Raw genomic sequence first — 112,898 nt, 5'->3', positions numbered from 1 at the left:
CCCATTGCCGCCCTCCCCCAACAGTCTGGTTCACTGGGGTTCAGTCTTAGCAGGACCCAGGGCTTCCCCCTTCCACTGGTGCTCTTACTAGGATATTCATTGCTACCTATGAGGTCAGAGTCCAGGGTCAGTCCATGTATAGTCTTTAGGTAGTGGCTTAGTCCTGGAAGCTCTGGTTGCTTGGCATTGTTGTACATATGGGGTCTCGAGCCCCTTCAAGCTCTTCCAGTTCTTTCTCTGATTCCTTCAACGGGGTCCTATTCTCAGTTCAGTGGTTTGCTGCTGGCATTCGCCTCTGTATTTGCTGTATTCTGGCTGTGTCTCTCGGGGAGAGATCTACATCCGGCTCCTGTCAGCCTGCACTTCTTTGCTTCATCCATCTTGTCTAATTGGATGGCTGTATATGTATGGGCCACATGTGAGGCAGGCTCTGAATGGGTGTTCCTTCTGCCTCTGTTCTAAACTTTGCCTCCCTATCCCCTCCCTCCCAAGGGTATTCTTGTTCCCCTTTTAAAGAAGGAGTAAAGCATCCACATTTTGGTCATGCTTCTTGAGTTACATGTGTTCTGTGCATTTAGGGTAATTTGAGCATTTGGGCTAATATCCACTTATCAATGAATGCATACCATGTGTGTTTTTCTGTGATTGGGTTACCTCACTCAGGATGATATTTTCCAGTTCCATCCATTTGCCTATGAATTTCATAAAGTCATTGTTTTTGATAGCTGAGTAGTATTCCACTGTGTAGATGTACCATATTTTCTGTATTCATTCCTCTGTTGAAGGGCATCTGAGTTCTTTCCAGCTTCTGGCTATTATAAATAAGGCTGCTATGAACATAGTGGAGCATGTGTCTTTGTTATATGTTGGGGCATCTTTTGGGTATATGCCCAAGAGTGGTATAGCTGGGTCCTCGGGTAGTTCAATGTCCAATTTTCTGAGGAACCTCCAGACTGATTTCCAGAATGGTTGTACCAGTCTGCAATCCCACCAACAATAGAGGAGTGTTCCTCTTTCTCTACATCCTCGCCAGCATCTGCTGTCACCTGAGTTTTTGATCTTAGCCATTCTGACTGGTGTGAGGTGAAATCTCAGGGTTGTTTTGATTTGCATTTCCCTTTTGACTAAAGATGTTGAACATTTCTTTAGGTGCTTCTCAGCCATTCGGCATTCCTCAGGTGTGAATTCTTTGTTTAGCTCTGAACCCCGTTTTTTCAATAGGGTTATTTGTCTCCCTGCAGTCTAACTTCATGAGTTCTTTGTATATTTTGGATATAAGCCCTCTATCAGTTGTAGGATTGGTAAAGATCTTTTCCCAATCTGCTGGTTGCCATTCTGTCCTTTGCCTTACAGAAACTTTGTAGTTTTATGAGATCCCATTTGTCGATTCTTGATCTTAGAGCATAAACCATTGGTATTTTGTTCAGGAAGTTTTCTCCAATGCCCATGTGTTCGAGATTCTTCCCCACTATTTCTTCTATTAGTGTGAGTGTATCTGGTTTGATGTGGAGGTCCTTGATCCACTTGGACTTAAGCTTTGTACAGGGTGATAAGAATGGATTGATCTGCATTCAGTATGTTTAAAATTCTTCAGCCATTTGTTTGCTAATGCCTTTACTCCTCTGAAAACAGACTGCTTTCCAGCTGCCTTCTGACTCCCTTGCCCCTCATCTTAGCCATTCATTGCGATCGCTGTAAGGTAACGACTTTGTGATGGGTGGTGTTCAGGAAGGAAACATACAGAGACTCGGCTTATGCCAGATCTTTCCCACAGACATTACCTCATTTAGTTCCACAAAAACAATTTTGCAAAGTAGGTTTTATTATTCCAAACTCAGATGCAACAACGCAGGAAGGAAATTCAGCTGAGTCGATCAATGTAGCTGATTTTCCAGAAGCTAAATCCTAATTTGTAAACCAATTGGTGAAAAGAAGAGAATGATAAATCAGACTTTGCAACTAGAGGGTTCTGACAGTAAAGTGTTTATTGATCTGTGAGAGGTAAAGGGCCCATCTTAGAACAGTACCCAATACACGAATTACACTAGAGATCAGCTAGAACATGTCCCTGTTTTACAATAAAATTTTGGGGAAAAGAAGTATGAAGCATTTACACTGAACCTATATTGGCTATAGATAAGGAGGGCAGAACACACAAGGTCGCAAAGGCTACTGATTGGTTGGTTCATTAGTTCCAAGATCAGATGCAGAGGGTCACTGAGGGCCAATCTTCAGCATACAAAAAGGGAGTATGAAAATGTTTTTCTTGGCTGGTTAACCTTGAAATTTGAGTTTAAATGGCCTTCTCTTACCTCTTTACTCCTCTGTTCTCTGGCATGTATTTTCTTAATGTAGGACATCTCAGGATAGAGGGAAGGAAGAAAGGGAGGGAAGGAGAGAAGGAGGGGGAGGGAAGGAAGAAAGGGAGGGAAGGAGAGAAGGGAGGGGAAAGGAGGGATGGAGAGAGGAGGGACGGAGGAAAAGAGTAAAAGGGGGGGGGCAAGAAACCATCATAGTAACTGTAAACATTGCCTAGATTCTCCCTCATGTGCCCCTTGACTTTACCGTTACCTCTGTCAATAGCATCTTTAGCTGGGCACAGTGGCATACACCTGCCACTCCAGCACTTGAGAGGCTGAAGCAAGAAGATTTTGAGTTCAAGGCCAGCCTGAACAGCACAGTGAGACTCTAAAAAACAAGTCAAAAGATGGACCTTTTTTCTTCTCTGGGTCTTGGTAAACATGACACAGTGAAAACATAACACAGTGGCTTGAAACATTGCTCACAGATATGTGTGTATTTCCTACTGTCTCAGACTAATCTGTAGAGGTAGAACTAGCTTTCAGGGGTCAGGCAGCAGCTCCCCAGCCCAGCCACACGTGGGGATGAGGCAATCCAGGTACCAGATGGCTGCAGACATGTAAGTGATCCCTGGTGAGACCAAAAGAACCATGGGCTAAACCCAGCCCAGATCATTGGCTGAAAGACTTGGGAGGAAACAGAACAGCATACCTTACACTAACGAGTTTGGGGGTGGTTGGTTAACAGTAGAGATAGATAATTTAGCCGTACAGCTAAAACTCTTAGGTTCAGGTCTAAAGTGGATTCAGGCAGCCATCAGCGCTCAGGACTGTGGCATACTGTAGTTGCAGTGCAACTGCTTGCTTGTGTATGAGGTGTTCCACATGGAGGGCCAGCCCTGTGGGCCATGTTCATAGAAGTAAGGGTTGTAGGTACAAACACACGGGTCAATTTCTGGCAGGCAGCTTACAGGGAGTCACAGTATGGACATTTGACATTACACAGCCTACAAACTCTAGGTTTTATACACAAACTTAGAAGTGGATGGAGACCCTGTATCATTGAGGCTAGTCGTACAGTACGTAGACTTGAAACAGAGTAAATTCAAGGAAAGGAACCCGTGCATGTCTTGAGTTTATGAGAGCCGTGGAGCTTCATCACCTACAGCTAACTTGCTTTGCCAATTAAAATACAACACAGAGGAGCCAAGAAGAGACAAGGGAGCAGCTTCAGGGCTGTGCTTTTCTATGCAGCCATCTTGGAAGGCAGGTTTATGTGTTTCACAGCCAACTGTGGTGGTGCACACTTTTAATCCCAGCACTTGGGAGGCAGAGGCAGGTGGATCTCTGAGTCTGAGGCCAGCCTGGTCTACATAGTGAATTACACACACACACACACACACACACACACACACACACACACACACACACACACACACACACGTTTCCCTGCGTGAGAGATTGAAGGAATAATAAAAGCAATGACTGGCTGGATAAAATTTTCTTTAGGATACTGAAAATGTTTAAATCAAAATAACCTATTAATAAGATTTAGGAAGTCCTCCTATGGGGGCTAACTTCATTTCCTGCCTTTTCTATTTTTATAACAACGATTCAATAAATTAAGTATTTGCTTTGCAATTACTATGCCAGTTACTGTGAGGCAAACATCCAGGGAATGAGAATAAGAGAACTCACAGGTTTGGGTAGCCTTGATTCTCTGTGTAATAACTTGCCATTTTAATTAGCCGAAGCACATATATTCATTCATTCATTCTTCTCGAGGACCATTTCAACAGTGTATGCTAAGAGCTATGACAGTGACTACTGGTCCAGGGTATTACTGGTGACATTAGACAGTGCACCAAAACCAGTGGAGATGATGTTGGAACCACGTGACAGAATAAAGGTCCGAATGGGTTGAGCAGAGGGAGCAGTATCTACAGGCAGAGAAATGGCGGTGCAGTACCCTGTGTGTGGGGCTGTGCGGTTGAACTTAGGAATGGGTGGGGTGTCCTACTGAGAAGCCTTCCAGGAAGAGGAAGAAGTGTTTGGGCAGACTTTTGAAGCAGACTCGGAGGTTAGCTGGCTTTTAACACACCCAGCAGCAGGATGAGACTGTCAGGGTAAGCCGAAGGCATCCTGGACCAGAGCGGCAGTGGCAGTGTGACAACACCTAAGCCATAAAAAACGAAGAGGTTGGGAAAACCCAGAGAAAGAGGGGATTTGAGCCAAGAAGCAAGATCTGAAGCTTGCAGGTATCTTCTTGCTTTCCGATCTAGCAGTTGGGAACTTCACTTCGGAAGGAGAGGTCTAAAGGAAAGCATCAAAATCGTTCTAAACAATGATGAGGATGTGGTCCTAGGAGCAAGACAGAACCGGGTGGTTTGCCTTTTTAGGCTCCAGAAGCTGGCTTTGGGCAATACAGCGTGACCCCCCGACTCAGGCAAACCGAACCCCAAACTCTCAACCTTCTCCCCTGCCCCCAACTGCGCTTTCCAGGCCTTCGAGGCATGCACCCCCTCTTTAGATCCGAGATTATAAGGTTCTTCTCTGGGTTGGTGGCCAGAAATATGACATCATTGGATGACATTAAATATGAGGCATAAAATTTCTGGAAATATTTAATGTATTTTAGTTTTTGCTGGGGGTGGCAGTGGTTAGTGCAGCTATGGAGTCTAAGGACAACCTAAGGAGGTGGTTCTCAACCTGTGGTTGTGACCCTGACGGTGACCCACATGGGGTCTCATCAGATATCCTGCATATCAGATATTAACATTATGAGCCTAACAGTAGCAAGATTACAGTTATGAAGTAGCAATGAAACAATTATATGGTTGGGGGTTCACCAAAACGTGAGGTGTATTGAAGGGTCAAAGCATTAGGAAGGTGGAGAAACACTGGCCTAAGGGATTTGGTTCTCTCCTTCCACCAAATGGGTCCTGGGATCAAACTCCAATGCCAGGCTTGGCAGCAAGAGCCTTTACCTGGTAAGCCATCTTACCCGCCCTGAAAATATTTTCTTTTTCCTCCTTTGTTTATTTATGAATGAATAACCCTTACTTCTGAAACTGCAAGACTGTATCATTTAATCCAGTTGGGTTTTTTTTTTTTTTTGGTGTGGCTTTACACATTAAAAATTTTGTTCACATAGAAATAGATATTACTGCAATTTTTTTATTCACTTCTGAACTCAAAAATCACAGTCATTTACCATTAGGCATTACTTCTAATGATCTATAATTCAACACCTTAGGATTTTTTTGTGTGTGTTGAAAGGGAATAATTGGAGGCTTGATTAAAAAAGGCCTCATTTCCAGTTATTGGAACCTTGTTCTTTAACTGAATATTACACGCTGTCTGGTCTGTTTAACTTCTATACTTTGATAGACTAGACAAGAGCTTTGTCATGTAAGAATGTGACAAAGCCTTGGCTAGCTTTTCCTTTTTATTGACATTAATTGTACATAATAATGGGCTTCACTATGTCATCTTCATCCATGTATATAGTGTGTCCCAAACGTATTCATTCCTCGCCTTTACCTTCTTGCTCCCCTCCCACTTCTTGCTCCTAACAGACTCCTCCTTCCCCTTTTTTTTTTAATTTTTTCTTTCTTTTTTGTAAATTTTTTTATTAGATATATTTCTTTACTTACATTTCAAATGTTATTCCCTTTCCTGGTTTCCAGTCCATAAGTCCACACCCCCTTCCCCCCTCTACCTACCTTACCGACCCCCTGATATTACTCTGTACTGGGGTCCAACCTTGGCAGGACCAAGGGCTTCCCCTTCCACTGGTGCCCCAACAAGGCTATTCTCTGCTACATATGCAGTTGGAGCCCTGGGTCAGTCCATGTATAGTCTTTCGGTAGTGGTTTAGTCCCTGGAAGCTCTGGTTGGTTGGCATTGTTGTTCTTATGGGGTTGCAAGCCCCTTCAGCTCTTTCAATCCTTCCTGTAATTCCCCTAAATGGGGTCCTGTTCTCAGTTCAGTGGTTTGCTGCTAGCATTGACCTCTGTATTGGACATGCTCTGGATGTGTCTCTCAGGAGAGAGCTATATCCGGTCCCTTTCAGCATGCATTTTTTAGCGTCATCAATCTTATCTAGTTTTGGTGGCTGTATATATATGGGCCACTTGTGGGGCAGGATCCTTCAGTCACTGCTCTAAACTTTGCTTCCATATCCCCTCCTATGGATATTTTTTTCCCCTTTCAAGAAGGAGTGGGAGCATCCACATTTTGGTCATCCTTCTCCTTGAGCTTCCTGTGGTCTGTGGATTGCATCTTGGGTAATTAGAGTTTTTGGGCTAATACCCACTTTTCAATGAGTGCATACCAAGTATGTTTTTCTGTGATTGGGTTACATCATCAGGATGATATTTTCTAGTTCATTCCATTTGCCTATGAATTTCATAAAGTCATTGTTTTTGATAGTATTTTGAGTAGCATTCCATTGTGTAGATGTACCACATTTCTTGAATCCATTCCTCTGTTGATGGGCATCTAGGTTCTTTCCAGCTTCTGGCTATTATAAATAAGGCTGCTATGAACATAGTGGAGCATGTGTCTTTTTTATATGTTGGGGCATCTTTTGGGTATATGCCCAGGAGAGGTATAGCTGGGTCCTCAGGTAGTGGAATGTCCAATTTTCTGAGGAACCTCTAGACTGATTTCCAGAGTGGTTGTACCAGTTTGCAGTCCCACCAATAATGGAGGAGTATTCCTCTTTCTCCACATCCTCACCAGAATCTGTTGTCATTTGAGTTTTTTATCTTAGTCATTCTGAGGTGGAATCTCAGGGTTGTTTTGATTTGCATTTCCCTGATGACTAAGGATGTTGAACATTTCTTTAGGTGCTTTTTGGCCATTCGATATTCCTCAGCTGAGAATGCTTTGTTTAGCTGTACCCCATTTTTAATAGGGTGATTTAGCTCTCTGGAGTCTAGCTTCTTGAGTTCTTTGTATATTTTGGATATTAGCCCTCTATCAGATGTAGGATTGGTAAAGATCTTTTCCCAATCTGTTGGTTGCCGTTTTGTCCTAATGACAGTGTCTTTTGCCTTACAGAAGCTTTGCAGTTTTATGTGGTCCCATTTGTCGATTCTTGATCTTAAAGCATAAGCCATTGGTGTTTTGTTCAGGAAAATTTCCCCAGTGTTGATGTGATCAAGACTCTTCCCCACTCTTTCTTCTATTAGTTTGAGTGTATCTGGTTTGATGTGGCGGTCCTTGATCCACTTAGACTTAAGCTTTGTACATGTTGATAAGAATGGATCGATTTGCATTCTTCTACATGCTGACCTCCAGTTGAACCAGCACCACTTGTTGAAAATGCTATCTTTTTTTCCCCACTGGATAGTTTTAGCTCCTTTGTCGAATATCAAGTGACCATAGGTGTGTGGGTTCATTTCTGGGTCTTCAATTCTGTTCCACTGATCTATCTGCCTGTCTCTGTACCAATACCATACAGTTTTTATAACTATTGCTCTGTAATACTGCTTGAGGTCAGGAATGGTGATTCCCCCCAGAATTTCTTTTATTGTTGAGTATAGTTTTTGCTGTTCTGAGTTTTTGTTATCCCAAATGAATTTGCAAATTGCTCTTTCTAACTCTATGAAGAATTGAGTTGGAATTTTGATGGGGATTGAATTGAATCTGTAGATTGCTTATGTCAAAATGGCCATTTTTACTATATTAATCCTGCCAATCCATGAGCATGGGAGATCTTTCCATCTTCTGAGATCTTCCTCAATTTCTTTCTTCAGAGACTTGAAGTTATTGACATAAAGATCTTTCACTTGCTTAGTTAAAGTCACACCAAGATATTTTGTATTATTTGGGATTATTGTGAAGAGTGTTATTTCCCTAATTTCTTTCTCATTCTGTTTATCCTTTGAGTAGTGGAAGGCTACTGATTTGTTTGAGTTAATTTTATACCCCGACACTTTGCTGAAGTTGTTTATCAGGTTAAGTAGTTCTCTGGTGGACCTTTTGGGGTCACTTAAGTATGCTATCATATCATCTGCAAATAGTGATAATTTGTTCTCTTCCCTTCCAATTTGTATCCCTTTGACCTCCTTTTGTTGTCTGATTGCTCTGACTAGGACTTCGAGTACTATATTGAATAAGTAGGGAGAGAGTGGGCAGCCTTGTCTAGTCCTTGGGATTGCTTCAAGTTTCTCTCCATTTTGTTTGATGTCAGCTACTGGTTTGCTGTATATTGCTTTTACTATGTTTAGGTATGGGCCTTGAATTCCTGATCTTTCCAGGACTTTTATCATGAAGGGGTGTTGAATTTTGTCAAATGCTTTCTCAGCATCTAATGAAATGAGCATGTGGTTCTTATCTTTGTGTTTGTTTATATAGTGGATTATGTTGATGGATTTCCGTATATTAAACCATCCCTGCATCCCTGGGATGAAGCCTACTTGATCATGAGGGATGATCGTTATAGCTCGGGTCTTTTATGCTTCAATGACCATGGCAGAGTTACCTGAAGGAGCATGGGTGGAAGCCTGTTTATAGGTACAAGGGCATTTTATTATCGATGCTGTTACTGTTTAAGAGACCTGGGTCGGGTCTGTTTTCTCTGCCAAGTAAAGATTTCAAAGTCAGGAAATAAACTAGTTACAGCAAGCAAGCAAGGTTTATTAAAAGCAAAGAGCCCGAGTCCACCTGTCTAAAGAAGTTGAAATCTATTTTTTTTTTTTTCCGGTCCTGAAGGGCTGGAGGTTTTAAAGGTGGCCTAGGAGGAGTCTCCCAGCCCTCACTTTGGATTGGCCATTGCAGATGGGGAAGAATGGGCCACCTGGCACACAGCCTAGGTCTGGACCTGCCTGGGGCATAGGGAGTTTACACAGGTCAGTGGACAGGAGCTTCCCAAGGGGAGGTGGAACTTTGTCCTTTATATTTTTCTGCCTGTTTGTCAGAGTGCTGCCTCCTCTCTCTCTCCTATTGAACACTAACTGGGAAAATCCTTGGTGGGGGCATGGATTCTTCTCACATCAAGACAGGGCATTGATAGCTCCCATCCTATGCAGATCTTACATAGGTGATCACAGCATTTGAGTTCAAGAGTGTAACCCCCATGCCAAGCTGGAAGCCGGCATCCATCACCACCCCAATTCTATTCCGTTTTTTCTTCTTCTTCTTTCTATTCCTTCTACAAATGTTCTATGAGCCTCGGAGGGGATGATTAACAGACATTTCACTTATGATTGAACATCTAGTTGTCATTTATTCTCAGTACTTTGACCAGTTACTCGTCCCTGCACTAACTGCTGCTCATGATCGAAAGGTTCTCTGACAGAAAGCTAGCAGGAAGGCAACTGGATGGGAAAAGTATGGCTATTTAACAAAACGATGGCAATAACGTCCCCACTAGGGCCTATGGTCTGAGCGATGGGCTCTTGGGGCTTACAGTACCAGACAAGAATCCCCTCGGGTGCAGTGGGCATCCAATCAGACTGCTGTTGGTTTCCCAGTAACAGATGTGGTATTGTTGCATGGCTGAGCTCATCTTCTTTTATCTAGCCGGCAGGAAACAAGTGTCTAGCTCAGTTCTAGCTTGGTGTCTCATCATTGGGATCAACTCATGCGACAGCTTCAGAAATAGGTTCTGGTGACCCACCAATTGTAAGCAGCCACTGGTTGGCTGGTTTTCATTAAAGTTTTCTTGGCTTTGTTTCCAGGAATTACACACACACACACACACACACAGACACACAGACACAGACACACACACACACACACACACATTGTTTAAAGAAACTGTTGATAGTCATTTAACATTTTCAAACTTCATTATTGCATTGTTTTCAAGAATTCCAAATGTAGAAAAAATTTTTAAAGAAACTATTAACAGTTATTTAACATTTTCAGAACTTGACTTCGGTTGATTTTGCTTTTCATTAGTATCTATCAATTGTACAAAATAATGGGTTTTAATGGAAATTTTTACAGTATGTATTAGATGTTGTGGTGGTTTAAATAAGATAGGCTTATATATTTTAATGCTTAGTCACTAGGGAGTGGAACTCCTTGATAGGGTTAGAAGGGTTGACAGGTGTGGCCTTGTTGGAGGAAGTGTGTCACTGGGAGTGAGTGTGCTTTGAGGTTTCAAAAACCCAGGGTAGGCCCAGGTTCTCACCTGCCTGACGATCAGGACTGTAGCTCTCAGCTACACCTCCAGGTCTGTGTCTGCCTTGCCATCCACCATGCTCCCTACTGTGATGCAAATGAACCAGACCTCTGAGACTGTGTAAGAAAGTCCACAATAAAATAAGAGTTGCCTTAGTCCTGGTGTCTTTTCACAGCAACAGAACAATGACTAAGTCACCTAAGACAGGCATACCTAAAAAAAATGTGGACTGGTACAGGCAAAGTCCTTAAGTAAAGGAACTATTTAGAATTGTCTTTTTTTTTTTTTTTTGCACCTGGAAGACGGTGCACCTTGGGGAAATGTACAAGATGCTTTGTTTCCAGAAATTCCACATACATAAAAAAATAAGTTGTTTTAAAGAAACGCTCGATAGTCACTTAACAAGTGACTAGTGTGTAAGCTGTTCCTTTGCCGAAGAGGACAAAGGTGATGGTAAAAGCTAAGGTGGGAAGAAGCAGCAAAGGGCTGCACTCACAGACAGCTCATTCTGTTAAAGGTATATACACATGGCAGTTGATGATCTGGAAAATGGGTCCCTTACCATGATCTGTGCCTGCACACCTAGTGATGGGATGTGTGTGCTCTTCCATTTTAAGACCACTGATGCCCTCTCCTCACCCTCAAGAAAATGGAAGACTTCCAGGAAGTTGGGATAATGAGAAGGGCAGTGTGACAGACCCACAAAGCCACCACTCCAGGATAGCACAGGGGGCTCTAGGGCAGGTGATTCCAAACAAAAGATTGTTCTGAGCAAGTTGTTACATCTTGGTTAGAGGCTAGAGACTACACATTCTACCACTGTTTGGAAAAGCTAAGCGGTTGGTTAGCTGAGAAAACAAAACATTGTTAAGAGAAGTGGTGTGTGTTATGACAGCCAGCAGAGCACTGGCTAGAAACAGCTGTGCCTGGACTAGAAACAGATATCGCTAAGAAATTAGCATCGCCAGGAACGCTCGTCATATACCAAAGAGAAGTATCTCCTGGTTTACCAGGAGGTGGCATGGCTCTAAGAGGTAAACAAATGGTCTAGCTCACTAGGGTGTGAAGATGTATAACTTTGTTACAGTGGTACTCATACAGTACAGTTTATAATCCATGTATTCTGCACTCTTTGTCCATTTGTCTTTCTGAAATGCTAGGTCCTCTCCTCACTACCTGCATCAGGATCACATCCATCTGTTAAATATGTAACATCTGGGGCTGAAGAGATGCTTAGTCCTTTAGAACATCAGGCAGCTTACAACTGCTTGCAATTCTGCCCCAGTGTGTCCAATGTTCTCTTCTGGCCTCTGCAGGGGGTGAGCACAGGCGTGCATACACACACACACACACACACACACACACACACACACACACACACACACACAAATTAAAAATGTCAAAAAATATGGCTATCTTATTACATAAAGAATTAAGGGATGTAGATGAAAACATGAAACTCTGGCATCTGAATTCAGATCCAGTGTTGAAAGAGATTCTTTTACACTTTGAAGGCAACTGATGGGAGACCTGCAGTAAAGGTGTGGATTAACTGTCACTGATCTAGCTTTTTAATCCTATGGAACAGCCCAGGCAAACTCTGTGTCTACATACTGTGCAGAGGCAAGCATACACTGGAACAGTTAAGTTCAGGGTTGGACTTCCTGGAACCCCTCTTCTTCTTGTGAAGTGATTTAGCTGTCTTTCAACTATGAAGAGATACATTTTTAATTTCTTCTGCTTTTTTTCTCCCAGTGTCTTCTAAATTTTAAGGTATCAAATCAACGCAGAAGTCCCATTGAACCAATAAAACCACCGTCTATTAAATAGCTATACAAATTTCTACCTATGTTAGGTGCTGTAATACACGCCGTTGAAATGAAGGTAGTGGCAGAGATCAGGAATACTTTGTCCCAGTCCGATGGCCGAAAATATCAGTTCCAAGAAGTCTATTTTCAAAATGGAGAGAAAAATACTACTAGCCACAGAGACGATATGCCCCAGGGAAAGGAAGACATGTCCTTTTCTCATTCATGGGGGGGCACTGACAACAGGAAGGCTATCAAAAGCATACTGTTTGAGAAACAAGCAGGGGGTGTCTGGTGGTAAGGCACACAGATTCTGCTTGGCGTCTCCATCTTTAAGGATAAAGATCTTTCCTCCCGGGGGTGCAGAGGGGGCGTGGGGATTAGGTTTTTGTGATCGAGTTCAGTGAAAAGGCAGCTATAACCTGCTTTGGGGGAGAAGGCGTAAGAGGGGGAGTGGAGGTGCCCTCATGGTTTTTGCCCTTTTCTAAAATGCCAAGGTGCGGTAAGGTGGAGTAGTGCGTTTGCATCCCAGTGGCATGGAGGTGGAGAGACCATCTACATCCTCAGTTAGGTTCCAGGTGACAGTCCTGTCCATGCAAGGGACAGACAGATGTCTCCATGCTTTACACTTGGTTCCTTTACATTGAAGGAGACTATTGGTCAAGAACTCTGAATTATACAGTGAAAAAAAAAAAACAAAGCCAGAAAACAACAGCTAACAGCTACCACTAGCAACTTGTGTCACCAAGAAGGTAAGATAATTAAGATTCAATACATTAAACAACTATCCTGGCAGCTGTAATGATTTATTTTCTGTGTTGTACTAAATTATTTACATGTAGTACATATGATTAAGTCTTTAAAAGTCATGCTTCAAGAACATTCTTTTGAGGATGTCTACATATAACACTTATTTGGTAAACATCTTTATTTTGCTGCTACAGATATTTACAATGAATTGACTTCAGATGATTAGAGTAAAACTTATTTTTTTGGGTTGGGGATTTAGCTCAGTGGTAGAGTGCTTGCCTAGGAAGCACAAGGCCCTGGGTTCGGTCCCCAGCTCCGGAAAAACAAACAAACAAACAAACAAACAAACAAAACAAAACAAAAAAAAACTTATTTCTTTCTTAGAGACCTACTGCTCAATGTAAGTACATACATGAGTACACACACACACACACACACACACACACACACACGCACACACACACATTTAACTGACTGTAAAAGCATGAAATCCACTGTGAAGCCCTAGCTGTACAGAAGTTCACTGAGGTGATAGACTTAGGGTTAGATTAATTTGGCTGTGTGATGTTTATTTTGTGTGTCAGCTTTTTTTTTTTTTTTAAATAAAAATGTTTACAAAATTGAGGGGCTGGCGATTTAGCTCAGTGGTAGAGCGCTTACCTAGGAAGCGCAAGGCCCTGGGTTCGGTCCCCAGCTCCGAAAAAAAGAACCAAAAAAAAAAAAAAATGTTTACAAAATTGAACTACAGTTCAAGGAATCAAGCAGGTGGTTAAAAAAGAAATGGAATTGAAGAATATTATTAATTTATCAAATCTGACCTTGTAGCTATCACTGATAGGTTTTTATCCTCTCACACTTAAAATAGTTTTACTTATTTTTATTTTATATGTATGAGTTTTGCCTTTATTCATGAAAAATGCACTGTGTACATGCATGTGCTCACAAAGGCCACAAGGGGGTGCTGGGTTCCCTGGAAGTGGAGTTACTGATGGTTGTGAACTGCCAATGTGGGATGCTGGGAACCAAACCCAGGTTCTTTGCAAGACCATCAAGTGCTCTTAACTACTAACCTTTTGTTTCCCTCCCTCCCTTCCCCTCCCTTCCCCCCTCCCCCCTGCTCTCGTCTCTGTCTCTCTCTATTTTGAGATATGATTTCTCTGTATAGTCCTGATTGTCCTGGAACTCACTCTGTAGACCCGGCTGGCTTCAAACTCAAAAGATCTAAAGATCTGCCTGGCTCTGCCTCCTAAGCGCTGGGTTTAAACATGTATGCTACCACACTGGTCCTTTCATTTCTTTTCTTTTTTTTTTTTTTCCGGAGCTGGGGACCGAACCCAGGGCCTTGCGCTTGCTAGGCAAGCGCTCTACCACTGAGCCAAATCCCCAACCCCCTTTCATTTCTTAATAAGAAAGAAATGATAGAAATTGGGATGGACTTCTTAATTACGAAGAAAGGAGAGAAAAGGGAATGGGTTTTAATGTATTTTTTATTAAAAGTTTTGATGTTGGGAATCAACTCTTAACGCCCTGCACATGCAAGGTAAGCGCTTCCCGCTGGGCTGCAGTGCATGCCCTCAGCTTGATTGAAGAGAATTACGAGAGGTTAGACATTACAGCTAGGGTTCTGTGTAGCATCTGGGCTCCACCTTCCCAGCCAGGCCTCTGCCACAACACACTTGTGCTAAATTCCACAGGGCAATGATTTGCATAACGCCAATTACATCAGAGAACAAATAACTCAGCTAACACATAAAACAGGGCCTAGGGCTCACCGCTTGAGGAGGGAAAGATGGAGAGCAGCCCGGCTCCGGAGAGCTACTTTTCTTTCTTTTTTTTTTTTTTTAAATATTTTATTTATTTATTATATATGAGTACATTGTAGCTGTCCTCAGACACACCAGAAGAGGGCATCAGATCTCATTACAGGGCTGTCTGTGAGCCACCATGTGGTTGCTGGGATTTGAACTCAGGACCTCGGGAAGAACAGTCGGTGCTCTAACCACTGAGCCGTCTCTCCAGCCCCCGGAGAGCTACTTTTCAAATCCCCGAGACTGCCTTTCTGAGTCTCTCATATTCCCTCCCAGCACACCCTGCCTTCCAGAGTTCTTCTGAAGTTTACTTAAAATGGAACAGAAAAGTTGTTTTTACAGGATTAAAAAAAATGAAACTGTGTATTCATACTATTATTTTTTTAATCTGGTATAAAACCAGGGAGCAGAGAGCCACTGTAGAGACAGAGCATCTGGATAACAAGGTGTCGAACACAGCAGCCAGTTACAGCTGTTTTTGGCAATCAATTTTATAAACTAAGGAATTGGGCCGAAAGATTAACCCAGCAAAAAGGACAGACTAAGAAACAATGATGAACAATTATGCAGACACATACACACCACCAGCAAAAGCTGTGGTGTGACTGTGAACTCTCGAACCCGGCTCATAATGTATGTAAATGTGTCACTCTGGAACCTAATTGACTTTCTCATAAATACATTGTTACCATAAGGACAATATTCTTAGTTTACTGTTCATCAGACTAAGGGACATTTCAGGAACTGAATTTCTTTACAAATAAATAGGACAACAACCAACCAAACTGAGAAAAGGAAAAAAAAAAAAAAAAAGAAAAAAAAGAAAACCCCACCAAAGAGGCATAAATCTGTTTTACTGGCCTTGTGCGTGTCTCAGACTTCGCCCAATTTCCAAACAGAAAGCAGAAAGCGCCTTCCGACAGCCTATAGAGAGGGGGAGCTGTCGGCGTCTCACAGACCCTTCTTTCCTGGTCTGCTCTCCATGTATTATTAATTTGTATTTCTATTTAACTCCAGCTATTAGTTCATTGCTCTCTCCCAGACACTAAGCCTTTTCCCAGAGAGCGCCGAGGAGATGGGGTTGCTATTCTTAGGCGTCCCTGTGGGGAATGAGGACAGAGAAAATGAAATAACACCATTTGGCTTCTTTTAACATGACAGAGATGGTTGGGGTGGATAACTCAGGGCTGATTAACATGACCTTTCCCCTCAGGAAGGTAAAACAACACAGATATGTTTCTGAAGTACTTAATTAAGCCTTCAGCAGTAAGTATGGGGAAATCGTGGGCCTGTAAAACCCTCTGGTTCCAAGCAGGAGTCAGCCTTCTCTGCAGCCCTTGTCTCCAGTCCTTTACTGCATGGGTTTGACAAGACCTCATAGGCTTTTACATAAGCTATAAACAGAGACAGGGTGGTGAGGAATACAGAACGAGCAGAGCGAGGGCATTCCATGTCGCTGCTTCCTTCCAATCTTCCATGAGAGGGTGAGGTAGCATTTTGAGATGTTTTTACCGAAGCCTGAGAAGTTAATGACCCGACACAGCAAGAGGAAGCTGTGGACCCGGCTGCTGTTCCCTTCCTCTTCCAGGGCTGAGGGCAACTCAGTCACAGTGGAAGTTCTTCAGTGTCCCTCCTCCAAACCTCTTCCTATCAGAAAAGCCCGGAATCTGTCGGCAAGAAAGAATCTGGTTACATTGTAGCAGAAAGAGTCAAATGTTAAAACTAATCCTGCTTCATGTTTGGACACCAGCCTGATGCTCATTATAGAACCAGCTCTCTGAGGATCAGAAAAATCAGAGAATGATAAATAATAAAAAGAAACTCTACAAATTCGGAAAACAGCCAACAAAACGCTGGCAGTGTCATCTGGAAAGAATAGATCTCCTGGAATCACCAACTGGACTTTTATACGCAGTGTCTGTATTATGGAAGACTCTAGACAAAAGCATCTGACCCATTGAGGAAATGATCATCTTTACGTAAGTCAGAGCATCACCTCATCCCTGGATTCTTGTCTTACAGATCCTCATGTTGCCTCTGTTTGTTTTTTTTTCCTTTTGTATTCAAGAAGACAGGAGAAAGTAAGAAAAGAAAGAAAAGAAAGTCTATATCTACAGAGAGCTTTTCCTAATTAAAAAAAAAAAAACCTCCTCTGGAGGAAAGAGAGGACACCATGTTTTTCAAAATGTAAGAAGCCACTTTATCAAGAAAAAGATAGATACTCACCTGATTACCTTCTCTAAACAAATATCTCTTCTCTATGACCTGTGAAAAACAAATGCAGATTTTAGGACTTGGCATACTTACCTGGGAAAAGTAATTAATTATAATGTTCACTAATGCAACCATAGGAAATATTGCCAAATTAAAAACCTTTCTAACAGTTATAAACATTTAACATGGTGAGCTAAAAATCTGGTGCTGGGGCTAGAGGGATGGCTCAGCAGCTGAGCACTTGTGGCTTTTTGAGAGGACTGGAATTTGGTTCCCATCCATACACTGGGCAGCTCACAAGATCCTGCAAGCAGCCTCAGGGGATCCCACACCCTCTTGTGGCTTCTGCAGGTACTTGTGGCACATGTAGTTGTCATAGATGGCGTGCGCGTGCACACACACACACACACACACACAAAATCTTTTTTTAAAAAGATATTTATTTATTTTATGTATATAAGTAGTTGTCTTCAGACACACCAGAAGAGGGCATCAGACCTCAGTACAGATGGCTGTGAGCCACCATGTGGTTGCTGGGAATTGAACTCAGGACCTCTGGAAAAGCAGTCAGTGCTCTTAACCGCTGAGCCATCTCTCCAGCCCCCCCGCCCCCCACATAATCTTTAAAACCTGGTGCTCACAGGATTGAAACCATGAGATTATTTCCATTACTACGTACTCATTTCTCAAGTAAGGAAGGATGCACCAGTGAACAGGATGGTGATATACTCTATAATTATGAGACTTTGTAACCAACCCCAACACACAGGAAGCAGAGTTAGGAGAACTAGGAGTTCAAGGCAAGCCTGGGCCATTTAGTGAGTTTTAGATCATTCTGGTTTATATAGTAAGACTTTGATTCAAAAGTAAATAAAACTCACAAATAAATAAGACATACGAAGAGAATAAGGAAGAATAATGTCCCAACAGGTTCCTAGCATATGACAGCAATTAGGCCAAGCTTCCCACCAGACAGCTCCAAAAGGATCCCTACGACAAAGTAAATTATTGTCCCCTACGGCAGTGCTGCAGTCCTCAAGAGGGGTCTGCGTGAAGCAGCGAGGAATTCTGTGCATCCTGCACGTGGGCGAGGACACGGCGTCAAGCAGTCAGTGGGCTTCACGGGCATCCCTGTGCAGTAGTTTCAGAGCTCCCTGAATTTGTCACAGGGAAGACAGGGGCTGTATCTTCATAAAACATCACAGCTCATGTAAAGAAGCTCGCAAGACATACGTCCTAACACAATGGGTTTGAGGGCCATGCTTTCAGGTTATGAGGGAGATTACAGAAATATTGATTTCCAGTCCTGGAGACGCTGCAGACTGCAGAGGTTCTGCTGCAATGGAAGAACCAGGTACAGATGAGGTGCAGATGGACTAAGACAGTCACATCTGCGGGAGGAAGCTGGAAGCCTTCTGACGGAGAGCACAGCCTGTCCTCTCAGGCCTGCAAAGCTTGCTCGCAACTGCCTAAGAGACAGACTATTCTGGTTTTGTCTCCTGGAGACTGTCTTAGTCAGTATTTAAGCTATATGAGACCCAGGGCAGAGATGCGTCCATTGGTCTCTGAAGTAGAAAATGTGGTTTCTGGTTAGCAGACACCTTGAAACACTGAGTCCCTGAGCCCGCAAGGGCTGATGCCTTTCCTCATTCTCAGCAGGACAGGGACACCTTATCATCTGGGCACAGAATTACTAACAGCTAAGAGGTTCTGGAGGACTTAGACTCCCTCTAGTCGAAGTAGCCCTGGCATTCTGGAAGGTTCTGTCTACAGAAAATGGGGCAGACTCTTTAGCCAGGTGTCTTGCTTTCATATCCAGTACATGTTGTGCAAACCAGCCAATCGCCTCACTGTTGTATTCTTTAGTGAGATTTGGACAACAAAGTTATTTTCACTTTTGCTTAGAATTGTTTACCTCGAACCCATGAGGTCCATATATATATATCCAAATTATTATTTATTTATTTATAAATAAAGTTTCGCTGATAATTTAGGCTATGCTAGTCTAAAATCCATTATTTCTCTAGGATATGACTCAAGAGCTTTTATCTAAAGATACTTAAAGCATGTAAAAGTACATTACGAGATCTTCCCAGACCTAACACAGATCTACAGGATATTGTTCTTAGGGACAGGGTTTTGTATTAGATGGGGATGTGGATCTAAACCAAGCAGATGCTGCAACATTTTCGGTTTGAAAACAATATGGGGAGAAAATACAGTTCCTTGCACCACCCAAGAAATTGCTAATGTCTCTGCAGCCCAGCGAGGGGTGGACAGAGACTGTCAGGCTCCCAGGCCCTAGCTTGAGGGCCGGCCTCCTGAGAACTGTGGGAATCAGTGCCCGTGTACATCTGTCCCTTCTTGTCACACTCTAGTTAAAAAGTGAGATGAAATTTCCCTATTGGCCATGTAGTCCCCTATTGCACCTCATGGTAACATACTGAAAAGGGGCCCAAATATCAGAGGCTAAGATAGTTATGAAAATGATCTATAAGGAAGATCTGTAAGGAGGGAATACTTAAATTTTAAAATTTCTATTTTATTATTATTCATATGTATATGTGCTGTGTGTGTACCTGCTTGAGAAGAGAGTTACAGGTGGATATGAGCGACTCGCTGTGGGGTCTGGGACCTGAATCTGAGTCCTCTGAAGGAACAGCAGCTGCTCTGAACCACTGAGCAATTTCTCTTTCAGAGTTGAAAAGCTCAAATGTAGAAATTAATCTTTTTCAGCAACTGATGCAGAAACAGTCTTATATTACGTTGCTATGCAAATCAGCATAACGTGAGGCAGCTTGGGAACCTGGAGATGCAGATGAACAGTGCTCCAGCTTAAGTCCTTCTCATTGCTCAGTGACAGCAGGAATCAGCAGACTCCAGGACACAGCTTAACTTCACAAGGCAACAGCAACATTTCCATGGAGGATAACAATAACAATAATAATAATAATAATAATATTAATAGCTGAGTGAGTAAAGGGCTTGGACCTCTGTGCGGTGCCTTTGGGGAGATGATGCAGTGAATAATTACACAAAGCACTGAAACCAGGTAACTATAAATTGGGGAAGACTCAGCGATCATTTGAAGAACCCCCACTGAATCCAATAGCCTTTACTCTTTGCTCAGAGCACGCTAGTGATGGAACAAGTACGTCAGCAGGCCTTGAGCAATTATTCCAACAGATAAGAGAGATCAAAGCAGGTATTCAGGCTGTGAAGTTTTGGGCAAAGGAACAAAAGGACACAACATTCTACCCAGAGTTTAAGCTATCATATGTTAAGTTTAAAAATAACTTAATTGAAGCCATTACCTTATCAAAAAATCTACTGAGCTTGACAGCGTTGGAGGAGCCTGCAGCTGAGGACCGTGGGTTTGTGCAATCCTGGAAGACAAAGGCGCACACAGAGAAGGCGGAAGTGAGGCTCCAGTGCAAGTGTCCCTGCTGTGCAATTTGTACTAAGTCATTGGAACACTCATAAGACACAAAGCAATATTCACATTATGATACGTGAACAGGAAGACACCAAATATTTAGTTCTTGCCATCTGAGCAATATCGGGGACACTCAACACACCTACCACCAAATAACCCATCCTAAAGGAAGCAGAATTCCTGACAGTTTGTTAGCAAAACCGAGGGACTGATCAGGTGACCTGCATATGTTTACAAAGTCACACAAACAGGACACACGTATTGCAGACCAGGGACTAAGTGTTCAACTAGTTAAGAACTATGCAATCTGTATAATAGTTGGAAACATGAAAATAAGATTTAGTCAAAATAAGATTTAGCCAAAGAACAGCTGCCAAGAATTTCTCCATTTCTTCATATACCACAAAGACATATGGTTTGATAATAATAAAAAAGAGATATATTATTAAAAACACGGAGCTCAGAGGAGGCTGCACAATCTGGGACACAAAGCCACCACAACACCTTGTAAATGACAATGTTGCCATCTTTGCTTGTCACCAGTGCTGGCCCTCTCAAGAGGCTGAGTTGGCTTTGATGTTTACCTCAAATGCCACCAAGACTCCTTTGTGAAGATAAGCGTCTTGCATGCATCTGTGGGACCTCTGTGCCCTTTGAGGAATTTCTGAACTTATTCTTGCTGTATTTAATGATGCCATTTTGTAACAGCCAGGCCCACATATTTCCTTCTAATACATTTAGTAACAATTTCTTGTTTTGTTCAAACACGGCATTTCCAGGATCATACTTTAAACAATGGCCAGAAAGTATAATAGTTCTCTACCCACACACACACACACACACACACACACACACACACACACACACACACACACTCACACACACACACACACACACTCACACACACACACACACACACACACACACACCACATACACACACACACCACCACACACACACACACACACACACCCATGCACACACATTCACACACACACACACACACACACACACAGAAAGGGGGAGGAAGGGAAGGGGGCTACTAATTATAATTACAATAGTTTCCAAAGTAAAATACTAGGGAAATCGGGAATCTTGGAAGCCAGTAATCTCTGTCTTCAAATATCTGTGCCAACATTTCCAGACTGGGTACCCTGCTTCAGACATTATGGCTCTGAAGTTGGGCTTCCTCGTTTGTGAAACGGGGATGAGTCTATTCAGAGTTTTGTGGAATGCAGAGAGGTACTGCATGCCTATCACAGAGCAGGCACTGGAGTGTCAAGTCTCCTTCTCAGTGTAAGAAAATGCTATCAGCACAAAAACATTTAATATAATACAGTGATCCCACATGTGGATTAACTACCCAGGTATAGCACCTGTACACACACTGTTGAATTTGCAATCATCTTTGAACACATTCTTTACCAGTTGGAGCAGACAAGAAATCATCTTTAGACCGGCATTAGATGGTTTTGCAAAAAGGGTATTGATCACCATCAGAACATTAAATGACAACTCTAAGTAACAGTTAAAATTACTAAATAAATAAATAAATAAATAAATAAATAAATAAATAAATACCTAAATCAAATGGCAAATAAACAAGTTGCCATCTCCTTCATAAAATTAACCACTGGGCTCCACAATTCAAGTTGAGAAGGAAATCTGAAACTCCATGCTTTTTAGGATGAAAATTTTAGAGCTGAAAAAGCCATCTGCCATTGATCATGGTTGAGAGAAAGCCTGAAAAGTCAGTAGCTCTAAATAGCTTGTTGGAATGTGGAAAATGACCAGAAACTAAATAAACACATGAGAAAATGTACTATATACATAATAACCCTAGTGCCTAGTTTTAGTCAAATAATTTGCATTTACAAAGGCAGAGAGAAATTCTGACTTCGCTCTTGATATATGCATGTTGGATTCAGGTTTCTCTGTAGGTTTAAGTAATTTCATAAAAGAAACAGTGCGCTAGCAGTAATGGTAATGTTGGTCTCAGGGTGAGGTTCTACATTTACTTGTTGGCTCTATTTTCAATCCCCATTTCAGCTGCCCCCCTGCACTTTAATACCTTGTATCCTCATTAGCCACTTCTATCATTGTTTCTGTTGTGTTCTGGAAGGATACACTGACAAGCGAAAGGCATGTTATATGTAAACCCTTGGGAGAATGTAAGTGCTCAAATCTTACTGCTTATCTTTTGGTTTTGTTAACAGCTGAAGTTGGCCTAGCCTCTGTAAGATAAGGAAGAATAATGTGTCTAGCTGGTTATCACAGACACCAGTAGGCACTAGACAAAGATACATTCAGAAACATATTCAAGTTACTATTGGAACTAATTATGCATGATAAATGGCAAATTACCCTTTGAAAATAATGTGCAAATAAAGTAACAGCAGCACAAATTCTACAGAAATAACAATTATATAATCTATATAGTAGGGTCCTCTTGAATACCGTGGTCCAACATTGATGACTACCAGGGCATTTATATTGACCACTCCATGGTGGCAGATGCAAAAGGGGACACATTCCATTGCATGATAAAATAAAAAGAACAATGGAGACCGGGCAGAGGCTGAGTCAGACACAGGTAGAGGCAATGTTTACGGATGCTACTTCACTGAGCAAAGGTATCAGACTCATCTGAGTAATCTGTGGAATGAAAGTACTAGCAAAGGCTGCAGGACGGTGGTAAAGTACTTTTCCCATGTACAAGGCCCAGCACCACATTACCATGCTCCTGGCAGCACTGTGAGCACAGTTCTGACTTGAAGAAGAGTCTTTACAGACGTTCATAGGTGCAGTTGGTAATATAGATATGCGGTGAGCTTTGGGGAACTGTTGATAGAAATGGTTTCAAAGCACCGCCTTTTACATCTCGGTTGAAGGATAATCAAGTAGGAAAACAGCCTTAACTTGTGGAATCTGGGCTGTACAGTTGGAGTGCCTCATTTGGCTTCATCTTTAAAATGGAGAGAGAAGTGCTGATGTTAAAGGGTTGATGAGAAGATGGTGTGTGTGGTGTGATACCTTAAACCTTACCACGGCATTTGGTGAACAGCTGCCTTGCAAGTGCTGGCCATGGGTTCTGTCAGTCAGCACTGCACGCCTGGAACAGTGTGCTGGCCCACTGTGTGGTACTCCTGCTCATGAACAAGGCTCACACGTCTCCACCTCTGGAGCCGCGGGTGAGGCCTTGTTCCAGGTAATGGGAACTGGTTTGTGTGCGATGTTTCCTAGCTTCGTTAGCCCTCTGTTCTAAATACACTAGCTACCACAGAGAGTTTCTACATGTAAAACTTTATATAAATTAGTCCTTATGATACATTCCTAGCTTACAGTTTGCAATTTTCTCATACATCTGTTGTGTGCTCTTCAAGATCAACAGTTAAGAGGTTCTTTCTTTGGTTTTGGTTTTCTGAGACAGGGTTTCTCTGTCTCCTGGAACTCACTCTGTAGACCAGGCTGGTGTGGCCTCAAACTCCTGTCTCTGCTTCCTGAGTGCTAGGATTAAGCGTTTTTTGTTTTTTTTTTCTCCAAAAACAACAATAACCAACATGTAGCATCACCTTAATTGATACGATTGTTTTGAATTTGGTTTGCCTTTAAATTTTTTCGAGAGTCTATTGTACTATTTGCAGAATATAGTTTAAGGGTTCCAACAGCTCAGTGTGCAAGTTCAAAGTGAAAGAGACCTTCATGGGACGGCCTACACATTCCGATTCTGATCTGTTTTAGGCTGGTGAGCCTCTGATTTGAGTACAAAGCTTCTTTGCCTAGACTATAACCTAGCGCACATTGGTGAGAATACATACCAAATTAATCTCTTCAGCATTGAAGTCCTCAGCCAAGAAGGCGGTCCTGATTAAAACCTCATGGCGCTTGGTTTCATGAATCTGGTCCAGTTTAGTCCCTATCACCAACAGTGGGATTTGATTATCAGCAAACTGTTCTCGGTCATAATCCCTGTGGTAAATAACCATGAAGAGGAGAACAGAGTTTACCTTCCCAACGCAGATGTGTAGATGCTCACACAATTTTAGTGACGATTAACCGATCGCTGCTCACCACCAACTACGGATCTTTTTATTCTAACGTCTTCACTGTACGGACCCGTGACCAATCCGTCATCTATACTCAAAGTCTGTCCCTGTGTGTCTTTATAACAAATAACTCAACTCGGATGACTGAGGCCCTAACCAAATACACCATGGTCATGTGACTCAAGTGTCCGCGCAGCGCACTGTTCAGCAGGTAACAGTTTCAAACATTTTCAGTGTGAACGAAGGAAGTGGATTTAGAGCTCGGTGTGGGGGAAACCCAGGAGCCTAGCATGCAGTGCAGGCTCCTCATGCTCAAGTTCTCCAACTTGCGCACGTGTTCCTGGCTATGCGCAATTAAAGCAATCCTTTCAGAGTGGAAAGAGCTAAGGAAGTGGAGCCCGAGTGAGACCCGGCTTGGATGAAGTGAGGAAAACCGCTGAAATGTTAAACATGATAATAAAAGGCAAGACAATTAGTACCAAATAATTGTCCTTACATGACAGTCACAGGAGACAGAGGATGGGCCATCAGAATCTCTTAGCGTTAGAAGGGGGTCTATTCCAATTCATTTTCTTCCCATTTTTATCCAAAGGATTGAGTAGCAATACAAATGATAGTTCTCATTATTGAAAGGAACATAAAGTCCACAGTTGTTAATTAATTAAAATTCTATTTGCCTATTAGAAGCAAAGTAGATCTGGATTTCTGACATGTTATAAGCTCAATTTACAGCAGTCAGCGAAATCTGCTTTTGAGCAGTCGATATTGCATAATCCAATCAATAAAACCCGCTGGAGCGCAGCTCCTTTCCCATCTCAGCACGCGTCTGTCTTTTGGAGCACTCTAAACTGGGCTGGCGGGAGAGGGCTGCTTACACCTCTCTGCCTCTCACACGGGTCTTGCAGTGCCTCAGCTGTAGTCCTGTCTCAGAACAGAGCTGTTCTGAACTCACATATCTCATGTAAATATCATCATCTGGTTTATTTGTACGGAAGCCAATAATAGGTCAAGTTCAAGGCCTACGAGCTAGCACCTTCTTACCTACACACTCCTGACGTGGGAGACATGGTTTGCATTGAAATTTGAATTATAGAGAATGAGGTTTTCAGGGTATCTTCCTTCAGGATTATTTATTTTTCTTATATTCACAAATTCTTTCATGAAAAGTTTTGTGTTTTCTATCAAATACCATATTTGATACACATATTCTCTGCTATTTAAAATCTTATATAATCTCTTGTAGGTTACTATTTAAATATATATTTATATATATATATATCTTGCTCTCTCATTTTTCTCTTTAGCTTTTCATCTTTTCAAGAACTATATTCATTGAATCGCAAATGTATATAATGACTCACTTAAATATTAATTTTAAAAGAAAATTATACCACATTGGCTTTGATGTTCCTTATCTCCTCTTTCATTAAAATCATACATCCAATTGAAATTAGACTTTGATATCATTTAAAATCATTATGTGAAAAACTGATGGAGAATTTATTATGGACAGATATGGCCAGTGCTTCCCTAAAAAACAATTTTATATGTACAAGAACCCTTTGAGAAACAAAAACAGCAGTTATACATCGTTTTAATAATAAAAGAAGGAAGGTTTAGGATTCAAGCAATAAACTTAAAAGATACAAGAAGGTTTTCGGTTTGCTGTTCTACTCCTCTTTAAAGTGGTGCTGAGGACGAAGCTAGGTCCTCACGCATGCTAGGGAAATCCTCTCCTGAGCTGCAGCTGCGGCCTTTCACAGAAGCTGCATGCTAATGCAGCACAGGCCTTGGCCCTCTCCTTTGCACATCACACATTACAAGGGAAACGATAGTCGATAGTCTCTGCTCCTTGTTTTGCATCCTCTGTAGATGTCTGTTTTCCTACACAGAAACATTCCTGATGCTTTTTTAAATAGCTGAGTAGAGTATTCCAGAACGTAACTGGACCACTATTTATGTAACAGGTTTTCTTTGGGACCTCAGAGTTGCTGCCAAATCATTTGCTTTACAAATAATGCAGCAATGAGGGAGGCACCAGTGCACCACTGTTTAGTGCAGCAATGAGGGAGGCACCAGTGCACCACTGTTTAGTGCAGCAACGAGGGAGGCACCAATGCACCACTGTTTAGTGCAGCAATGAGGGAGGCACCAGTGCACCACTGTTTAGTGCAGCAATGAGGGAGGCACCAGTGCACCACTGTTTAGTGCAGCAACGAGGGAGGCACCAGTGCACCACTGTTTAGTGCAGCAATGAGGGAGGCACCAGTGCACCACTGTTTAGTGCAGCAATGAGGGAGGCACCAGTGCACCACTGTTTAGTGCAGCAATGAGGGAGGCACCAGTGCACCACTGTTTAATGCAGCAATGAGGGAGGCACCAGTGCACCACTGTTTAATGCAGCAATGAGGGAGGCACCAGTGCACCACTGTTTAGTGCAGCAACGAGGGAGGCACCAGTGCACCACTGTTTAGTGCAGCGATGAGGGAGGCACCAGTGCACCACTGTTTAGTGCAGCGATGAGGGAGGCACCAGTGCACCACTGTTTAGTGCAGCAATGAGGGAGGCACCAGTGCACCACTGTTTAGTGCAGCAACGAGGGAGGCACCAGTGCACCACTGTTTAGTGCAGCAATGAGGGAGGCACCAGTGCACCACTGTTTAGTGCAGCAATGAGGGAGGCACCAGTGCACCACTGTTTAGTGCAGCAACGAGGGAGGCACCAGTGCACCACTGTTTAGTGCAGCGATGAGGGAGGCACCAGTGCACCACTGTTTAGTGCAGTTTAGTGCAGCAATGAGGGAGGCACCAGTGCACCACTGTTTAATGCGTGTGCAGGTGCAGCTTGAAGAGCAGAACGAAGCTGCAGAGTCAAAGTGCAGCTTCTGTGTCTGTAACAGTTACGCCATCTTGAACTCCTTGATGCTAATGTGAATATTTTTTGGTATAAACAAACCATCTCTTGTAATGTAAAAGTAAGTTTCTTGAGTGGTAAAAATCAATGAAACTAAAATATCTTTGAAAAGATTGGAACACCAATAAGCTAGTAGCAGGTCTAAAAGGAAACAAAAGGACACACGAGTTAGCAAGACCAGGGAAGAACATGCGCATGTCATTACAGACCAGGACAAAATGAATAATATTACAAACAACCCTGTTCATAGACGCTCAGTAACTTAAAGGAAACGCATGGATCCTCTACAGCTCAAATTTGCCAAATTCACTTGAGACAAAACAAAATACATGTACCATCTGGTAACTATTAAAGAAAAAATTGAATCTGACATTGAAAACCTTTCAAAATGAAATATGCAAGCCCCAAAGTCTCACTGGTAAATTCAACCAGTCATCCAAAGAAGAAATAACACCAAATATATGCAATATCTTCCCCAAAACTGGACAGGGAGGGACACTGAGGCCAACATTATCCTCAAATCAAACAGGCCGAAGACATTATAGACTAGAAAGTGTAACACAATAACACTTGAACACAGAATAAAAAAACTGCAAGAAAACATTACATCAAACCAGCAACAACGAAAATGAAAAAATGAATTCACCGTGACCATGGAATGAAAGGGTGGTTCAATATCTGAAAATCAGTCAGGATCTACCACACTAGCAATGTGGAGAAGAAATCCAATGTTCATAACAACAACTACAACAACAACAACACCACACACACACACACACACACACACACACACACACACACACACACACACACACACACACACACACACCACACACACCTTCATTACTTTTGGGTAGCTGTGACCAAGTACCTGACAGAAAGTCTAAGGAGAAAATGTATATGTTGGCTCACGGTTTCAAAGGGAGTAGACGCATCCACAGAACAGAGTACAGAAGCTGACCTGTATAAATATGCTCACCTGACTTTGTCAAAAGAATGAAGCTGACCCAATGGAGATAGGATACTCTTTTTACCAAATGATGCTGGGACAGGTGAACGTTCAAATTTAAAATTAAGCCCAACTCACATATTTATATAAAATTAAAGTGGATCATAAATTTAATATAAACCTCATATTATAAAACGTGTAGAAGGTAATGCAGGAGAAAACCTGTTTGATCTGAGATTAAGCCAACAGTTCTTAGATCTGATACCAAGGGTAAAACGCAGAGTAGGGAAACTAAGTAATTAGATTTCATCAAAATAAACACCACTGCCAGGAAAGATGCCATTCAGATAATGGGAAAACCGAGTAGAGGCTAAAACAGAACTAATCACACGTCTTCGAGGGTTATTTTGTAAAGTGCATTCTCAGGATTGCAATCAACCAAAACCAATTGTCACATAATTAATTCTAGGCTTACCCATTTGTCACCAGGACTCCGGTTGGAACTGCATCCCTATTGAGAACTTCCAAGGACCAGCGGTATAAGTTTTGAGATGACTTCTTATTGGTTAAGTCATGTACTAAAATGATGCCTAAAAGAATCAGGGAACAGGATGTCAGTACCCATCAGCACCTCTACAGTCAACGAGGGCGAGCTTAGTACGTGCACATCTTAAGGGCTTGGTGATCTGTATTCAAGTATGACTAACACAATCAGACAAGTGTCTCAAGCTGTCCGTTATAAATGCTTACAAATAACTAACTAGAAAGCTTTGCCACTAATAGACTTTTAAAATGTTTTTTTTTTCCTTCCAAAGGCTATCAGAATGTCATAAAATATTCAGAATGTCTTTTCATTCTTCATCTAGCAGCCCGAGTGCCTACTCCGTGCTTGGAACTGCTTATAGAAGCACTTCGGCAATGGAAGAACATTATTTATCAACAGCTTATATTACTCAAACGTTATACAGTTTCTGCACTGTTAAAATGTATGTGCAGGCATCTGTGGCAGTAGAGAGGACACTGGATCTCCTGGGGCTGAGATTACAGACGGTCTGCGCTACCTTGTGGGTGCTGGGAATCAGGGCCGATAGTGCCCTTAACTCTGAGCAGCTCCTCGGCCTCTCGCTTGATCTTTAGTAGACAAAACGTTGTCCTATAGGTCTTTGAATATCATCAACTCAAGAGTTTAACTTTGTTGTTCATCGAATTCATCACTAGCTATGCAAGCTCGCTACTTTAAAAGATTTGGTTAGCTTAGTGCAGTGACACATGCTTTATAAGTCTCCATTAGGGAAGCTGGGGCAAGAGAACGTGAGTTCGGGGCCAGCCAAGGCAACACAGCAATACCCTGACTTAAACGGCAAATAAGGTGCAGGGGGTGGGGTGAGGGAGGGACAGAGGACAACGAGGGAGGAGAAATGAACTGATTTAGGTAAAAGAGTCATAGTGCTATGAAGATGCCCAATCCCATGCCAACTAGCAAAAAGAAAGATGTTGCTAGAAAAGAGTAGGAGGAGGGAGGCAAGTGAGATATGGGCTGGGGAGATGGTTCAGCAGTTAGGAGCACTGCCTGTTCTTCCAGAGGACCCAGGTTCAATTCCCAGCACCCACATGGCAGCTTACAACTGCCTGTAATTCCAGTTTCAGGTGACCAGATGCCCTCTTCTGGCTTCTGCCTACACCAAGCACACATGTGGTGTGTGGACTTACATACAGGCAAAAGACCAATAAACAAAATAATATAAAACCATATAAAAATTAAAAAAATAGAAATAAATGTTTAAAAAAGAAGTATGAATAGTGGGAAAGGTGGATTTTTTTGAGATTGAAGAATAAGAAAATATACCATGGCTCAGAAATACAAGTAAATAAATCAACTAACAGGTAGATAAGCAAAGTAGGTAATTACAATAAAATGGAGAGAGAATGACTTCAATGCCTGGTGGAACTTAGAACATCATCTTGAGATGCAAGGACCATAGATTTTCAAACTCTTTTTAAGTTTTTTAAGTTTTGTTTTTGATTTTTTGAGATAGGGTTTCTATGTGTAATAGAGCCCTGGCTGTCCAGGACTCACTTTGAAGACCAGGCTGGCCTCAAACTCACAGAGATCTGCCTGCCTCTGCCTCTTGAATGTGGGATTAAAGGCGCGCACACCATGCCCCAAGATTTCATAATGAGTACATGTACATATTTCCCACCCTTTCTGCTATCCCTTCCAACTTCTCCTGGGTCCCCCAATTCCCTCTCAACTTTGTAACCCTTCTTTAGTTATTGTTACATATATGCATTTATAAATTCAATCTGCAGAGCGTATTTAGTGCTGCCTGTGTTTCAGTGTTCAGGGCTATCACTTGAGGTTGAACAACCTCTCATCTCTAGAGGAGACTGGATCTCTTTCGTGGCCATCAGTCACTATGTAGCGCTCCACCTAGGGAGAGGGTCTTGTGAGACTCATCTCATCCACATCAGAATGTTAACTGATGTTGTTCTCCTCATGGGGAAGGGGTTTAAAGGGAGATGAGATAGAATGAACTGGTTTGAGGGTTAAAGGGAGTAAAGGAACAGGAAGGGTTAAATCTGGGTTGAGGTGGAAGGCAGGTTGAGGAAGGAGAACAGAACGGGAGCGATATCAGTAAAGACCTTTGAAAAATACATGGAAACCTACTGCTGTTGAGCTACTAAAATGGACATATATTACATACGTATAAATAACAAGTAAAAACGGAGTAACCTGTAACAAGGCAACAATGGCCCAGCTAGGCACCAGAGGATAACAAATTAGACTGTGGAATACAGATTTAAATCTAGAGTGGTATGTCCATCAGTGTTCCCACAGTAAGATGGGTCCAGCATGTCATGGCACTTCCTAGCTAGACCATTAGTACATGGGAGAAATAAAGAACGTTTACCATTTACAGAGTTGTAGAACACCGCTCTTGTGCTTTTCACACTGCTGGCACTGCCCACAGAGCCTCCAACATCCCATAGTTCTATATAGTAGGTCTTCTCTTCAGGGGTCCCTTCTTTGTAGTCATGAACCTAACAGATTAATTCAAATAGTTACTAAAGCCATCAGACAAACTGGTGAGTACCCACCTCCATTCAGTTAAGCAATAGCCTTTCCTGTCACATCCTGCTCTGACTCAGACGGCCACTTTCAATCTACCCTGCTTATGCTCTTTACTGTCCTGATGCTAATCCAGACTTTCAGCCTATGTCATGTGACCCAGACCTGATGTGAATATCTTAATCTCCTCCCACTTCTGAAGCTTTGGCCTCTTCCCTACAAAGTCCAAGTCCCATGACCCGTTCTCACCCTCTCACTCTCGATCTTTCTTAACAAGACATTCAGCTGACAAAACTCCAGTTTCAGCGAAGGCCTCTTCTTCCTCCATTCTGAACCTGAAATTCATCTTCCTGAATGTGGAGTTCAGAAAACTATGTCATAGGTCCCCTTACTCTGTCACCACAGTGTCCTGGTCTAGTTCACGTCTGTCAGTCCCTGCTCTCAGGCAATTCCATCTGCTCTTGTGATTTCAGTGTCATCTGTATGTTGATGAATCCAAAATGTACATGAATCCTGGGAATTTTGGACTACTATATTAACTGGGCCACCATTAGGAATGTCTGTCTAATGGTGCTTCAGAGTTAATCTATCAAAAGATATCCTTGTCTTCTTGCCAAACCAACTCTCCTCCCAGTTTTCTCAATCTTAATAAAAAGCAGTCCCTTGGTTGAGATGTCCTTGATATCTTTCTAGTAACTCAGGTCAAAACCTTAGGAGTGAAGTTTGACTTCTCCTCTACTACACATCTGATCTGTCCACAAACTCTGTGCCTTTGATCTTTAATAACGTACTCAAGGTTTCGTTTGTCACCTCCGCAGCTGTTTTCATTTAGGTAGATGTGTCTGGTTGCTCCTTTGCCTGAGTAAACTAACGTAAGGTCTCTTGGCCAGTCTCCCTACTAGAAACATCCACATTGCATTTGTTTTTCACACAGTAGTGAGAGAGGTCATTTTAAAATCCAAGTGAGGTCATCTCAAGCCTCGGCTCCAACCACCTAGTGGATTTCTCAGTCATAATCACGTCAGGGTCACTGTTTATCCCTCATGGTCTAGGCTTTTGTTGCCCATTTAGCTATTCAAATATTTAACTATTTAGAAACAGATTCGGATATACAATACCAGATGTATGATGATTCAAAGGTATACACCAGACTTCTCTAAGGGACTTAAAAATGAACATATTCCAGGTGGGTTGAGTACACCTGTGATCTTGGCACTAGAGCTACCGAGGCAGGAGGATCATGCATTTGAAGTTTGCCTTGTCTGTACAGAGGGACCATGACTCCCCCATCTCAGTATTCCTTCCCTCACAGAAAGAAAAACAGACATGTCAGGCTAGGAGAATCAGGTCCTTCGGGGTGAGCACTAGGCATATAATCTCCAATTGGTTCTGCTGTAACTCTGTACTAGAAAGGGATGATTTTATAGAATGGAACTACTCTGGTATTGGGCTTATATGTCCAGACTGCCATGAACCAGCCCTGTATCACTGAGCCTCTGATGAAAGAGATGCATTGTACATTTCTAAAGCATCTGGCTTTAAAATAGTGGTGATGACAAAGACAACTCAATTGTTAAAAAGATGTTGTGAAACCCACCGAACCTCACATATCACACTCAACAGAATGCTTTGTATTTCGTTGTATTCGCTTGTTTAGTTCTAAATCCTTTAGCCAGGAAAACCTTTAAGTACATACGGTACTCTATAGATAGTCACACTGACATTAAGAAGATAAGGAACGGACTAAACCAAAGACAACAAGATAGAAAGTAAGAACAGCAAGTCACGGGCGTTGAACACTCTTCACGAGAATGGAACTTAGCAGTGTACTGGAATCAAAAGCTCTGCTATTTTGCTCCAGGACATAAATAACTGATAACGTGTGGCTATGTCAGATCATCAGAATAAGAAAGCAGGAGTGTATGTGAATAACAGAGAACTGGACCACACATTCGTCCTGCTCCCCTCACATTTCTATTGAACAAATCACTATCACACACGGGTTCACTTACTTTAAGCACTTCAGTGTAACTTACAAAAGGAAATAAATTCAATAAAGACAATAATACACATGAAAAAAGAACGGATGCTAACAAGTTCAATTTAGTAACTGTGCCTAGAAAGTCATCCCTAGGAAGAAAGGGACAGGAGGAATTCTTAGGAGAGAGTTTGAAGAAAATGGGAGGCGGGAGAAATAGAGCAACTAAGAGATGCGACGGGTGCCCTGGACGTTTCAATTAATGAGGTTAATGAGGTAAAAGGTCACTGTCAATTGCTCCTCTCGTAACTTCTCAATTGCCTTCAGTCAGGCTCATTCCTCCGTAAAGTAGATCTTTCTTGTGTTCTGCACCATTCTCTCCTGTTCAATTCCAACCTCCAGCCTTCATAAAAGACTGGTTTATGATTTAAACCTGTGTCTTCAGGCTCATTAGTGCCTCCTCATTAAAACCCAATGGTCGTTTTTTCTTTCCACCTTATATCTCAGGTGTTTTATGGTGAAGTCCAGTGCTACCCCCGTTCAGGCACTTCCCATGTTTGCTCATGTAGTAGTTCATGCTTTGGGCTATGCCCTACTCTGATCAATCTTTCTCTGACCCTTCTTCTAGGAACTTAAACTCTTTAAAAACACGCCCCCCCCCAACGGTTTTCCTTTATTTCTCTTTTAACCTCATTGGCTGTCATCATTTAGGATGATCTCTATACACACGACTGCAATTCCAAATTATCTGGAACTTTGGCACCTCATTATCGAGTGCTTTCTGGTCAACTTCAGTTTAGACAGCTTGCAGATACATCCCCCTGCCACGTTTAGAACTGATTCCTTACAACCGTCTTCTCCTCTACCTACGACAGACGCCTCTGGGAGGGGGAGCAAGGCTGTCTCTCAGGTAGCTCCAGCATCTCATAGAATCGCCTCCTTTGCACACATAGCTCCTGCTCTTTAAACAGCTATCACCGTATGCACTGGTGCTGCCCCGCCGCGCTTTCTTCAGTGGCGGGCATGCCCAGGAGCAGCATGGAACTACTAAGGCACTGGGATATGGCTCATTCAGCTGCTGAATGAACTTTTTTATTTTAGTAAATTCAAGTCTGTCACCACATGAAGCTAGTTGTTACCATATTGGGTGCCACCAGAGTACTCATTTCTTTACATTCTGGGTCCCATTTATTCTGTGCAATAAATAAGAGGTGGTAACGCTGTGATTAAGAACCACAGACTTCCAGGTCAGGCAGTCTGGACTTGAATCCCAAGTCTATCCACTTCCTAGCAGCACAACCTTGACAAATCACAGAGTGCCTCTGTGCCTCACCTGCCTCTTGTGCTAAGCAGGGAGGAGCACCCCTCCCCCCACCACATCACAGAGCTGTTGTGTGAATTAATCGATGAAGTCCTGTGTTGGGTTCCTAGCCACAGCAAGCTGAAGAGATGGTAGCTATCACTGCCACTGTCACTTTAAAGAGCATGATATACAAACCTTATCCCTCCAAGTAAATCCACTTCAGAGCCCTAGTGAGGATAAAAGCTATACCTTTTTATTTTTCCCAAGTGCCTGCACATTGTTTTGTTACCCAAAGAGAAATTCAATAAGTATTGATTTATGCAATGTACAAGTTAGAGAGTTAAAATTCCATTAAAGTGAACTAGAAATGACAAATCAATTTCCTTATTTATAACCTGTGAAAAGATTAAGCTCTAAGCATCTTGTCCTCATTATCAGGAGTAGCCATGCGCTTATTGGCCCATTCGATCTGAGATAACGAAGTCGGAAACCAGGAGCGAGTGAAGAATGCCGCAAAATACAACTCCCTCTTCAGTTCAGTCACAGGCCCCGCACAGAATAAATGGACCCAGAGTGATAATTACTGAGAAGATTCATTAATTTCACACAGCACTTGAAACCGTGGCATTCTTACCGCATTCTTACCTTCATCATCTAATCTCTATTTTTAGTTGGCTCTTAAGATGTCTAAACTGAGCTAAACAGGGCAGCTGTGTCCAAGAGTTCTGAGGAGCAGGTATTTGGGAATCCACGTGAGTCCTGGAGATCTCCCTCTAGCAGCCTCAATAACACGGACTGCGGCTGTGCTGTAAACAGTGCTTCAGAAGGCACTGTTCTCCCAAGACACTCTCAGGCCTCTACACACTTCAGTCAGTTTTCCACAGGGAACAACTGCTCATTCTATTATAATAGTCGTGATTTATGTTTCTATGACAACTTTACATTATACTTTCGAAATGCCTTTGTAAACTTATGTTGTCACCCAGGACACAGGCTCCCGTTGGACAAGGAAGCCAGAGATCAACAATGTGCCGTAAGACAAGCTAGGCCTCTCTCGGCCCCACATGCCTGATTCTTGATTAACATAACTCAGGTCAGACTGGCTGCAATGGAATCATCTAGCACCATAAAGGTTCAGGTAGGGCCAGCCACACTATTACATGTGCTCTGTCTACTATAGCTTTTATTCTGGCCTCCCTTTGGGCAGTTTCATGTTATCCAGAAGTCTTAGAAGTCTTATAGGTTAAACAAAGCAAAGCCCCTACGTTCAGCATGACTTAATCGTTATATCTTCAGTAGGGCAGAGCTGTGAGAATTACCTAGTTTGGCTGATGTGCTCTAGCACTGACCCCCAAGCATTAACTGCAGAAAAAATCAGCACCCCTCCCCGTGGAGTGCCCTGCAGAGACCATGTCTGCTTTGGGACCTTTGCTGCAGTTACACTCGGACACTGTGCTCTTCCTTGAACTTTCTTGGGCTTCGCTGGAACTCTTCCACTCTTGTCCTCCTACCCTTCAACCTCATTCGTTCCTTCCTCCGAGAATTTCCACATTCTTTCTGGAGTCTGACCTTATAATTACAAAGTCCTGTTCCAGCTCAGCCTTGATTTTCTGTATCAACAATAACTATCTCTATCCTGAAGAAACGACTCCGTATGCCCTCTTGAATTCTGAAGAAACGACTCTGTCTGCCATCTTAAATTCTGAAGAAATGATCCTGTCTGCCCTTTTGGATTCTGAGGAAATGACTCTGTCTGCCTTTGTAGATCCTGAAGAAATGATTGTCTGCCTTCTTAGATTCTAAAGAAATGACTCTGTCTGCCCTCTTGGATTCTGAGGAAATGACTCTGTCTGCCTTCTTAGATGCTGAAGAAATGACTCTGTGTGCTCACTTAGATTCTGAAGAAACGACTCTGTATGCTCACTTAGATTCTGAAGAAACGACTCTGTATGCTCACTTAAATTCTGAAGAAATGACTGTCTGCCCTCTTAGATGCTGAAGAAACGACTCTGCCCTCTTTGACGCTGTTTACTCTTTGGCGCTCTTATTTCTGGAATAATGTTGGAAATATGAAATGCTTTGCTTATCCCCAAAGCTACTTTCAGTTAACAACTCTACTGCTACCTAAGAAACGTGTGTCCTTTGGCATCTGGACTGCTATGTACACTCCCTTCTCTCTGTTCTTACCGCCAGTTGCTAGCAATTTTCTGTGAGCGTCTAGGGTAGCCTCTGCACCTCTACAGTCATGTGGAAAACGGATTTAGCATCCAACTGACCTCTACTTAAACCACCTTAGAGCTTTCTTAAAATGCAGATTCCTGGGGGCCAGGTATATCTCTAAATTACAATATCCAGAACAAGATCTATAAACCAAATTAAAGACAAAATCTATCAGACTGACCATTAAAATAAAATTGGTCTATCTCCTACCTAACAGGAGACATATTAGAAAGACATGGCATTTAAACAGTTAAATAAAAGATGGAAATATGTACGATGCAATACAGAAACACTAAAAATAGTTTACACCACTTCAGGATTAGAGAACTTAAACTTCTAAGGAACAATAAATTGGCAGACATAAAACAGATGTACAGTGATAAACAATTAAAGCTAGGGGCAAGTCTGCTCAGGGGGTAAAAGGGACTGCTGCATAGGCCTGAAAACGAGTTCAAATCCCTGGAAATCCTTCAGGCAAAATAAACAATCTCAAACTAGTATATAATATCAAAATAGGGAGAATTAAACAACAACAACAAAAGACAAATTGATATAAATAGTGAAAGATTTTTAACACTTATCCCTTATAAATGATGAAATGTTAAAAAAAAAAAAAAAGCAATCCAGCAGAAATGATTAAACAAAACACTAAGCTGGATATAATGGGCAGAAGGCTGTACACAGTAATGACAGAGTACCCCTGTGTGCTTTCTTTCTGACTTAGAGATGAGCTACTTAACAAATAATTAACGGAACTGACCCTAAAACAAGACATAAGGAAGTCCCAGTCAACTTTAAGGCTGGAATGATATAGTAGATACTCTCTGAGCACAGTGAAAGTAAGCAGGAAACCGGCAATTACAAGATCATCAACACTGTCAAATGTTTGGAAATGAGGAGGCACATTTCAAACAACAAATGAGCCGAAGAAGTGATCACAATGGAAATCAGACAATATTTTGAACTGAATGATAACAAGGCAGCAACACTGTGTTCAGACAGACATTCCGGTGCCTCCAAGCTCTGTAAGGAGCTTGAAAGAAATCAATGCAGCAACCACTCATTTCAAGGAGGAGCTTGAAAAAGAGAGTAAATTAAATCTAAAGAGCTACGGGCACCACAGTGAAATTCAAAACAAGCAGGGATGGAGAGACTGCTCAGATGGGGAAGTCCTTCATGGGCAAGCATGAGGGACTGAGCTCTCTCCCCCAGCACCTGTGCTATCGAAGTTGGGTGTGGTAGCATGTGCTCATAATCCCGAAGCAGGGTTGGCAGAGACTGGTGGATGCCTGGGCTTGCTGGCCAGACAGCCCAGCCCACTTGGTGAGCTCCAGGCCAGTGAGAGACCCTATCTCAAAAGACAAGATGGAGGTTCCTGGGAATGACAGACACGCAAGGTTGTCACATATGAGTTCCTTCTGCCTTCTACACAAGTTCCCATTTTCCTACACCCCCTTGCACATGCACCTACACACATGTGCACATATATTCTTACCCCCTAAAAAGCACAAAGTACAAAGCATATATAGAAAAACAACAACACTGAAACTTGTCTTTGCTAGACCATGGCCAAACTGATCAAGAAAATAAAACTCAAGCTGGCTTGGCTCCAACTCTAAGAGCATAAGTTCCAATCCAAGACACCATGTGGTGGAAGAAGAAAAGAAAACACTGGCCAAGCGGTCCTCTACTGTCCACATGTGTGCCATGCTACATAATCCCCATACATAAATATACATTTAAAAGGCAAAGCTACCAATTACTTATACCAGAATTAAAAAGAAAAAAGAAAATCATCTATACCATAGATACTACCCTCTCCTATAGATTTTATAGGCTTTACAGTAGTGGTTGTATTGTTCGATTGTCTCATTGAAAGCAACTTCGACAGAGAAGCAATGTTGAGCAATTTGCTTGATATGAACTAATGCTTTTTCAAATACAAATCTCCAAAACTGACAGAGGAAGAAATGCAATCATTTCTCTTGTTTTCTTTACTGAACTTAAAAACGTCCCACAAAGAATATCACTGGTTCGGTTAGTTTCACTTGTAAATTCAAACAATAAATACTGTCAATCTTACAAAGCTCTTCTGATGAGTAGGTTAGCACAATATCAAAATCCCATGAAGAAATTAGAAAAAGTCAAGTAACAGGCTAATACTTCTCATGAATTTATGTGCAAATATCTGAAAAACATCCTAGATAACGGATTCTAGATACTAGAAAACTGTTCTAGACTAATAGGTCAAGACCAGCTTGGAGAGGGCAGGGCTGGAGAGATGGCTGAGAGGTTAAGAGCACACTGGCTGCTCTTCCAGAGCTCTGATCTGGGTTTGGTTCTCAGCACATCACAGAGCTGATGACAGAGGGCTGTAACTCCACTTCTTGAGGATCCTTTGCCCTCTTCTGGCCTCTGAAGGCACTGCAAACATTGCTACATAGCTGTAAAATAAAGGTAAAACGCCCTAGACAAAAACAAGTGAATACAAGAATCTAAGAGATTCACAGAGAGACAGAGACAGACAGACAGACACAGAGAGAAAAGCTTGGATTTAGTCCAGGATGGCAAGGTGTGTTTAATGTATAAAATCAAGAAACAGAGTAAAGCAGGAAAATAATGATTATTATGGAGACAGAATAAACAAAATTAACTGACCATTCAAGATACAAACTCTCACCAATAAACTAGCACAAGAAACTTTTAAAATAATACATATGCATAAAATTCTACATCTGGGCTAGGATATAGCTCAGTGGTATTGTGCTTGCTTGAAACGCACAAATCTTTTAACACCACAAACAAATACAAATCCTATACGGGTCTGTGCTTAGTGAGGTATACTGAAAACTCTCCCTGGGGTTGGGAAGAAATACAGGTAATTACAGGCACACCTGCTCTAAAGTGGACTGGATTCCAGCCACTTTAATAAGGCCCAGCGAAAAGGCGGTCTCATGAACCCACTCGGCTCTGGGTGGGGAAAGGAAAGAAGGATGGGCTAAGGAGGGGCAGGAAAAAAGGGCCAAAGTTAGGTACGGTGGAGTTTTCTTCTCTCTTACAAATGATATAAGTAGCCTCAGGAGGTATATTGATTAGTTTAAGGTAACTCTTTAAGTAGAAAGGCAATTGATCCAGGATCTAAGTTTCCTTTTAATGTGCTGTGATCTTTCACAGGAAGGGAGTTAGTAAAGTCTAAAGAAAGTGTGGTCAGAACCTGTCACTGGGTCTCTCAAACGTAGACAAAACAGCTTAGAATCTGGTTCTCTCGCAAAGGCTATGAACAACAAACAACAAATCCACCAGAAAACCAATAGGAACAGGTGGACAGACAGACAGACAGAGAGGAGAGGGCGTCTTCTGAGGAATGAAGATATGAGTAGGACCTGTGAGTACAGGAATGATCGTAACTGAGGTAGACCAAGATGTAGGTTAGGTTAGCATTACTGCAAAACAGCAAACCGGAAAAAAAAAATCTCTTAAAAGCAGCTGGAGAAAAGAAATCCCCTTAAGAAGGAAAATAACTAATTTGATAGAAAACTTTTAATCAACATGTCAGAGCCTACACCATAGCATCAAAGAACAGAGGAAAATGCTATTAATATAACTACCATTTCTTCCTAATTTGTTCCCATTTTCTCTGTTTACTGTGTGTATGTTTATGAGGGTGCATGTGCCAGGGTACACATGTGGAGGCCACAGGACAACTTGCTGGAGTCAGTTCTTTGCTTCCACCGTGTAAATTGGTGGGAGTTGAACTTGAGACCTTAGCCTTGACGGCAAGGGTCTTGACCTACCGAGTTGTTCTAACAACTTAAGCATTTGTTCTTAATTCAGTGGTAAGAAGACTTTCCAACAGATGACAGACTTGCCCAGAATTAGACACTAACACTTAATTTAGTGGCAACTGCACTGAGTACTTGACTGTGACACAGAACAGTATACATGAGGCTCTGGGAGCTTTTGCCTTTACGTGGTATGACTTGGCCCAAGTTTGCAGTCTTAAGAATTACAGGTTTAGGCCGAATTATTTATGGAAGATATTAACTTTATTATTTATGGAGGATATTAACATTATCACTCAAAATCTAGTGATTAAAATAAAAGCCAATGCAATCAGACAACTGGGTTCACGTGTTACTTTAGCTTTTTTTTTTTATTATCAGATAGTTTATGTATTTACATTTCAAATGTTATCCCCTTTCCTGGTCCCCTCCCTCTTGCTTCTATGAGAATGCTCCCTCTCCCACTCACCCACTCCCACCTCAACACCCAGGCATTCCCCTACACTGTGGAAGGAACCTATAAAAAACCAAGGGCTTCTCCTCCATTGATGCCAGACAAGGCCATCCTCTGGAGCCATGGTCTCCCCATGTGTACTCTCTGGATGGTGGTTTAGTCCCTGGGAACTCTTGGGGAGTCTGGTTGGTTGATATTATTGTTCTTCCTATGGGGTTGCAAACCTCTTCAGCTCCTTCAGTTCTTTCTCTAACTCCTCCATTGGGGTCCCCTTGTTCAGCCCAAAAGTTAGCTGCAAGCATCCTCATCTGTATCCGTAGGGCTCTGGCAGAGCCTTTCAGGAGACGTCCATATCAGGCTCCTGTCATTACTTTAGTGTCTTATGAATTAAATGAATTTGGTTGTTCTTTACTTCTCTGTGATTGAATTTCTCTATTTGTATTTCACAGTTTAAGAAAGATGAAATAAGGAACGACACACGGTAGGGGCTAAATCAATCCTAGTTATTAGTGTTAATTTTAATTAAGTCCTATAATTTAATCATAGGATTTGAAGGACTTACACTTAGCATGACTAAGGAAAAACTAAACAAGAACACGTACTCTGATATCCACTGAGCATCCCACAGTCCATGATGGATTTCCTAACACTTGATTGTGGCACAGAAGATGGACGAGTGAAGATTTCCCAACACCTGTGGAAGATACAAGGTCTCTCGTCAGCTGAACATGTAACCCTAAATGGGACATTTATACCACCTGTGGTGGCCATTCCTGATTATCAACTTGACTCTGTCTGGAATGAACCACAATCCAGAATGGAAGGCTCACCTTTGATCCTGATCTTGAGGCTGGGAGATACAAGTTTCTGACCTGGATTTCAGCATGGAGATCATGAAGCATAGTGGCTATGAATCCCTGGAGTCTAAGGCAAGGAGATCTCTGAGTTCAAGGTCATCCGGGACAAAGCAAGTCCCAGATCCAGGCGTGGCGGTACACACTTTTAATCTGGGCCACGCCTCCTCCTGGAGACCTATATAAGGACATTGGAAGAAGGAAGAATCGATCTTTTCCCCCTGCCTGCCTTGTGGGTCAGAGCAACTGCTGGATCCTTGGAACTGGGCTACAGACTGTAAGTCATCAACAAATCCCCTTAGTATATAGAGACTACCCATAAGTTCTGTGACTCTGGAAAACCCTGACTAACACGACACCTCTTCTAGGCAGGGTACACCTCACAAATTGTCTGAAAACCTTCAGTTACAGGATCCATGATGCCATGGTTTCATACTCAAAAGGACTTTAGTGTCCACACATGGGTCTTAAGAAAGCAGTTAACCACATGGCCCCATCTCTGAACGTTAATGATGGTGATGATGATGATGATGATGATAATATTCTCTTTCCTTCGTCATGCCTTTTTATTTTGAAGCAGTGCTTCACCTACTTTTAGATCTCTTGGGCTCAGGCAATCTTTTCATTAACACAAAGGGCACCTCTTCAAGACCAAGGTGGAGAGGAAAGGGATGAGAGTCTTTTATTTACTACTGTGAATCACTCATTCATTTAACTAAATGTGGTTAATTATATCAAAAACTTAGGAACTCTCTTTGTGTGCTATAATTTATATATCATCCCTACTTAACATTTTATTATAAATAACGCCATTTTCAACAACTGAGAAGGTATAAAAAGCAAAATTCACCTTAGACCATATGACATTTTTCTATGACCATGTTGTTACTGTGATCATATACAAAGCGTACTTACAAACAAACAAAGGAATCACCTGGGGCTCAGTGCTGGCCCTACAAGCTTGAGTCATGTTTACAGAAGTGACACACAGCGGCCAGGTATAGAGGCCTATGTCTGTACATCAGTGCTGGGGAGGCAGAGATAAGCAATCCCTGATGTTTGCTGGCCTGACAGCCTTAGCTTATTCTCCAGGCCAAGGGGAGAGCTTGTCTTTAAAAAGAAGGTTGGTGGCAGGGGTAGGTGTATATTAGTGTTAGGCCTGCCTTGTTTATATAGTGAGTTCTAGACCAGCTTGACATGCATAGTCAGTTCTACATTAGTCACGACTACTTAGTAAGACCATGTCTTACCCTACAACCCCACTCCCCAACAACAAAGCTTGCGGTGGAAGAGCTGGAAAGATGGTTCAGTGAGCATCTCTTGTTGCACAAGAGACCCAGGTTCAGTTCTCAGGTATGTAGAAAGTAATTAAAAGTAAAATCCATCTAATTAATATCTCACTGCATGCTACAGCTTACGACTGTGGATTCGAACCAGTTCGTCTCATAGTTATCATCTGTAGAATGGAGTTAAAAGTCTGATTTTAGAATTAAAGTTGTTAATACAGGTCAGTGTATTCTTAAAAGTATATTTGACTCAATGAACAAAGTTTCCTGAAGGCGCGATCGGACCAAGTTCTGTTTGCTTAACAAGAGCAATAAAGGAATTGACAGTTTACTCTAGGTTGGGGTTGCCTGGGAGACCACCAGAAAGACAGAGAAAGACCCGGGCTCTGCGCCCCCACCTCCCGCCACGCCACCACGTCGACAAAAGGAGCAAAGTCCTCTGGGAAGTGTAGTTTTAAGGTCTTGAAAGGAATTTCAACCGTGGACCCAAGCGCTACGAAGTTGGTGGGTAAAAATGCGAAATGTGAGGGGGTATCTGGAAGCTCGGGCTCGTCGGTAGTCCCAGACGCGGGTTAAGCTGCTCACCTGAGTCTCCCAACACCAGAACCTTCACCCGATCCAGGGACGCCATCTTGCCACGATTTCCTTGAGGTTGACGCCCCTTCCTGGATTCTCACCAATAGGAGCAGGGCTTGTGGGCAGGGCATATCCTCTCATTGGTCGGTCAGAACGTGACTGATCGAAAGCTTCGCTGTGCGGATTAACGGGCGGTTTCCAAACTGGTCGCAGGAATTAAGCGTTCGTCCTTGTCTCGCAAGTGGCGTGGGCTGGCTGAAGCCGGTAGTTGAGGTGCTGAGGGCGGCTGTAGTGGGAGTGTTCGAGCATCCATTTGGGTAAACCTCATTCCCTGCTCCTTGTTCCCGGTTTCTGACCCGGCGTGGCTTATTTCATGGCTCCTCCTATCTGCCCCTCTCCTTTTCTAGTCCCCTCTCTTCGGCCACCTCTTGCTTTGGTCCTGTTCTTAGTCTTCCAAAGAACCATTGCCCCGGAGCGGCCCATGTGCGACTTCGGGTAGGACGGGCTTTGGTGGCGTCGAGTGTGGCCCAGGAAGCCCCTGGGCGCGTCTGAGGGACTGTGGGGTCTCAGGGTTTGGACACGTCTGAACACAGCTGGTGGAGCCACCTCGGTCCAGAGCTGTCTCCGTCGTGGACCCCTTAAAGGACGAAGGGATGGAGAATTCGTAAAATACAGTAACAGAAAACTGTAGAGGCTCTGTAGAATCCACGTTCTTTTAGAACCTGAGAGGTAGTGTTTTAAAATAGTCTTAACTAAAAGGGCTACCTGCACCCACTTTGTTCCTTTATCCCTTACTTTTCATCCAGCATGGTTTTTCAAATATCACACGTTTAATCTAGGAACTCCTTGCTTAAAGCAATTACAAGTTAAATTAAAAGTAAGAAGGATGGCTTATAGCTCTCATTATTGGGATGCAGGTGTGAAACAAGTGATTTGTGTGGAAGTTGGCAGGATGGGTATGCTACAAGAACACGTGTCCAGGGGATGTATTGAAAGTTGGATTTAAGTCTCTGAGTAGTTTATGCTAGGCGGTGGCATTGAACAAGATGAAGTCTCCGGTCATAGAGGTAGAAACTGCCCAGATTCTGAGAAGTGTGAGGGAGAGCATTAGATGTTACTGTTGGGGATTTGGGAAGGCCAGGAAACGTTACCCAAAGCCCAAGGAGGGTAGGAAAAAGGTTGGGCTTAGCTTTGAGGACGGAGGGAACTGGTGGGTGGATATGAGGATGGTTATGCTAAAAGCAGAGTGGTTTCAACTATTGATTCTCTCAATTCCAAACCAGGGGCACAGTAGTCCTTACATGTTTTTACAATTAGAATCTAGGTCTGGACTGGGTAAAGTGAAGTTGTGAGATGTAAAAAGAAGATAATGGGGGTTGGGGATTTAGCTCAGTGGTAGAGCGCTTGCCTAGCAAGCGCAAGGCCCTGGGTTCGGTCCCCAGCTCCGAAAAAAAAAGAAAAAAAAAAAAAAAAAAAAAAAAAAAAGAAGATAATGAAGACCACTAGCTACTCTACCAAGAAGTCTCCATAGACAGAGAAGTTACTTTCTTGAGAGTCACTTCCCCTAGAGACTAGCTAATGCAGTAACGTGGGCCCACTTTTGTCATTTACTTCGGATCTGCAAGAGGAGATTTATAGGCACCAAGATTTTTAATTGTTGACAACCAATTCATAAAATGTTGAAAACATCCCACATGGGCTGTCAATTTCAGAACTTGATTTAAAGGGGCTTTAAGAAACCCAGAGATTGAGCTGCCTTGTGTGAGTCTTCCAGGGAGGATGGTATTTTGTCAAAGACACTTCTGAAAGTGGATGGCCCTGCCTCGGGTCTGTAAGAGTTAGTTCTCTTTAAGATGTTTTCTATTTCTTGTGCACAGTTCCTCCTTATGGCTTGACACAGGCACTTGTGATCTTTTTTCCCTCAGTATATTGTTGGGACCTTTCGATTTTGTTTCTGTAACAAATTTCATTTATCTTGTCCTTGCAGTCTCTCCCTTCTTCCTAGGTTTAGGTTTTATGCCACAGCTCCTGATAGAATCACAGTGCTACCACTTTCAGACCAGCTCACTGGCATACACGTCAGTTAGATGGGGGCAGGGTGTGTTCTGAATGTCAGTACTTCAGGTGAACTTATATGCCAGCCCAGAAGCAGATGTGTTCTGTTAATTATTTGATTTAATTCATATATTAACCCTGTGAGAAAGGCTCTTTAATCATTTTATATGTGAAGAAACTGAGACTGAATTTTCTGGGGCTAACACGGAGAAACTGACCTGGGATTTTCAAGCTTCATACTATTGGCTGGAAGAGTCTGGATATGGTTCCTTTGTATTGACCCGAGGAGTATCAGACAGGAAACAGACCGAACAATAGGCACTGGGTCCTCCTCATGCAGATGTTCACTATTAGCAGGATTCACAATGGTCATGGCCATGGGACAGTGGAGCAATCTAAAGGGACTTTAAAAGTAGCAGTGCTCCTAATCTGGCCCTTCTGAAGTAGTGAAACAACTCTTGGGAATCTTTTATGTGTTAGTGTTAGGATGCTTAAAAATGCTGCCCCGATGACTGCTTTACAGTCAGGGTTGATAACCAATGGTCTGGACCATACAGTGTTTGAGACTGGGATAGAGAGGAGTAAAGCAGTGGGAAGGAATATAGAAAACAATAGGCTATGCTGGCATTCGTCTGCCCTTTGGTCTTTTGCATGTTTCTGAAGCCATTATGTTCTATTCTGTCAGCTGCTGAGTTTGCAGAAAGCAAAATGTGGTTTGAAGTACCTTGTGTAGAAAAAATTGGAAAGGAGATCAAAATGTATCTGGTACCGTACTGGGATTCTGATGTGGCAGTGAACCCAGACATACTTAAATATTTGGGTGACAGAAAGGCTCTAGGGCTGTAAGGTTTAGACCAGTAAATCCAGGTGCTGTCTTGTTATCGCTGTGTATCTGAGTGCTACAGTGCTGTATCTACAGTGTTGTGCCTGAGTACTGTAGTCTAAACTTTCTTTATATTTTCCCCTTATTGTAGATATGACCTTATACACGTGTACACTGCTTATTTAGAATATACTGCGGATATTATAACATTTCTTATAGGATGAAGCATGAAGTCTGATAGGATTGGTTACTTGAGAGTTCAAATTAAAAGTTCATTTGAAACTGATATTAATAACAATATGACTGTTCTTAGAAATAGTTCAGTGGGATGTCTATTAAAATTTTTCCTATATCTCACAGAAATCTGAAATATAGTCTGTGGGTAGGCCAGTGAGTTTCAGTTTGGGTCATGGTGAAGTTACATGAAAGCTAGCCTAGTTAATAAGTCCTTTCAGGCCCCCACTGAATATTTTTATTAATCACACACAGCACCCAGTTTTCTTTTGAGAGTAAAGTGTGGCTTGAACCTGTTTAAGGATTTGATCAGACTTATACAGCAATCCAAACTCAGCCTGTCTGAGGTCCAAGTGTGTACCATGTGAGAGACTTTGAGAGGACAACTCTGGCTGTGGCCTAGACCTTAGTTACAATCAGCTTCTGCCATGTTCTTCAAGGGACCTACTATTTAAGGATATCTTAGTTTGTCATCCCCCTCCTTTCATTTTAAAGATATAGAAGGTGCTTACTTAGTGATCAGATATGACTTAAAAGTTGTTAATGCACTTCGATCTGAATAGCGCTAATTTCTCTCAGTTACAATAGTCCTTAATTTTGTCAGGCACCTCTACTGGCTGGCTGTTACTTATGCCTTTATTGATGTGTGTGTGTGTGTGTGTGTGTGTTCATTGTGAAAGTATGAGTATGTAAAACATTCTTGAATCTTAGCAGGAAAGTTTCCCTGAAAAGAAATGAAGTCAGGGGTAATTGCTAGGATTCTCTGGATTTCCAGCCATTTCTAGAGAGCATGCCATTAAGAACAGTGAGCCCTCTCAGAGCTTTCTTTGTTTCTCTTTGTGAAATAAAGTGGGGTTGATGTACTATATTATTGTTAGAAATAATAGATTTTTTGGAATCAAGCACACTGGTGAACCTTAAAATAACTACTTATGTCAAGCATTTTAGGTGTAATCTTTTGTGTACTGTAGAGGAAAATCCTGAATTTCTGTTTAATGCTTACATGTTCGAAGTCTTCTAAAGCGATATTTGAATGCACTTTAAAAATGACAGTAAGAGGCTGTTGTAGATTTAAAGTGATCATTATGTCCTCATGCCTACTAATCCCCCTCCTCTCAATCCAGTGTAGTGGAAGTTGAAACTTACCGTTGAAGATGGCAGACCCAGATGTTCTCACTGAAGTTCCAGCAGCATTGAAGCGGTTAGCCAAGTATGTCATCCGGGGCTTTTATGGCATTGAGCATGTGTTGGCCTTGGACATCTTGATCCGGAACCCCTGTGTAAAAGAAGAGGACATGCTGGAGCTGCTCAAGTTTGACCGGAAGCAGCTTCGATCCGTTTTGAATAATTTAAAGGGAGACAAGTTCATCAAATGCAGAATGAGGGTAGAGACTGCTGCAGATGGGAAGACCACCCGCCATAACTACTACTTCATCAATTACCGCACTCTTGTTAATGTAGTGAAGTATAAGCTGGACCACATGAGAAGGAGGATTGAAACGGATGAGAGAAACTCCACCAATCGGGCTTCCTTCAAATGTCCTGTCTGCTGCAGCACTTTCACTGACCTGGAAGCTAATCAGCTGTTTGACCCCATGACAGGTGAGACCTACCCAGGTGATGACTCAAACTAAGACGTATACTCTTAATTTCTGTTGTTCTAAATTGTAAGCCAATCATAGACTTTGTAGGAGTAAATGGATCAGTGTGAGTCAGCGTACAGTCTTTTGCATTGCCCTTTTCCTTCATAGGGAGGTCTACTTATCCATGGAGTTTTCCCACCACTGGCTCTCCTGAATTTCCTCCCTTCCTCATCCCAACCTTTATTTACTGTGGTAGCCTAATCTGAAGGATTGAGTTCTCTACCTCCTTGTGGTTATTCTGAGTTTACTTGTGACCCCGTTTTTCATCAAATTATTTTAGTGTCTATTTATGTCAGTCACTGACAGGTCAGCTTATAAGCATATACTGTACTCGAGAGTTTGCTAGTGGACTTGCACTGTGCTGAGAGGAGAGTGTAACTAGGATATGTGGTCTGCACTTGGGGAAGGTCTGTAGAAGAAGGAATAGGTGAGACCTGAAAGATTAAATGAGAATTAGCCAGATCAGATAAGAGGAGAACCCTTTTTAACTTAACAAATGGATCAATAATACAAATCAGTTAATGAAAGAGAACTGTTAAAAGCATACATGATTTGCCTCATTTAATCAGATACTTTATTTTTAAGAATTTTCATGAATACAATTAATAAACCATGTTTTCCAAAATATAGAATATATACCATTAACACAAAAAACATTAAAGTGCTGGGTTAAATGGTTATTTTCAAACTAAGCATGAGACAAGTTCTGTCATATACTTGGAGAAACAGTTTTGTCTTGTTACCTTGCTTTATCTAGGAGAGGGGTTTTTGGTTTGGTTTTGGTTGTTGTCCTTTTGTTTTTTTGAGACTTGGTCTCCCCGTGTAACTTAGACTAGAACTCACTTGAATTCAGTGTTGACCTTGAACTCCTATTGAACTCCTGCCTCAGTCTCCAGAATGCTATGATTATGCACCACCACCACCATCCCCGCCCCCTGCACCACCTTGCCTAATGCATTGGTTATTTTTGTTACTGTGATAAAAACAGCATGCCCAGAACTGACTGATGAAAGGAAGAGTTTATTTTGATTGACAATTGGAGTGGATGGAGCAGCAAGCTAAATCTTCATGTACATGAAGCTGGAGCAGCTAGTTATAGGTGGACTAATGTTATAAACGCTCAAAGTCTGGCCCCAGTGACATACTTCTCAGGCAAGGTTTCACCTCTTAAAGGTTAAACTCCCTAAGTAGTACCATCAATAGCCTATGGGAAACATTTCTCATTCAAAGGCCCACATCTAATTAGGAGAAATCTTATTTATTTATTTATTTATTTATTTATTTATTTATTTATTTATTTACTTTCCAAGACAGAGTCTACTTTATAGCCTAAGATCACCAGGAACCAACTATGCTGCTCAGGCTGGCCTTGAACTCTTAGTAATCAGTCCTACCTCAGGCCCCCTAATACTGGGATTATTATGAAGTAGTATGCTTGGCTGTAAGAGCTTGACCATAAGAAAACCTTAATTATCATGCTGGGTGTAACCATTGTTTGATTATACCAAAGGAATTTCTAGAATTTATTTGGAGCTCTTCCAAAATAAACTAGTTACATTTTAGGCTTTTGCCATTGACTCTGACAGGTTTCTTAAAGACTCGTGGGGTTCTGGTGCTGTGGTTTTTGTTGATATTACAGTGGTTTTGTCTTATCTAGTTCTTCAAAACGATAATCTGTAGTAATTCTACATTTATTTATCATTTGAGTCCTATTTAATTTTATAAAACTTACTAAAAATCACTGAGGTAATTGACCCAGGTTGCTCTTTGAATCTCATTTATGGTTAGGAACTAGTGAGGAACTAGTTATAATCAACAGATAGCCTTTGGAAAGGTTGACCTGATTTACCAGGAGAGCTAGAGTTTATTAGAATCAAGGCCTTGACATAGGGTAAAGGCATGAGAAGATTTTTTTCTGGAAGAAATCTGAAGCTGAAGCAGGTGTGTTGTAGTCAGTCTGAACAAAGCCCATATTTTCAGTATGAGGTTAAGAGTCAATGAGTGTGGAAAGAGCAAGAAAAGTCACGCACTTCACCACTGTGTCACCCAGAACAGGCTCTCTGAAGCTTGTACTAAAGCTCAGTTAGTGGCGTTGTGCTCATGGCGCAGCCTGACTTACCGTAACTGGAAACCTGTAATCCGTTAGACTCCTGCTTTTGAATGCACTTGCCATCCGATAATAATGTGGCTTTTATTGGGTTTTACCTAAGGACTAGATGTGCTGATTGGTTGATAGTCGGTCCCAGTCTACTTGTTAATTCACAGATAATAAAGATTTTTTAAATCCTTAAATTACTAATACCTTTCCATTCTTCCTTTATCTGTACATCCTCTTTAGAAATTCCTGGTCCCTCTCCCCTTCCTGTTTTGCTTAGTTTATCTCGTCTACCTCTCTTATGGAGGAAATGGGAAGTAAATGTGCATGTAACAGGGTACAGCGTCCTTATTCTGGTAATGTTTAAATTTGTTTTAAGTGTTTAAATTTAAACACTGTTTAAATTTGTACATAGATTTCAGTCCTCTGCACACCTCAAAGTTTTCCTACGTTCAAGTTGATACTGGAGGTTAATGATGTCTCTGGCCTAATGATAGATATAAACAAAGGGCTTCTTTTGTTTGTTTGTTTGTTTGTTTTTTGAGAAAGGGACTCTGGTAGCTCAGCCTGGCCTTGTACTTGTTATGTAGCTCAGGATGACCTTGAATTCCTTATCCTTCTGCCTCTACCTAGGTCCTAGGTCAGCGGTTCTCAATCTTTCCAAAGCCGTGACCCTTTAATACAATTCCTTATGTTGTGGTGACCCCCAACTATGAAATTTTTTTTACTACCCCATGACTGTGATTTTGCTACTATTGTGAATCATAATGTAAATATCAGCTATGTAGGATATCTGATATGTGACCCCTGTGTGGGGTCTTGACCCACAGGTTGAGAGTCGCTGTTTTGCCTGTAGCTAAGTGAGGACATGATGAGTTTCCATTTCTGTTTCTTCCTCAGAAGTTCTTAAGTTGAACTGTGGTCTATTTTAGCCATCAGGGAACATTCAGCAATTGGATTTGGAGCCTTCCATATTTCTCTACTTTTGTTCTTAACTCAAAATGTATGGGCATCTCTGCCAGTGAGCAAAAGTATAAACTCCTAGGTGAATTCCCCAGGAGCGTGGGGAATTCTGAACTGAGTGAGTGTTAGGATTATTTTATTGTTAATTCATGTTTAGGCCAGTGATTTCCTACTCCAATATAGTTTTCTCTACCCCTCTTTCCTTTTCCTGCAGGCTTGCAGACTTTCTCCATTCTAGCCATGGATGCTTTGCCTTTGGTCTTTCCAGCTCCAGTCGTCTACGTTTGGTGTGTGTGGATTTGGAGTAGCTTTCAGTGTGGCCAACAGTTAACTAGCAGCACAACTCGGTCAGCACACGGTTCATGTTTGAGAACTGTGCAGTGCAGCTACTGCTCTCCTCCCAAGAAACCCAAAGATGTTTTAAGTAAATTTATGATTTTTTTTGGACTGCATTCATAGTTAGCATATGGCTAGAGGGCTGCAGGTTGGACAAGCCTTGGTAGTCTTTGCCCACCAGTTCTGGGTTTCAGAAGTTTAATCAGATAAAAATAGCTGTTTCGGATCCAGAAATATGGGGAGGTTATATAATTAAAACAGACATGACATGAACTCCCTCAGATCAGCAGAATAGCATCTTGTGGTTCCTAAGTGCATGTTTCAGATTTAGCAAGCTTTCTAACAATGTAAGTAGACTTAGTATTTCCATCCTAACACTCTCTGCCACGTGTGATGCAGCTAATGGCACTTCGGAGTTAAGTTTAGCAATGTGTGTTATTCTCTTTTTATATGTTAGGGTTGGATGGAAGGAAATAGCTTTCTGTTTTCCATTTTAATTTAAAAATATGCACCCATAATTTCAGAGAAAATTTTTAAGAAGGCAAAAAGAAATCACCAACAAAACCACTGGCCTTTTTATACAGTACCTATATTTATTATTGGAGCCTAGACTATCTTTGTTCTTTTGGTCCCTTAATGTACCAAACTCTTGTTTCTTTTTACCGTGTTCAGATGTAGTTAATAGTCTGGCTTCCCTGCCTTTCGGAGTTCTTTGACATCCCCCCTGCTGTAAATAAGACTCATTGTAGTCTTTTGTATCTATTGTGTTTTATTCTTGCTCAAGTGTTTTTCAGTAAGAGTATTTATAAAAGAATGTAATTTAGTGGCTTCTAAAATGTTTATGTGGCACTGTGGTCTTATTGTAAGTGGAATAAAATTCTCTAATGTTAGAATTAGAAATATGTTGGAAGCCTTTGTTACTGATTATTACAGTATTATTATTGATTACCAGAGACCACGGAAACCCATTTTAAATAAAGTTTGAGATGGGGGTTAGAAATTCTTAAAGGAATACATATATTTAATAAGATCTTAATATCGACAATTAAAGATGATGTAATTAACTCGTCAAATGATGTGTGTATAGATGCCACACATGCATATGTTGTATTGTTGGAGTTGGAAGATCTACAAAGGAATATTACAACTATAGGTATGCAAAGATTGCTAGGATGCTCTACATAAAATATCAGAGAGGTGTGTGGTAGCCTTTATGGGAGTTAGCTTATTTCCTGTGGTTCTCTGGACAAGATATAGTTGATTTTAGTATTAGCATGAAGTGTTACTAGCTGAATAAAATCTTTAGTTATATAACTCAAAAAGAGTTAACAGCAACAGAAGATAGTGATTCACACCTGTAATCCCCACACTCAGAAGGCTGAGATAGAATGATGGCTATAAGTTCAAGGCTAGCCTGAACTAGTTAGTTCCAGGCCATCCTAGGCTGAAAAAGTAAGTGTATCTCAAAGCCAGCAGTGGGGATGGACCTCTCTTGATGAGTTAGGAATAATTTAGAGTGTTCAAGTAAACTTGACATCTAAACTGTAAGGGTCTGGCACTTGTGAGACTTGCCGATGTGTTAATATTTGCCTTCCCACATTAAAGAGATGTCAGGTTACTTTCCCCTGTCTTCTCTTATCTCTTGGAGCAGGAGATAAGCAGTGTTTGCTGTCTCTGCCATGAAAGCGCAGACTCAGGAGACATCTAGGATTATTTGCCCAGTTCATGAGTCCTCAGTCTTAGAAATCATGCCCAAGTGGCATCATTAGAAAATTATGTCAAAAAGCTATAGATTGGAAGAAAGAAAGGGGTGGGTGAGAACGTTTGCTGCTCAAGTATGAGGACTTGCATTCAGACCCAGTTACCCACATGAAAGCTGGTGCTGATCGTGGCTGTCTGTATCTGCAACCAGTATTGCAGGACAGAGTACAGGGACTCGCAGGCCGGCTGGCCAGCCAGCCAGCCAGCCAGCCAGCCAGCTAGCCAGCCAGCCTAGCCAAAACAGCAGATTTTTGGTTCTATAATAGCGCCTCAAGAGAATAAGGCAGTGATAGAGAAGACTATCCTGTGACCTTTCTTCTCTCAGCAATGTAAATGTGGGGTGCACATGGGTGTGTGTACCTGCACATACACACATGCACACTTATATGTGCACTACATACGTAAGCACATACACACACACACACACACACACACACACACACACACACACACACACACAAGTTATAGAAATGTAGTAAACAGCAATATCCCAAACCTTTAGATTTTATTTTTAATTCTGTGTGTGTGTGTATGTGGTGCATGCACATGAGTGGAGTACCTGAGGAAGCTAGAAGTGGGTATGGGTGCCTCCAGAGTTGGAGTTACAGGGGTTAAGCTGCCTTGTGGTGTGGAAGCTGGCAGCCACACTAGCTCTGCAGAAGCGGCAACTGCTCTTAAGCCTGAGCCGTCATCCCAGCCCCTCAACTCTGCTACTTTTGATCTTTTGTTGTCTTGTCTGTCTGTTTTGTTGTTGAGTTGCTGTGTAGGTTTGGCTGGTCTGCTATGTAGAACAGGCCTGCCTCCACCTATCGAGAGCTGAGATTGAAGTCATGTGACCACACCTGGCCCCGACAGTTTGAGAGCTCTATTTTTAGGATTAATTTGTATGTTGTGCTGACATAAGAACTAACTTACATGTGAAGAGTTGTTTTTTCATTTTGATTCTGGCATAATACTCATTTGATTATTGTCTTTCAAATATGTCAAAACCTCAGACTTTCTGCCTGCCTACTGCATTTTGAGATGAATTTGATTGAAACCTAATTTAGAAACGTGTTGGAGGCTTTAGCAGTCCTCTAAGTACCGTAGTTTATGTTGTCATTTTTAATTCGTCCTCCCGGCATGCTGCGTTTCCCCTTTTATGTTCAGTTCCAGAACCTAGGAAGAATTGGTGGTCAGGCAGCTAAATGTCCATTTGAGGGAGGACCAACGCCTGCTTCCTTGATAAAATCAGTTTGCTAGTAGGGATTGTATTTTGTATATCTTCTGTACATTTGATATATTCTTGGTTTTAAAAAGTGCTAAACCTATCTTCCTATCTTATCTTGGCCTTTTATATAAACATTTTATTTCTTCAGTGCTGTACAATGAAGTGTTAAGAGATGGGCTAATTTATTTTTATGATAGGTACAATTATGAAATATTGTTGTTGTCATGTTTGTTAGATAATAGTAATTTTTTCATTTGTTTTCCAATTTGTAGTTACATTTACATTAGGAAAGTAGTTTGAAAATTGGACAGAATAAAAGGCGAGTTTTTGAGATTTCAATGTTTGACTTAATGTTTTGCTATGTGTATTCCCTAAATGAACTCTTGAATTTAAAGCCTGTAACTGTACAGAGTGATGGTAAGCTCTATGAAGTGGTAAGTGGTAGCTAATGACTCTTAAAGAGCTTGTCAGGTCATGGCCGTTGTCCCTTCAGAATGCTCCCAAACTTCCATACTCAGAAAAGTCAGTCCTACGCAGAGATTAGTGGGTCTTGCAGATTTGGGACTATTTCTCCCCCGTCCCACAGTCACAGAAACCATCTTATTATAATCTTGTGAGCAGTGAGGGTGGGCCTCCTTGCCTTCCTGCAAGAGCCATCCTCACTGCCCAAATACCTATTGGCTTCTTCCCCTTTTTACTTCTTTGAAGTGTCCAGAGATGACGCTTGAATTCCATGTATAAGAAATGAAATAATATCCCTGTTCCTTTGCTGTTTTTTCTCTATCTTCCTTCCTTCCTTCATAATAATGTTATTTATTTATTTATTTATTTATTTATTTATTTAGTCTTGACCGCCTGCCAGTAGAATGAGTGCCAGGAATAGCTCAGAATAGAATTGGCTGGATCAAGAAAGTATAATGTGGGAAAGGCATGGGGACATCAGTTTTGGGTTGAGACTTCTGTGCAGTAGTCATGTGATCTTGTCTTCTTATCCTTGAGGATATGGGCTGTGTAATGACTCATGACAGCACTGCATTTTATCAAAGCATCTGGACCTATTTTGACTTTTAAATTTAATCTTTTTATTTTATTTTAATGTAACCTATGATGGGGAAGATGGTTAAGTGCTATCCAAGTTTGCTGGACATCTTTACTAGATCTTTGACAGTGAGTCCTGGACAGAGGCAGGTACCCTTTGAGTGTCTGTAATTGGAGGGCGAGAGAAGAATACCATCTTCAATAATTAGCTGTCTGGAGATTTGACTCTTACTCTCTTGTACCCACAAGTGTCACCATTTGATATTTTTGCCCCTTTTCTTAATTATGTATATCTCAAGCACTTCACTGTCAAAAGAAACGTGGTAAACAGTCTTTTCACTTTGGTTTTGTTTGTGCTTAGCATTTCCTTGACTGAATCCTCACATAATGGGTAGCATTAGTTAAAATGAGTACCCCGTGAGAGAGAGTCAGGTGAGGCATGGGCCTTGCCCAGCATAACACTCAGCAGTTATCTTTTGTTTCCTGGCTTTTGAAGACCTTTTAGTTGTTTTTCCTGTAACCCTTTGTTCCAAGTCCTTATTTCCTGTCTTCTTCACTCCTAATTCAGTTTTGTTCTTACATTTGGAAGTTAAAATGATATAGATGTCTCTCATCCCTTCCTTTCTCTCTCTCTTGGAAGTGTGATTGCCTTCATGACAGAGCTAGGGCATTGCTATACTATCTAATAGATGGCCCTAAAATAATTCTGAAATGCCTATTGGTAAAAGTCTCTTTCTCCCTACTTCAAATGCATATTTGCAATTGGATTTACTTTGATCCTTCTAGCAAACATAATAGGTTAATGGTCAGCTAAGTAAATGCCAGCCATGTGATGGGTATTTAATGTTTGTTAAATCGTTTAGTACAAGTTCTTCCTTTTCTATTCTTTCTTGAGAGGACTTAAATTTACATGGAAAAAGTTTGTTGGATTAGAGCTGTTAGAGATCATAAGTTGGAGAAAGAATGCATAGTTCAGGTGGAATCCAGGGTTAGGATAATGCAGTTAACTTACTATTTATAAGCCTTTATTTCCATATATGTCAAACATGGACAGTTTTATTATACAGACTTGCCTCTGGTGAATGCAGGAGAATATTTATTAAGCCACTTTCTTCTTTACTAGTTTGTGAGAATAGATACCCCATCTTTTCTGAATGTTAGTCCCATCATTGTCCAGCGTTGACCAAAGAATTTATACAGCTTTTCTTTTCTCTCTGCTCCCACATTGTAAGAAGATCTGGCTTGCATGTTCTCTCTGACATAGCTTTCCTTCAGTATTTTTGCCTTGGTCTTATATATGGAGAGGGAATGGAGGACTGGGTTTCAATTCTAATCTCTTCTCTTGTACTTGGTAGTCTGTCCGTACATCTTAGTACAGAATGGTTTAATCAGATGACATCAATCACCTAATAGCAGTTCTCTGCCAACAGTGGATGTCAGAATTCCTTGTGGAACTTTGAAAATTCACCTTCCTGTTCTCCACTCCAGACTATTGGATCAGTGTTTCTGGGAAGGGCTTGGGTATTACTGCTACTAGAACAGACCGACATTTTAAAATAATAGTTTTGGTGATGTGCATTCTTTTCCAAACCTTTCAGTGACTTTCCTGTGACTAAAGGATAAAGAATAAAGAAGCTTAATGTTTAAAGCACTCTTGGGATCATCCAGTTTGTTGTGTAAATTCCAGATTTTACCATTTCTCTTTGATAACTGTCTTCCTACCACAGAAGTAATGCATTCTTTTATTACAGGAGCTCCATTGGCAAGCATGTTGGTTTATTTACTTGAATCTTAGAATGTGTTGCCTTCAAAAAAGAAGTGGGGTATTTGAGAGGTCAGTTCTTTGTAAATTTAGATGTGACATTTTAAAAGATAAGCCAAAAGCTAGATAAATAATAAAAATTATATATTGGGCAGTGACATTGACAAGGACAGAGGGAAGACAGGACTGTTGGAAAGTAGGGCAGTGTTAAAATTTTAGGTAATGTTGCCTTCTGGGATGTGGGACTGCAGTAAAGAGCTGTGGTGTGTGAAGGGTTTAGCTGCTGGGCTGCTGGCTTCTACCAGAGCCACTTGCTGCTGTGTTGATCCACAGGAATGGGGTGTTTCCTTTAAAAAACAAGTTTTATAAACTACTAACATGGGTAACTTCTTAATGTATTTTTAGTTCTCTTTGGTAGTCTTTGTAGATGACCATCTTCCATCTGTTAACTTAGGTCCTATGTTGGTGTGTATGTTTTTCAATAGGTATTTGAAAGCTACATTTCTTTGCATGGCCTTATACATACATTGTGTCTATTATATTTATATGGAGAGAAGAGACAGCTTAGAACAGTTTAGAGAATAATCAAAGCTAGCACGCCATTGAGAACTTCTCTGAGGCCTTTACTTGTCTTTTGTTACTAGTCTGCTTTTCAGTTCTGCTGACGTTGAAAAATTATTTTCTTGCAGTGCTAGCCTGCCCTCTGCTTGTACCATTTTTTGTTTAAAGGAGTTTTTTTTCTCGCCTTGAGTTCATACCTTGACTCTTCTACTCACTCTTGAATCTCTGGATACTGTGATCTCCTTGGGCCATTAGTTACCGCCTGCATATTGTATATTCTCATATGTAACTTTCTAGTCTGAAACCTGCCTTGAGATCTCAATAGTTATAACAAGTGGGCTTCTAGAATATCTGTTTTAATAGCCAATGAATAACATATTCAGATGTCTAAAAGCAACATGATGTCTTTTTATCAAAAAAGAGATGTGGGCAAGTAAAGATATGCTTGTTCAGTTAGCTATTCTGGCGTTCCTTGTATATGCATGTTGGTTTGTGTGCAGGGCCTTGCAACCTCTAGTGTTGGTTCCTCAGATGCTGTATTTTGGTTTTTGTTTCTTTTAAAGTCCCATGTCTCCTGGCATGGGACTTGCCTTAGAGTGCTAGGCAGGCTGGTCATTATTGAGCCTCAGGGATCTGCCTGCCTCACTAGAATTGAAATTAGAAGTACATGCTCCACGCCCTGCTTGCCCTTTTGTAAATCTGGGTTATAGAGTGAGCTCAGGTCCTCAGGCATTCACTCCAAGCACTCACTCCATCTACTGTCTGAGCTCTCCTCCAGCCCTGGTTACTTACTGCACAGTCTTTATGGTGTGCATCAGTCAGACATGTCTATAGCTAACAAACTTAAGCCTGTGTATTCTTCTTAAGCAAGAGGAACTACACCATAGGAGGTGTGTTCCCTTGTTTCAGTAACATGGTGCTTGAAGGACTTAGAGGATATGGGCTTTTATTTGGTAATGTTCTAGAGGATTTAAACATGGGCTTCTCTGTTTGCTGGAAGGCACAGTGGATAAAGGCGCCTGCTTCCAAGCCTGAGAACCCTAGTTTGAACCATGGGACCTGCACTCTGGGTGGGAAGAGAGAACAGACTTCTTTGCACTCACACACTCTGGTGCGTATGTGTGGATTCACATGTGACTGTACATACACACACACTAAAGTAAAACTCATTTACAATTTTGGAAGAAAAGGGGGGATTTTTCTCTGAGTATTTTAATCAATCTTATATATATATATACACATACCTAGAGAAGGAAAGGCTAACTGGATGGGTAAAGACTCAGCCGCAGCTCAGGGTTCACTGGGAAATTGGCGTGGTTTTACATGATCCATGCTGGCGTTTCTCGGGCACGATTCTACGCAGCTCAGTTCTGACTCACTTCTATGATGGTAACATTTGATGTGAGGGTTTTTTCTGACACAACAACCACAAAACCCACAGCCTAGCTATAAGTACTGGCCCACAACCTCCTATCTTTGAGGAGCTGCCTGCCCCTTCCCTTACCTGGGATAGATACAGGAAATTAGGAAGAGTGATGCATGACCAAAGCACTCAGTTACTTTGGCATGGGGCTGGAGGCTTGGAAATGCACTCAACTGGGAGCATGTCTATAGGATGTAGTGTCACATTGAAATAGAGATGCCACGTTTACTTATTCTGTTACTGGGGAAGAGAGGAGAGGAGGGGCTAGTCCTTGCTATGTGTCCTGCAGTTGTACTTCATTATCTTTCTTTTTTTTTTTTTTTTTTTTTTTTTTTTTTTTTTTTTTGGAGCTGGGGACCAACTCAGGGCCTTGCGCTTGCTAGGCAAGTGCTCTTCCACTGAGCTAAATCCCCAACCCTTCATTATCTTTCTTAATCCCTCAGGGACATTCTGTAGAAAGGGAAGAATTCATATCCCTGGGGATAAGGCCAATTGGAAGTGCATTTACAGGAGTGGTGAAGACTATGAGACAGCATAATAGTTGAGCTAATTTGATTCCTCCCTATCACCCAGCTAGTTATGTAACCTTGACTGGAAACTGCTATGACTGTTGTAACTTGCATATTTTACACATTTAACTGGACAGAGTAATGCAAATGCCTAAGGTTAATGTTACCCAGTACTTTGTAAATACTCAAGGTACAGTTGTTAAAGTTGCTGTTGTTTTCTTGTATTACTGAATAACTTTGTACAAATCATAAATTCCTCGAGAGCCTTAGTTCTGATAGCCCTTCCCAGAATTAGTGAACAGATCAAAAAGTGCAAGATAGTGCCTTAGAAGCAGCTCTGTATAAATAATTGTGAACCTGAGCAGTTTACTCTTGCATTACAGTGTTTTGGGACCAAATTCTATGAGAAGTTTAGCTATTACTCTGAGGGTGTTAGAGGTGGAGCTCTCAGACAGAGAGCAGGAGGATAGGGCAATATACAGGGGCCTAGGACTGGGGAGGGAGAACCTAAAGATCCAGGGCATGCTTATGACGGCTACAGTGGAGGCCGTGCTCAGTAAAGAAAGTAGCAGTAGTGATGAAAACTTGGGGACATTTCTTTGGAATCACTGAAGTTCTGTGTTGAATATAAAGGATATGGAAACAAAAAAGTTCCTTGAACTTTAAATTTGACATCGACTGAACACATTTCTTTAAATATCAATGGCTTATAAACATGAAACAGTAGTCCTCAGAGAGGTGGCTCACTGGTTAAGAGCACTCGTTGCCTTTGCAGCGAATCAGAATTTTGTTTTCAGCACCTGTATCAGGCAGCCCTTGGGGGCCCATTACTGTCTTCTGGCTTTGAAGGTGCCTTCACACGCGCGCGCGTGTGTGTGTGTGTGTGTGTGTGTGCGCGCGCGCGCGCGCGCGTCCGCATACAGACACACAGTTAAAAAATAAACTCTAAAAGAGAAGAAAAGTAAAAGAAATAGCACTTTGACAAACTTAGGACCACCAAAAGCTTTTCGTTTTAGCTGTTTATTTGGCCTTTTCCAAAATAACCATCCAAATGTGCAGTCTATGGAGAACACTGTTAGACAGACATACAGATAATCTATGGAGAAAGAGTTAGACATACAGATAATCTATGGAGAAAGAGTTAGACAGACATACAGATAATCTATGGAGAAAGAGTTAGACAGACATACAGATAATCTATGGAGAAAGAGTTAGACAGACATACAGATAATCTATGGAGAAAGAGTTAGACAGACATACAGATAATCTATGGAGAAAGAGTTAGACATACAGATAATCTATGGAGAAAGAGTTAGACAGACATACAAATAATCTATGGAGAAAACGTTAGACAGACATACAGATAATCTATGGAGAAAGAGTTAGACAGACATACAGATAATCTATGGAGAAAACATTAGACAGACATACAGATAATCTATGGAGAAAGAGTTAGACAGACATACAGATAATCTATGGAGAAAACATTAGACAGACATACAGATAATCTATGGAGAAAGAGTTAGACAGACATACAGATAATCTATGGAGAAAGAGTTAGACAGACATACAGATAATCTATGGAGAAAGAGTTAGACAGACATACAGATAATTATGGAGAAAACGTTAGACAGACATACACATTCAACAGTGAGCTACACATAATTTGCTGTAAGTTACATATAAATGTTAGAAACGTGATTTTCAAAAACTTATTAGTGATGAGATTTCGGCATAAAAAGGTGGACACATAGAGAGATGGACAGGTCTACGGTGACTGTGACAGAAAACTGTGGAGTCGTGTTGGTGGGCACATTGCAAATCAGTTCTTCTGACCTGTTTGTGTTTGGAGGTTTTACTAAAACATTGGAGGCATGGAGCGCAGGCTTTTCTGGAAGATTTCCTTCTTCTGACCCGAGACTTGACTTTTCTGTAGGAACTTTCCGCTGCACCTTTTGCCAGGCAGAGGTAGAAGAAGATGAATCAGCAATGCCCAAAAAAGATGCTCGCACACTTTTGGCAAGGTTTAATGAACAAATTGAGCCCATTTATGCATTGCTTCGAGAGACAGAGGATGTAAACTTGGCCTACGAAATACTTGAACCAGAACCTACGGAAATCCCAGCCCTGAAGCAGAGGTGAGTGGATTTAAAACTTGCTCTGGTTTTACCTTGGAGGGCTAGAGTAGTTATTTACCAGGAGACTAAGGACTCGGATGTCACAGGCTTCCAAGTTCTGCCGTGCTCGTCTTCTAACGTGTGCCTGCGCTCACATTTGCTTGTACTGAACGCAGTGGAATGTGAACCTTGGGCAAACATCTTTAAATAGTCATTTTCACCCCAACCCTCCTCTGCTGGGGCCTGCAGCATATAGCCAATTGATAGGCAATTCTAAATGCTATGTGCCTCTTGGGAATATTTGAATTTTCCTATTCAACCCACCCTCCTCACTACTCCCTCAAGATAAGAGTTTCTCTGTGTAGCCCTGGCTGCCCTGGAACCAGCTCTGTAGACCAGGCTGGCCTTGAACTCAGAGACAGATCCACCTGCATCTGCCTCTTAAGAACTGAGATTAAAGGCCTGCACCACCACTGCCAGGCTTCAAGTCAATTAAAGGCCAAAACTCTCTCAGGAATTCAGCATTTTCCTATAGGTTTTTGTTTTTAAATTAGCAGGTAAGTTTTGTTATGGCCTCTGTATGCATATTCTCTTCCCTGACCTCCATGCCCCTGCCTCCACTCATACTGCTGTATCCACTTGGTCCCTTGGCCTTTCACTTTCATGTCACTTATACAGCAGACACAGACAAACCCCTCATTCCTCAAAACCTCCTCGCCCTTTTCTGCTTTGGTTCTCTCTTAAGTTCTATGACCTACACCCACACATAGACTCTTACATACACATATATAAGAATTAAAAGCTGGACTCTGTATGAGTGATAATATACATTTTATTCTAGTGAAACATTTTCAACATGAACTTGTCGTCGTAGTCAGGGTTAAACCGACTTCCTGGAGGTGTAGTTGCCGTGGGTTACCACTGCTCACAGTGCTTCCCCCTCCCTTAACCCCACGCTCTCTAGTGTGGGAATGCTAGTCAGGCGTAGTTCCGCCTGCCATGAAAGTCGCTAGAGATTTCAGAAGGTTCTTTACCTCTGGTTTCTGTGTGTGAGTGCTTTCCCTGCAAGTGTGTGCATGCACTGTATGTGTGGCTCGTGCCCACAGAGGCCAGAAGAAGGTGTCATCCCCTGGAACTGGACCTATGGATGGTTGAGAGCCACCTGTGTGTGTTGGGAAGTGAACCCAGATATTCTGTAAGAGCAGCAGTGCCTTTACCCTCTGAGCCTTCTCCAGACCACAGGTTATTCTATTATTTTTTTTGGAAAGCATAAGAACTGCTTCCTTCTTTCCAATACTTAAGCAAGGTCACACCCATCACCTCCTCCTGACACTGTTCCAGGTTTATTTGTGTGGGTTTTGGAGCTTCTATCTTATTATTTTTTTTATTGAAAATAGATGTTTGTTTATAAATATCTTCTGATGCCAGCTCCCCTCCCCCAACTCCTTTTAAACCCTTTCTACTTCCCCTCACAAGAATGCAGACCCTTTCTTTCTCTCATTAGAAAACACAGGCTTGAAATAGCAATAATAAAATAATAAGATAAAATAAAAGCCAAACCAAAATAGGACAAAACAAACTAGCTGAAGAAAAAGCACAAGAAACACAAACAGATGCCGAGACCCATTTACACACACAGAGAATTCATGGAACAAAGTTGGAAATCATCATATATAAGCATAAGATCTGTGAGGTTAAAAAAAAAAAAAGGGGGACGGTGCACAGAGAAAGCATTATTAGACCAAAAAAAAAACCTTCAAAAATACCATTGACCTGGTTTGGCATCTGCTGCTGGGCATGGGGCCTACCCTACTATGTGCTTTACAAACCCAGTGAGACTCCATTGGAGAAAACGAATTTTCCTTTGTAAGTAATTACCATCTGGAAATAGTTTCTGGGTTAGGGATATGTCCACTTCTCTCAGCACTGGGACCCCGTCTGCTTGGACCTGTGCAGGCCCTGTGGGTGCTGCCACAGTCACTGTGAAGTCATTTGTGGATCAGTCCAGTTGGGTTTGCAAGACACTGTTTCCTTGGTGTCTTTCATCCACATTGGCTCTTAAAAAATTTCTGCCTCCTCTTCCACAGAATTCCTTGATCACAGAAGGGCAGGATTTGATGGACACATCCCATCTAGGACTGAGTGTTCCCAGGTCTCTCACTCTGCACTTTGTCTAATTGTGGAACTGTATTTGTTCATTCTATCTGCTGCAGGGAGAAAGCTTTTCTGGTGCTGACTGAGCAAACACTGGTTTATGAGTATTGCAGACTATCAGTAGAAATCATTTATTAGTGCATACCTCTAGCAGAACAGTAGTATTTAGTTTTCCCCTAGGTCCATGGCCTATCTAGTCTCAGATTTTTGGCCACCTGGACAGTGTCACTCATGGGTTCTTTCTCTTGGAATGGGCTTCAATTCAGTCAGAAAGTGGCTGTCTTAGTTTGGGTTTTATTGCTGTGAAGAGACACCACAACCAAGGCAATTATCAAAAAAAGAAAAGACTTCTTTGGGGCTGGCTTTTAGAGATTTAGTCCAGTATCACTGTGATGGGAAGCATGGCAGCCTCCAGTCAGGCATGGTGTTGGAGGAGGTGAGAGCTCTACATCTTGATCCATAGGCAGCTAGGGGGAGACTGGCTTTTGTTTCACACGGGGTGGAGCTTGAGCATTTAAGACTTCAAAACCCTGCTCCAACAGTGACAAGTCCACCCTCTAGTAAGGTCACATCTCCTAGTAGTGCCATTCCCGGTGGGCCAAACATTCAAACACTGGAGTCTGGGGCAGACCTATCAAACCACCACAGTAGTTGATTACCTTCACAACTTTTGTGCCACCATTGGACCCGTGCGTGTTGCAGGAAGGTCACCATTGCAGACTGCAGAGTTGGTAGTTTGGTTGGTGTTTACCTTTCCTCTCTGGTAGTGTGCACAGTACCTTCTAGGACCATCAACCCTGGTAAGTAGTGGTCAGTTCTAAGGAAGAACTGGCTTGACTGCTCTGAGTTCAGTGAGTTGTATAGGTGTTGTCTTCAGTAGTAGGGCCTTCCTGTCAGTTTGTGGAGAGCAGGCAATAGCCTTGACAGTAGCCTGGTTGTGAGGGGTTTCCATGGCATCCACTTGGCCAACAGCTCAAGCAGATGTAATCCATTCTCAGCACTGAAGGTTTCATTTGCTGATGAGTGATGTCTACCTGGGACTCTGTCTCCCTTGTTATCTGGTGACTCCATCTAGGCTTCTTTCATACATGTACATGTTTTAAGAAGCTGCCGAGGAGTGGTGGTGGTGCACGCCTTTAATCCCAGTACTAGGAAGATAGAGGCAGTTGGATCTCTTGGGTTTGAGACCAGCCTGGTCTACAGAGTTCTAGCTCAACCAAAGATACACAGAGAAACCCTGTCTCAAAACAAACAAACCAAAAAACAAAACAAAGAGGCAACAGGGGCAGCTTCTGTGATATTAGGTGTTGTTTGGTCCCTCAAGTGGCTCTCGGTTGTAGCTGTTTCTCTCTGTATTTCCTCCTTACCATTCTTCCCATGCTGTCCCCATTTGATCTTCCCATTCAGTCCATCCCACTCCATTCACAGCTATACTCTGCATTTGCCCTTCCTAGGAAGATCATACCCCAACCTCTAAGTCCCTCACTCTATACCTAATTCCTTCAGTTATGTGAACTGGAGCCTGCTTATCAAAGACCTAACAGTATTTGCATGTAAACAGATGTGTCCTGTATTTGTCTTCTTGAGTCTGGATTATCTCACTCAGCATGATTTTTTTTTCTAGTGGTTCTTTTTCTTTCTTTTTTTAAGATTCCCTCTGGTATTTACTGTTTAAGAATAGCAAGTCCTGGGCTAATTTCGTTTCTTCCCAGTTGTACAGAGAACTTTGTAACTTTATCAGTTACTGTGGGCTGACAACACCAGGAGTTGGTTAGGATGTCTTTGTGATAATTTGTCTTCCATGCCCAGAGGCTCTGACTCAGTACAGTTTACAGCTCAGTTGCATCCAGAAGGGTCTAGATTTCTTCCATCTCTGTTCTCTCCTGTTGTGTTGCCTTCTTAGGACTGTGAGGGAACTGCCCTCAGGCCTTGAGTATTACCTGCAGATGAAATGTCCAAGTGCAGACAGGATCACATCCTGTGTCTTATTTAAAACACAACTAAAGAAATGTTCTAGAAAACACACTTTATCCTATCTGTCCACCAGTGTCTCACTGGCTAGGATTACTTTTTATATTTATTTTAAACCAATATCAGATAGCTAAGTTTTACTTTGGCAGGGAAAGTTCTTAAGAGTCCTTTGGAGCCATCAATATTTAAAGAAAACTGATATAAAAACCGAGGAGTCATGATTAGAAGGGCAGTATACCATCCACGTCACAGGCAGCTTCCCATTTAACTCAGTAAATTAACTCACTGCCGAGACAAACATTTACTGCTATTTAATTGATGCCCCAAGTAAACTCTAACTTGAATTTCTCTAAAAGAATACCAAAAGAAAGATTTTAAGAGTGCTCTTTATTCATTCTGATTGTCATTTCTGTTTTTCTTGCCTTTCTTCAAAGTACCTGTTATGACTTCATGAGGTAGTCTCCAGAGTTAACCCCATGAGTTGATGTGTTGAGGATTATGTGTAAAGGGAAGCCGTCTCAGAGGGTCGTGTTGTAACAGCATCATCGTAATAAAGTAAATGTAGGTCTACACTAGAGCACCCTGCCTTTCTTCTCTCCTCACTGGAGTTAGTTAACTCAGGAAGCCACATCTGCCTGATATGTAAAAGCAGGCTGAGTACAACGAGATGTTGGCTGAAAACAGACAAAGCATTGACCGGGGGCGGGGAGACAGTGAGATGAGCAGGGAGCACTCAGCATGTGATAGGAGCACAAAACCAAAGATGGATCCAGACACCAAAGGAACGTGAATGCTAAGGGAGGAAAAAGTTTACAAAGCCAAGCTGTATTGTCGGCACCTGTGCAGGTAGAAAGAATGTCTAGGGACAGATAGAGCTGAATTGAGACAAGTGGTAATCGATAAAAAAAATAATGTGAATGTGGAAAGGAACAGAAGACAGAAATCAAGTGAGTGCAATTGTAGCACGAGACATCAACTATTTGACATATCCAGAGCAGGAATGAGGAGACAAGTAGGGAGGGGGCAGAAGAAATGACTAAGACCAGGCAGAGCTGGTGCCAGGGAGAAAGGCTGTGGGCAAGAATGGTATCGGATAGCCTTAGGTACAGGTAGGACAGTGAAAGGAATGCAGAGGCAGTAGCTGGAAAACATGCACTAAATAGCTGGAAAGAGCTTGTTGCTTGGTTTCAAAATTATCATAACCGGAAGCAGGGTGGGAGGGATGAGATAAGCCCAAGACTACCCTAGAGGATGGTCAGGATGCTGTCCTAAGAGACCTACAGCCAGCTGGTCAGATCCCTGGACACTGGCGCAGCAAGGGAGCCTAAGCTCAGCATGTGTTAGAGACCCAAGGAGCTGTGAGGTGGTCTAAGAAAGAGAGAAAGAGCAAGGCAGCAAGCAGAAAGGCAAGGACAGGATCCTAGAGGTTTCCGAAGGAAGAGGATTAACAAAGTGTCAGTTATCACAATGCAGGGAGACATTTAGAAAAGTGGGAGAAGTCAGAGAAGTCATGAGCTGTGCCACACCTGTGGGCTCTGAAAACAACCACAAGGCATGGAGTGAACAGGCATCAGAAACCTCTAGACAGGACGCTAAAGACAGACTAATACAGATCAGCACTGAAAACGCTAAAGCAGCAGCAAGAAGGTTGGCTTAGCTCATAGAAATGGATTGGAGAAAGATAAGGATTGATTGGGCCTGAAGTGTGTTGACAGGCAAGAAAGGCCGTAGAGGTAGAGAGCAAACCAGATGAGGAAACATCAGCATCCATGTGCGGAAGGGTGGCTGGGACGCACAGTCAGTACCGTTGTAGAAATAGAAGGATGCAGCGATGCAGCGACTGGGCTCTGAAGAGGGACGTGCCTGTTCAATGAGTGGCAGGAGGAGAAAGTTCATTCTATGTTGAAGTCTGACCAGTAGAATAATTTCCTAGCTTCTTCCATGGTCACACACAAAGTCACCCTAGTTTAGTTACACTAAAAAAGTATTTTTAAGATACAGTACTCTTTATTTTACACAAAATTCTCATGGAAGATATAACTGGGGGTGGTTTTACCAGACTGGTATTTTTAAGTATACTGTCACTGTGTCCTCCCTCATGCAAGTTAATGGAACATATATCAATCTCAAAAGTGCTAGTTATTCCTGTGTGTAAGAGGATCCAGTGTTGCAGAGCATACAGCTTTCACCCGGTGTTGTAGAAGACTCTTTGAGAGTTGTTAAAGCATGCCTGCCTAATTGCTAGATAACTTTTGTTCCTACTCCTGATGTATTAGGCCTCTCTCCAAGTGTCCTTCATGTTACAAACCTAGACCTTAACCTTTCTCCTTGTTCTTCTCTCCTTTCCTACAGCAAGGACCGAGCAGCAAGTGCTGCTGGAGCTGCTGGCCTGGCAGGTGGGCACCACCGGGAAGCATGGACCAACAAAGGCCCCTCTTATGAAGACTTGTATACTCAGAATGTTGTCATTAGCATGGATGACCAAGATGATGTGCATCGCACCTCGCTGGAGGGGAAAGCCGCCAAAGAGAGACCCATTTGGTTGAGAGAGAGCACTGTCCAAGGGGCGTACGGTTCTGAAGAGATGAAGGAAGGTAAGACTGAGAAGTAGGGAGTGCCTTTGCCATGGAAATTACCTCAGCTTAGAAGGAGAGTGCCTGGGTAGTTCTCGGTTTATTGAAAGTTCATTGTAGGAAACGGAGCACTAAGCATTAGCACCGACTGTGTTCTGTGTCGTTCAGCTTAGTCAGGATAGCACATATATTTTTTATATGTATAAGTGTTTGCCTGTACATATACATGTGTGTGCACTACATGACCCCCAGTGCCCAGGGAGGTGAGAAGACGGTATCAGATTCTAGACTCACAGATATTTTAGAGCCGCCGTGAGAGTGCCGGGAACCGAGCTCAGGTCCTCTGGAAGAGCAACAAGGACTCTTAAGCACTGCCCCGTCTTACCAGGTCCAGATGTCTGTGTTTAGATGAAATACTGCCATGCTTTCATTTTGGTTAAAGCACCGTTGTATTGTATAGGTGTCTCATAAGTAACAAGGAACCTTTTGCTAGCTGAGGTATATAGGAAGATACCACATGAAAGCAATGAAGTGTCCCTGCGTCCAAGAAAATTGATAGAATTTTATTTGGGACAATCTTGTAAGTCTCTGAGACCAAAAGGGTTAGCAGTTGGGCAATAACTTTCACAAGTTTAGGAAGTGCAGGGTTGACTTTGTAAGTTCTAGCTCAGGCACTGGACTCCACCTTGGGGGATGATAATAGAGCAAACAGCAGTTGAGACTGGTCCAGACTGGATGGACTAGAAAGCAGAGGCTACAGGAGTGGACGGTCTGCCCCACTAGGGTTTGTTACTAGCTTGTCACATGACTGGGATCTTCAGTGCAGAAGCATCGTCAGTTACTCCTGCTCTAACCGTCTCCTGCCTTCGTTCCTAAGATCTGTGCCAGTGCCCTGTGTAGACTGGCACTGGGTAAGAGAGAGGGAGGTATTGTGGTTGCAGGTAATACCTCTCATGGAGTTGATTTCCTTTGAAAGTTCAGTTCTAGTCAAAAAATATTCCTGTGACAACCGTGCTTTCCGTACTTCCCACCTCACTGATTAGCCTGCGATGTGCAGTTATTTTGGTTGAGGTTGTTCTGGTTTATGTAGTCGTTAGGCTGTAGTATTCAATGGGCTTGTTTGCCTCAACTTGGCTTCTTCCCTGTTCTTGAAGCAGTCATATCTTTTTTTTTTTTATTTTATGAACTTAGAAACAAAATTAACTCAGATATAATTGTTATTAACCAATGTAATGTACAAATAAACTAGTAAGTTTAACTTTGAATATTTATAATTTGTAAGATAGTAGAATCTGAGTTATGGGGCTTAAACAAGCTAGTCTACCCAAATTTTCTGTGTAAGATAGATAGTATTTAGATTTGTCCTTGTTTGTCGTGATGTTGAACATGGGCTACTCATTGAGTTAGTAAGAGTGTCTTGTTTGTCCTGAACCGAATTTTCCTCAAACATGAATTATGCCATGTCTTTTTTGACCCCGGGGCTCTGATTGGTTGGTTCCTGTGCCCCTGCTCTCCTTCACAGTGGCCTCTTTCCCAGTCATCTGCAATCAGAGTTCTTTGTGTCTTTTTCCCAGTCCATCTCCAGCTCTAATAAGCTTTCTTGAGACCCGGTGACCAGAATGATACCTGTAGCTTACACACAGATCACTCAAGTCTGGTTTTAGTACCGTTTGGTTTCTGCCTGCCATTTTGTTTGTTACTTTGGTTCTGGAAGCATGCTAAGACTAATGTGAGAAACACAGACAGGGGACCTTTAGGACAGATTTAGTCCAACCCTGTATTTAATAGGTTGGACTGTGTCCTTCAACATAGTCTACATTATTTTTCTATATGTAGGTATTCTTTCACTTTGACTATGTAAATATTTATTTTTTTTGGTGACCTAGTCAAATTTTAGCTTTTCAGGTTTTTTTGTACATTTTGGCTATTCAACTCCAGATTGCATAGCAGCATCATTGACCTTGACAGGCAGTGTGCCCCTTCTTTGTAACTTTTAGCTGTTACATAGGACTTCCTGGAAGTATTTCCTCTACTTTCTCACCCATAATCGTGCATAGTCATCTTTGTTTTCGTCTTCTGTTTTAATCTTTAACAAAACAGTCCCTTCCCCACGACTGTGCTTGTCAGAATCTGTTCAGTATGTGTGCATTTCCTTGTATTTTGCATCTCCTCCAACTTTGTACTTTTTTGAAATATTGTGTTGGTAAAATGAAAGTATTTATGACAAGCACCTTCAGACACAGCTGGCCTGGAGGTCTGCGAGCCTTTCCTGCCTTTCTTGTTTTTCTTCGTGAGTGAGCGCTCTGGAAGCCTCTGCCTTCAGCAGTGTTTGCCTTGGATGCTGACGTCCACCTTATGCTGCCTCTTTTCTCTCTTGCCCAGTATCTCATGAGGGAATCCAGTTCTTTTCAAAACATCTAACTCCCAGCTAGTGTTCGGTATAGTAACACGGTGATTTCACTTTATTCATGGCCAGAACTAACCATTTTCTGAGCCTTCTCTTGATGATGGTTGGTAATTGTCCTATATATCAGACCCATTCTGAGTACTCCATATTCCCTTGGACTCCACAGTAATTCAGCGAAGCAAATACTATTAGTTTTTACACTGTTATACTTGGGGAATTTGGAGAAGAGAAAAAAAATTAGTGTAACTTTACCCAAACCACATACCCAATATGTGTTAGGATTTGAATCAAGGAGGCAGGTCCCAAGTGTGACTTTTTTGTTCCTTTTATATATTTAAAAGGGCAGTGTGTTTGAGTCTAACTGAATGCAAAATGTAAACATTTTTCTTACATGTATATCAGCCAAGATGTGTGTATAAAGTGGTGATATGTGGTGAGAGAAAATCTATTGCTTAAATTGACCTTTTTATAGTGAGTTCTAAGTTTGTATGATTTGCTTCAGGAACATGACACTGCTATTTATTTACTCAGTCAGCAAACTCTCACTCAGTGCCTCACACATGGCAGGTATTGCTCTAGTGCCTGGGGTCACACAGAATAAGAGATAAAATTGTGGCAGATTCTTCATCCTTGGAAAGGGACAACAGAGGCAGTAAGCCTAAGTCATCATGTTGAAAAACGATGCTTTGGGCAAAAACACACCCTTTGATAAAGTGATGTTTGAGTAACATAAAGGATGTAGGGAAGTTAGATGCAGAGAGACCTAGGAGAAAATAATTCTTTCAGGGCAAACAGGCAGTCCAGCTACCCTGAGGGAGTGTGTGTGTTTGGAATGTGTCCAGGAATAGCAACTGTGGCTGGCACAGAGTGACTTAAGGGGGGAGAATGGGTAAGAGGTTGGTGGCCAGGAGGAGTTAAGGATGAGGCAGCATCTTTAGGTATCGTTAGGCCTCTGGGTTTTACTGAGCGAGGTGAAGCTGTGTTTCCATTCCGTGTTATGCTGCTGCTGTGCCAGCCCTATCTCAGCACCTCTCACAGTTCTCACTGGGAGTCGTAGCAGGCCCACCTTCTCTCCGCCTCCTAACGTTTAGAAATTGAAAATTTTGCTCAAAATAGTGCAGTTTGCATGGGGGAGGGGAGAACTCACAACTCGCATTTGTGTGAGCGTCTGTAAACCTGTAAAGTCCATGTACTCAGTCATTGTGCTACTTGAGCTTTAGTTTCTAAGAAACACTAGATATTTTGTAGAAGAGCAGCTCAGGAATGCAAGCAGTGAGCTCTGCGTTGTCGAATTTGCCAACTTAAATATAAGGCATTAAAGTCTTTTTTGTATTAGTTACAATGAATGGACTTTCTGGCTTTTAACTTCCAGGTGGCATCGACATGGACACATTTCAGGATCGAGAGGAAGCCCGTGCGGGGCCTGATGACAACGAGGAGGTCATGCGAGCTCTACTCATTCATGAGAAGAAGACGTCTTCGGCGACAGCTGGCTCAGTGGGAGCAGCCGCTCCGGTGACTGCTGCCAACGGCAGTGACTCTGAGAGTGAGACCAGTGAGTCGGATGACGACTCTCCACCCCGGCCAGCAGCTGCAGCTCCTCATCACCGCGATGAAGATGAGGAAGATGACGAGTTTGAGGAAGTAGCAGATGACCCCGTTGTTATGGTGGCTGGCTGCCCATTCTCCTACAGTGAGGTTAGCCAGCGGCCAGAGTTGGTAGCTCAGATGACACCAGAAGAAAAGGAAGCCTACATAGCAATGGGCCAGCGCATGTTTGAGGATCTCTTCGAGTGAACTTCCCTGCTTTTCCTGTGTTAGCTTACTTCACAGAGAAACTTCCCGGCAGGGTTGAGGGGCTTTCCTTTATGTAAAGCACCCGGTAGTCTGGTACAGAAGTGTAGTAGGAGAGAAAATCTGATTTTTTTTTAATGTAAGAAACTTCCCAAAAAGGTAGATAGGTTGTAAGTATTCAGTTCCCTCATATTACTAAAGTATTAATATTTTCCTCTATTTCCTTATCTAATTTCTTCCTTTCCCTCTTAAGACATATTTTTCTCACTCTGACTAAAATGTTCCTGTCTACCTTCAGAACCCTGCTAGGGATAAACTTACCCTAGTGTTGTAGCTGCATTGTGGCCAAGCATTTGAGACGATGCCTTATATTCCTGTCAACCAAAGCGGCTTACCAAGAAGCAGATCACTGCGTAGGGGAGCACCCACACATTTCATCTTCCTCAGAATTGAGTTTGGGGTGCGCCTGTGAAAGAGTACAGGAGAGAGGGGTACCTGAATCTTGGATCCACGTCTGTAGAACCAGTAAAGCTGGTAGATTGTTTCATTTTCATAGACCTTTTGGGCTGTACTTCAGGTGACAGAGTGACAGATGACAAAGCAGGTTAGTTCTACTGTCATGGAGGAATTCCAGCAGCACATGTGCCAAGGGTAAGGAGTCTGTGTCCAGGGTTGAAGAACAGAGAGCACTGGGAACCGAGCCTTATGCTGCGTCAGTGTGGCTTGGAAATCTCTGACGTAAAGCCGAGACTGGCCCCACTCCCCAGTGCTTGCTCTACAGACCTTTGCCAGGGCTCTGCATTAAGGAGCCCATTCCAGTACAGAGCAGTACTGATTCCTCCACTCCCCCAACTCTCTTCAAAGGCCACCAGAGCCTTTATCTGTCTCTCCTTTGAGCCTCCTCTGACATCGTCCTTCAGTGCCTCAGACTACAGTGTTGAGCATTGTAACCAAGGAATAGAGTCATCAGCACGGTGTTCTTCTTGAAGGCAGAACTTTAAAAATAAAGGACTTCCATATAAGGTCTACAGCAATTAAAGTTTTACAGTATTTCTCCTTGCATTGTGACTTTTAGTTATCATTTTGTAGTCTATGTGTGAAGCTGAGAACGTCTTAGGGGATGTGAGCCTCATGTAGAGAGACGACAGACATTTACCTGGATGACTGGAGATTGACAGTCTCCGTACTGCAGGTTAGAGCTGGTTAGTTTATCGCTCTAAAGATGTTAGAGGCTTCTCATGGTCATCATCTAATAGCATAGGTGCAATTTGATTTAAACTTTTTTTTGGCACTGAATTGTCTTAAAAAACCTTTTTATGTATTTATCTTAAATACATGAACTGTTCAACTTTAAAATTTTGTTTTTTAAACTTTCATGGTTGTAGAAAAATGTTAATTCTTAAAACATTAATTTTAAAATGTATGTTCTTTGTTGCATTTTATATGAGGTTGTGTGTGAGTGTGCATTTCAGTAGTGGAAAAGTGGTTCATAAAGGCACTCACCAAAGCGGCGGTGGGGATAGGCCAGGGAGCTGTCGTACTCCCTGCATTACCTCAGTCAAGAAAGAAATGGTTCTTAAGGCAGATACAGCCGTTCATAACAAGGCATTGGGAAGAAAGGTGTCCATATTGTATACATGTAAAAGGATTCGCATTTTCCCTATAGAGGGCACATAGGGGCTGTTTGCAAGAAATTCTTGGCTGTTCTATTTGACAGATTGTCTGGAACAAACCTGAAGCAGGCGTAGTGTGTGTGAGTGGAGTGGTATTTGTAGTAATCACAGTTTTATATAATAGAGATCCCATATTGTAAAGTACACATAGACTATGGGCTACATGTAGAAATAGTGGAACGACAAAAACAAATTCTATGCTAATGCTAGGGTTATTGTGTGTATTCCTTGGTTTTGCATTTGAATCCCAGCTTAATCAAATTAAAATAATAGGACAGTATAATGTAGTGTGTAAGTGTGTGACTGTTGCCTCTCTATTTCAGCAGTGTGACAGGCCTCAGGAGAGCTTTTCTTCAGACAGGTGTGTTTGTCTCACGCTGCTCAGGAACTTGTTATGGGAAGGCAGTTAGTGACAGAAAACCCAAAAATGGAAGTAGTGCCTATTGTTAGCCTTGGAAGCTCCGGCGGGGCGGGGGGCGGGCCTGTTCCCAAAGGTGGTAATGCATGCAGTGCCAGTGTAAAGAGGACCCAGGGTATTAGGAGTTACCACCGCCTACAGCATACAGCGGGGACAGGCAGGAAACCGTTCCTCTGATGGGGTTGGCTCTCATATTTGTTTTAGTTTCCTCATAGCCCACCTTTTCTACTGCCCTTAAGATTTTAATGGACCTCAACCTAGAAGATGACATCTAGTAGCATTTCTTTGGGAAACTACTGTTCCTTTGTAGAGAGAGAAGCGAGGGTCTACACCACTGAATGGATTTCTCCCCAGTACCATTAATGGCAGTCTGTGGAGGAGGCTGGGGGGAATTGGGAGGAGGCATCAGAAAAGGGCTTTTGTTAGGCAAAAAAAATTAGTTTATATCCTTTTCTGTAAGAATCTGTTAGTTATTCTCAGGGGTTCTGCCATGAAATTTGACTAAAATTTCAGCTTTTTCTTCTCCATGTCATCCCTTTTCCCCCTCAAAGGCCTTGGGAAGTTTTCGTGTTCCAAGATCTTCCTGTTCCTTTCAGCTAGTTATCTTTTCAAATGTTGTAGCTTCTACGCATCCAAAGGCAGGGCCTGTCAAGATGGCTCCCTAACCAAGGAGCCGTCTCCCTGTCCCTAGGAGCCAGCATGGGAGGGTAACCATGGCTTCTTCTTTTCCTTTAGGCAGTTACTGTTTTTTCTCAGTAATACACAACCTGTATATTATAACATTATCTCTCTGGATATGACTCACTTTCACTTACACTGTTTCTCCAAGGCTCAGGTGACAAGCTACTGTAGCCCTGGGCTATACAGCTGTATCTGGCGTTTCATTTTGTCCACACTTGTAATCAATGCTTTTTATTTTGAAACCTCCTCATGCACCTTTCCACAAAACACCTTAAGGAATATTACATTTAAATGACCTTTAAAAATCCATTCAGCACATCCTGGGGGAAGTCAGGGGACCAGGTACTAATCCCACACTATATCTGATCAGACACTGTTACCTCTTATGCTCTCTCTCATGTAGTGTAACTTCCTGGTCATTTTCTCAACAGTCAATTATGAAATGATTGTACTAGGCCCCCAAGTTTATTTTAGCTAGTATTTTATGAAGGCAAGCGACCACATATTTTTAAAATAAAGCCAAGCAACACCAATAAAAAATGATTTGTGACATGTGAGAGGAAGGCAAAACCAGGCATGGGGTATTTTAATTGACAGACTAAGGTACAAGGCAGGTTTGGAATTGGCAATGTCACTGGTCACAAAAGGAATGGCATTTAATTGGGCTTCTATTTCCCCATCTTGCTGTGGTATTTAGCTCGTCATCTGCATGACTAAGGGAGGAATAATTGTGTATTTTATCACTGTTGGTGTTGTAAGGTTGGGGTACCCTCAGGAAACCAGAACAGCAGGGCCAGTTCACTTTGTTCAGTTGGCCCCATGCCTAGAATTCTAGCCAGGACCACAGGATAAAAGATGTAGATGTGGTGCTTTTCTTTTTCTTTTTCTTCCCAAGTTTTAAAAAGGGAAGCATAATATAACAGTATCTTATTCTCAACTGCAACAGTCATGAGACCTGGGAGTGGCACTCAGTGTCCAGAAGAGCTCCAAGGTACCAGGCCTTGGGCTGGGTCCCCCCTCACTGGAAATAAAGAGAAAGCCTACAGATTCTTGAAGTCAGCAGCGTGGCTCACATGGTATTTGTTTTGTGCTCTGACTTCAAAGCTATGCTGCCTTTAACAGCTGGGCTGCTGTCACTTTTTTTAATAGCTTAAAATTCCCTCCCAGAAAATGAAGACTTTTTAGAAAACTGGGAACTGTGGTAACTCGTTGTCTATTCGTGGGTTTGTCTTTTTTTATTTTTTCTTTTACCTTGCCATAAAAGAAAAATAAACTGAACAGGATTAATGCAGACACTCTTAAAACCTGACAAGCCAGAGTGGGTTGAGAAAAGGGAAGATAATGAAATCTTCCTTTGGAGAGCTAAAGAGAGGAAGCAATTCCCGTGCCCCTTTACGTGCAGGAGCAGATAAAACGGCCTCTTCAGAATGAGCTTTATGTCCCGGGAACCAGAGGCAGCCTCTCGAATTCACTTACGAAGCTGCTAGGCCTAGTGCATGACCCAGTTTCAGCAGTCAGCCCCCGTTCCCGTCATACAGAAGTACATTATCGCCTACCCAATGTAAATAAGTCTGTGAAATTAAGGTAGGAAGAGTACAAGGGCCAGGTTCCTGAACCATGTGAAGACATACAAGATGGTTGTATAGTCTCACTGTTACATAAATGTATCTGATACCTCAAGATCACCCAATCAGGAAGATACGAGAGCTCCTCCGCCCACCCCCGTCTCACTGTTCTGAGGGAGCCATTGTTGAGAGCTTGTTTATCATTCCATATGTCGTCTATGCCTTTAGCCCCCATCCTGTGTAAATGGGATTACACACACCGTCATCCAGTTTTGTAAACATTAGAGCAGTATAGAATTTTAAAATACGGTGTAATGGTTCGTAACCTCCTTTATTAATGACTGGATCTATCCCCTACATTTTCCTTTTCTTTTTGGTTATTTATGTAACAGAATCATAAGAGAAATAGGCAAAGAGTGTGTTGGTCTGTCTTACGTTACTGTGACAAACTGCTGAAGCTCATTCCTCTCACAGATTTGTGTTTAATGAGGTTTCTGAGACTGAAAGTCCCAAGATCAGAGATCTCTGTTTGGCCGCCACTGAGGGCCCACTTGGCTATAACACAAAAGGGTGGAGAAGGAAGTGGCCATTTACAGAAGAGGCCAGGTCCATGGGATGGATTTACTGTATTACAATTCTAAGAGCCTACTCTGAGAGGTGGCTTTAGTCCATCCCCATTGCCAGTGATGTGACCCCATTAGGCCCCAACTCTTACATGGCCCCGTCCCCCCAGCACTCCTACACGGTGGACCAGCCCAGCACATGAAACCCTGGATACATTGATCCAAATCAACAGGATGTGCTGTGTCCATTTACACTCCAGCAGACACTGCCAAGTTATCCCTTTAAAAAATACTTGGGTGATACATAGCTGGAGAGGAGTGTGAAGTACTGGTCCTGGATTGGAGTTTATGCCTGGAGAAGAGTAAAGCTACATTCTTAGTCTTGATGTCCAAGTCTGTGTTGGGAGGGAGATGGGGCATTCTCAAAAGGTGGTGAAGTAGGACATTTGGTGACTCTTTGGAGAGGATGGTTTTCTCAGATGAACCTGAAGTTTCTACATGGATGGTGTCCCTGCTCATTGGGACCAGAAACAGAAGGGGCAGAGGATTGTTCATGTTCAACAGATGAGCTCCATCATTGCCTCCAAGGTGAACCTAACAGTTGTTAGGAGTTGACGGCTTATTCTTTTGTCGCCCTGCATCAAATTTACCATGCAGTCCTGTCAGACTCAAAGTGTAATCTAACTTACATAACCTAACAACGTAGAGCTGGCAGGACTCACGGATGAATTGGAGACATGGTGATCTAGTGACTTCCACCACTGCCATTCTCAGTCATGCCAACTGTCACCTTAGCGACTGACACACACACACACACACACACACACACACACACACACACACACACACACACACACACACACACACACACGCACACACACACAGGGATTTTTAAAAAGACAAAAAAAAATCCGATTTATCTTTAAATAACATTGAGATCTCTTATCCTTTCCAACAGTCCTGTTCCAGTGTGGCCTCGAACTGCCCGCTACTTCTTGTTGAAAACTGAACTTGAATAAACCATCTTTTTGCCTGCCTTAGGTCACTGTCTAGTTACAGTCTCTGTTTAAGATACTCAGCCTGTTACTTCATTCTTTAGCACAAATAGCACCTCTGAGAAGCTAGCTCCCTGCACTCCTCTCTGTTCTATATTTTCCTGTCTTGCTTGTTTATTGCAAATTTAAAGTTTGAAATAAATGTCTTATTTATGCCTATCACTCCTCCCCCCCTTCTCCCCTCCCCCTCAAAAGAGCATAAGCCACCAGAGGGCAGGCTACTAGCATGTAGAATTAATTCTGCTGCAGGGTAGATTCAGTAAGTGTTGAATGGAGAGGGGCAGATGAGTTAGCAGTAGGAGAATATGACCTTTTCTGTACCAAGGTTGATCATTTAGTTCCTGACTAAATTGCAGATTAGTTAATTATGTTCCTAATCAGATAATTGTGCTCACCTGTGATTCATGGTGCCCAGGGCTCTGTCTCCAAGGCTATCAGTAGGGGGTGCTGGAATATAGCTTCTGAGACACAGCTAGACATCTTGGAGCTTCGGTTCTCGGAGCCATTAGCTTTAATGTTTGTGGGAAAGGAAACTTATTGAGTATTGGGGCTGCAGTGCCTGTATACTGGCTAAGTGTGGCCGCCGAAAACTTGAGATGTATCTGACCCCAATGAAAATGTGCTGTGATGGGATCATATAGACTCAACGTTTGAAGGCTCAGCATGGAGATATTAGCGCAAGAAAATTTTATATTGATTATGTTTTTAAAAAGTAACACTATCGATGTGTTGGGGTAAAGAAAAATACTATTAAAATAATCTTAACTCTTTTGCCTTCTTTTAAAGTGGCGATTAGGGCTTGGAAAACTACAAGAGGTCACATTTGTAGCTTGCTTTGTGTATTTCTTTGGACAGACATTGTCAAGGGTATCGTTTTAAGATTTATCTTTGCAATAATTGTGTGTGCAAATACACGCTTACATATATGGGCCCATGGAGGGCAGAGGCATCAGATCCCCTGGAGCTCCATTTACAAGCAGTTCTGAGCCACTTGGTATGGGTTCTGGGAACCAAACTCTGGTCCTCTGCAAGGTCAGCAAAATCTCTAATTACTGAGCCATCTCTCCAGCTCCGCAGCCCTCAATGTTATACTTAGTGACCACTGGTAGTTGCCATTCGCACTCATCTTTGCCTGATCGCTGTACCATCTCTGTCCTCCTGTCTTCTAACAGGAAAGTCAGCTTCGTTTTGTGTTGGCTCTTGGAAACCATAATGGACGTTGCTTTGGATTTTCCCCTTTCGGCTGAGATGAGAGAGGTTGGGGTGGGGTTCTTGGTTTCTTTCCTGAGGGAAACTGGTAGAACTATTGATAAGAACCTAACAAGTTTAACTAGTCCAGTGGCGCAATACTAGGCAAGGGTTTTCTTCTTAGTAAGAGAAGCCATGCCGGAAGTGGAGGAGCCGGAAGTGGAGGAGCCGCGAGGCAGGAACTAAACCAAGACAGCCGGAAGTCACGTGTGCTGATCTCCGCGAGAGCCAAGGCCGCCTGCTGGTTTACTGTAAGGCCTGGTTCACTTCCCAGGCTTTAGGCCTGGTATGTAGAGAATAGCCATCAGTATTGTATTAGTTGAATGAACAAGTACATGGTAGTTTCTCCAGACCGCAAATAAGCTATGAAAGGATCATTTTCTTTCTGTCATTGTGTAACTAAGGTCTGTGATACTAATGTGTGGTTTCTGTCTACAGCTTCCTCTTTAAAAGAGCATTTTTACAAAGGACATTTTCCCAGCAACTATTTAAACTACCTAGCCAAAAGCCTAGTTAAACCAATGTATCTAACCTAAGCCTTGCCCATGAATTTATTTCATGCATGTTAGCATCATTCTTAAAGGAGAAAAATGTGTGAAGAACAATGGTTGGGCTATTTCTTCCTCCGTGTCTGGGCTGTGTTTAGTGTATTTACTTGTTTACAGCACCGGGGAATTGACGCCTGGGCCTGATGCATGCTAAACAACGGTTCCATCACTGACCTATGTCCCCAGCCCTTCCTTTCAATTTTCTTAGTTTTAAAAAATCAACTAAGAATTTAACTTTTCTTATAATCAAGTGGGTGGTTTTTTTTTTTTTTTTTTACTGGTCTTCATGTTGTCCAAAATGCAGATCCTTCTGTCTCAATACTTACTGCCTCTTGGCAAATATTTTTTCAGATGCTCCTGGCTGATCCTCCCTTTCTATCAGTTAGAGGAAAGGGGAGGAGAAGGGAAAGCATCGAGGCAGGCAACTGAGCTGGCGTATTTCTTTTTTTAATGGTAAAATTCACGTGGCATAAGACCAGCTGTGCGAGAGTGGAGATGTCAGCAGTGTCTAATATTGAGATGATTTTGTAACCACCACTACTCTGTCTGCTGTCACCATCCAAAAGGAAGGCCAGGACTCACCAGGCTTTTCTAATTCTGCCTTCCCACCAACCCCTGCATCATCTCCTAATCTATGGATTTACTTTTTCTAAATATTCTTTTTTTTTAATTGAAAATAGATTTTCTTCATATAATATATTCTGGTTAAGATTCCCCTTTCCCCAACTCCTCCAAGACCTTTCCCACCTCCCCTGCCATCCTGATCCACACCCTTTCTGCCTCTCATTAGGAAACGAGCAGGCATCTAAAGAATAATAATAAAATAAGATAAAAGCAAAAACGAACTGGGTAGGACAAGATACACGGAAGAACAGGAGCCCAAGAAGAAGCACGAGAAACATACAATGGCGGGACACACAGATGGCGGGACACACAGGTTCACGCACACTGGAATCCCATCAAAACAAAACTAGAAGCCAGAACATATATGCACAGGACCTGTGAGGTTTAAAAGTTAATGATTTTTTAGAAAGCCCCGGAAAGCATTATAAGACAGAGCCTCCAAAGACGCCATTGATGTTCATTCTGGGTCAGCCATCTACTGCTGGACATGGGGCCTACCCCACGTCAGGACGGTTAGATCCCCAGTGAGACTCAGAGTACAAGTTTTCCATGTTAAGTAGATATCAATTGGCAATAGCTTCTGGGTGAGGGATGGGTGTTTGTGTCCATTTGTCCTTTTGGTCTAGGACTCCATCTGGCACAGCCCCATGCAAGTCCTGTACATGCCGCCAGTCTGAGTTCATGTGTGTGTCAGTCAGTCCTGTGTTCAGAAGGCCTTGTTTCCGTGGTGCCCTCCGTCCCCTCTGGCTCTAACAATCCTCCCACCACCTCTACTGGCAGTATTCCCTGAGCCATGGGGGAGGGATTTGATGGAGACATTTGGTCCCTTTAGGACTGAGCATTCCAAGATCTCTAATTCTCGATGCATTGTGTATGGGCTACATGCGGAGGTTTCTCTGATGGCTGAGCAAGGCACTGGCTTAGGTTATTAGAAGCCACTTTATGGCTATGGTCCTTTAGGGGACAGTCATATTGGTTTTCTCCTAGATCCATGAATGACCAGTCTAGTCTCAGGTTTCTGGTCGATACACAGTGTTGGCTGTCTGTTCCATCTCATGGAGTGGTCCTTAAGTCCAATCAGATAGTGGTTGGTTACCGTGACAACGTCTGTGCTACTGCTGCACCCATCCATCTTGCAGGCACATCACTGTTGAGGACTGAAGGCTTTGTAGCTGTTTGGTGTTTATGTTTCTCCTCTGGCAATGCGGAGGGTACCTTCCAGTACCGTCAACAGTAGTCGGCAGAGGTGAGGGCTCCAGGCAGGCACCAGCTTGTCTGCTCTGTGTTCAGTGAGCTGTGTAGGTGTTGTCCTCAGCAGTAGGGCCTTCCTGTCAGTTTGTGGAGAACAACCTTGACAGTAGCCCTGGTTGTGAGGGGGTTTCCATGGGATCCACTTGGCCAACAGCTCTAACAGGTGTAACCCATTCTCAGCACCGGTGGTTTCATTCGCTGATGAGTGATCCTGGGGCTCTGTCTTCCCTGTTATTTGGTGACTCCATCTAGGCTTCCTTCATACATCTAAGCTCCTATTGAATTAGGTTTCCATATGACCCCTCAACTGGCCCTTAGTTTTAGCTTCCTTCCCTACTGTTCCTGATTACCCCCCCTTCCCATTTGATCCTCCTGTCCTGCCCCTGCATCTTTAACTTTCTCTTCTATTCTCCCCTTATAGGGAGACCTAACACTGTACCCTATTTCCTTACTCTATACCTAACCTCTGTGGTTATATGGAGTGTAGCTTGCTTGTTGAAGAACTGAGAACTAACACGCACGTATAGATGAACAGATATCATATTTGTCTTTCCAGGTCTGGGTTACTCAGGATGATTTTTTTTTCCTCTTAGTTCCATCCATTTACCTGTGGCTTTTGTGGGTTCATCTTTTTAATGACTGAGTAATATTCCATTATGTAAGCGTATCACATTTCCTTTATCTACCCACCGATGAAGTTGGAGATGTAGTTTGTTTCCAGTTTTGAGCCATTAAGAATTGAGCAGCAATGAACATGGTTATACAAGCGTCTCTGTAGGAGAGTTTTGAAAAGTCGTTTGGATACATGCTCAAGGGTGGTATAGCTGGATCTTGAGGTAGATTTGTTCTCAGCTTTGTGAGGAACTGCCACACTGTTTCCAATAATACCTGTACAGTTTTGCACTCCAACCAACACTGGGTAACTGTTCCCCTTATGTCCCAGACAGCATGCACTGCCATTTGTTTTATTGTTCTTGGCTATTCTGATTGGCATGCGATGATACCTCAAAGTACGTTTGATTTGCATTTCCCTGATGACTATGGATATTGATAATTTTCTTTAAGTGTCTCTCAGCCGTTGGTAGTTTTTTCTTTTGAGGATTCTCTGTTTAGATCTGTGAACCCATTTTTAAATTTGGTTGTTTTCTTGATGTCCAGCTTTTTTCTTTTAGTTCTTTATATATTTTAGATATGAGCCCTTTATTGGATATATAGTTTGAAAACAATCTTTTACCATTCTGTACTTGTCACCTGCTCTGAATCGTGGTGTCTTTTGTCATAGAGAAGCTTTCCAGCTTCCTGAGGTTACATTTATTAGTTGTTCTTACTGCCTGCGCTAACAGTGTTCTGTTCAGGAAGTCTTTCCCTGTGCCAGTGGGTTCAAGAATAGTTTATGTACACAGAACTAAGCTGTATATGACTTGTTATGTTTAGTTTCTCTCAGTATAATATTCTTATAACCTTTACACACTGAAGTATGTGTCAAAATCTCATTCTTTTTATGTCTGAATAATATTAACGCTGTGACTTTATTTGTGTCTATGTATTCAGCTGTAGATGGACAGCGAGGCTGTTTCCCTGTTTTGAAGTCCGGTGAATAGTGCTGCTTTGCATTTGTGTATCCGTAGTAAGTACCCATAGGTACTGAGGTACATAGGTAGCCTGGGCACATGGTCTTGTATTAAAACAATAGCAGGGAAGAAACAAGGAAGCAAATCACTAGGTGCCTCTCCACAGAATCTGCTTCAGTTCTTGCCTCTGGGTTCCTGCTTGAACTCCTCTTACCTTGGCTTCCCTCAGCGATGGGCTGCAACTCAGGAATTGTAAGATGAAACAGACCCTTTCTTCCCTGAGTTGCTTTCGGTCATGGTGATCAGTCAGAGTAACAGAAAGCAAACTAGACTAGATATTAAATCTATGAATTGCTGGTTTATACAGTAATCCTATTCGTGTGCTATTTTTCTTTTAAACAACCTCTCTTCCTATACTCTGTGCAACAATTACTGGGGAGCAAGTAGCCAGGAAGTAGTAGCCAAGATGTCTATTTTGGCTGTTGTGGTCCCAAGAGAACACCATCACTTACAGGCAGTAGCTGCAGAGGACAGATTAAGAGGTGGATATTCATCTGAGTTTTGAATCTCTCTTCCCTCAAAGGAATTAACTTCTCCACCTTCAACTATCACTCCTAGGATTCAGACCATATGTTAAAATGCTGACTTATCCTGGTCTTCTGGCCTTTACCTAGAGCTGCGATGTCTGTGCTCTAACTCTGACACATCGAACCTTCAAGTCCAGGGTCAGAGGTGGCCTAGCAAATCTCTTCCATTGGTTAAGCACGGAGGCTCTTCTGTCTTGCTTGGAACTACACCAGTGTCAGGGGAGGTAGCGATGGCAGTTTTTAGCGTCCAGAAGATGGATCCAGAGCTAAACTGCCTCTCACAGTATTTGCTCAGTATGAAGTCAGCTTTAATCAGCCCTCTTCCACTGGCGTCCAAAGGGGGAGGCTGGCAGCTTTTCATTTCAAGGTAGTGACCTACCTGGGAGGTCTGAAGAATGAGTCTGACAGCATTCCAAGAGAATCCTTCCCTGCTGCTCTAGGCCTGTGTGCAGACCTAATCTACATGCAGGGAGGTGGGGGCAAAGGCAAGACGGAATGGGCCTTTATGTTCAGTGTGTGGGTGGAGAAGACCAACCGTGAGGTGTGTGTCAACCCCATTTCACATCTCTCTGACAGGCTGTAACTTTTAGTAACTTTAGCGGCATTTGCTTTTATCCCATGGCAACTCATTAAGCTGTGAAATCACCGAGGCACTGTGGGCATCTCTGTCCACACCTCCAGCATCAGTTAGCTTTCTAGTTCCTACTGAGACAGCCAGCCTTCAAATGCTCTCCTTCCCCACACCCCCTGCACCTTAACAGCAAGAACAGTAGAATAGCTGCCAAGCAAAGGGTTAAATGCATGTATGTGACAGTGACAGCCTCTGCCCCCTAAGCTCAGTTCTCAGAGTAGATGTTAGGCCATCTTGGAAGTTCTTAAATAGGTTGCTATTCTCCCCTACTTTCTCTGGTGGATCGGCTTCACGTGTGTTGCGGACGCTGTGGCCCTCATTTTACAAAGTGCTGTTGCCAAGTCCCCTTTTGAACTTTCCTAACTGATACTTCCTCTGCCTCCAAGTTTCCTTTGACGTTTCCCCTCCTCTCTTTCAAATCCTCCACCATTATCATGGCCGCCAGTTGGTAACTTACACCGGCTCCTGTATGGGTGGTTTGTTCCTACTCCCCACAGTCTACATTCCCTCCCCATTCTTCCATGTGGCGCAGCTCACCTCAGTGCCTGCCACAGTGATCGTTGCCAGAGGCGAGTGTGATCCAGGCCCGAGAGCAAGAGCTCCCAGGAGATGCTTGTCCAAATGAGCCCTTTTCGTTTTGTTTTGTTTTGAAACAAGGGCTGCTACGTCGGTAGCTACTAATTGAGGGCAGTGTGCTTAAAAATAAAGCCATCAGACAGAGTGTCGGGAGTTCAGTGTGGAGAAAGAAGAGTTAAACAAAGTTGATACCCAAGTCCCTTGCCACCTTTGTGGGCATTTTTACCTTTGCGAGTTCTCCTGGAACTCAACCCAGTACATTTTATTCTATTCCCAGGTGAGTTCGAGTGGGCCTCTATCTAACGTTGACTCTGTCATCCCATGCAGATGCTAAGCTCTTTTTACCGCGCTATGTGGCTTTCTTGCCTCATTAAATGCTAGGAGCTGCCATCCCTTTCCTTCAGCTGAGGAAACAAACTGAGAGAAATTTCTGAGGACTTGCCTGCGTCATGGTAATTCTAGTCGCTGCCGAGACTTAGACCCGAGATTCCTGACTGCGGAGCGAGAGTCACTGTTTCCACGCACGCAGTGCTGCCTCCCCTGGGTAGAAACAGGACTCTGATGGAAACTGGCACTGTCTTCTCCCGTGGGGCCCTCTTTGCTCTAACTCTCGTGGATCCCCTGAGGTGGGAGCTTTGTCTTTGTCTCAGATCGGCTTTCAGATCGGCTGCCTTTCCCTTTCCGTCATCTGGATTCTGTGTAATTGGTCCGCACCAACCACCTCAAGTTTTATGTGTTTATTGCTTGTAGGTTACTTGTAACAAACATACCCTCACTCCAGACTGTGATTTTTTTTTTTTTTTGCCTCCAGGTGATAATAACTTTGGCCTTGCTGCTCATTTGACTCAAGTTCTTCAACCCCGCCATTGATTTCCCAACAATCTGAGATCCCTGAACATTGCAAACCCCTGAAATCCCACACACTCCTGCTATAGCTTCCTGGTTTGTCTTTTTGAGCACCCTGTATTAGGGTGCTTAGCCGCAGAGGTGTAAAACACACCACTGTCTCACTGTCTACTTTCCACCTGGCCCTCTTTTCAGTCATGCAGATCTCTTGATGGCTCCTGCCACAGATGATTCCCCTCTCCTTGGCCTTAGCCAATCTGTTCATAATCTTGACATCTTTGTACCTTTAATAGCTGAGTTCAGTTTGCCCTCATGAAACTTCTGTAGCGAACACTTTGAACTGTCCATTCACCCTCCCTGTTTCCTTTCTAATAATACCTATGGCTTTCCCTAAAGCTAGCTTCCCTGAGGATGTATGTGTACATGCTCCCAGAGCAGTGTAGCTCAATGGTTGGAGTTAGCGGTGGGCGTGTAACATGTTTTCACCAACTGTGGATAGAAATGACATATCACTAACAGGGAAAAGGCTTTAAAAGTCAACCTCCCTGTTGCAGTAATTACTAATCCTTATGTCAAGATGACGCGCCATTGTCCTGTGTCCCAGAGTGACTATAATGGTTCGGCCATCAGCTTACCCTGTCACACCATGAGAGGAAAAAAATGTATATCTGCTGAGTTTAAGCCACTGGGATTTGGAGGTTGAATTACCATTGCATAAGAAGGCTGGCCTAACAGAGCAATCTCAGCTTTGTGTTTTTGGGTTGTTTTTTGTTTCTGTTTGTTTGTTTGTTTTTTGTTGTTTTTGTTGTTGTTGTTGTTGGGTTGTTTTGTTTTGTTTGTTTTAGCAGTGTCGGGGTCAGGAACCCGGCAAAAGTGAGCAAGCAGTCTGTAGTGTCTAGTGACCAAGGAGTTGGTTAAGAAAAATGCTTACAGGTCAGTTGTTATACTAAGACAATAAGGAAAGGTTCCTGTGGCTTCCAGGAAGGAAGTCTTTTTCACTTTTATAGATTCCAGGGTGTTAGAGCTCAAACCCAGGACAGATGGATCACTGAGATGTATTATCAGGTCACATCATACCCTGGCCTCCAGGTTCTCCCAGCATCCCTCAATCTCTCTACCTGTTACAGGGTCCTACTGGCTGGCATGCCTTATCCCCTACCCTAACTGTCTTCAATTGGGGCGCTAGGGTGCCCTTCCCTCAGCTACCCTCCCCTATACTCGAGCCATTTTGGTTACCTGGCCCTTTTGGTTTCCTGTTTACCCTCTTGATCAGTCTCTTGGCTCAGGCTGCCCCACCCCTCTTGGTTGGGGGCTCCTCCCCCCTTCCCTTTGCCTCACATGGTCCACTCAGGGTCATGGTCACTCTGTTTGTTTTTCTTTTTTTTTTTTTTTTCCGGAGCTGGGGACCGAACCCAGGGCCTTGCGCTTGCTAGGCAAGCGCTCTACCACTGAGCTAAATCCCCAACCACTGAACTAAATCCCCAACCTCATGGTCACTCTGGACTCTCCCAGAGTCTCTGCCTCTGATTATGCTTTCTTTTTATCTACACTAACCCTTCCCCATCACACTAGGAGAGGCCACGTCCTTCCCTTTTTATCTCTTTTTTTCATCTGACCAATTCCCCATTTCTCTGGATCTTGTGTATGATTGTGAAGCCCAGAATTACCAGAGAAGTCATCTCAGTACCAGCCTTTGGATGAAGCCGACAAACAGGAAATAGGTTTTTCAGTCAGGAAAGCCAATAATCTCCTTTGTTGTTTAAACCACCTGGGTTGGGTTTGCTATAGACTTCAAAACTATTGAAATAGGTCGCTTCCCTTCTGTCATTTCTACTTCTCACTAGTCCATAAAGTCTCAGAGATAGCATCCATTTGCAAAGACCGACTGTGCGCCTGCCACCATACTGATTTTCAGAGGGAAAACAAATATATTCCATATCAGGGTGGCAGATATGTGTGAGCTTCTTGAGGGAATCTTTTTTTTTTTTTAATGCATACTTGTTTCCCTGGCAAATAACACATGAGCTGGGCAAATATTGGACCAAATGAACAGACATAAATTGATATTTACCCTACAATATTGCTGAGACCCCAAGTCTGCCGGGCTTGAAAGATTCAAGAATGATACAAGATAGCGTGCGCTGTTCATCTCAAGCCTGAGCCCCCAAAGGCCGTGCTACGAACAACAAAGGCCATGAAGGGAGCGGTGCATTCTTGCCTGAGGGTTGGAAGCAGGGACACAGGCTTTTCTGGAGAAAGGCAAGTTTTGCCTTAAAGCAGGGCTTGGTGGGTCAGGGTTAGAGGGCGCAGAGTAGAATCAGTATGGTGGAGTTGAGGTAGCATATAGATACCTTAACCTGTCGTTAGGGCAATCATAGAAGCGATGCTATATCATTAAGCAGACACATGCTATACTGGGAGCATTCACTATAGCCAGGCACCTCTTCTGATTCTTGCTAACTCACTTGTTCAGATTTTGTGCACCTAGTAGGTCACTACACATAGACATCTCTCCAATGCCATTTCTCCTCAGAGAAAGCATAGATTTCCAAGGGCATGTGGCAAGTGTTCTGCCTCTTCTCTGGCTCTCAACGAACTGCCGAGCACACAGTAGGCCCTCAGCTGAGTGCCTGTGTTTTGTTGAGTTGCTGCCGAGGATTTGGTTTCGGGGATGACGTTATTTGCCTCCAGAGCCCGGTTTTCAACACATCAATGCTTCCTCAAAGCCCTGTCAGATCGGATTCTCAATAGGGTCTCTTAAATACATGCTATTAAAATACCGAAATAGAGATACCATCTGCTTCAATAGACTGCGCCCGGTGAATCAGCAGGAGAGGTAGGAGGCTGATCCAGCCAGACATGAACCAGTTGGGTGGGGAACAGTCAGCTAGCTCTCTCTGTGTCTTTACCACTCTAGAGTGCTCTCATCTGAATCTACAGATTTATAGGGGGAAAAAAAAAAGATCAAGCAGCTAGCAAAATGTGAGACTGGGTGGCATCTGGGCTCGTTAACAGCTGTCTCTGGCTGGAGCCCTGGGTCCCGCTACGGATGGTGCTGAAACCCATGTCAGAGTAGGAGAAAGAAGAGCCAAGGGACATGCCCTTTCCCAGTGGTTGGGCCTCCAAAATCTAGATTTTTGTTCCCGTGCAAGTTTAGAAAGCATTAAGGAAAAAGAAAAAGTCAATTCATTTTGGGAACTGTCACTACTGAAGTCACCCAGGACTTAAATCACTGAAATAAAATGCAATGGTGGGAAAGGGAGTCAGAAGACGTTTCTTGTACATTCTGGTGACATGCCATCAAGCCTGAATGTCTAAATGCTCTAGGCTGCCAGGGGCCTGACCACGGTCAGCTTCTTTCCCCACTGCTCTTGTAATGCTGTGGTTAGAGCTGGTCATTCTTGATGCTGCCATTAAAGTAGAAAACAAATTCTTGGGTCACTCATCACCTCCCGAAACATGTTGAGAATGTTCTCTGTCTCTATCCCTCTCTGTCTCTGTCTTTCTGTCCCTCCCTCCCTCCCTCCCTCCCTCCCTCCCTCCCTCCCTCCCTCAGACAAGCTAATACATAAGAAAAGGCTTTGCTTACAAGGCATGCTAATCAGAGACTCACTGTCCTCCTTAGTTGGAGCTCCCAAGAAGGCAGTATAAAGATCATCCACAGTGTGTTTTCCTAGGGAATGGCTCCTTTTCATCACCCTTCTCTTGGGGAGGCTAACTGTCTGGTTCCTGGGGCCCAAAGGGAGCACATCAATTCACTGGGGTCCAGGGTCGAGCCCTTGTCTTTGCAGCATCAGGAACTTGGTCTTGGCAGAGGCTCTGAGTTGATCAGACTCAGGACTGCTGACTCATGCTAACCCACAAGAGACTGATCTATAACCAGCATGGCAGTTTATTAATTTACAGTGGGAAACATTTGGCCCGATCTGCCCCTTCTCTCCCTGTAGGCCAGTTGAATGGGAAGAGAGTTCATCAGAAGGTTGCTCGGTGAGCAGGAAATGTTGACGAGGGAAGCTGGAGGATTGAAATGTTCAGTGTCACCAGGCAGTGCCTATGCAGGGTCCCCATCTCCTGTAGGCAGTCTAGGATTTCAGGCACCTCAGTGGGGAACTTTGTCCTAGAATTAGGCTTGCATGGGTCAGAGTATGCCAAGATGCCCTGTTTCCCCCACATTGCTTCTGCCGGCCTTTCCCCGGACAGTAGAGTACACTGGCCTCTCTATAGACTGTTCCTCATCAGACCTCCTGCAGTGGAACTGTGAGTTCCAAAGTGTCTGCTGAACAGGGGAAACTGGTTACCACAGCAGCACCTGCTTCCTTGAGAGAAACACAGACTTCTGTAGTATGTGGGAAATTCTAATTCATTAAGTTCAGGGAAGGGTCTAGGAAGCTAAATATTTATGGGGTTCCCAGGGATGCTAGGGCCAGGGAACAACTCCTGTGAAAATCTTGTTTTAGAATCTCTTACATCACCTTAAGATGACTGTGCATATTGTCATCCGATCCCTTTTAGGATGGTTGTATATGCTAACCATTATACGTGGGGGGAGGGGGCAGTCACCATTGCCTCTCCAAGCTTTCTTTCTTTCCTTCCTCTAATTCTCCTTTTCTTCAGTCCCCTGCCCCTCCCCATTTCCCTTTCATAAATATTTATCAACACCTAATGCGTGAGGTAACTTAAGAGGATGTTATGGCTACGAGTGCCAAAAGGCAAAGCTGCTTTGAGGTGGTTACTGACTTCGGGGGTGTGGATGCGTAAGCCAAGTACAGACTACACCGGGGCCAGCCAGTAAAATGGAGCTCTGATACGAGCAGTCTAGAGAAGGAGTGGCAAGGACCTGTCCAACAGTTGATGGGTTCCAGGACATAACCTTATACTTCCAAGTCGTCTTAAGGGGCACTCCAGGCACTAAAGCCCCTCCCACCTCTAACCAGGAAAACAGCAGCTCTTCTTCCCCAACATGCTTCCTACCTCGTCAGCTCCGGCCAGTGCCTGGCTTCCACCAGACCCCAAAATCGGGGAAGCAAAGGGTTCAGTAAGCATCTTTAATTATGTTCCCCAAAGGGGTTCCACCAAGACAGATTTTGAAATCCTCATTTTCCAGATGAAATCGAGGCTTAGAAAGGTTAAGTCCTTGCTAAAGGTCAAAGGTGAGTGATGGGACTGGATTCCAGGTTTACTCCGTCTTAAGCCCTGTCTCGTCCTTCGCCATTCTGCACTGTTTGTGGATGGGGGCGGTGCATGCAGGAATTTTGAGCCTGAGCCTCACGGTGCTGTGCATATGTATTTATAGATAATTCTCATAATTTCTCTCTGCAAAATGACATATATAAATACACATCTTCTAAATATATGGTGCAATGATGACTATCATATTCCTACATATAAAATACACCAATGCCAAAATCTGCGTTCGCTTACATGGCTAGTTCTGATTTACTGACAGAGAAAAATAAAGGCTACAGCAGAACAGGATGGGAATCAGGGTACCTGGCCACTCACCTACTGTTTTCAGAAAGGACTCCATTTCCTCCTGGGCCTCCTTTCTGTCATCTGAAGGAAGGTTTGACCGGGTCCCTAACATGCTAGGTTTCAAAGGACCCAGTGACAACTGTTACTCTGATTTAGATGAGAGCATAGAACTGGAAGGTAGATTAGAAACAAGCTGTACAATGGGGATGTAGGGATAGCTTAGCGGAGAGGAGCGTGGGCTTCTTTACAGATGAGATGAACTGAGCTTGGGGCCCAGGATCCACACTGAGCCACTCATCCCCATTCACCTGTAACTCCAATTCCAGCGCCCTCCTCTGGCCTCCACAGGTACCTCCATAGCACACAGACATTCTCTCTCTCTCTCTCTCTCTCTCTCTCTCTCTCTCTCTCTCTCTCTCTCTCTCTCTCTGTTTGAAGAGAGAGCTGAGCCCATATTAAAAGGCTTTTTCATAACATCTAATACCAGGGAGGATAGCAACTTGTTTGTATAATATTGCAGTTAATTCTTATCACATTGCATCACTTACCTTTCTCTTGCTATGATAAAACACCATGACCGAGGGAACTTACAGAAGAAGGTTTATTTGGGCTTGTGGTTCCAGAGGAATAAGAGAACGGCTCCCAAACTTCAAGCAGGAAGCCTAGAGAGTAGGCTGGGAATGGCATGTGGCTTTGAAACTTCAATACCTGAGCCTTGTACTTCATTTCCTCCAGGAAGGCCACACCAAAGCCTCCCCAAAGAGCACCACTAACCAAGGGTCATGTATTCAAACTTCTGAACCTGTAGGAGATATTTCCATTCAAGCCACCATTCATGTGGACCCTATTTTTATTTGTCCACCTCTGAGGAACAGAGAGGTCAATAGTTTGCCCAAGGTTATAAGACTACTAAGTAAAGAGGTCAATAGTGAGACCAGGCCCAGTTCTAGGGCCATTTGCTTCCTATACAGTTTTAGCTTTCATTTTTCTCATTTACGGATCTTACTCAAAATAACCCTGTAGGGAATTTGTTAAAATTCGCCTTGAGATGATGTGATCATGGGCTATAAGAAAGGAGAACACACATCAGCCCATGTAAGTGGCTTTCCATGGGCAGAGCCATTCTCTCATCCTTGGAGAAGAGAGCTTGAAAAGAGTCACAGTCAGAGAAACTAAACACATCAACCATACCCATTGCAAAGAGGTGATGCCTGGACCACATCCCAGAATTGCCCTGTCCTGGAGAACACCTAGAACAGGGAAGGAGATGGGGTGGAGCCTCTGCTTCCTCCTTTTCTCCCTTTCTCACTACCCACGAGCAGTCCTTTCTTCCTTGTGTGCTTCCTCTTACATGCTGTGCAGGTGGGTTGCAGAGAATTGAAAGAGACTGTCTATAAATTGCTCTCGCTAATTTTGAAGTCATTCTGCACCACATACTCAAGCCTATACTTTCAATAATGTCAGAAAAGTTTGCTTCGTTTTTGCAATGCTTCGATGGGCTGAGTGGCATTTTTTTTTACACTAAACCTACAGGTGACACATAGCTGGAAAAGACAGCCACTGAGCTAAATCAGAATTCCAAACTGTCTAGACAGTCCAGAGTGTCTTGTCTAACTCAAGAAGATGAAATATCTCAGAAATAATTGCAGAGTTCTATGTTTAGAGCAAGAGGAAAACCAGGCACATACATTCTGGTTCGAGGGGAGTTTGTTCATATGAAAGGATTGGAGACTGTAATTACCCACAGGTTGAATGTTTGCCAACTTTGGGATTCAACGTTCTGCTGAAAAAGAAAAGGAGCACGCTGATCTTTAACTACATGAAGGGACTCAAGGTGCAGATTACAGGCACCTCTGGTCTTGTTGCAATGGGCTGTGGTCAGACCATACCTGGGGTATTGGGTTCTGTGGCAGTTACCACATTACTTGGGGCTATTGACCAACTAGAATAAGGTTAATGGGATGGTGAGGATAGGGAAACCAAGATAGTTGGTGGAAGTGGTCTAATTTAGGGAGGAGGGAGGGAGGGAGGGAGGGAGGGAGAGAGAGAGAGAGAGAGAGAGAGAGGAAGAGAGAGAGCTCTGAGTATCTGGCAGTTTTCCAGCTCTCTGCCTTGGAGGAAACTTTCACATGGGGGCAGAGGTGAGATAAGAAGCAGAGAAGAATCATTAGTTTGATTTTAGTTTGATTTCTATTCCTTGGATTAAACGAAACATCGGAGTGTCTGTTTTGCACTAGATGGATTCATGGCTGTAGCTTCACCTGATATTTTATGCAAATTCTGTCCCAAATTGGATGCCACCAACTATTTGAAGAAACAAGCCTGGGCTCACAGCCACTTGTGCAGCACCTAGGAACCCTGATCCTATAGCCCAGTCGAATACAGTGGAACTGCAGTTCCCACACTCATCCATCTGCCAGACAACAGGACTCGCTTCTTAAACATCTATTAGGTAATTACTGTTTCTGCTGCAGAAATGTTTCTGTTATTCCAAACATTGTATTTTATTCTTTGTGTTCTGTTTGGTAATCCCTAAATGCCTATTTTTCTGCTTTTAAGAACGATGAGTAAACTGAAAGAAAAGATGGACATTTTTTTCTGCTTCAAGATTTGGCTGTGCTCATGACAGCGGCAGCAGGAGACTTCCTCAGGACATCTAGTCATCAAAGGCTGAGCACGGTGTCTCAGATCTCCCTCACCTTGACACTCCCCCACTAGGAAGTCTGGTTGTGTTACTCTTGAAATTCTTATCTGGGAAGTTAAGAAAGTCACATCTCACTTCTTTTTTGGGAGACAGAGGAGACAACGAAAACTTACTTTGACACACTCAACACTTCTGACACCAGATGTGTGCAGCCCCTCAACCCACCACATACCATTCTGCAGTGGGCAACACCTGGTGTCCTCTTGCTAAGCTCTGACACAGTCAACCCAGTGGTAGATCTCACAGGTTGAGGCCTCAGCCCCTCAAGATTGTCTCTCATTTCAAATGACAGTTGTTGCAAACCCCTAGTTGCAGCACCTTCTGGCCCACTGGGTGTAACTGGAGTTCCTGTCACTAACCACCCTTGATTCAATTAATTTCCTAGAGCAGCTCTCAGAACTTATGTGTACGCTGGCTCTTGCTTTCCCTTTAGTTAAAAGGATTGTATAAAGGAATACGGATGAACAGACAGATGAAGAGAAGCATGGGTAAAATATGGAGGAACAGGGTGGGGTCTTCCATAGCTTCCACGCTGTTTCAGAAAGGTAACCCTTCAGGCACGTTCTATGCATTCATCCGTCCACCTAAATTTAGTCTTCCTTATGTTTTTTTAAAGGCTTCCTCACAAATGATTAAGTCACTGGTGATCATCCCAACCTTCAGTCCTTCTCCCCTCCTAAGAGGTTGGTTCCAACCTCTAATCCATTGGTCCTCAGCCTTCCTAAAACTGCTACCCTGTAAAACAATTCCTCATGTTGCAGTGCCCCTCCCCATCATAAAATTATTTTTGTTGCTACTTCATAACTGTAAGTGCTACTATTATGAATTGTAATGTAAATATCTGGTATGCAGAATATCTGATTTGTGAGCCCTGTGAAAGGGTCATTTGCCCCTCAAAGGGGTGACAGCTGACAAGTTGAGAACTATTGCTCTGACTGGAACATTTGTTCACATGGCGGTCATGCTCCCCCATCTACCCATCCTTCTTCTCAAGAACATACAGAAAGGCACTTAGCCCTTTGAAGCTACAAGAGCTTGAGGTAGGTGTGCCTGGAAATGGAGAACAAACATATTTCAAGCATCACAAGAGAAAATAAACCTGTTTCCAAAATACTTTGGATATTAAAATAACAATGGTAACAACAAGAAGAATATATGTATCTATAGTGCTTGCTACGTGGCAAGCCCTATTTACATTATTTCATAATTATAATTCATTGAATTGTTACAATAATCCAGTGGTAGGTGCCATTATCATCTCCATTTTATAGATGTAGAAATATGACATGGAGAAGTTATGTAACTTGCTTAGGTCACAGGGTTAGCAAGACAGAAAACAGGTTTTTAGGCTTGTGATTTCTGACTCCAGAGGTTCTTAGATACTATATGTTACTGCATACACATCACCATACATGACTGCATATACCACCATGAACTACAGTACCTATACAGTACATATACTACTATACATATACAACCATTTATGGTTGCATGTATACCACTGTATACTAATATACATATACTGGGGACTGGAGAGATGATGGCTCAGTGGTTAAAGAGCACTGGTTGTTCTTCCAGAGGTCCTAGGTTCAATTCCCAGCACTCACATGACAACTCAAGCTGTAATTCCAGTTCTGGGGGGAACTGACACTCTTATACCAATGCACATAAAATAAAATTAAATACATTGTAAAAAATACATATATCACCATGCCATGTTTCTTCCCTATTTTTACAGTTCAGTTCTCTGAGTTAAATCTATGATGTACAAGTTTCTAATTTAAATATCTTAAGGTATTTCTAAATGTATGTGTGTATGTATGAATTCATTGATCTTTGAGATGGAGTCTGGGGCTGCATTCAAGCTCAACATCTTCCTGACTCAGCCTTTCGAAGCGCTGGGATTGCAAGCGTGTGCTACCACACCGGTCAAAAGTGCATTATATTTTAAAAACAAGCAGAGTGGCTAATAGTTCTGACTGCGATATCCGATATACCTGGAGTTATATGTAAGTTCCTCACTGAAAAAATTAAGTTTTTGGTTTTCTTATATGTAAATTTTTACAAAATGCTAAAGAAGATTAAGAGACATAAAATATGTAATGCACTTAGCAGGGTGCCTCACCCAGAGTTTGTGCAGGAAATGTTTGCACTCATAAATATGTATTAGGATCACATAAAGTATGGGAAGACTGAGAATTGGAAGAAAGAAAATCACAGAGTTCTAACAACGGATTCTGGTATGTTTTCTTTTATCTATGTGTGTGTGGTAAAGTATTCTTTGGCTGTCTAGGGCCTAGGAAGAGGTCTTTTGGTTGCCAAATCATCATTGTTGGTGGGGCAAAGTTCAGAGGTAACTCCGGTGAGCAAAAGCAGAATCATTTAGTCTAACAAACATGAAGGGCGATGGGAGTCTCTAGGGGAGAAATGGCCTGGCTTGGCTTTTCTAAGGAATCTCACAGAGGCCGTTGGTGGTTCCACATCTTAGAACGGTTAGGATAGATTCAACCTGTGATATCTTTAATTTGAGTTCACATGTTTTTTTCTAAACCGATGATGAATCTGAGAGCTGAGCCTACTTTAAGTCATTCTTCTCTGGCCCACTCCTCCCAGGGTTGCCATGGTGATCTCATCCAGGGTAGCCATGGTAGGCTCATCCAGGGTAACTATGGTGATCTCGTCCAGGTTAGCCAGGGTGGGCTTACTCAGGGTACCCAAGGTAGGCTTATTCAGGGTAGACTTGGTGGGTTTACTCAGAGTAGGCATGGTATCTCATCCAGGGTGGCCATGGTGGGTTTATCCAGGGTAGCCATGATGATCTCACCCAGTGATCTTGTTCGTATTTCTTCAGACTCTCAGAAAAGTTGGAGCACCATAACACAACTTAAACCAAGTTAGCCATGGGGACTATCAATGCTTTATTAATAGAAAATCCACACCAAGAAGATTTATTTCCTATGCACCTGGCATAAAGACAGCTACTAGAATCCAAGGAGAAAATTCTTGACCAAACTTATTTATAACCACCAACGGATATTGCCATGGCTCTTCCCCAGCCAGCCATGCCAGATGTCGGAACTATGAGCCATGTTGTGAGTTCCGAAGGCTTACATCATTTTTGAAGCTACTGCATGTTAATCCAACACCTTGTTAAGGCAGAATCTGGGTAAGCCTGTCTTCCACTTTGCTAACCCAGGTCACCAGCACTTGATAACTATTACTATATAAAAATATAACCAAGCTATGATTGAACTGCTGTGTACAGATCCCTGTTCAGAACATTAGCTCCCTAAGAGGAAAAAGAGGTCCTGACCAACGGGGCTAGTGAACAATAATTCCCCCCCCCCATGTAGTGTACCTAATGTCCTCCACGGCAAAAGCATGGCCAGTTTATAATCATGTACATCCACATTGCTGAGTCCAGACCTTGATTTACAGCCATAGCCCCAAGATGTTCAATTGTAGCTCACGGAGTTCCTGCAAGATGCCAACACAAGTGAACTGTCTCAAAGCCAGAGTGACAGCTGATCCTTTAGAAGTGAGAACACCAAGAAGGAAGAAACAGAACCCTCTTCTCATGTTCCTTGGCTCTCATGGCTATCTTCACAACCTTAGTTGACAAAATCCAGTCATCTCAAAGTCCTGACCTCTCCTGAGTGATAGGCTTTTCAAGGTCGAGAGGAGTTTCTGGCTTTTCTCTGCAGTAATCCATGAACACAATCCATCACAGGAATCTTGGTCTTTTTTTTTTCTGCTTTCTGGACATGCTGTTGGTAGTGACTGAAGAGACTGGTGCCCCGTGAGGAACTTCCCTGCAAACCAGCAGCTAAAGCACTGGTCATACTCATGCTTCTTGTCTCTAACAGCTTCTGCTTGAAGCCCATGGTTATGGTGGAGGAGGTGATCTCTCCTGTATTCTCTTAAATAAATCTTGACCCAAACTTTGGAAATCTTCTGTGTTTAATTAGAAAGGTTAAAAGGTGAAATGAGGTAGAATGGGGCCCCTATATTTCTATGACTGACCTTTAGGAAAACATGACTTATAGAATCAAAGACTTTTTGTATTAGTTACCTGTGGGCAGATTTTGGGCTGATTTTAATCAGGCATGATGAACCCAGGCTGAAACTGGAGGAATAACGTTTGATAAAGACTGTTGTTATAGGAGAAGGAACTCCAGAAATTTTAGATTAAAAAAAATAAGAATCTTGAGAGGATCTTAGAGAATGTTCTGTGAAAAAAAATTACATTAAACCCTGGATAGAAAGCCAGCCAAAAGGACCTTTATTGAGTGCACAGAATAACTTGGTATTGAAATTGGAGGGAGATTCAGAATCATTAGCAGATTCTTAAGAAAAATCAGGACCTTGGGAGTGGGGGGTGTGATTGGAAATAAGGACAGAGTAAGGAGAAAGGACTTCCACGCTAAGACTCGAGGGAGCCCAGCCTGACGAGTCCAAGGGCTGAAGTTCTGGCTTGGCCAACATATTGATATGGGAAGTGGAGGCACTTAGAAAAGACTAAGAAATCTCAAATACCCAAGGATCCAGTCCCAATTCTCCCAAAGAGTGTGCCAGGGAAGCTCTTCTTGAGAATATTTCAGAGTTGTTTCTGTCCCATATCAAGTGGTTATTTTCAAGTATGTGGAAGGATAATTTACATAAATGACATTTAGAAAAAAGTATATGGAAACATGCTATGTAGAAGCAGCCTACACATGTGGGCATGTACACACACACACACACACACACACACACACACACACACACACACACACAGTTGAAGTTAACTTATAGCAGAATGCCCCTACCAGACACCGCAGGTTAACAAATATAAAGCCCCCCATGCCAGGAATGTGTTACCCCCTTTGGAATTGTTGGTCAGTGAGGTCCCATAGAACCCAAACATTACAGACAATGTATTGCCACTGCTATTTGTTACCTTTCAGAACTGGAAAGGAAGACTATTTCTGGAGATATTACATATTTGAGTTATAGAACATGGAGAAATCAAGCTAGAAGCATCATCCCTTATTGGCCAGCTTTCATAGTGCGGGGAGGTGCTACACATGCAACTGGAAGAGGAAATTACCAGTCTTACCAAGCAGGGCATCCTTTGAGCTGTTGGCATGGTAAGACATGTCTATTGGTGCAAAAGTGTCCTGAACATCATGGGAGTAACTGATCACTTTCTGATTGGATTTCAAATCCCACTCCACAAGATGAAAGCCATACCTCACACCATTATCAATCTAAGAACCTTTAGCTAGATGGGTTATAGGCCCTAGGGGAGAACCCATTACTACTATTTTGCTAAATGGACATAGTATTAAATTGATTCCTAATGACTGATTGTCATACTGTAGATGAATGCTTCTCAGCTCTCCTCAGAGGATATTTGCAGTAGATGTGATTAATGCGGCTGGTTAAAGTATGGAGAACAGGAGACTGCAGAATGCTCAGGTCTAAATGAGACATCTTTACCACACACCCTCTCCTCCAAAGGTTTAGGGATCAATGTGGAAGACGGGATGGGAAACATTTAGGAGCCAGAGGCAGTGGATGACCACAGGAAACTGTCTTGTGGACACAGGAGGACAGTTGCACATCTGAGCTCACAGCAGTTGTGACAGCATGAACAAGGCCTGTGCAGGTTTAAACCAGACCAAACACCTGCATGGAGAAGGGAGGTTGGCACTATTGCTCCCCTAGCCAAGGAGCTATTGGCCGTGGAGGTGTGGGGCAATGACTTTCTTTTAAGTGTGTAACCCTTGATAAATCAACTATGACCAGTAGAAGGCCAGACATCTAAGAGTATATAGGCAGCACAAATCAAACTTAATAGTTTTTTTTAATTACAAAATGACCATATTATTTACTTTCTTCTCTTTCCTCCCTCCAACTCCTCCCAAGTACTCCTTCCCTATCTCAAATACATGGCCTCTGGCCTCATTTTCTTTGGATGGATATCTATATCTATATCTATATCTACATCTACATCTACATCTACATCTACATCTACATCTACATCTACATCTACATCTATATCTATATCTATATCTATATCTATATACATACATATATATACATACATGTATATATAGATATTCACATATATTCATACATATTCAAACATATACATTCATTATATATTCACACATTTATATAGTCACACACATATATACATTCATTATATATATACATATATTAGGAATGTACATACATATCATAATATATATATGAGGAAAACAGTTTTCTCCCACTCTCAGCATTCCTTAGTTGCCTGTAGTTCTCTGTCTGGGATCGGACCACATGAGGTCTCTATCTTCCATGTTTGCTGTTGCCATCCCCATTCGGGTCTTATTTAGGCAGCCATGTTGTTGAGCATTCATGTTGTATTTTCTCTGACATTTCTAGGATTTCTAGGAATACAGTGCAGCCTCTAGAAAGCAACCAAGGGCAACAGTAATAACCTGTAATGGTTAGGGAGACTCTCACGCCCTTTTGACTGACAACTTGGAAGAGGTGTTCCATGCCTGGCATTGGTGTTTTTGTTAGATAGTCTATGGCTTTTAGGAGTAGCACTGCCAAACAGATGGGAAAGTATTTAAATGATTTATGTCTATATATACACATAGACTTATAGGAATTATATGTAACTTTAGGTAAATAACAATATGAGTCCTTATGATTTTTTAAACACACCTTTTCTGTTAGTTTACCTTCTTTCCTCCACTTCCGTGTTGCTCTGTCTTCCCCCATTTCCCTAATTTTCCTCCTCAAATTCTACTGTGTGAAGAGGTCCCAATGTTGTCTGGGTAGGGAAGGAGTGGTGGGTGTGGGAGGAATTGGGGAAGGAATGAATATAATCAAACCACACTGAACAAAATGTTCAAAGAACTGATAAAGTTTTTGTTTTAAGTGGGACTTAAAGAAGATAGAATATACTTCCTTCAAAGAACATGAAGTTGGGAAGCGGGTAGTCTAGACCCAACATGGTAGCACTGTGGTGTAACTAGCATTTCTGTTCCCGCCATGTGTGTGCATTTATGTGTGTATGTGTGAGTGCCCACGTATGTGCAGGTGTGCTTTTCCATAGAGGCTAGAGGTTGATGTTCAGTGTCTCCATCACTCTCCACCTTAATTTGTCTGTTTGCGTTTTGTTTTGTTTTGGTCGGTGGGTGTTTTTGAGACAGGGTTTCTCTGTGTAGCCCTGGCTGTCCTGGAACTCACTCTGTAGACCAGGCTGGCTTCAGACTCACAGAAATCCTCCTGCTTCTGCCTCCTGAGTGCTGGGATTAAAGACTTACGCCGCCATGCCTGGCTCCACCTTGGTTTTTGAACCAAGATCTCTTACTACATCTGGCATTCAGTGTTGTGGACAGACTGGCGAGTCAGCGGGCCTGCAGTTGTGTCCCTCCACCTCATCCTGAGAGCTAAGATCACAGACGTGTGCTGCTGTGCCCTTGTGTTTGTGTGGATATTTTATGTGGCTGCTGGGGATCTGAATTCCAGTCCTCCTGTTTGCACAGCAAGCCCTTTATTCATGTAGCCATTTTCCCAGGTCCCGATAAACTTACTTTTTTAATGCCAACCTCTTTAGCTTGTGGATTCCACCATCCAAACTACTGAATCTATAACAACCACACCCACCCCAGAGGCAGAATGGAAGCCACCAGGAAGGGAGGATGGGCGTGTACTTACGCACTGACTGAGCTGATCTCCTTTAAAGAGCAGTCCTTGTAGCATCTTACCTTATAATGCCTACTAATGCTTTTTTTTCCAGCATGACTGATTAATGGGAGAAATCCTAACTAAAAGACTACTGAAATATAATTTTTAGGTTTGGCACTAGGTTGAGTGTGTGTCTATATAGACGTGTACATGTATAGCCCGCATGTGAAGCCCAGAGGACAAGCCCGATGGTCTACAGGGATTGGATTCACATCAGCTTTGGTGGCAAGCCTGTACTGGTTGAACCATCTCACTCAGCCCTATTGTGCTTGAAATTAAAGTTCTCTTAAGATGAATGACAATTAAGGGTACTAAGTAGACAAGTAGCCACCTATGGCGTAAGTCTCTAATGACAGAATGACATAAACAGGTTTCCAGGTCTATGTTACATGTTGGATAGAGCTCTAGATGTCTCCGGATTCTCAGTATGACTTTTCATTGGTTCCAAGTGAAGTCAAGACAGTTTACAGACACTTTCCAATGCTGGAACTCTGGGTTTAAGCTAACTTGGGTAAATCAAAGACAAGAATGATGTTTAAAAGGGACACTTGTATAGTGTGAAGTGAAGCTGAAATTAAGCATAAGACCACAGTAGCGGGTACAGAGATGGGTTCATAGATATTTTTGTGTGTATGGTGTTGGGACGGAACTTTGGGCCTTGCACTTGGGAGACAAACACTGTGTCTATACCTCTATCCTTTGATGGTAACTTCTAATTTTCCATTGTGCGCTTGTATTACCCTAAACCTTTGGTTTTTTGTTTTGTTTTGTTTTGTTTTTGTTTTTGTTTTTTTAAAGTAGATAATTCCTACTGAGTTCCTTTCTCCCATGTTAAGCTCCTTTGTGGATGAAAGGCATTTGGCCCAACAGCTCACTTACAGTGAGACATATGCCCAATGTACAAACTAGGCCAAAAGGCCACAAAATGTGTTAGGAAACAAACCATGGCATATGAGATTGTACTTGTACAAACATATTGTGTGTGTACTATTGATCTCCATGTCATAGGGGAACTGTAATGAGCTGGCAGAAGCTCCCAGGAGGGAAAATTAGATGATGAGAAAGCTGTTCTCCGAGGGCCATTGAAGAGCAAACAGCACAGCAGATCTTTAAAGGTATAGGGGTGTGGCGTTCTGCCCTGACACGGCACTGCCTGGCAGGTGCTGGGCTTTGGGGAAGGATGGAGACACTGCTCTGGAAGTGGGAAAGCGCAGTCTGAGGTGTGAAAAAGTTGAAGCTGGTATTCTGTAGTTTCCGGACATCTAGTCGCAGCTAAAAGAGCTGCTCAGAGAAGTCGTGAATGAAAACCTGCAAAGAGGCCAGGACCTTGCACTCCCAAACTCCTGGACATTCAGGTGCCACTGAGTTTCGAGGAGTTGAGAGCATAGTCAAGTTGAGGATGATGACTAACCCAGGGATAAAGCGGGGCGGGGGAATTGGAGCTCTGGTTTCGCTCATTGATGAAGGTCCTTTGCTTGGCTGCGCGCGGGTATGACTGGGGCCTTCTACGGGAGAGTCAGGCAGTGGCTCTGTAGGTGAAGGACTTGCTCCACGCTCCCCTTGGCGGGTCTCAATGAAAGAGACAGTCCTTGGCTCCAAACTGTCTATTTACCGTTCATCATGGAAAACGGATTCACATCAACTTCTCAGGGTGGACCAGAGATTAAATACCTTCTGCAGAGAGAAATATCTGAGAAGGGAAACTTATGGACTAAACCCTCAGGGCCTCTAGGTACCTCATTAGCATGGGGAACTCTGTTCTGGGCCTGTGTGACCACAGGTCATCTTTCCTTATGTAGGAAGTATGGCACGTGTTCCAGGCCAGGTATTTGACAGGGAGCAGGGAGGCTACTGTCACAGGTGTGTACCCACTGAGTTTCTGGGGTCTCAGACCTGCTCTACCCCCTAAGCTTCCTGGCATGGTTTACTGTCCCATAGAGGGATTTAGGGGGTCTAGGACTATCTATATCTGACCCTACCTAGGCTGCATGGTTCTAGAGAAGGCAAGCAATTTAGTTTTCTTATTAAAATAAAGAAAGTGTTGTATGCTGGCTAATTTCCTTTTCTTTCTTCCTTTCTTTTCTTTCTTTCTTTCTTTCTTTCTTTCTTTCTTTCTTTCTTTCTTTCTTGCTTGCTTGCTTGCTTGCTTGCTTGCTTGCTTGCTTGCTTGTTTTCTTGCAACCTGACACAAGCTAGAGCCATCTGAGTGGAACTGGGGAAACGCCTCTATGAGATCAGGCTGTCCACTAGCTGGTAAGGCATTTTCTTAATTAGTGATTGATGTGGGAGTGTCCACCCCATGGTAGGTGGTTCCACTCTTGAGCTGACGGTCCTGGGTACTATATGAAAGCAGGCTGAGCAAGCCATGATGAGCAAACCAGTAAGCAGCACCCTCCACGGCCTCTGCATCGGCCCCCGCCTCCAGGTTCTTGCCCCTCTTGAGTTCCTGCTCTGACTTCCCTTTAGTACTGGACTGGTAACCAGAAGTGTAAGTGAAATAAACCATTTCCTCCTGAAGTTATTTTTGGCCATAGTATTTTATCACAGCAGTAGGAACCCTAAGGCAGATGATACTTAAAATCTTTTGCAATATAAGTAGTTATTTTATTTTATTTTATTTGATGTGTACCAGGGTTTTGCTTACTCACATGTCTGCACCATGCTCGTCTGCACCACATGCGTGCGTGGTGCCCACAGAGGTCAGGAAAGCATGGGAAGCCCTAGACCTGGAGTGGTGGATGGATTTAAGCTGATATGTCAGTGCTGGGAATGAATCACGGGCCTTCTGCAAGAACAAGTGTTCTTAACTACTGACCCATTTCCAAGGTCCCCACGTGGAGTCCTTTAAATTGGAGGATTTATCCAGCTGATGAATTGAACCCCACTGTTGTATTGAACATGCTGATTAAAATTTTAGTAGCCAACAACGATGCCTTGAGTACATCTGGTTATAAGCACCTAATTAAAAAGCGCAAAATGGGAGCAGCTTCTATAATTACCCAAGTCAATGAAATGCACTAGTTCCCATCAGGAAGATTTTAATTTAACTATTTTAAAATAGCATTAATTCTACCATTGCCTAGCCTTCCATACAGCTTCTTCTAATATCTGTTCCTCCGGCTCCTGCTCCTTTTCCTTTTAATCTTCCACACGTCTTTCCCTCTTTAGAAACCTCTAGTGATCAATTTATTGGTCTTTAATTGAAAAGGTATGCACGCGCTTTTTATTGGAAGATTAAGAGTATGTATCTTCCTCTGTGTGTGCATGTGTGCAAGCACACAAGAGCTTGCTATAGCTCTTCTGAAATATTTTCTAGGAGAATATCTTATAATCGGATCCGCTCCCCTAATGAGATTGTTTTTCAAATGCAAATTAGGCCCCGAATTCTGCAGCAGAAACAGAGCTGCTCTCCCTGAGTGCTCACCCTCGTTACATTATTTTGTTCTAACAGCTCCTCTTTGAACAAAGCCCTGCTGCTCTTTCTGCCACCAGCGACTCCAGACAAGGGAGATAAGGTCTGTTCCCTGTATTCATGGACAAGTCAAGGGGCAGGATGTTAAGAGGGAGAGCGGTGGAGCTTGGCCCAGTTCAGGCTCTACTCTCTAATGCGGCCGCACTGCAGCCTCTACCTGGTGTCCTTAAGCCTCAGCCGTGCATTTCTTTGATAAACTTCAGGATTCTAAAGTCTCCGGTGTAAGTTCTTGCTTTCATTTTCAGCAACTAGCTCTGACGTCTTTCTGTACAAGTCAGAATCTTCCTCTCCTGACCCAGAGGAAAAATTCCCATCTTTCCTTGCTTCCTCCCCTCGTTGTAGCCGATACCTTTAGGAAAAGAGATGAGAAACACTTTTTGTTTTCTGATTCTAGCACCTGTAGGACACACTCCTTAAACACACTGAGAGGCCAGGTGCGGTTCACGCACACGTAATCCCAGTATTTTGGAGGCTGCAGCAGGAGGATTGTGAGCCTGAGGTCAGCCTGTCCTAAATAGTGAGACCCTGTATCAACAAAATGAAATAAGAATTCTGGGAAACTTGCTCGTGTGAATAGGCCTGCTTGGGCTTGGCTCTCCAATCCTTACTTCCGGTCTCAGTTGAGCACTTCTCAGAGCCTACGGGAAACCAAAGCAGGAGATTCAAAAAAGCAGCCCAGGCCCTTGCGGAAGGAGATGGAGAAGGTGAAGGGAGAAATTCCTTATCCTGCCGTGTAGATTCTCCCAAACCCGCTTTTTCTTTTTACCTGCACCCCTTTCCACGTTACAGCCCAATTTCCCTGTGCCTGGACGCTACCTTTCTGCTTGGTGAGTCTCTTGACTTTTCCTTCAATCTCTGTTCACATGACTTTGTCAGGGCAGCCTAGGTTAGGTTTGTCTTTAACCTGTCCTGTGGCTTCTTTTGCAATGGTGGCAGCTGCAGGGATATACCGAATGGACCTCCCTCTAAGACACTGCGGTGCAGCACCACAGAGCGCCAGGACTGACTGCTTGCAGCTGTTAGTGCCTTTCAAATTGCCTTCACTTCCGACCATGGCTACACTTGAGTCAGTTCCAATCTAATGAATGGACATAGGAGAGAGGAGAGGGGTCCCAGTGCCCGGTCATGTCTGCCCAGTTGGATGTTCCTCCCTAGACCTTAAACTGGCCAAGACTTTGAAGGGAAGAAATGATGCGTGAAAAGGAAGATTCTTGCTGAACTCTATGCTGTCCACGACTTTCTATTTCTGGAAATGCAAGAACATGACATCAGCATCTCCTTGGCTCTGGTGAGGACCTTTCCTTCCAGCTAAAAACTCAGTATATTTAATGATATCATGGTGGGAGTGTGTACAAGACGGAGAAAAATTTAAGGCGGCACAGGAAGCTAGTGAGACCGCAGCAGGTCTAGGCTCACCTTTTAAAAGAACCCACCTTGTAGGAATTAACCTACTCTACAAGATCACCATCGATCCTTTCTGAGGCCTGGACACCATGACCTAATTTCTCTCCACCGCTAGCCCTTACCTCCAGTTTTCCTCATTTAAATGCTATCCCACCAGGGACCAAGCTTCCAGCACATGCATCCTTAGAGGGTAGACCAGAGTGAAGTGACCCCACAATCTTGTCTATTTCTGACTTCTAACCTATTGAATAAGGTCTTCATGAGCAGTAAAGCCAAAGACTGACTCAGAGTAACACACCACCATTTGTGGGGATGTGCCCCCAAGGGAGAAGAATAGGCCATGGGATAAATGGGTGTTTTTATAGTGTTGTTCAGGAATCATTATGTCCTAGGCAGGCTCCAGCTCCTGGCAATAAGACACGGTCATTGGGAAGGGAAGTGTAATTGCTCGGTGATGGAGTTTCCTAATCTAGTTTGGATCTTATTGTTGGATGGACTGATCAAATTTGAGCTCCCCTGTACGACTTTTTCTCATTCTTAGCCTGAAGCAACTACTGCTTTCTTCTAAGGATCACTGACCACTGTCCTGACATTATCTTTCTCTGAATATTTGTGCCTTCCCGGTATTTTCATCTTATAAATAAAGTCGGGAGACAAAAATAGGCATAATTCCTGACAAAGGTCACCCTACCTCAAGACTAGTATCATTTGCTCTTCATTAACAAGGGTCAGATCAATCCTTAGGTCTGGAAAGACAGGCCAGGCAGCCCCAGTTCCCTCCCAGCTGCAGGTCCTTCCTGGTGTCTGTCAACCTGCCAAGAGCCAGTGTCACATCTCGGCCTTGGTGTTCATCATTATCCTGGTTGGCTGGGAGGCCCTGCTGGGTTTGGAGAGGGTCAGGGCACGAGGCCAAGCAAGATGAGAGGCCACAGAGAAGAAATAAAGAAGAAAAACAAAAAACCCAAAACCACCTCCGAGAAGTGCATCAACACATTGCCGGGGGCAAAACTCTGGCTGAGGATTGGCAAGAAAGAGAAATAGCCTTGGTCAAGGTCAAAGCCGTTAGGACACTCTCAAGTTGGAAACTGAAATCAATTCTTCTTCCCTTTCAGTCTGGCGGCTGCATCTGGTAGGTTCTTAGGAAGATAGAACACCGAGAGTCAGCTCTGGCAGCAGCCAGCGGAGGCAGCAGGGCCCCAGGCCTAGGGATGGGGCGAGAAAGGATGCACATCTCTTTACCACTGGATCTTTGCTAACAGTCCCTGAGCTGGCCCATGGCCTACTATATGCACGGTGGGGCTCTCTGTTCTTACAAATTCCTGCTTTTATGATTTAAAAAAAATTATATGTCGTATATAAATATAGCTAAAGCCATGTTCTGATAAGAGTGGGGTTACAGGGAGAGTCTGTTCTGATGCTTAGCATTTAGGGCTGTACGTCTCACCAGCCAGTTCTTGCCAGAAAAGGTTGCAGGGATTTTGGATCGATGAGACACAGAAGCAAGGAGGCGGGAACACAGGGAAATTGAGTTCTTTTTCTCTCTTTTCTGCTTCGCTGCTTGGTAGAGTGTGCAAAGGTGGCAGCCCTTTAAGGATGGAGAAGGAAGTGAGGGAAGTCAGGATCCAGGGAAGGGGACTGTCACACAAGGAGCAGTTTTTAGAGGTGAAAGAAAACCTGTCTTTGAAAAAGTCAAAAACACCCAAACCTAAAAAATACAATTTCAGTGTTGAAGCCACATTTTTCAGAGTTATATATTTCTGACCCCCATAAGCAAGCAAACCAGCCGAGGAAGGGACATAGTGTAGTCCATTTTCTGTGGTTGTAACCAAGCATCCAAGTATGAGGGATTTATAAAGAGAAGGTTTTCGGCTTATGAAACGGAGGCTGGGAAATCCAAAATATTGGTTTTAGTGTCTCGTTAGCATGTGATGAAGACTGTTGACCGGTATCATAGCATTGTGGAAGACATAACCATGCCGGCTCAGGTCATTCTTCTTCTTCCCAAGCCACTGATGTCGTCAGGAGAACCTCATGCTCACGACCCCATCTCTTCCCAACTGCTTCTCAATATGCCTTCTAAATGCCATTACATGCGACTAAGCATTGGCATTTCCCATGCTGGCATGAACTCTCGGAGGCCACGTTGAAACCATCAGAGGAAGTGATCTGACAAGCTCTACAATGGTCACATGTTATTCCAGATACTGGGCATTCAGAAGCCACCAAGAGTATATGTATATACACCAAGAGAATATATATATATTCACAACTTCATAGCAAAGTGCGATGTGACATATTCATCAGAGGTATGGACTACATGCTGTAGGTTATACCGGCTCAGTTTAATGTCATCTAGTAGATCACACACACATACACACACACACAGACACAGACACAGACACACACATACACACACACACAGAGGCACACACACACAGACACATACACACACATACACATACACACACAGACACACACATACACACACATATACCACACATACACACACACACACACACACACACTGGATGAGGGGATATTTGATCTGAAAACTGGCCCAGCTTTTATTTGTTTCATACATAGGTATTTTATTTGAATAGATGAACCCATTAGCTTAAGAAAATTTAGTCTCCCCACTCTCCATGGAAAGGATAGTGATCGTGAGTGTGCTGACTTGGTGGGAGCTAGTCTCATTTACCCTTCTGAAATAACTCAAATGTCCCAGTTGCCATCCTAAAGGTCTTGTGGTAACTGGAAATATGCAAAATTCAGAGGTGCAAACTACAAGAAACAAGAACCCCTCCAGGGAAAAATGACAGATTTGTTGTTTAGGTGAAGCAATATTGTTCTCTCCCCAGCCATACACGGCGATTGCAGTCTTGCAGTTACAGCTCAGATCCTATGTATAACCCAGTATTTTCTTTTCATAGGTAAAAAACCTATCAACTATGAAAGTCAGGTATTAGGACACCTTACTCAGCTCTTTTATGTTTGAAGCAGAGTTGGAATTCGTTAAGAATAAAGGGGTTTGATAAAGACTGAAGGACAGAGTTTGCACATGACAGAGAAGGACAATGGTTCAGGCTCTACTGTGACCAGAGGCATCACAAAAGTTGTTCACACAGTTGCTGTGATCAGAGCTCAGTGGACTTTTCGTAAAGACCCAGATAGCAAATATTTTTCATTGCTGTTTACCTCATAGTGTCTGCTACAGCTATTTAACCCTGATGATGCGGCATGAAATAGGCCATGAAAAAATGCAAATGAATGAGTTCCGCAGTGTTCTAATAAAAAAATGTATTTATGAAGAGTAAAGTCACTGGAAATGGCCCAGGACATGGATTTTTCCTGGGGCCGCAGTTTGTCTACCCCGGCTTTAACTTTGGACTTGACTGTCTTCCATTCCTATAGCCCTTCTTCAAAATGAAGTTTCTACCCCTCATTAGCATTTTCTCATCAATGGCTTCCATTTGCCTATGTGTCAAGTAGGAATTGAAATATTATAGGCAGGGATAAACTAATGTAACAGTAAACAAGAGACGAAAACACAGAGTTCAACTTTTACTTGGAAAAGACAGGCAGTAAGCATAACAACTATGTAATGTTGGGTAACAATAAATGCTATGACGAGGCATTTACAGAAGAAGGGAATAGCAGGATATTCCTTTCGATGAATAGTCTCTCTAAAGTCAAATTTCACAAGACCCAAATGAATGAAGAGAGGGAACCATGGAGGTAAGGGTGTCTCTGGCAGAGAAACATCGAGGACAGAGCAAAGGGCAAACACATGCTTGTAGTGTCCGGTTCAACCCAGAAGTCCACTGCAGTGCGAAGGCTGAAAGTGAGACCAGACATGGGTCAGAGAAGCATCCAGGGCCCAGATTAAGCAGATCCTTCAGGGAATAGTCGGAACAGCCATGATCTAATTTGCAATTTACCAGTACTGTTCTGCCTGCTCCTTGACAACTCGATTGTAGGAATATTGGCGGAGAAACCAGCTTGGGGAGGGGGTTGGGACAGTGTGATAACACAGAGCTGTGCTGCTAGCCTGTTAGAGGAGAGGCTGTGTCTGCATTGTCGAAGAATCTGCCTGTGAATTAGATATTGACTATGAATGGGGAAAAGAAATCAACAGTGGCTTTAAGCTTTTTGACTTGAGGAACTGGGTGTCTCCCTCCTCTGCGATCGATCGCATGCTAACACTCAATGGTATGTCTATATAGCACTTGCTAGATAGACACTGAGTGTGCCAGTGTGACATTTGTGGGTTTAGATTAAATAAAATTAAATGATCCATGGCAAGCTTAATAATAATAATAATAATAATAATAATAATAATAATAATAATAAGGAGTTTATTTGGATCATAATTCCACCTCACTGTTCATCACCAAAGGAAGTCAAGGCAGGGACTTGGAGGCAGGAGCTGATGCAGAGACCATAAAGGATGCCAGGTACTGGCTGGCTCCTTGTGGCCTGCCTTCTTATACCGTTCTGACTGTAGAATTTTTGGTTGACTGTTAGTTCTTGTCTTTCTTACGCTTTGCACTTGGAATCAATGCATTGTCTGTGTACCTTCTGGCCTCCTTACCTTGTGGTTATAAATCAGCTTTCTTATATGGTACGTGATGAATTCATCATGTCACTCCATTTTGTCTTGTTGATCACAGCATCATCTACTGTTTTAGATTCCAACCATAGTTATCCCCCCCCCCGATATATGTTGTGCAGGCTGATCTTGAACTTGCTATGATCTTGAATTCATTCTCCCACACCCACTTCCTAAGTGCTGGGATTACAGGTTTGTGCCACATGCCCATCTTGGTTCTCTCTCATTTACACTTTTTACAAAATACTGTTTATAGTCTAACGGTGCCCCATTTAGTAAGACACCAACTGCCATACCTTCCTCTGGTTCTTTGCATGTGGCTTTCTCTCTTTGAACATATGGTGAAGGCTGAC

General features: G+C 42.7%; 2 protein-coding genes across 2 annotated transcripts; one reads left to right on the top strand and one right to left on the bottom strand.

Annotated features, from left to right (window-relative positions):
* Window positions 1–15,643: 15,643 nt before the first annotated feature.
* On the bottom strand, window positions 15,644–43,982 carry Rabl3 (RAB, member of RAS oncogene family like 3). Its single transcript, XM_032900186.1, has 8 exons — window positions 43,897–43,982; window positions 41,774–41,865; window positions 31,277–31,406; window positions 28,840–28,954; window positions 24,275–24,425; window positions 20,335–20,406; window positions 17,033–17,071; window positions 15,644–16,473 (listed from the first exon to the last, which is right to left on the bottom strand). Exons 1-8 carry the CDS (start codon window positions 43,940–43,942, stop codon window positions 16,408–16,410), a joined length of 711 nt encoding a protein of 236 aa, XP_032756077.1. The 5' UTR covers window positions 43,943–43,982; the 3' UTR covers window positions 15,644–16,407.
* A 58-nt stretch (window positions 43,983–44,040) lies between these two features.
* On the top strand, window positions 44,041–75,268 carry Gtf2e1 (general transcription factor IIE subunit 1). The gene is made up of 5 exons (XM_032900185.1): window positions 44,041–44,204; window positions 48,129–48,601; window positions 62,237–62,438; window positions 68,895–69,136; window positions 72,895–75,268. The coding sequence occupies exons 2-5, from the start codon at window positions 48,154–48,156 to the stop codon at window positions 73,317–73,319; spliced, it is 1,317 nt and encodes a 438-aa protein (XP_032756076.1). The 5' UTR covers window positions 44,041–44,204; window positions 48,129–48,153; the 3' UTR covers window positions 73,320–75,268.
* Window positions 75,269–112,898: the final 37,630 nt, after the last annotated feature.

This window comes from Rattus rattus, chromosome 4 (genome assembly GCF_011064425.1).
Source record: "Rattus rattus isolate New Zealand chromosome 4, Rrattus_CSIRO_v1, whole genome shotgun sequence".
NCBI classification, from domain to species: domain Eukaryota; kingdom Metazoa; phylum Chordata; class Mammalia; order Rodentia; family Muridae; genus Rattus; species Rattus rattus.
Note: the sequence above shows the minus strand (reverse complement) of the source record. Positions and strands in the feature narration are given on the sequence as shown.

What these genes read in the sequence shown, in the direction of transcription:
- Rabl3 (XM_032900186.1), bottom strand. Translation starts at nt 43,942, where the DNA reads ATGGCGTCCCTGGATCGGGTGAAGGTTCTGGTGTTGGGAGACTCAG. An exon ending in TCTGGTGTTGGGAGACTCAG is followed by an intron (nt 41,866 to 43,896) that starts GTGAGCAGCTTA and finishes TATCTTCCACAG; the next exon opens with GTGTTGGGAAATCTTCACTC. An exon ending in GTTCTACAACTCTGTAAATG is followed by an intron (nt 28,955 to 31,276) that starts GTAAACGTTCTT and finishes TGATTCTTTTAG; the next exon opens with GCATCATTTTAGTACATGAC.
- Gtf2e1 (XM_032900185.1), top strand. Translation starts at nt 48,154, where the DNA reads ATGGCAGACCCAGATGTTCTCACTGAAGTTCCAGCAGCATTGAAGCGG. An exon ending in GCTGTTTGACCCCATGACAG is followed by an intron (nt 48,602 to 62,236) that starts GTGAGACCTACC and finishes ACTTTTCTGTAG; the next exon opens with GAACTTTCCGCTGCACCTTT. An exon ending in TTCTGAAGAGATGAAGGAAG is followed by an intron (nt 69,137 to 72,894) that starts GTAAGACTGAGA and finishes TTTAACTTCCAG; the next exon opens with GTGGCATCGACATGGACACA.